The sequence below is a fragment of the Tenrec ecaudatus genome, chromosome 10 (genome assembly GCF_050624435.1).
Source record: "Tenrec ecaudatus isolate mTenEca1 chromosome 10, mTenEca1.hap1, whole genome shotgun sequence".
NCBI classification, from domain to species: Eukaryota; Metazoa; Chordata; class Mammalia; order Afrosoricida; family Tenrecidae; genus Tenrec; species Tenrec ecaudatus.
The window spans coordinates 133,903,911-134,032,487 of NC_134539.1; the positions used below are offsets into that span (position 1 = coordinate 133,903,911).

At 53.3% G+C, this 128,577-nt stretch overlaps 3 protein-coding genes across 3 annotated transcripts; all 3 read right to left on the reverse strand.

Moving 5' to 3' along the window:
• Positions 1-38,255: 38,255 nt before the first annotated feature.
• TBX21 (T-box transcription factor 21) lies at positions 38,256-50,149 on the reverse strand. The gene is made up of 6 exons (XM_075559317.1): positions 49,662-50,149; positions 42,453-42,607; positions 40,661-40,782; positions 39,941-40,099; positions 39,080-39,141; positions 38,256-38,874 (listed from the first exon to the last, which is right to left on the reverse strand). Exons 1-6 carry the CDS (start codon positions 50,147-50,149, stop codon positions 38,256-38,258), a joined length of 1,605 nt encoding a protein of 534 aa, XP_075415432.1.
• A 20,500-nt stretch (positions 50,150-70,649) lies between these two features.
• TBKBP1 (TBK1 binding protein 1) lies at positions 70,650-86,842 on the reverse strand. Its single transcript, XM_075561714.1, has 10 exons — positions 86,713-86,842; positions 84,699-84,960; positions 84,290-84,412; positions 83,936-84,040; positions 82,679-82,862; positions 81,755-81,930; positions 81,519-81,580; positions 73,786-73,904; positions 72,878-73,593; positions 70,650-72,176 (listed from the first exon to the last, which is right to left on the reverse strand). The coding sequence occupies exons 2-10, from the start codon at positions 84,921-84,923 to the stop codon at positions 72,048-72,050; spliced, it is 1,839 nt and encodes a 612-aa protein (XP_075417829.1). The 5' UTR covers positions 84,924-84,960; positions 86,713-86,842; the 3' UTR covers positions 70,650-72,047.
• An 8,580-nt stretch (positions 86,843-95,422) lies between these two features.
• KPNB1 (karyopherin subunit beta 1) lies at positions 95,423-121,164 on the reverse strand. Its single transcript, XM_075561715.1, has 22 exons — positions 120,761-121,164; positions 120,598-120,656; positions 117,708-117,890; positions 114,540-114,740; positions 112,694-112,846; positions 111,636-111,695; positions 110,805-110,894; positions 110,351-110,461; positions 108,834-108,935; positions 107,402-107,626; positions 106,575-106,766; positions 105,860-105,990; positions 104,950-105,097; positions 104,292-104,363; positions 102,918-103,062; positions 101,757-101,839; positions 101,185-101,292; positions 100,597-100,740; positions 100,362-100,467; positions 99,805-99,919; positions 99,149-99,310; positions 95,423-98,387 (listed from the first exon to the last, which is right to left on the reverse strand). Coding segments are annotated over exons 1-22 (2,631 nt in total). The 5' UTR covers positions 120,801-121,164; the 3' UTR covers positions 95,423-98,386.
• Between the last annotated feature and the right edge of the window lie 7,413 nt (positions 121,165-128,577).

Here is a 128,577-nt window from a genome sequence, read left to right on the forward strand (position 1 = left end):
CCTGGCCCCAAGCTGCCTTTAGCACATGATCCTGAGCGCTGGTAGCAGGAGCACCGATGTAAATCAACTTCTGGTGTGGCGCGCACTCACAGCTATCACGTCAATTCTAACTCTTTGGCACCTTATCGGACCAAGTAAAACTCCCTGGCCGTTCGGCTTCTGAGACTGTTCTTTATGGGAAGTTTACAGGAATAGACAGCCTCACCTTTCTCCCGGGGAGTGGCTGGTGGTTTCGAACTGTTGACGGTGTCCACATAGTGGCACGGGAGTCCACTACGTCACCAGGGCTCCTGGAGGGCTGGGCCTCAGTCTCCCTCCCTGCACACACGAATGGTAACCCTCACAGTTGGGACCTGGGATTAGAACACTAGGCTGTACCCCTCCCTGCAGAGAGTAGAGACAAGGCCAGGCCATAAGCACCCCAATCTTGGACCAGGAACCCAATACCTTCAAACTCTCACCTTCTTCCACCTCAACGGCTGTGGGACATGTCGTGAGGGTGGTCCACTGACCTCAGGGAAAGGAGCCCAGGCCACGCTGTCCGGAAGCAAGCCTCCAGCTGCTGACCGCCTTTGGCAGTGACTCGGCACCACCGGCTGCTCCCCCGGCTCTCTCAGTGTGAGAAAGATGAAGCTCTCTGCTCAGAGGGAGATTTACAGCCTCATCAGCCTCCAGCCTATAGCCGGAATGGGCTTGCTGGCAGCGGGTTTGGTTTGGACTGAGGAGAGGCTGACCCAGGAGCAATAAGCGATGAGGAGCGGCGGGGGGGTGGGGGGGTGGAGTGGGGGAGAGTCAGAGATATTTGGAGGCAGCCATACCTGGGGGCTCGGGGGTGGGGGTGCCCGTGTATACAGGACTTGGAAAAGTTCATGGGAACATGGAGTTGAAAGAGAATGACAAAGAACGAATTTCCCAACCCTTCTTGAGGTCTCCTCGCAGAGACATCGATTGTCATGTATGCACCTAACCCGCAGGTGCTGTTCAAATGCGTAAGTAACCAGAGAAGGACGCACCTGGGACAGCCAGCGAAGGCACTCGTGCCTCATCCCAGCTCGGCCGCTGAAAGTGCCATGGCCGGCCTGCCACGAGATCTGCCAGGGAAGAGAAAGCAGCCCAAGGGTCCCTTCGAAAGCGCCTTCAACAAGCTCCGGTACAGCCATACAGCCATAACATGGAACTGCACGCGTCAGTCACAACCAAGCAAGCAATGGTAACTCTCGTGAACACCTCCAGCTACGGCACAGCTACAGAGCATTGTGTTTAGCAAACTCCGTCCATCCTACAAAGATCAATAGTGAATATCACTATTGTGATAGGAAAAAAAACCCAGAAGACTTACACACCAACAGACAAGAAAGACTGATAACTACAAGGACGGACGGACGCCCAGGACAGGGTGAGAACAGGGGGAGGGGGAGATGGCTGGGTGAGAGGACAGACAAAAGAATGGAGGGTGTAAGAGGCAAAAGATAAAATGGTTTCATGAAAGAAATCAAACAAACAAACAAAACCACTCTCCAGGTGCCTTGGTCCTCAGATCGAAATGTTGCTCTGAGGGGCTGACGGAAGAGGCAAAGCAAAACGGAGGTGGATTTGGAGTCTGGAGTGACAAGCACGTTCATTTCAAACAGGTGTGTGTGTGTGTGTGTGTGTGTGTGTGTGTGTATGTGAGAGAGAGAGAGAGAGATAGAGAACACGCTCCTTATAAGTAAAGGTACAGAGACTTTCTGTCACATACTTTGAACCCATTATCAGAAAGAACAAGTCCCTGGAGGAAGCCTCAGGCTTGGCAACATACTTGCCGTGAAGCAGCGGGCAATCAATGCGATGGGCGACACAGTGGCCGTGACAATGGGCTCAAACCGAGCCAAGGTTGTGAGGTTGGAGCCAGTGTTTGGCTCTGTTACAGGGACTCGCGATGTGTCGCAGCCGGCGCCCAGGCACCTAAGACAGCAGCACATTAGCACTGTCCTCGTAGGGTGAGCGCAGAGGGTCTGTCTGAGATGATTTTTTTAAATCTAAAAATGGGTAGTGGTGGTAATTACACAACATCGCGGATACACCAAGCCCCGCTAACTAGACACACACAAATAGTTGACATGGTACCTTTGGTTATGTGTATTTTATCACAATTTTTAAAAACAGAAAAACTTCTTTGGGAAAATTGAGCACGTTACTGGCAAACTAGTCCGACTAATTTGTGAAATGGCAGCAGGGAAAACATTTTCTTATTAAGATTCTGAATTAAAAAATGATCCTGAAGACAAAGAATGTTCCTGAAAGGGAAGTTGGAAAGAATTAGGCATAAGGATGATTTTACTGGTAGAATTGAGCCAATAGATGACACAAAATTGAAGTTACTGTTGTTTTTTAAGTTAAAAAATTTTTTAAAAATCATTTTATTGGGGCTTTTCCAGCTCTGTTCTAGCAATCCATCCATCCATGTGTCCAGCACATTTGTATGTATGTCGCCATCATCCTTTCCAAAACATTTTCTCTCTACTGGCGCCCTTGGTCTCAGGGCCGCAGTTCCCGCAGCTGCTCGGGGCTCCACGCCTCGCGAGCGAGTCCACGTGCAACGGAACTTCGTGGTCCTGTGCCCTGCGCGGTGGCGGGTGCTGTATTTGACCCTGCTGCGGCGGCCAATCAGCCGCACCCATTCTTCCCACGCCATCGTCCAGCTTCCGCGTGCATAGGAGGTGATCGAAAATACCCTGGCTTGGGCCAGGCACCCCGACACCTCAAAGGGCATCCTCGCACTTTCACACGTTAAGGTCTTCGGTGGCGGGTCGGCCCCATGCGGGACGAAGTGGGATGCCTTGACTGCCGCCTCCATGAGCACTGGTGGGGATTCCGGTGAATGGAGCCCTTGACCATTCTGTCCTTTCTCTCTTTCTCATGCTGGGCCGGTCCTGGTGTGAGGATCTGGGTTTCTTCCCACCGCGTTGCTGCTGTCTCTGATTTTCATCACCAAATGCTTCGAATCCTCCTCACTTTCAGAGGGCAGGTCAATGGCAGCTGCAGACAGCCGGGGCTGCCTCTGGGGCTTCTTCCCCAGCCCAGCTTCCCAGCTCATGCGCCCCGCCTCGGATGGAGTGAGCATGGTGAGCCCAGCCCTGCCCCGCTCCTCTCCTGGCGTGTCCTTGTTCGGGAGGAAAAGCTGCCTCATCAGGATTCCCATCGTTCAGGATGAGCAGTTTATCTCCCCGAACCTGATGTTTCCACTGCTGCTGTTTCCAAGCTCAGACCGCACGTCTTTCTAGACCTGTGGGGTTCAGTGTGCATCTCTAAAATGTGATATTTTCTTCAGGCATCGAACAATTAACCAGAATCCTGTGATGTCTGTTAACATCCAGCTGGATCCGATTCCTTGGGCTATGGTAGCGGAGTAGCCCAGCCGGGGCAGCTTAAAACAAGGGAACTTGATTCTCTCACAGCTCCTGAAGCTCCAAGTCCACGTCCAGCAACAAGGGGTGAGGAAGACAGTGCCCACACCAAGGGATCTGGGGCACTTCCGTGCCTCCTCCCAACTTCCGGTGGCTCCTGCCAATCTTTAGCTAGTAGATGCACAACCCAAATCTCTGCCTCCCTTGTCCTGGGGCTCTCTCCCTGGGGGGTTGCTTGTGGTCCAAGCTTCCTCTTCTCACAGGGACACCAGTCACTGGTTGTGGGCCCGCCCTAATCCATCCAGGATGACCTCATCGCAGCTCAAGCACCGTAGCAAGGGGCCTGTGTTTGCAGACAAGGCCACGGCCTTAGGTACCTGGGGGCTAGGACTTCAACACATCTTTCTGGAAGACGCAGAACAACTAGTCCATTGTCAAGTTTTGCCAGTTGTCCCAAGAATGCCCTTTGACTGTCTTGAATCTGGATCTTAGCAAGGACCACATGTAGCATTTGATGAGGTCTCTTTAAGCAGTGGGTATGTGTTGGGCTGCTAACCACAAGGTCAATAGTTTGAAGCCATCAGCTGATCCCCAGGAAAAAGATGAGGCTTTCTACTCCTGTAAAGAGTGACAGTCTTGGAAACCCATGGGGGCAGTTCTACCCTGTGCTGTGGGGTCACTGTGGGCCAGAAACCACCGGATGGCGGTGAGAGCTGTAGTTCCCGATAGTCCAGAGCCTCCTGACCCAGTTCCAATCCATTCTCTCATTGAAGGAATCAGGCCAGCGGTCCCACAGACCGTTCCACATGCCTGGTGTGTCTGCTCGTACCTTTGGGGTGTTATTTAGCCTGTTGTTCCTTTATCCCTTCTATTGGATTCCTGGGGTGCAGTGGATTAAGTGTTGGGTGCTGACTGAAAGGTTGAGGGTTCAAACCCACCTTCTGCTCCAAAGGGGACTCCTTGGAGACCCTGTGGGATCATCGTACTCTGTCCTGTGGGGTCACGAGGCCTTAGAATAAGCTTGACAGCAGTGGGTTCTTGGGTCTTAGTCCCTGCATCCCCGTGAAGTGGCAGTTAGGTCTACCGTCATGATCGGATTCCGTTGAACTTTTCTTATTCTGTGAACTCGTCAGAGGTGGTGCTGAGGACGGGACACTGAATGCCATCAGAAGCATGTAATGTCAGCGTGTCCCCTTCTGAGTGATGCCAAGCTAGATCTGCAGCTTCAGTTGGAACAACTTAGACCCTCCTTAGGAGGCGGTGCGTGGCTGCCATTGTTTTGATTGTTTGGCTGAAAGAAAACTATCTATCTATCTATTTATTTATTTTTAAATCATTTTATTGGGGGCTCGCACAATCCACACACACATCCACTGTGTCAAGCACATTTGTACATTTGTTGCCCTCATCAGTCTCAAACACTTCCCTTCCACTTGAGCCCTTGGCATCAGCTCCCCATTTTCCCCCTCCCTCCCTGCTCCCCTGAACGTTATTTATTTTTAATAAATCATTTCATTGGGGGCTCTTACAGCTCTTATAACAATTCATACATCAATTGTCCTAAGCACACTTGTACATATGTTGCCATCAACATTTTCTTTCTACTTGAGCCCTTGGTTTCAGCTCCTGTTTTTTCCCTTCCTCCCTCACCCTCCTACCCTGGTGACCCCTTGATAAACTATAAGTTATTATTATTTTCATATCTTACACCATCCATGGTCTCCCTTCACCCACATATCTGTTGTTCGTCCCCCCAGGGGGGCAGTTAACACATCGATCATTGCAGTCAGTTTCCCCTTTCTCCCCCTTCTCCTCCTACCTCACCCCTATCTTCATGGTATCCCTACTCCCATTATTATTCCAGAGTTTTATCTGTCCTGGATTCCGTGCATCAACAGCTCTTATCTGTACCAGTGTACATGGTCCAGTCTAGCCAGATTTGTAAGGTAGAACTGGGGTCATGATAGTGGGGGGGGGGAGAGGAAGCATTCAAGAACTAGAAGAAGGTTGTGTGTTTTGTCGGTGCTATACTGCACCCTGGCTGGCTCATCCCTTCCTTGTGACCCTTCTACAATGGGATGTCCAATTGTCTCCCTATGGGCTTTGGGTCTCCACTCTGACCCCCTCATTTGCATCAGCATGATTGTTTTCTTTGGGTCTTTTGATGCCTGATACTTGCTCCTGTTGATACCTCGTGATCACACAGGCTGGTGTGCTTCTTCCATGTGGGCTTTGTTGCTTCCCTGCTAGATGGCTACTTGTTTACCTTCAAGCCTTTAAGACCCCAGATGCTATCTCTTCTAATAGCCGGGCTCCATCAACTGTCTTCACCACATTTGCTCATGCACCCATTTGGTCTTCGGCGATCATGCTAGGAGGGTGACCACCACAGAGTGCCAGGCTATTAGAACAAAGTGTTCTGGCATTGAGGGAGGACTTGAGTAGAGGCCCAATATCCATCTGCTACCTTGATACTTAACATATATGTGCATAGACCTATATCCCTATCATTACATATTAATATATTTACATATGTGCATGCCTATATTTACACCTCTATAAATGTCTTTTGCCTCCTGGTTCTTTCCTCTATTTCTTTTTACTTTCCTCCTGTCCTACTATCATGTTCGACCTGCATTTGGTTATCAGCAATTCCTCTCGGCTACATTGCACTTTATCAAATTCCACCAGGTGTTTTACACCCTCCTCGCCAACGATTTTTTTTTTCTGCCAACGATTTTAGATCTCTTGTTGTTCCCTTCTCCCTGGGTCTGTTGGCTACCCCCTCTCCATCTCCCCTGCACCCCTAGAACTGTTGGTCCCATTGTTTTCTCCTCGGGTTTGTTTATCTTGCCTATCTTACATAGATGGAGATGAAATGAAGAATAAGGGGCCTAACAAGAGTTCCAGGTCGTCTGCTGACCCTGATGTATGTTTCCTGATTGAGTCTGAGGAGGTGCCAAGCTCTTGTGCATGGTTTTTAATATAACCTGATCTTCCTAATATATCAAAAGACACAGAAATGAAAGGAAGAAAAAACAGTCGCTCATATTCCTGCCCCCGAAGACAAGAACAAATGTTGCTTTTGGATGGTCTTCTTCCATTTAGGACATTACTTTTTTCTGTTGTGGTCATATGGTTGTAAACTTTTATCTCCTAGACAATTAGGTGCTCGTGTCACTAAAGCTTCATGAACAGATGCCCGTCTAGACTACAACCCTGGCCTCCCTGCAGCCAGAGAAAAGAAGGGGAAGTCAAAGACCAAGGAGACCTCATGGGCCACGTGAACCACAGTCTCCACTGTCCCGGGACCAGAAGAGCCAGATGGCACCCCATCGCCACCCCAACCACTCTGGGCAAGACCACCGTAGGTCTTAGACAGAATGGCAGGAAAATGTAGACCCAAATTCAAAATCATCAAAAGAAAGACCAGACTGACGGGTCGATAGAGATGGGTGGAACACTCCCCGAGCTTCACACTATGGCCTCCAGACTTGGAACGGAACCCAGCCCTCTAGCAGCCCCTCTAGGACCCCTCTCCTGGGTTTCAGATACAGAAAACCACACAAACTACAAATGGCAGCAAGCAAGCAAAATGCCCTCAACAACGACTAGACAACACACCGCCAAACTTCAATAGAAAAGAAAGCAGAGGAAAATAAACACTGAAAACTTTAAATTGGGTCCAAATGGAGGTGACATGATGAGGTGTTGCAGTTTAACCCAATGACACCTGCCACAGTCAGCTTTATCGCTCTCTGAGGGCGAGGCTGTCCACATCCCTGGGTATCTTCAGGGGGACCCTGCCGTCCACGGCCTTCTATAAACAGGTGTTCACAAAGGAAGCTCTGATGCCGTTCCCTCCTTCAGATCCGGGCTTTATTATTGATCATAATTGGATCACGCAGGCCGGTGTGCTCCTTCCACAAGGGCTTAGTTGACACCTCACCGAGATGGCTGATTGTTCCAGGTGCTGTTCTTGCTGACAGCCAGGCACCAGGTGGCTCCTTCCCTACACTCTGCCGTAGCTCCCACATCTTCAGTGATCTCCCCCTGAGGGCGAGCGCCATGCAGGGCCACGTAGTAAGAGCTAGTTGTTCTGAGACTGGGGTTAGAATTAAGTGTGGGCCCCAAAGCCACTCATCTAACGATGGCTTATACATGTCTCCGGTTCACTTACGGACAGGCAAGTGTTGATTTGCTCAGCAGACACTGGATTATATGAAGATGTGTGTGGCATCAGGATTGGAGAAAGACTTATTAACACCCGGGACAGGCAGATGACACAAGCTTGCTTGCTGGGGGGACTTGAGGCACTTGCTGCTAAAGATCAAGGATTGTAGCTTTCAGGAAGAATGACAATTCAATGTAAGGAAGACCACGATCCTCACAAGGTGCCGGATAGGGACACCAGGATACTCAGAGAAAAGGTTAAAGTGGTCAAGAACGTCGTCTTCTTGGATCCACTATCAATGCTCATGGAAGCAGAAGCCAAGAAACCAAAGAATATATTGCATTGGGTAAGCCTGCTGCCCATGACTTCTTTATAGAATTGAAAAGCAAGGATGTTACTTTGAGGACTGAGGTGCACCTGACCCAAACCTTGGTACTCTCCATTGGCTTACATGCATATTGACTAAGGAAGACTGTAGACCAGCGGTTCTCAACCTGTGGGTCACCACCCCTTTGAGGATCGACTGACCCTTTCACAGGATCACCTAAGGCCACCGGAAACACCTAGTTCTGATGGTCTTAGGAACTGAGACACCGCTCCTCTATCCGTCTCCAGGCAGGTCCACCCACATGCAGATACGCCCACCTACAAGCTCCCGGCGTGAAGACTGTTACCCATGCCACACCCTGCTTCAAGATAAAATGTCATTTATTTGTCATTAGAAATAACTATTTCACAATATGTAATGACATATTGTTTTTGTGATTCATCACAGTGCTTTAATTGTGTTCAATTTGTAACAATGAAAATACATCCTGCATAGCAGATGTTTACATTATGATTCGTAACAGTAGCAAAATGACCGTGCTGAAGTAGCAAGGAAAATCATGTTGTGGTTGGGGGGTGACCACGGCATGAGGAACCCTGTGAAAGGGTCACGGCGTGAGGACGGTGGAGAACCGCGCTGTGGACTAGCTGCCTTTGAAGTGTAGTCATGGAGAAGAATGTCGGACGTACCATGGAAGGCTCAGAGGACAGGCCGGTCTATCTGTGTTGGAAGAAGTGCTCCTTAGAGACAAGGATGGCAAGACTCCCTCTTACGCTCTTTGGCCGTGTTGTACGGAGAGACCAGTCCCTGGAGAAGGACATCGTGTTTGGTAAAGAGGGGCGGCAGAGGAGGGGAGGCCCTCGAGGAGATGGATTGGCACCGTGGCTGCGTCAGTGGGCTCGGGCACAGGGACAGTCGAGAGGAGGGTCCAGAGCCATGGAGTATTTCGTTCTGTTGTGCATGGGGTCGCCGTGGGTCAGAACCCACTAGATGGCACCTGACAACAACCACAACACCAACAACAACCACAGGTTCCCTTTAGAGACATCGTTATCATTTTATGATAGAGAACAAAATGTCGATATACATTATTGAATGCGAGCTAATTTGCGGTATAAACTTTTACCCAAAACACAATAAAATGTCCCCCAGAGAGAGAAGTTGCCTAGGATCGTTCAGTGTGACAGTTCTTTATCTTGTGTTTGTGTTTTCTCTCTGAAACTACAATAGTAAATAAAAAAAAACCTCTTCATTAAACCCCTCCACACACGGACAGTGTAAGACATGACAAAATGATAATAATCTGTAAATTATCAAGGGTTCATGAGGGAGGGGGAGCAGGGAGGGAGGGGGCAAATGAGGAGCTGATACCAAGGGCTCAAGCAGAAAGCAAATGTTTTGAGAATGACAATGGCAACAAATGTACAAATGTGCTTGACTCAATGGATGGATGCATGGATTGTGATAAGAGTTGTATTATTCCCCCATAAAATGATTAAAAAAAAAACAACCCACACAAAACATCGTGAATATCAGTTTCACGCAGCGAGGTTCTACTCACCAGCCGTTACTTCCACCAGGGCCTGAGCCGGCTGCTCATCGGAAAGTGACTTGACTTTTTCCCAAGGGGAGTGGGGTGGCGAGAGGGACTGTGGGGTAGCAGCTCCCAGTGCCAGTGCTCCCGGTTCTTAGCCCCCGTGGAGAGAGGTGCCTTTGGGCTCTCGCGGTCCACTGTTGGACCTGTCTTGGCACCGCGGCTGCAGCTGCAAGCTCCAGCAGAACAGCGACTGTGAGGACGGCCCAGGAGCGGGCAGGCTTTTGTTGTCTGGCTTTAGCCCAACGATATTTACTGTTTACAGCAGTGAAGGACAAGAGAGACAGCAAACACCGCAGCCCTGCCCACAGGAACAAGAGCATTTTCAGCAAGATTGCACATGAGCGAAAGATGAGGGGCCATGTCACACTGCCAGGGGACAACGAAGAGGGAGGCTGGCCGTCAAGCAGCAGTGAACCCTTCCTGAAGGCCAACAGGCAGCCACGATGAGCCTTGGCCATTGGTCGAGACCCCCAAAGTGCTCACAGAGCCGAAATCCCCTAACAAACGCACATGCATGCAGCACAGCAAAACCCCGTGAGTCACATGAAGTCACCTTTCCAAGGGCTTCATCTGTCACCGCACTCCAAAGTAGCTCTTGAACGCAACAACACATGACAAACTCAGCCATCACGATCTTGCCTTTTCCTACAGAGACATCATCACTCGGCAGAAACACGTTCCAGCAGCACCGAGCCCACTGAAGGGGAATTATGGCCGCTGTCTTCTCCTAAATGAGTAAAAGGGGGGAAGCCAATTGAGATCGGCAGGGGCTGCCCGCTGCCCAGATGGACAGGCCCTGAGCGATGGAAAGCCCCCTGGTTTCCCTTTGAAGCAGCAAGCTAGACTTGACCTGCCCTGGACTTGACCAGATGCTGACTGAGCTGGCATTCGCAACATGCGGGCACATTTCAATAAGCCGTGCCTGTAACAAGCAGCCAGTGAAACCCTCTCTTCCATCCCCCCAGGCCCCCCACCAGGTGTCCAGGTGCAGCCCCCAAAGCCACCTCCATGCAACAGCAGGGGCGGGGGGACCACAATACCTGGGGCCACCTCTCCACCCCAGACTGGAAACAGACAGACAGGCCACACCTTGGGAGCAAATGTGTTAGAGGAAGGGAAACAGTAACAAAACCGAGTCCAAAATGCCCGGCAGTGCATCTTTGCCTAAACAAAGAGGGCAATTGATCTTGGCCAAGTTCAGTTGCCGGTCCATCCCTGCTGTAACAGTGCTGCGCTGCTCTCCAAGTACGGTACAGCGACAAAAGTAATTTGGTGACTGTCCTCGAGTTTTGGCAGCCTCATGTTCATGAGTTTCACTAGATCGTACAGGTGACACGGATGTGGGACACAGACGTGGGGTGATTCCTAGATGCCTCCAGCCACCTGCTTGCCTCTGGCTGCTGCAGGAACACCCCGATGATGGATGATGGATGATCGGGTCTTTATTCTCCATCTCCAGCTGAGCTGGGGTGTCTGTTTCGCTAAATGGGTTAATTGGTTGTCCATCAAATGGAAATCCAATCAGTCTCATGGTCAAGGCCAGTTGCTCACAGTGGGTCTGCATCAGCTCACTCAGCAGCGGGTGCCTCTTGGCCTTGAGCTGGACGACAGAGCCATCCTGCGCGGCCACCTTCAGGCTGATGGCTTCACTCCCTCAGACTTCTTGGACATGGTTGCGTGGGTGTAAGTGAGGCAGAGGCAGGGGCCACTTGGGAGTGAATGGGTGAGTGGGGCCCACTTGGGGCCTCCCCAAGTGCAGTGTTTTCCCTGTTATACACAGGGTCACAGCCGGGGTGGGGGTGGGTGCGGGGTGCGGGGGACACACCACTAAATGGCCCCTCTTACCAGGCTATTCAATAAAAGGAGAAGATATGGAGCTGCCTAATAGCATTACTTTTGATAGCGAACATCTAATGGCTCACATGAGAACAAATAAATAAATAGACAATAGATTGGAAACGATGACCCAGCTAATTTTTAAATGCCACTGACTTTGTCATTCAGGTAAAGAACCGCAGAGAAAACACACACAAGCTTACCTCTCCCTGCCACACCAGTAAACGGCAGCAAAGGGAGCGATTTTAACATGCGGCCATCGACGTACCAGGAACTCACAGTGTCCCCACGCCTTTCAGAGCAGGTGTGCACATGCGTAATCCAACTACAACAAAGAGAAGAGTTCCTTCCCTCGGACAACATTCTCTTGTGTCTTTGCGTTATTAATTCCTCCCCGCCCACCCCCATGCCACCCCACCCCACTGGCCTTTTTTGATGTCCTGCAGAGCTTTGTCTCCACCATCTGTGTACCGGTGTGCAGGCTGTGATGGCCGTCGTGTTCCGGTGATGCCAGAATTTCAAATCCAGCAAGGTCCCCAGGGTGACTAGGTTTCAGCGGAGCTCCAGATCAAGAATAGTCTTTAGAGAGGGAGTCACAAGGCCGACTGCTTCCGAGGGAGCGGCCACGGGAAACCTCAGGCGCAGCTGCAGAGCCCGGCCAGGGATGGCGCTGGAAGGCGCATCTCTCACTCTGGAAGGTCCTCAAAATACGACTGAGGAAGAGCGGACTTCCCAAAGCTGGCCACCCTCACGTCGCGGACGCAGGGAATCTTCCAGATTTTCATTTGCTGGTGGGGCGAGGCTCAAACTGAGAAGACATCGCTGTGCCTGTCTATCAGTAATCAGAATGCAGGCATACAAAGTGTGAATCTAGGAAAGTGAAAAGGCCAGGTAAAGGTGATGTCCCAGACATCAAGGAGCCCGAGACTGGATTTGGCCATCTGGAGTCAGGCCATCGTATTGTTTACTCTGCCAGGAGCGACAGATTCAAGAAGAATGAGTTGCTATTCATAGTGAAAAATTAACATTTCAAGAACTGTCTTGATCAGCACCCTGTAGGTCAGCGGTTGTCAACCGGTGGGTCATGACCCCTTTGGGGGTCAAACAACCCTTTCACAGGGGTCGCCTAAGACCATTGGAAAACACCTATTTCCAATGGTCTCAGGAACCGAGACACCCCTCCTCTATCCGTCTCCAGGTGGGTCCGCCCACATATGAGTACCCAGTGTGAAGACTGTTACCCAGTCTACCTCCTGCTTCAAGACACAATTTCCTTTGTCATGAGAAAGAAATATTTCACAATATACAACGACATATTGTTTTTGCGATTCATCACTATGCTTTATGTTCATTTTGAACAATGAAAATACATCTTGCAGATCAGATATTTACATGACGATTCATCACAGTAGCAACATGACAGTGATGGAGGAGCGACGACCATCATGTGATGGTGGGGGGTCAGCACACGTGAGGAGCTGTCTGAAGGGTCGCAGCGGGAGGAAGGTGGAGGAGCGGGGCTGTAGGCTGTGCTGAGCTGTATCTAGTGCTCCTTACATTAGGTGCATTTCAGAGGTGCCTTGTCAGGGGGCTCGCCCTCTTGAAGCTGTGTTGTTTCTTTGTTTTTTGGTAAATGAAACCCAGAGACGTTGAGCCTACAGGGAAGGAAAACATCCCACGGGCTTGGGGGAAGGGGAATATGGAGGCGTGGGGGAGATACTGTCAAGAAGTCCCTTCCTGGAAAACATGTATGATTATGGGGGGGAAGTACATTTATGTCATCTTGAACATGCTGGTTAGAACTCAATATGTGGTCAGTTGACTACCCTGTGGACACGACCTGAATGTGTTCTGAGTGCACACACCTCTTAGCGGTTCCATGACAGAAATGGCTTCCCCGGCTTTTTGAATGTTGTTGGGGTATCTCCGTTCTTGCACGTAATTTTAATTTTTGTCTGTGTCCTATTATGTTCTTAGCACGATTCTGTTTTTTATTGTTTTCTGTTGGGTCTCGCAGCGGTGGCACACGGGTGGAGTGGCAGCATGATGATGATAACTGTACAAGGGGATGCAGGGAATTCGGGGGTGGGGGATGGGAAGGAAGGAAAGGGGATTTCTGGAGTAAACAATGAAGATGGGAGGGGGAAGGAGCACTCTTAAAGATGATTTAACCATGGGGGAGGGGGTGGATGCTCTAAAACCCATGACACCCTGGTGATTGTACAATTCTCCTTGATAGGATTAATTTAACTATTGAATTATATGATACCTAAATGACTTGGCAATAAAACTGTTGGGGGAAAAAGCTCTATCTTGAAGTCCAGTCCTGCCTGGGAAAGCACAGTGTCTACATACATGCATCGTAAGAAATCCAGTCAGTTCAACTCTTTATTCCTTAAATCTACGCACCAACCTCTAAAGCCAGCGATGAACAAATGCAAGAATTCTGCAACTTCTTCAGTCTGAAATCAATTACACATGCAATCAGGATGCATTGATAACGATTGGTGATTGGAAAGCAAAGGTTGGAATCTAAGAGGAAGAAGCAGTACTTGAAAAATAAATAAATAAAAGCAAGCAAGAAAGAAAGAAACAGTACTTGAAAAATATGGCCTTGGTGATGGAAATGAGGCTGGAGATGAAGCTTGATAGAATTTTGTGAGACCAGTGACTTCTTCATTGAAACTACCCTTTTCCAACAATGCAAATGCTGATTATGCATATGAACCTCACTGGGTGGGATACAGGGGGATCAAGTTGGCTCATCTGTGGAGAGGGACTGTGGAGAAAGAAGTATGCTATCAGGAGTCAATAAAAAAGTCCAAGGACTGACCATGAAACGGACCGACAGTTGCTCATGTAAGTTCAGGCTGAAGTTGAAGAAAATTAAAACAAGTCCACAAGAGTCAAATGATGACCTTGCCCATATCCCACCAAAGACACGTAACCGCCCCTGCCACGGTGTGCCTGCTCCACAGAGTCACGTCAATGGAATGATACAACGTATAGTTGTGTGCATGGGTGGCTCATTTCCCTTTATCGATGAGCAGTTTTCCCTTATAAGAATGTACCGTTTTGTTAGGCCATTCGGGGTCGAGTCGGTTGCGATTCACAACGACCCTGAGCTCCGCAGAGCGAGACACTGTCTGGTCCTGCTCCACGCTCCCAATCATGGTTGGAGCTCATTCCTCCAGCCTCCATGGCAATCTCTCTGTTCAGTAGATTTCCTCTTCTTTGCGGACCTCCCACTTTACCAAGCCAGGGATTGGCATCTCCTCAGAAGATTCCCAAAGTATGTGAGACAAAATCTTGCCATCCTGGCTTCTAGGGACCATTCTGGCTGAACTGCTTCTGAGGCAGTTTTGCTTGGTGTGGCCGTCCACAGCACGTTCACGTTCACGCATCTCCACCAGCTTCCTAATCCAAAATGCACCAAGTCGTCAGTCTTCCTGATTCAGTGTCCAACTTTCACATCCACGTGAGGCCCTTGTAAGACCATGGCTTCAGTCAGGCGCACCTTCGTCTTCCAAATAACATCCCTGCCCTTCAACACTGTAAAGAGGTCTTACACCGTGCATCTGTCTGATGCAGTACGTCATTTGATTTCTTGGCTCCTGCCTGTAAGAGTACGGACTCTGGACCCAAGCCGGCAGAGACCCTTGCCAGCATCCACCATTTCTGTTTATCATGAAGTCGTCGATTGGTCTGATTGGGAGGATTAGGGTTTTCCTATCATTGAGTTGAAATCTCCACTGAAAGCTACTTGGGATTACTTCCTGCTCTTGGTTGCAGGGGGTGGATAAAGCCTCCATCGGCTATGTCCAGATTCTCTGTGTGAACCTAAATTTTCCTTTCCCTTGGATTAATTCCGCTGAGTGGGATGGCCGGGTCTCATGCGAGTGTGTGTTCAACCTGATTAAAGCCTGCCAACCTGGCTGTACCATTTTACGTTCCTGCCTCGATTGTGTGAGAGTGCCCACCCTGACCAGCACTTGGTGGTGTTGGTTAGTTTCCTGCGAGCCCGCGGGCTTCTGTTCAGGGGGATGGGAGACACTTGAAAATGGAGAGAGGGTGCCCATGGGTGCACACGCTGATTGTGATGCATATCCCTGATTGGACATCTTAAAGTGGTTACAATGTCAAATGGCCCACTGGGCAAGATGTCCAGGTGGACAGCTCATCAGGCGGGCATCCTTGACTCAGCTGCCTACCATACCTGAGCATGGGGGTCCCCTCCCCTGTGGGTCAGGTAGGCACTCGGACAGAGCTCTGGTTCGATCTCTGTGCACAAGATACAGCATTGTCTCCCTTCCTAAACACGCACTCTCTTGGGACCCTGGTGGCAGAATGGGTTAAGAGCGGGGCCTACTGACGCCCAGGTCAGCAGTTCCAAACCACCAGTCAATCTGGGGAAGAAACCCGAAAAACTAAACTCACTGATATTGACTTGAAGCTAGAACAGAGAGGACTGCTCCTGTGGATTTCTGAGACTGTTAAAGTCTTTATCAGTAGAAAGCCTCATCTTTCTCTTACGGATCGGCTGGTGGTTTCAAACTCCTGACCTTGCATCTGGCAGCCCAAAGCATAGCCACTAGGCCACCAGGGCTCTTCTACAGGAGAAAGAAGCTGCTTTCTATTTCTATGAAAAGTTAGTCTCGGGTCCTTCTTTCCTGTGCTTTGAGCCGAAATCCACGTGGAGGGAAAGCAAGCTAAACTGCGCCCAAGTCGTCTGTCTAAAAGGGAAAGAAGATGGCTCGGGTGACTTTCCCTCTGGGCCAGCAGTGGGTGGTCCTGGGATGAGACGTGGATCCCTGCCGTGTCCGCAGCCGGGACACACATGGACACAACTATCCTCTCAGGCCGGAGCCTGGGCCGCCAAACCCGGGGTGCTTGGTGCAGTTGGCCTGGTGGCCGCGGGGCGGAGCCCGAGGACCGGAGACGCTCCCGCGCCCGCAGCGAGCGGGCTCAGGGGGTGCAGATGCCTGCAGGGTCCGCGGCAGGCCTGGGACCCGACCACCTGCCGGAGGAAGCCCAGTGGAGCTGGGGAGGGAGGACGGCGACCCCGCTCCGCAGGAGGGGCCAGCGCGGCGGATCCTGTACCATGGACCCGGACCCCCTGGGGGAGTAATCACATAACGTGGGAAAAGGGACCTCAGGTCCCATCGCTGGAAGAACGGAGGGACAGATGGGTGGGTTCAGGGAGGGGATGTTCGGAGGAGGAAGTGCTTGGGGGTGTTGGTGGCACAAGCCCCTGCAGACACCATACGGAGGTGGGGGCGCCTCTCTATGTATTTGAAATGGCACCGTGGCCTTCTTGGGGCGCCCTGGAGGGCGGGGTCATGGCGGGGCTGCTCGCGGGGCCTGGCTGTCAGCTCCTGTAAAGACGATCGTCTTTGACCCAGTGCCTGAGTGGATTCTGATTCCGTAGCCCCTCGAGGGACAAAGAGGAGGCTGTCCACTCCCATAAAGCATAATGGTCTCAGGGAACCCCCAGGGAAGTTCGACCCTGTCCACATGGACTCCCTGGCATCTGAGTGACCTTGTGAGACAGGCCCTCTCCATTCTGCTCTCAAGGGGGCTACCAGTCAGAGTCCACTCGCAAGCAGAGTTTTGTCACTGGCTGTTTTTCTTGCAGATACAGATGATGCATGTCGATTTAGAAAATCGGGAACTTCCCCGAAATGTTGAAAAAGTGCCCCTCGTCTTATCCCTCAGAGATGATCATTAAGATCCAGCTGCATCTGTTAAGGTCTGTCTGTCACTGTGGGCACTTGTACTGATGTGCCCACCCAGCTTTACTCCATGGGGTGCAAAAGGGTTTTCCCCCAGGTTGTCTCCCCCCAATTTATGCCACACCTAAGATGCTGTTTGCTACACTTGGTAAATGACTGTACACTTGGAGGTCAGCACAAGCCTCTCAATCTGTGGGTTGAGACCCCTTTGGGGGTCGAACGACCCTTTCACACAGGGGTTGCCCGATTCATAGCAATAGCAAAATTATAGTTATGAAGTAGCAATGAAAATAATGTTATGGTGGGGGGGGGGGTCACCACAACAAGAGGAACTGAATCAAAGGGTCTGAGCCTGAGCCAGGTGGCGAACAGTGCATGCTCCCGGAGGCAAGCAGACTGCGCAGCCTGTCCCACCCGAAGTGGAGCCCACTCTCTGCTGATGAGGAGAGTGGATTGCCCCCTTAAGGGGAGCCCAGAGACAAGGTGGAGCCTGCTGGAGGAGAACCAAGCTTGGGCTGCCATCTTGAGTCTAGGGTGCGCCCATCTTGTCACATGTGTACCCCTAATCCCTCCCCTTCTTATTGCGTGCACACCCTGAGCTCGCCCCCCATTGCTTGTGTTGCCTATGGTACAACCCTTGCTGTTGCGCATGTGGTCACCTGTAATCGGGGGCTTACATGCTCCCTAAGGATATATAAGCCTTGGTTCGAAATAAACTCCTCCTCATGCCTCGCACCTCCACGTGGACCACCAAGAGGGGCTGAGGTGAGCACTACCATGAAATTGTTAGATCTCTCTCAAGTTCTCTCTCCCAACTTTTGGCTCCTGCCTTTTCAAGGATTCCACAGGGAGGCGTGGTTGGTGACCCCAGATCAACCCCATTGGCTGAATTGAATTCACCTGGCCCAGGTGGGCGGCTCCAGGATTAGCGCCCACCCATGCCCACCGGCAGGAAACCTGAGCCTCTGAGCATGTGCAGTGCGCCGCTCTTTGTTCCTGCGCTTGGCTCTCTGGGCATGCGTCCACGGACGTCCCATCCCTGCCCTATCAGCCTAACAAAATGTCTGACTCCTTTCTTCCCTCTCCTCTCCCACCTCGCCCATCCTCTGTGACTTCACTATAATCCTCATCTATTACCACCGTGCAGTCGCACCTGCGGACCCCACGATTGTTAGAGGCTGGCTCCTCTAACTTCACGCACTCCGGCAGGCAGACGCCTGTCGGGTGACCCCTTGCTCAGTGCCTCTCTTTTGCACTTGACGTTGCTTTTCAGTTGTAGGCTTGGGGGGAACCACAAGGTCATCTGTTGGAAACCACGAGCTGCACCTTGGGAGACAGGCAAGGTTCTCTGTACCCATAGGATCTGTAGTCTCGGAAACGCACAGGGGAAGCTCTGCTCTGCCCGAGAGGCTCCCGCTGAGTCCGAGTGGACTGAATGACTGTCTTTGGCCTGGTGGGGGCACGGGGGGGGGGGTGGTGGTGGAGGGGGGCGGGGCGGTACATTACCGTGACATGGTGTTCCCTTCGGAGCCTGCGATGTGATGACGTGTCAAGCATTTGACAGTGTCTCCTCCCCGGTCACAATGGTCCCCAAGGCAAATGTTCTAATTCACAGACAGCACACTGGGCTTCCCAGCAATGTAACTGCACCGGAAGCCTGGAAACCTCTGCTAGAGTGAGCATGCGTTCATTTCAGCAGGCAGGACAAGGAACAAAAGATATAGCTATATATACATTTGTTTCTTTTCAAAGCAAGAGATGTAAGGAGGAATCGATATTCTGAAATGGGAACCCAGACCCTCACTTGTCCTCCAGAATAGGGGTCCTCCCTCATCTGTGCTTCCAGTCCGCCTGCCTCCTCCTGCAACAACAACACACACACACACACACAAACACACCCCACCCCACCCCACCCTGCCACCTTGCACATCCCTGCTGGCCCAGGGCCTTCCATCTGCCCCTTCAGGGGAGGCGGCAGAGCACTGAAGAGCTAGATGGTGTAGGGGGAGACCATTTGGGACTGGGGGTGTCTTTGGCCTGTGGAGGGACAGCTGCAGACCAGAGGAGGTTGTTCCAGGTCCCTGCCAGGCAGCCACCAGCCTCTGTCCCTCCCATCCCCCACCCCCACCCCCTCCAGCTGTTGGGGAAAGAGAGAAGGAGGGCAAGGGCAGAGTGGGGGGTGTCTCTGTCCTTCCTGCCACCCAACCCCAGCTGGTTCCCTCGCCAGCACCAGCGCGTGATTAACTTCTAGGACAACCACCCGTCCAGTCCCTCAGACCAGCCACGGCCCTGCGCACCCACATCTCTGATTTGGGGATTCTGCCCAAGGACCACCAGGTCAACTTGCCCCTCCTCATGCACGGTAACTATACTAGTCTGGGAACTTTAGAGAAACAAATCCACAGAAACTCATGTATAAGAGAGAGTTTTATATAAAGGTTAAGTACGCATCAAGAAAACATCCCAACCCAGTGCTGCCCAAGCCCACAAGTCCAACATTAACCCATTAACCCATATGTCCAACACCAATCCACAAAGTCCTCCTCCATCTCACAAAACACACATGTTGATGCTGACTGCAGGAGGAAAGCCGAGCCAGGGAACGTGTAAGCATCCCAGGGCTGCATCGGAGCAGGTCCATGTGACTTCTCCTCGGGGAGGTCTTGTAGGAAGTGAGCCTTGCCAGCTAACCCAGGGAACTGGCTAAGGCAGCTGCACCCTGGTCCGACCATCAGAAAGCAAGAGACCCGAGAACTAGAAAGGCGAGGCTCACCGAGCCATTTATCCCTCTGCCCTTCAATTAACCCCACATGTGTTTATCGGCCAGGTTGGCACAATAAACTAACTACCTCAGTGACCCTGGCTCTGGTCCCCCACTCCTGGAAAGCTGGTTGTTGACCCACACATGTGCAGCAGGGTCTCTGACATCACCTGCCTAAGAGACACCCAATCCTGGACTAGTAGAGTGCTCCCCACTCCCCGCAGAGCACCCCATGCTTCAGGTGCGTCAGCTGAGGAACTCCTGCCCCTCCCCCACACACACACGGTCTAGCCCCTTGGAGCCAGCTTCCTCTCCTGTGTCTGAGGTGGGTGGGCTGGACTCTCCATACCCTGACTCCTTCTCTGGGGAGGTGCCCCTCATCTTTTGGTGGGGTGATGGGCGGCAGCAGACTTCCCTGTCCGTTCTGTTGCTGCCCCAACCAGACCGTTGGGGAATTGTAGGGACTTCTTGGAGTCCCACTTCCAGTTGGCCTGCCTACAGCTCTCCAAGCTCAGACCCAGTGTCCTCCAGGAAGCCACTGTCACCTGCTGTTGGCCCATCCCCCGAGGGCAGGGGGGGAGACTGAGGCTCGGAGTGAGGGTGACAGTAGAGGATGGGGGGCAGCTGAGCCCGGGTCTCCCATGGAGGTGCTCTTTCCAAGGCCTCTCCCCGTGTGCGGGGGGACAGGAGTGAGCTGCCAGCTCTGGGCTCCAGTCTCGCTGTGAGGAAGAGAGATGGCCCTGCGTCTGCTCCTTGGGGACAAAGGGACAAAGACGAAAACTCTTCTCTCAGATCCCTCACTGCACCATGTCTCACGGCCGTCACCAGGTTAACCCAGGGGCAGGTGGCCCTTGTCAGCCATGAGCTCTCTGCTAAACAGACTGAGCCTGAGCACCCAGCCCCACCCCATCCCTCCCCTCTCCTCCGGGCAGGGGGCAGGCTTGCATCCCCAACCTTCACCCCCTCTCCCCCTTGCTGGAAGGACCAGAGCCGAGGACCAGAGCTAGCCCTTGTGACATGACCCAGCCCGGGCTCTGGTCAGGCTCAGGCAGCAGGGGAAGCAGCGAGGTAGAGGGGTTCAGGGCAGCTGAAGGCTCAGAACCATTAGGATGGCCTGATGGGCGAGGCTAGTGGAGGGGTTTGACGCCTGGGGGGCATGAGATAGAAGGAACACACAGTTGACTCCCCTTTCTCTAGAGGTTTCAGGGGTGTGTTTCCAAGGGCTGAGGGGAGACTTCTCCCTCATTCATGTATTATCCCTGGGTCGTGCCTTCAGCCACGGTCATCCGTCTGTGGCCTGGTCCTGGATTGACCTACTTTGGTAAAAAATACTCAGGCAGAAGTCAGTGAAAGGGGCCAGACGGCCAAGCACTCAGCGGCGAGCTGGAAGGCGGAAGGTCTGTTAGAGAGGACACAGTCTCGCCAGCCTGGCTTCTGCAGAGCCCTTCTTCCGAGACAGCTGTTCTTTTGCAGCTGCAGCCATCGATTCTGCTGCAGCCGGATACCCCAATCTTCACTGGCAAAAGTCACAGCCGAGGAAGCCCTGTGAGGGGTTCTCCTCTGTCCGCTGGGGTGGCTCTGGGTCAGCTGGACTCAAGGACAACCAACCACAGGCTCAGGAAGTGAAGCCCATGAATCCTCCCAGGCAGAGTTTGGAGTGCCCCCTGGCGGACACTGGAGACATGTCACCGTCTCCTTCCCATCATCAGAAGCTTCCCTCTTTGATCCCTGCTTCCACCCACATCCTGCCCATCCCTATTTCCACCCACGACGTCGACTTCAAGCATGGACCTATCAAAGAGTCTCTTTATGAAGGCCAGGAAGAGTTCAGGATCCCCAGGTTGGATTTCAGCAGATGAAACCCCAATACAGCTGCTGGCAAACACACGTATGCCCAAGTGGAACTGCCCTCCAGAGGGTTCCTGACGGCCATTGTTCAGAAGTAGATCGCCAAGCCTTCTTACAAGGTGCCTTGGGGTGGACTGGAATCTCCAACCTTGCATCGAGCAACCAAATGTTTTAGCGCTTTGTACCACTGAAGTTGTTACGCTTGGGGCTGCTAACCACAAGGCCAACGGTTCGAAACCACCAGCAGCTCCGAGAGAGGGAAACGAGGCTTTCCACTCCTGTAAAGACTTACCATCTCAGAAACCCTCAGAGCCCACTCAGCGGCAGTGAGCTGGGCCTGGTGTTGGGTTGTGCGCTGTATGTACCCAGAGACCTGATGGCGTCGTGGAATGCGCATTGAACTGTCAACTGCGAGGCCATCGGTTCAAATCTGCTAGCCTCTCTGAGGGAGAAAGACAAGGTTGTCTGCGCCTATAAAGATTTAAAGCCTCAGAAACTCAAAGGGGCAGTTGTACCTCATCCTATAGGGTCACTTTGAGTCAGAATCCACTCAGTGACAGGGAGTTTGGGTTGTTGTTTAAGTATGTGCTTTACCAATGTAAGTTAATTCACTGCCCACAGCTCCACGGGTTAAGTGACATGCCTAAGGTCACACAGTCACTCTGGTTTCCAGAGTCTCTGATGAAGCATTAGCCATTCTGCTGGTCACTGGTGTGGGACCTCAAACCGTACGTACCCCAAGGAAGTGGCAGGGCCACTCAGCGGACACTCCTGCGCAGAGAATCTCGCCCTCCAACTCCCCCATACTGCCGCCTCTCTTGCCGCACTTCCCAAACCTCACCCTGCCCCTCTCGGGATGAATCTGCCCTGTCACGTGAATGGAGGGTCAAGTGATCAAGACCCGCCTTTCTCTGAGCTTCATGGTTCTTCCCTGTCCCTTCTGAGATGACGCAGAGTGGCTGACAGGCCGGGGACTCAGGAGGACTCTCACGAAGGGGTCTGAAGAGCTTCCCATGTCCCTGTCAACTCAGGCCCGTCAGGTGGTGTCCACGCCGCCTTCCCTCGCCACTCTTTTGACATGGAGATAGACGGTCCTGGGAGGGGGGGTGGGTATCACAAGACTCCTGCTCTTCGGAAACCAGAAACCCGGGAGGCATGAGGCGTCCAAAGAGCTCCGTTTCCACCGTTATCCAGAGAAGGAAATGGAACCTCGGGCACGGCTTGCTGGTGATTGACTGTGGGTGTTGGGAGATGTCTGGACTTAAGGCACTTTGTCTAGGGGGGAGGGGCGGAGAAGTAATGTATAAGCCAGCGCCGTTGTGATGAGTGTACAACGGAGGGGATTGCTGCGGACACTCGGGGGTGACCAGGAAGGCTCTGGAGGAGATGCTCTCTTGAGTTTCCCCTTGGAGGATGTCAAGGGTGGGAAGGGCACTTGCAGTGAGTCCCAAGAACTGTGAGCATCTGCTTGGCTGGGAGTTCTAGTACAGATACAAGAGGGCATCGCCCTCTTCAAAGAGCACTGCGGGGGTGTTGCCAGAGGGAGTCGGGGTGCCAGGAGCAGCTGGACACACTAGCAGCAAGACCTGTAGAGGGCAGTGGGTGTGGCAAGACCTGTCGTCATCATCCCGACATGTGTTCTCCTGGGCCCACGGCCATCCAGAATAAAGATTACTTTCCCAGGGGCAACTTCTGGGAACCTTTCTTTGACAATAACTGCTATGTGTGGGAAGCGAATGTTTTGGGAATGATGAGGGCAACAAATGTACAGATGTGCCTGACACAATAGATGTATATGTGGATTGTGATAAGAGTTGTCAGAGCCCCCAATAAGATGATTTTTAAAGATAAATAAATAACTGCTGTGTGTCCTAGGTCCTGTCCTTCTTGGTATCTTTCTCTATCAGCCAATCATCTTGGACTCCAGCCTAAGAGGGGCAGAGTAGAAATCAGAAGGGAGCCAGGGGCCCTTCTACTCATTTACATGAGAAAGATACGGGAATGTCAACTTCTTTAAGCCGCTTCTATCTTGAAGTTCTGTTTCAGACCCAAACTTAATCCTCACTGTTAGTGAGGGAAAATTATACCCAGCCAAAATATCAACCGAACCCCAGAACAACATAGAGCCATTGTCTGTACTCAGGAGGAGTCAGGGAGAAGAAGTGAAAGGGTCTTATTTACAGCCCAAGAAGGAAACGGTGTACAAGTGGAGGAATTAAAGACAGGGTGATGGTGGGGAAAGTGGGGAACGTCCTCTTTCATTGCAGGAAGTCGGGAAGCATTATAGACTCAGAGCTGTGAGCTCTAGAACACCCACCTCAGTGCCCTCCAGTCCAGACACACTCCGAGCCCCCACGGAGGGTTTCCGAGGCTTGAACGTTTTATGGGAGCAGGCAGCCACGAAAGTGCTGCTTCTTAGCAAATTTGCTGGCCCCCTATTTTGGCCACAGTTTACCTTGTCGGTTGTCATCCGTGACCAGACCTGGGAGGCACTGAAAGAGAACCACCCACGCCCCACCTTCCGTGTGAGGACCTGCTCAAAGGCATCATTGCAGCTAGAAATTACCTTGGAGCTGAGCAATCAAGGTTCCAGGCTTGGGATTTCTCTGATGACATCGCTCCCTTAAGTTCTACTTGGCTGTCTGCCGTTTCGATTCCTGGGAATGCCAAGTAACCGGAGCCAGAACTCCCGCGTCATCATGAAATCTGAACCAGAGCCTGACTCGCACCTCCTAGCAATAGGCTGGGGGCACGGACTCTCCACCTCGGCCTTAAGCTGCGTCTCGTCCCCATGGTGTTCATGGACCAACATCCTCTCTGGGATTGCGATTTGCATTTCCTTTGTAGGATGCCCTCTCCTCCAATTCTCAGGGGGAGTGTTTCCACCTCAAATCTCTCGCTCTTGTTGGTTGCGGGCGCATCAGTTTCCATTCACAGTGACCCAGGGAAGTGCTGGCGAGGCTGTGACATTTCAGAAGTACCCGATGGAGGTGCTTTGAGCTCGTGTGCATTTTTGTGTTCCGCTACCCCCAACCGTGAGGGACGAGCATGCCAACCAGTCCACGCTTGTCTCCGGTATGATTAACCAAAGTCATAAGCACCAAATCAGAGACGTGCCCATCAGAGTGACTCCCAGGACTTTGGGCCGGGGCAGTGTACATGGACATATAGCACCTTGAGAAAATATTTTGGCTACTTCTTCAGAAAACTAAACATATGATCGCCATATGACCTAGCAATGGCACTTCTGGGCAGTTATCCCAGAAAAATAAAAAGTTATTCTCATATAAAAATCTGTACAGGAATGTTGATAGTAGCTTCAAATGTAATTGGGCCAAACTGGGAAGGATTCAAAGGCCCTTGGGTGGGTGAATGATCAGTCCTACATCCGGGTCAGCACAGCAAGAATACCAGCAACAAGCAACAAGGAGCCGTCGATGGGTGCAGCAGCCTGGATGAGTCTTCAGTGACTCGGGCTGACTTCTTGTGGCTTTTAACTCTATGAACAGGAAAGGCCCGTAGGCTAAGCTCCATGAACTTGGGCTACTCATATGAAGCCTGCCCACTACTCCTTTGTCATTTTGTCCGACTGTGGTGACTTGCATGTTGTTGTGATGCAAATAAGAGCAAGGTCACCGGTGATGAATGATGGATGGGCTTCTGGGGAGCTTCTGAACTAAGCCAGACAAAAACCAAAACCAAATTCACTATCTTTGAGTTGATTCTGGCTCATAGCAGCCCTATAGAGACTACAACTCTTTATGAGCACAATTAACCTTTCTCCTCAGGAGGGATGGGCACTTAAGACAGACTTGGAAGAGGCAATTGTCAGTCCGCTCTGGAAGAATTGGCAAACAGGGCACTAGTGAGTTGAGATGGATGGTATCCGCCATTTTGAATCAGACAATTGTATGGCCAATCCATTCACCTTTCTGGAAATGACACATCGAAAAGGAATAGTGTTGCATTCAACACCAAAATGAACATTTCAAGCTCCTTTTGGAAGTACAATGTTGTCTGTGATAAGATAACATGCATACAGCTACAGGGGCGACCCATTAACAGCACTAGTATTAGAATTTTCGCACCACACAACTAAAGTCAATGAAGAAGGTATTAAAGCATCTTATTAACGTCTTCAGTGTGAAATTCATCAAACATGTAAGCATGATGCATTGGTAATTAATGGTGTTTGGAATTCGAAAGTTGTCAACAAAGGAAGGAAAGGTAGTTGGAGATACAATGCTGGAGATCACATGATAGAATTTTGCAAGTCCAGCAGCTTGTTGATTGCAAGTATCTTTTCCAGCAATGTAACCAGTGACTATAAATCTGGACCTTATTAGATGAAATGCACAGGAATCAAACTGAGTACATCTGTGGGAAGAGACGGTGAAGAAACTTGATGCCATCAGTCAAAATAATGCCAGAGGCTGACTGTGAACTGTCAATTACTCCTATGCAAGTTCAGGTCAAAGTTGAACATTTAAAAAAGCCCTTGAAAGCAAATGTGAAGAAAGCTGATGGTGCCCGGCTATCAAAGGATATAGTGTCTAGGGTCTTAAAGGCTTGAAGATAAACAAGTGGCCATCTAGCTCAGAAGCAACAAAGCCCACATGGGAGAAACACACCAGCCTGGGTGATCACGAGGTGTCAAAGGGATCAGATATCAGTCATTAAAGAACAAAAAAAACCCATATCATTGTGAATGAGGGGGAGTGTGGAGTGGGGACCCAAAGCCCATCTGTAGGCAACTGGACCTCCCCTTACAGAAGGGTTGCAGGGAGGAGATGAACCAGTCAGGGTGCAGTGTAGCAACGATGAAACATACAACTTTCCTCTAGCTCTTTTTTTTCTCTCTAAAAGTGAGTTTAATGGGAATAGTTTTGAAATGGAAAAATCTGAACCATTTTAAGAATGTCCTTAGGGGTGAGACTTGTTTGGGTAGCCCACCTGGAGCAAGGAAAAATGCCCCATAATACCTGTTCTCACCGCTGGGGGGGTTGTTTGTTTGTTTTTAAATCATTTTACTGGGGGCTCATACAACTTTTATCACACAATCCATCCATCCACCCCTCCATCCATTGTGTCAAGCTCATTTGTACATTTGTTGCCATCATCATCCTCAGAATATTTGCTTTCTACTTAAGCCCTTAGTATTGTTTTCCTTTAGTTTTTAAATGCTTCCTTCTTGCCACTATCCTGATCGCAATTCTTATAAATCCAGCTAGACCAGAGGATGTACACTGGTACAGATAGGAAGTGGAAACACAGGAAATCCAGGACAGATGAACCCTTCAGGACCAGTGGTGAGAGTGAGAGGGTGGAGGGAAGGTGGAGGAGAAAGGGGGAATCGGTTACAAGGATCTACATATAACCCCTTCTCTGGGGAGCGGACAACAGAAAAGTGGGTGAAGGGAGATGTCAGACAGTGTTTTACATGAAGTAATAATACTAATTTATAAATTATCAAGGGTTCATGAGGGAGGGGAAAAATGAGGAGTTGATACTAAGGCCTCAAGTAGAAAGCAAATGTTTTGAGAATGATGATGGCAACAAATAAATGTACAAATGTGCTTGACACAATGGCAGGATGGATGGATTGTGATAAGAGTTGTACGAAACCCCAACAAATTTATTCTTTTTAAAAACTCCTTGAAAGTCAAAATACAATTTTGAATGTTTGAGGACATCCCACCTGAATTAAGAGAATATAATAAGGATATATTTGACACATTAAACACTAATGACACCAGATTTGACAAGCTATGGGATGAAGAAAGCAAAAAGTCATTAAAAGGGCAAAAAACAAAAGCCAAAGTGGATGTTAGAAGAGACTTTTAAACTTGCTCTTGAACATAGAAATGTTGAAGTAAAAACCCTGGACCAAAAAATTTCAAAAGGCAAAGTAGAGTATTACAATTAAACGCGCAAAGATCTGGAATTAGAAAGCCAAAAAGAAAGAACACACTCAGCCTCTTTCAAGCTCAAAGAATTGAAGAAAAAATTCAAACCTTGAGTTGTAATGTTGAAGGATTCCATGGGCAAAATATTGAAGGAAGCAGGAAGCATCGAAAGAGGATGAGCGGGATACACCGAGTCACCGTAACAAAAAGAGCTGATTGATGTTCAACCATTTTAAGGGACAGCGTGTGATCCAGAAGCAATGGCACTGAAGCTGCATTGAAGGCATTCGTGAAAAACAGGTCCCGGGAGTTGATGGGACACCAACTCAAATGTTTCAATATGCTGACGGACTCGCCTTTCGATTGCAAGGAATTTGGAAAACAGCTAGCTAGGCAATCAACTAGAAGAAGTCGATATTTGTGCCCATTCCAAAGAAAGGTGACCCAACAGAGTGCTGAAATTCTTGAACACTATCGTTAACATCACATACAAGTAACATATTGCTGAAGATAATTCAAATACGGCTGTAGCCGTTCATAGATACGAAGGTAGCAGAAATTCAAGTCAATCAGAAATGGCACGAGCTATGTCGTCGCTTGCATCAGATGGATCTTGGCCGAAGGCAGAGAGTCCCAGTGAGATGTTTGCTTGTGTTTTCAGCGACTGTGGGAAGGCGTTCCGCTGCACAGCTCACAAACGGTGGATCGCACTGCCAAGAGTGGGAATTACACAACACTTCATTGTGCTTATGGGGAATGTGTACATGGAATAGAGGCAGCCAGGCGAGCGGAACAAGGGGATACGGAGTGGCTTGAAACCAGGACAGGTGTGTGTCAGGGTTGTATCCTTTTGCCATACTTATGAACAATCCTTCATGCAAAGCTGATACAGCTTAGCCTATGGAAGCAGAACTTGATACACTTTTTGATGAAGATGATGGCGTGGACTGAAACAAGATGTGAAGACAAAGATAAAGACAAGCCCAGATCCTCACAACCGGGCCAATTGGCCACATCACGATAAACAGAAACAATGACATGGACAAGGATCTCCTTGTGTTTGACTCCTCAGTCAATGCTCATGGACGCAGCGGTCAAGAACTCACATGAAAAGGAAGAAGGAGGAGGAGGAGGAGGAGAACTCAAACAACATGTTGCATTGGCCAGAACATACTGCATTGGCACCGAGCTGAGCCTGCTCCGAGCCCTGGGATTTCCCACGGCCTCAGGTGGATGTGAAAGCTGGAACTCTGGGGAACCCATGCACTGGGTCTGTGGTGCTGGTGCAGAACGCTGAAAGCACTGGACCCGCCAGAGGAACCAGCAGTCCAGCCTGGAAGAAACAGGACCAGAATGCTCCTTAGACGGCAGGCTTTGGACATTTCCTCTCCCATCTCACATCCTGGAAAAGGACATCACGCTGGGGGTCGGCGAAAAAGCGGACGCCCTCAGTGAGAGGCAGGGCAGAGAGCGGCTGTGACAGTGGTGCCAACATAACAGCCACCGTGAACACGTGCTCCACTCTCTGTCCCCGGGGTCACGGGGCGTCAGGAACACTCATCCAGAATCATCCCACAGCAGCCACAAGCAAGACCCGGAGCGGCAGGGCTCACCTTCGGGTGGGTCGGAAGGTCATGGCCACGGGAATACCCGAGGTGTGGTCTCTGCCCTCCCGCCTCACCCTGTCCCCACGTCGTTTCCACGCGTTTCCGAAGTCGGATGAGACTGGGGTGAGCTGGACCAGGACGTGCTTGGCCTCTAGCTTGTGACTCTGACGGCGATGTCAGCGCTCTCCTGGTAATTCCAGACGCCTTCTCCAGACTAAAGGGAAATTGTCAGCACGGGTGGGGGCAGGGCCGTGTCACGCACAGGAACACAGGAACCTGGTACAGTGGGACCTTAAGAAGAACTTGAGCCAGGCGGTCTTGCTCAGCCTTTCTCACTTTCCTCCACTTCTGCACAGCAACTTCTGCTCCTCTCCCGGACCCCCCCGGACCCCGGCTTTCTCCTCTGCCTTTCCTGCGCTCAGCTTCCCTTGTGGGCCGCAGGTCACCCAGCCTGCAGGCTAACAGGAGTCCACGCTGACTAATGACTCTCCACCCCGTCCCCCTTCCAGCCTGCTGATAGGAGGCAGGGGCAGCTCATTCCAGCGTGCCTCTGTGTCCCCTTAGTCCCTTCAGGGAGTTGGTGCAGAAGGAAGGAGGGTGTGAGTGGAGTTTCCAGAATGAAGGTGTTGGGTCTCAACACCCTAAAAGAAGTACTAGAGAGCAACAGTCTCATTCAATTACCTTTCCATTTCTTGATGCTCAAGAAACTTCCAGGGACCTGCTGGGTATCTTTAATGAACTATAAGAATTGCCTTAGGAAGAACAAAGGAGCAAAGAAAACAGGCCAGGATGAAGGGCAGATGGCCGGGGGAAGACAATGGAGATCGCAGCGGCAGACAAGGTGGAAAGGTGTGGCTAGCGGCTGGAGGTGGTGCTGAGGGAGATGTTCTTGGGACTGAGCTCAGGAAGCCAATTGGGGTACAGACGAACCCCGACCATCTTGGCTAGAATTCTAGCCAATTTCCAGTTTAAGTTTAGGGGTACTGCAGAGGATAATCTGGGCATGCGTTTACATACCTGGTAAAGCAAAGAGAAATATCATATAGATTCATGTATAAGCCGAGTTTTTCAGCACATTTAAAACAAAATCATTTTATTGGGGGCTCGTACAACTTTTAACACAATCCATCCATCTATCCGTTGTGTCAAGCACATTTGTACATTTGTTGCCCTCATCATTCTCAAAACATTTTCTTTCCACTTGAGCCCTTGGTATCAGCTTCTCATTTCCCCCTCCCTCCATCACCCTTGATAATTTTTTTTCATGTCTTACACTGTCTGAGGTCTCTGTTCACCCACTTTTCTGTTGCCCATCTCCCAGGGAAGGTGTTATATGTAGATCCTTGTGATCAATTCTCCCTTTCTCCCCACCTTCCACTTCCTCCTGGTATTTCTACTCTCATTATTGGTCCTGAAGGGATCATCCGCCCTGGATTCCCAGTTCCTGTCTGCACCAGTGTACATGCTCTGGTCTAGCCGGATGTGTAAGGTAGAATTGGGATCATGATAGGGGTGGGGAAGGAAGCATTTAAGAACTAGAGGAAAGTTGTATGTTCCACTGGTGTAGGATTGTACCCGATTCAGCACATTTTTGATGCAGTGTTCGTGGTAAAATTAGGTGCCTCGGCTGGTATTCAGGTCAGCTTACACTCGAGTTTATGCGGTACTCCCTGGAGTATTGTTTATGATCCATTGCGGGGCCTAAATTTCTGTAATGTATGATTGACTATATACAGTTTAGGAGCCCGATGGTGTAGTGGTTACACCAAGGTCAGCAGTTCACAACCACCATCTGCTCTGAGGGGCTTTCTACTCCCATATTGAGTCTTTACAAGTCGGCATCGATTCGCTGACAGTGGGCTTTGTTTATATATAATTTAATAAAATGGAAGCTAATGAGTTGAATCATGTTAGTAATCCTCCCGCTGGTTACATTAAAATAAAGCAAACCTTCCTTCCTCGTGGGGGAAGGCAAATTGAAACTTCCAATCGAGACTCCAAAGAGTAGGAATGAATTGAAAGGAAATACCAATCAGTCTCGTGGAAGATCATCCTGACCTGCCGTGTCTGAAAACAACGTCGCCACAAGCGTAGAGAGCAACTTCTCGTTCATCGCTTAGGGTACGGGCCATCGAGAGAGAGGCAGTCTGTCTACTCCCATGGGCCTGCGGCCGCGTCCCTGTCCTCTCCCTGCTGGGAAGTGCCACTGGTGGTCTATAAATGAGTCGCCCACTTAAAGAGCAGAGCATTCATCTCTGAAGAAAACGCGCAGAAGAGGGGCGGGACTTCAGGGCACCAGCATCAGCGGCTGGAGGGTCGGGGCCAAGCCGAAAGCAGAAATGAAAGTCTGCCAGAGATCACCGGGCCGCAGCTTCTCCCTCGTGCCCGCTCCCAGCATGCTGCCAGCTGGAGAGAAATGTGGGAGACTCCGGAAAGAGAACGGAGCATCTTGGGAGAAATGACCTTGCGTACTAATATTGTGGGTGGTGGTCCCACTTACAGACCAGCTCTTTGCGGTGTGCCATAAGCACCTTCAGCCAGCTCTCTGGGTGACATTGCGGTGGCCGTGGTTGAAGGTCTCCTGCCGGGGACAATTTCAAGCTACCAACATGCTGTCATTGAGCAGAGAGGAGGAAAGAGGCACATTACATCACTGCTGGCTCCCCGACTTGCTCAGATCTGGAAAGCGAAGCCCACTGTCGACAAAGCGCCCCCACCCTTACATACAAGGGAGCATCAACTGATTTTGTCCTGATCTTAAACCAGCAGGGGGGGAAAAAAGAATGCTGAGAAAACAGACTGATAAAAGAGAAAAAGGAAAAATCCCTTTCCAATGATTCCCTGGAGAGCAGCGGTTCTCACCTTCCTCAGACCCTTTCAGACAGGTCCCCATGTGGTGCTGACCCCCCAGCCATCACATTATTGTCGTTGCTCCTTCATCGCTGTCATGTTGCTACTGTGATGAATTGGGCGACCCCTGTGAAAGGGTCGTTCTACTTCTAAGGGGTCCCGACCCACAGGTTGAGAACTGCTGGTCTAGAGGTTTGAGGAGCTGCTTTGTCCCTGAGACTAGTATAGGCCAAGAGGAAGCACTGGAAAATGCAAGGAAGCTCTTGGAAATAAGGAATTTAAACATCAATAAAAGAACCAAAAGGTAGTCTAGATAAAACAAACAAACAGAAACTAAGTCTCTTGAAAATAATAGTAAAGTTAAAAATGATACTAAACATTAAAAATAATATCATAGTAGGATATTCATAATCAGACCAGTGTAGGATCTTCACTGGTTGAAATGGATTGATTAAAAAAACAGATAAACAGAAGTAGATGGACAAAATAATAATAATTTATAAATTATCAAGGGTTCATGAGGGCGGGAAGGATGGTGGGGAGGGGAAAAATGAGGAGCTGATAGCAAGGGCCAAAGTAGAAGGCAAATGTTTTGAGAATGATGATGGCAACAAATGTACAAATGTGCTTGACACAATGGATGGATGGATGGATTGTTTTAGTTATTAATGATTTATTATTTGGGGGTGTATGGATTGTTATAAGAATTGTACGAGCCCCCAATAAAATTATTTACAAAAAAGAAGTAGATGAATCCTCTCCACCAGTCAGTAGGTTGGTAGCTGCCACTGAGATCCCCAACAACATAAAAGGAAGAAGCTCCCAACCAAGGAATAGAATCCAGCCTGTTCAGAACACGAGGCAGGCACCACGAGAGCCTCGGACCAAGGGTGGAAACACAGGCCAGGACTTCGAAGCCTCGTGGAATACGGTCCTTATAGAGAAGTGATGCAGTGGATGGACCGCTGGGACTATGGCCCTGAGGGAATCTTTCCGTCTCACCCCCAAGTGCGCCCTGAAGCCTTCTTCCAATCCAACAGCAGTTTAGTTTCACTAGCGAAGAGGGTCTGCCTGGAGCGCCCTGCTCTTTGAAGAGCGATCCGTACAAGATCAGACTGACAGCCGCAACTAGAAAGACAGAGAAGCTTCAGGGTGAGTGACAGGGAGGGAGGAGAAAGGAAGGGGAGAAAAATGGAACAACTCACAGAGCGCCCTCCACGTCACCGAATTGTCCAGGTGGAAGTTGTTCATGTCGTGAAACCGGTGCCTGCTCTACAGAGCACATTCTCAACAACACACAGGACACAAACACCACCACACTCAGGAGAAGTTAAAAAACAACAACAAACTGGCCCGAGGGTTCCAGGCCCAACACGAACAGGTTTCTTCCAACAGCACGTGTTTACTCAGTGGGTGGATACAGACACGCTCTCTCAGGAGGCCACGTGTCTTAGTCCGGGCACCACTGGAAAGCAAACAAACAAACAAACAAACAAACAAACAAAATGCATCCAACGGAAGCAGTGGTTCTGCTGGGCCAGTGAGGTCCAGAGCAGAAAGGTCAGCTCCGAAGGTTGTGGAGACCTTTGGGGGCACAGCGTCCATCGGTTCATTTACGTGGGTCTTCTTAAAGGACGCGGCATCGTTATGAAGACGTTTTAAGGAAATGGAAAGCAAACATCGTGTGGAAAAGGCTGGGACATTTCGTCCATCCTCCCAGTGCACCTGCTTCGTCACAGAGGGCAGCACGGGCTCTCTTCTGAGGATTTCACTGGGAAACTTTACCCACCCACCCAACCACCGCCCTCCACACGCCCCTCCCCATTTCAGAGGAACCTGACTTCAGTCCCACGGGGATGGGTGCCCAAACCGCCGCTTTGATGGGGTGCAAGCTGCGGAGCACAGAGGCGGAAGGGAACATCCCCTTCACACGTGTACACACCGAGATGGAGGATGTGTTGAGGAACAAGCCTTCACATCCTGATTTTTTGTTAGTGAAGAACCAAGTGAATCCTAGCGGTCAGGTTGAGTAAAACAACCAAACCCCCAAAGAAGGCCTCTTTTTATAAAGTTCAAAGTAAATAGCTAAGTAGACACTGGACACACATATACACATACCCCACATATGGATTCGTTTTAAATAGCGAGAACGAGTGGACGCCAACCTCGGGATGGGGGCGATCTCTGAGGAAAAGACACGGGTGCTGGGCCCGGGTGGGGTAAGCCCCCAGCGATGGGCTCTTTGCAGCCATGTCTTTGTAACTCCGCCGACCGATTGGCTGGATTCACCCAAACAGGGTGTGTGGATCGAACGGCACCCGGAGAGGAGAGCTCCCAGCAGGGCGCAGGCAAGGTCCTGGAGATGGTGGAGGCACCAGAGGGGACCGAGTGAAGGATGACAGTGAAATGCGCAAAGATCCAGGGTTACAAAACCCAAAGGGAAGAAACTGAAGGAAAGAAACCTCAAAACCATAAGTTTCGATACTGGAGGGTTCAATGGGCAAAATAGTGAAGAATGCAGGAGCATTAACAGAAGATGGAGCTAGACAGTCTTGGTACCAGAAAGAACTGGTGAGTGGTCGGCCACTCAGCCACACCGATGGCACTGAAGGAAGACGGCTTATCCTCACTCTGAAGACATTGGCCAAGAAAAAAAAGAGCAAGGTTGCAGGAGTTGATGCAACAAGTGAGATGCTTCGACAAAGAGGCGCGCTGTTTGGAGAGCTCCCTTGGATGTGCCACGAAGTTAGGAAGACAGCCTACAATCCGTGCCCATCCCAAAGAAACGTGCTCCTCCAGACAGATCAACCCTCAGGACCGATACTGAGCGAAGCCCAGACCAGGGGAAGGGGAAGGAGGGGGAGAAAGGGGGACCGAGCACAATGCCCTACATAGCCCCTTCCCAGGGGGATGGACAACAGAAAAGTGGGCGAAGAGAGACATCAGTGAGTGTAAGACATGGAATAATAATAACAATTTATAAATTATCAAGGGTTCCTGAGGGAGGGAGGAAAAGCTGATACCAAGGGCTCAAGTAGAAAGAAAATGTCTTGAAAATGATGATGGCAACACATGGACAAATGTGCTTGACACGATGGATGGGTGTATGGATGGTGATAAAAAGACAGGTGATTCAACAGAAGGTAGAAATGATCACACATGATGAATTAATACCTCGTGCAAGTAAAACTTGGCTGGTGATCTTTTAACAATTGTTGCAGCGGTGCATCAGGGAGGAGCGTCCGTAAGTTCGAGCTAGATTCAGAAGAGGACCCGGAACAAGAGACATCCTTGCTGATGTCAAATGGATCTTGGGTCGAAGCAGAAAATACCAGGAAGCTGTTTGCCTGTTTGCTAGTTTAGGTTTTACTCTGACTATGCAAAGGCATGCTACTGTGTGGGTCCTAACAAATGATCAATACCACTGAGAACAGGAATCCCCGGACACGTCACTCTGCTCCGGGGGACTCGTACATGGAGCCAGAGGCAGTTGTGGGCACAGAAGAAGGGGGGACAGGCTGTGTGGTTTAAAAGCAGGCAAGGTGTGTGTCCGGGTCGCAGCCTCTCACCAGACTGATTCAAGCTGCACGTGAAGCAAATAAACGGAGAAGCTGGCCTATAGGAGGAAGAACATGGTATCAGGAGTGGAGGGGGACTCGTTAGCAACCTTCAATATCGAGATGACACAACCTTGTTTGCAGACAGCGACCTTATTGATGATCACACCTCAACACTGAGAAAGCAAATACCTTTACATCAGCTGGATCAATAAGCTGTACCGTGACAGACAAAGACAGACGTTGTGACGTGGCATTTCCACAGATGCCGATGGAAGCAGCCGTCAAGAATGCGAAACACGTACTGCATTGTGTAAACCTTCTCTCAAAGTCCTGGAGCGTACTCAGAAGCAGGGGGGTCGTGTTGGAGAGCACAGTGTGCCGTTGGTATTTTCAATCGCCTCACCGGCATGAGGAAGACTGAAGAACCGAAGTCTTTGAATTATGATACTGGTCAAGGACATGGACTGGCATTGGCCAGTTTGAAGCGGACAATCGTGTGGACTGCCGAAAAACAAACAACTCTGTCCTGGAAGAAACACAGCCGGAATGCACGGCCGTCGAAGAGAGGGTGGGGAGGCCCCGTCTCCTGTCCTTTGGGCAGGCTCTCAGGAGGCCCCCTGCCTGGAGAAGGACGTCGCGCTTGGTAGACTAGAGGGCCAATCAAGGAGAAGAAGACCACCTACAAACGAGATCGACCCACCAAGCTTAGCAACGGTTGTGGGAAGATGCAGGCCAGGGCAGTGCTTTGCGCTGTCGTGCATGGAGTCAGTGTGAGTTGGAACTTGTTGAACAGCAATAACCACATCTTATAAATACACACACACACAGATGCGTACATATGAAACATTCCTCTCAAGTTCAGCAAGTCTCACCATCTCTCCGGAGGCGTTTCAGAGTTTTCATTTGTGTGCTCTCAAATTCTGTAAACAAGAAGAGTTTTCATTTCGAGGAAAGGCATTTTCAGTATGATTCTATTTTTATAAAAGATCGTCTATCATCAGCAGTCAAGAGCCCAAGCAACGCAGGGCACTGGGTAGATCTACTGCGTGAGGCCTCTTCAAAGCGTGCAAAAGCAAGGGCGGGGACTTTGAGGGCGATGGTGTCTGACCCGCGCCCAGGGAGTTCCCATCGCCTCGTAGGCAGGTGAAGGCTGGACACTGAGTCAGGAAGATCGATGAAGAATCGATACGTGTGAATGATGGCAAAGACTATTGAAAGCCCCACGTACACGCGGCAAAAAGGACAGACAGGTCTGTCCCGGAAGGACGGCCAGAGGGTCTCTTTGAGGCCAGGATGGCGAGACTCCGTCTCCTGTCCTTTGGGCGTGTGGTCAGGAGAGACCAGTCCCTCAGAAGGACATCGCGCTTGGGGAAGCGGCAGGGTAGTGAACAGGAGGACGCCCATCAGAGAGCTGCGTGGACCCGGTGGCTGCAACAATGGGCTCGACTCAGAACCACCGTAAAGACGGCGCAGGCCCGGGCAGTGTTTCCTTCCGTTGGAAGTAGGGTCCCGCTGTGGGTCAGAAGTGCGCGACCCCAGCAACATCATTCGCCCCCCCCTCCCCCTTGTACTTTTCTTCATTGAAGTCCTTAAAATAAGCACGCACTCTCTCACGAGCTTGCGCGTGTGTGTCTGGAGAGACAGAGGCGCGGACGCAAAGGAGCTCTCACCACCCCGGGCTGTACAGAGGCACACATCTGTCCCAAGAGGCTTTCAGAGGGGCATCAACCGCCATGCCAAGTGCTGGGGGGGAGAGGGCCGGCAGTACTTTACCCTCCAAATGAAGCCCCTTCAGGCTTCTCGGACAGCCCCCACAAATGCGAGCAGAAAGCGAGCTGGGCCCCACCCCTGGCACAAGTCTCAATGGGGTTCCCTTTCATTCCCTCCCCCCACCCCCAGAACCAGCCCCCACCTCCAGACGCTGAAGCAGGCCACTCTCAACAGTTCCGTGTTTATTTTCAGAGAGTGATGGAGGAAAAGGAAACACACCCAGACACCACTCTCTGTACAATAAATAGCCTCCCCTTTTCCAAAAAATAAAAATAAAAAGAGAGAGAGAGGGGGGAAAAGCGTGCGGGCACACACAGCCACCACCACAAACAAGACCCTGCTTCTTCAGATGGGCCCAGCCCCTGACTCTGGACAGCGCCCTCCTCGGAGAGGACTGGACGGGGCCCAGGCCCCGAGCCGCCTGCGTCTTCATCCCGGCCCTGGCCGGTGGACGTTGTAAAACCCATGAATATTTATTTTCAGGCCAGGGATGAACACACATGCAAACAAAAAATCTGGAAGGTACTTTACAAAGGAAGGGGGCTGAAAGTCCAGTCCAGTCGCCAGCCTCCTCCCACCTGGAGCACCTCTCCGGCCAGGAGGAAGGAAGCATCCCCAGGCCCAAGGTCTTCTTGTCCTCCGTGGTCTGCAGAAGCCTGCAGCAGCACCAGGTCCATGAGGGCGCTTGGGGCGGAGGGAGGAGCAGGGCCACGCCGCTCACAGCCCACCCTGGACCAGGGAAGCCCAGCGTCCTTCTTGGCCCCTCTCTTCCCTCAACCCACTACTCTCAGGAGAAGGGACAAGGAGCCGGGGCTTCTCAGCCCTGAGTCTCTTGTCTGTCTCAGTCATCAGTGTCCCCCGGCACAAACACACTTCTGTTCTTTTCTCCGCGTTACCTGCTCAGTTGGGAAAATAGTTATAAAACTGGCCTTCGGCCTCCTTATCAAAAGGCGAAGGGGCCCCGGCTGGGGAGGAGCTGTCACCGCTGGAAGGGTAGGGGGACACCCGCCTCCGCTTAGAGTCTCCTTCTCCCAGTCCTGAGTCGCTGGAGTCTGGCCGAATGGAGCTGATCTCAGTCCACACTGAGGGGGGGCCCTGGTCCTCCAGCGCCCGGCCCTCCAAGGTGCCAGGGCCCGGCTCCATGGGCAGAGTTCTCATGGGGCGGAACCAGCTGGTCGGGCTCATCTTCGGGGGGTACTGGGGAGCCATGGGCCAGGCAGTGCCAGGCGCCAGGACTTCCTGGCCACGGTAGTAGGACAAGCTGGGTGCCGGGGCGGAGGGCAGGAATGCAGGCTTCATGCTGACCGCTCGGAGCTCAGCCTGGTAGCTGTGGTCCCGGGGCGTCCCCAGCCAGTATGGCTGGGGAAGCACGTCCTTGGCCTGGCCGGGAAGGTCGGGGTAGAATCGGCTGGGGACAGGATATTGGTTGGGCAGGAGCGGAGAGTAGTGGTCTCCCCCGAGCAATTGACAGTTGGGTCCAGGCGGGGAAGGGACGCTGGTGTCAACAGATGCATACATGCTAGAGAAATAGACATAAGAACACGGAGCCTCAGCGGGGCTGGTCTTGTAAAGCCTGTCTGTTCCCCTGCTTTCCAGGGTCTGCCCGCCCTCCAGCACCCACCTCAACCCTGGCCCACCCTGGTGGAAGCGGGGGTTGGGTGGGGTGGGGTGACACAGCCCAGGAGGAGCCCCTCTGCAGGGAATATTGAACCCACTGCACTTACGACTCAAAGTTCTCCCGGAATCCTTTGGCAAAAGGGTTGTTATCAATTTTCAGCTGAGTAATCTAGGGAGAGGGGAAAGAGAGTCACTTGAGTCCGGAGTTCAGGCTAAGGAGTTGCTAAAATCCCTCCCCAGAGGGGGTTGTGTAGATTGGGGACCCAAGACCCATCTGTAGGCAACTGGACATCCCCCAAGAGAAGGGTTGGGAGGAGGAGACGAGTCAGTCAGGGTGCAGTGTAACAACGATGAAACAAACATACAACTTTCCTCTAGTTCCTAAATGCTTCCTCCTCCCATCCTCCCCTATCATGATTCCAATTCTACTTTACAAATCCGGCTAGACCAGAAGATGTACACTGTACAGATAGGAACTGGAAACACAGGGAATCCAGGACAGATGATCCCTTCAGGACCAGTGGTGAGAGTGGCGATACCGGGAGGGCGGAGGGAGACTGGGGTGGAAAGGGGGAACCGATTACAGGGATCTGCATGTGACCTCCTCCCTGGGGGACGGACAACAGAAAAGTGGGTGAAGGGAGAAGTGGGACAATGTAAGATATGACAAAATAATAATTTATAAATTATCAAGGAGTCCTGAGGGAGGGGGTTGCTGGGAGGGAGGATAAAAAAAATGAGGAGCCGATGCCAAGGGTTCAAGCAGAAAATAAATGTTTTGAGAATGAGGAGGACAACAAATGTACAAATGCGCTTGACACAATGGATGGATGGATTATGATAAGAGTTGTATGAGCCCCCAATAAAATGATTTAAAAAAAACCAAAACCAACAAGTCCCTCCCCAGAGAGACCAGGGCTTCTTTGATGTCCCCTGCAGGCCCTGGCCCAGGCCCCCGGGGGCCTCACCTCCGCATTCTGGTAGGCAGTCACAGCAATAAACTGGGTTTCTTGGAAAGTAAAGACGTGCGTGTTGGACGCGTTGCAGGCCGCCTCCGGCTCGCCTTCATTCACCTCGATGATGTGCAGGCGGGGCTGGTACTTGTGGAGTGACTGGAGCACAATCATCTGTGGGACAGCAAGACGGCAGGTTCACCATCTTGCTCCCTCATGGCAAAGCCAGACAGTAACCGGAGGCATCGTCCATCCACCTGCCCTGCCACCAGGTGGCTTCCCAGCCGCATGGGGACACGAAATTTAGTCTCTTGCCCCATTTTGTCTTCCCCATACCTGTTCTCTCCGAGGTGTGTGCACAAGCAGAGTTTTTTGGGGCTAAGGGCAATTCTAACAGGCTCCCCTGATCCCGGAGCCCTCTGCACGGTTCCCTGGGATACCTGGGGCCCGGTCCGTGCCCATTAGGACTCAGGGAGAAGCCTCCTGTGTCTGCCTGAATGCGACCCCTGCCTGAGAGTCATCTGTCTCGCTGAGACTCAGCGTCCTTCCAACTCGTGATCCTCCCAAGACGGTGGAAACGAACGGAGGAGCCCAGAAAGGAAGCGATGTGACGCTCCCAGAACAGGATCAGGGTCTGAGCCAGCAGGGGTGGTGGCGGGTGGGGGAGGGGCAGCATGCTGAGCCACCTCCTGGGGACAGCCCCCCCCTCCCCGTGGTAGTGGGAGGTGGTCCTACCTGGGCCATGTTGTTGGAGGCCCCTTTGTTGTTGGTGAGCTTCAGTTTCCCGAAGGAGACTTCCTGGCGCATCCAGTGGGCTCCCGTGTTCGGGGAATCGGGGTGAACATACTGACGGTTTCCTGTGGACAATTCATCTCTTTGGTGTGCAGCCCCGGGACCACGCCCCTGGTGATGGGGGGGGGGGCGCTTTGCCTGTTCTTAATGTTCTGAAGAGACAAGGGAAGAGCCAGAGTGGCCAGGACAGGGGACAGGTGTGATCCGAAGATTGGCCACAACCCACCCAGAGAGATGTTGTAGGACTAACTTTTTCCGGGGCCTGTGGATATGCATGTATTTGGAAAGAAGGCGTTTGCGGATGCAAACCAGGTAAGATGTGCTCTATGCCGATGGATGGCTAGTGCCCTCGCTGGAAGAGCGGAGACACAGCTGTGGGGTACAGAAAGATTTCTCCCAAGTGGTCTCCCCCAACTATCTGCCAAACCTAGCTGCTCGATTGTTTCACCACCTCTAGTTTTTCCTACACTAAATTCCAGCATGGAGGGAAGAAGAGACGTTAGCCAAGACCGAACATTGCAAGATGGTAAAATCCTAGTGTCAGGAACTTGCAGGGCAAGACGGCTTCATTGAGCCCGTGACCTCATTGGCAACCTTGAAGAAAAAAATGTCTGTTTGGGAAGATTCTTCAAGGACAGCTGAACAAATTTATTAAGAATTTTTTCCATAGATGGAGGATGGGCTGGAAAGGGGGAACCCATTACAAAGATCTACATGTGACCTCCTCCCTGGGGGATGGACAACAGAAAAGTGGGTGAAGGGAGACATCGGACAGCGTAAGATATGACAAAATAATAATTTATAAATGATCAAGGCCTTATGAGGGAGGAGGGAAGGGGGAGAGGGGAGCATGGAGGGAGGGGGAAAATGAGGACCTGATGCCAGGGGCTTAGGTGGAAAGCAAATGTATTGAGGATGATGAGGGCAATGAATGTACAAATGTGCTTTACACAATTGATGTATGGATGGATGGTGATAAGAGTTATATGAGCCCTTAATAAAATGATTTTTAAAAAGAATTTCTTTCCAGTCTTTCAAACCATCCTGAGTGTGGTAAGAAGTTCTCACAATTAGCTCTCTGGATTCTCTGAGAGCTGAGAGGTGACATTTACATAACACAGAAGACTACCTAACAGGTGCCACTGGTCTGGAGTCCGGGAAGGTCCCTGGTATTGGTTGTCCTGCTTTAGATAGGACATTGTTAAGTCAGAGGGGGAAGGATAGGGAAGCCCCTGCGCACCTGCTGGGAGTTAGTGTAGGAAGGGGAGAAGGCCAGGTGAGGCACAGGTAGAGGCCTGGATGGTGCACTCCAAGCTGAGGAGCACCGAGGGCTGCCCGGAACTTCCAGAGGCTAGAAAGGTGCAAGGAAGGATCCTTCCCTGGAGCTGGGGAGCAAGGCCCTGCCCGACCCTTCAGTTCAGACTTGAGCTTCTTCAGCTGCAAGACCATATTTCTGTTGTTTTAAGCCTGTCGAGTTTATGCTAATTTGCTACCAGGCCACGTAGGGAAACTAATACAACAGGCTAGAGCGAAACAGAAAAGAGACAACAAACAAGACACGTGGGAGGGACTGGAGGTGAGGCAGGGGTGCCAGCTGGGGCGGGGAATTCAGACCCAGGGGTGGGGGTGGGGGTGGGGGGCTAGGGCTTGAGAGTTCCTCCAGGATCCAGCAGGGGGCGACCCTGTCTTGCCAAAACGGAGTGAGTGCCCACCTTCACTCCCCAGAGCCACTTACCTGGCATGTTGCCCTCCGCCTTTCCGCACTGCACCCACTTGCCACTCTGATACCGCCAGTGGTGCTGGTCCACCAAGACCACGTCCACAAACATCCGGTAGTGGCTGGTGGGCTCCAGCCCGGCCACGGTAAAGGAGAGGAACGGGAACATCCTCCTAGGGAGAACAGAACGCCATCAAGCCCAGTGCCACGGGCAGGCAGCAGTGCACTGCAGAGGCAACGGCGACACGCTCAGGAAGTGTGCGAGCCGGTTGTTAAACACCGCCATGATCAAAAGTGCATCCCATAAACTTCCCATTAAGCGCATTCAATCAAACACTAAAAGATCATTTGTACTCGAGAGACATCCGTTCCAGTTACCTATCTGTGCTCTGTGGTTATGCGCGCCTCTCGAATCTGTACGGTGGAATTAGGCGGTCGTGGTGATGAGCTGCTGCGCCTCAGGGGGATCTTCACGCCACCGTAATCAGCAAACATCACAAATCAGAGCTCTGTTTTCTCTCCAGTCAATGGGTTGGTTGTGAAGCACTTACCAGTACAGAGCTGTCTTGAGTTTTATTTCGCTGCATCAGACACAGCAAGACTCTGGCCCGCCCTCCACAGGCAATTCCTCAGTCCCTGGTCTGGCCTATCCCCCACCGAGTCTCTCCACTGTGGCTCTCACAGAGCTGGCGCACCCTCAGCCCCATGGCGCCCTCTCACACACCCTCCTGGCTCCTCCTCCTAGCTCCGGTGGTCGTGCTGTGGCCTGCCTTAAGCCTCAGACTTCAGTGAAGTGGCTAATGTCCTTGGTGAACAGGGAGCTTCCCGTCCACCTGAACGTGGGCTTTATCCACCCGGCCCTCATACTCACAAAGTCTGGTTCCCCAACAAAGTAGTGGGCACGACAGGCGGGGTCCAGCATCCGCCCCGCTTTCTCCCCATCAGGTTAAGAAGAGGAATGGACTGCAGCAAAGATGCACTTCCATAACCAAGACAGCCTCCGTCACCGTCCTCATGACAACCACTCCCCGTACACCGGCTGTAGCACCGGCATCCCCGTCGCCACCATCTCTACCACGCCTGCGGTCAGCACTGCGACCGCTGCCCCACTGTCATCAGCAGCATCACCGACGCCACCGGCAGCACCACCGCCATCTTCAGACTCAGACTTAGTCTTCTCTCCCCACGCAAGCAGGGAGACCCGAGTCTCGGGCCGCAGGGTCAAACGCTCGTGAGAAGAGCTTTCCATCCCCATCCGATTCTCCTCCCCTCCTTCTCTGCCCGGTACTGTGGGGCAGAAAGACAGGCACCTGTCATGGGTCAGGACGCCTGGGGAGGGAGGCTGCCCTTTGGGGAAGGTGTCCGTTCTCAGAGGGTCCTAGAACAATACTCCCCGCAGCCCTGGGAGGGTCCCCAGGAAGGTGTGGTTGCACCCCGACTTCACCAGACCCCCCGAGGCTGAAAGAGGAGCCCTGCGGGCCCAATGACCTTAAACAAGTTAATTTCGACACGGAACCAACGTTTCTTCACCTATAACTAGGGGTCCTAACTCCTCACCAGCTCTCTTCTCAGAGCTATTAAGAAGGTAATCGACTCAGTGCATCCTCCCTTTCCACCTTGCTCCCCACTTCTCCCAGGCCCAGAGGCATGGAGTCCTCTGGCCTGACTGGAGCTCTGGTTCCAAGTTCTGAGGCCCAGGGGCTTGGCTGGACCGGTCAGCTCGAGAACTCACACGTTTAAGACTGGGGTTTGAACAGGGGGAGGTGAGAGGATATTTCCGATCCATTTCTCCCACCAACTCCTTCTCTGACGACAGTCAAATCACTCAACTGCTTCTGAGACTCGAGAAAACCGCAGGAAAGGAGCGTGAAACACACCCTTCCCTGACTTACACACCAGCCAGTCATCCCCCAAGGCGTTCGAGCCATGCAGCTTGGTTTTGTGTTTAAGGAAACGGAGGCTTGGAGAAGTTTGGCGAGAGCTCCCGGCGAAGAGAGCAGGGCCGGGGTCGTCATGTGCAGAGGACACGCTGTGGTTTCTGCCTCCTCGTCTCGCCCTGATGTCTGAACGGGAGGGCCGGGCGAGTCCGTGGCAGTCTGCGCTCTCAGGCAGGAGAGCCGAGTTTATTGCCAGACCCGTGTGCCCCAGACCCAGTCCCTGCCCACCTGTCAGTGGAGGCCTGTGTGGTGCTGTGCAAAGAGAGCTTCCAGGCTGGGAACACAGACCTGGGGATCAGGCCCCCCCCAAAAATCAGGCCCCCAAAGGGATCACAACACTCTAATCTCGCTTGCAGTGAGTGCCTGGTGTCCGTGAGACAGGACTCAGCACCAGCGGGAAATGGAGGAGACACAGGAAGCGGGTGGGGAAATAGAGAGAAGGGAGGTCTCTCAGATTCACTGTAAGAGTCTAGAGGGCCCACCTGCTGGGATCCCAGAATTGCCTCTGGTTTAGACACTTCGCTGGGAAGGAGCAGAGGGAGACAGCAGTGGCGATGACAGCCAGTGGAGTCCTTGAACACAGCCTACTTGGCGGCCATCGGCCCATCCTCACAGACCGCGCATTCTGCCTCGGTGACCCTGAAGGGCCGCCCTTCTTGGAGACGAGGCCCAGAGTCCCAGGAGGCCTCCCATCCCTTCTCAGGCCTGCACACCTGGGCAGGAGCCACAGGTGCATCAAGTACGTGCAAACGTGTTAACAAGGAGAGAGTCTTGCCATTCGTATTGGCAAACTGTTTTCAAAGTTGGTACCCTGTGGTGCTGGTGACAGGGAAGAAGACGGGGCTTTCTGCCCTGGGTCAAGAGTCCCAGTCCCGGAAACCCAGAGGCACATTTTTCGACTGTCCTACAGGGTTACTGTGAGTCAGACTCGATCTGACGGAGTGAGTTTGAGTTTGGACACTGAGATGGACCACCAACCCCACCCCCACCCCACCCCCTGCAGCTCCGCAGACGCAAAGGTCTGGGAACCCATTTTGTGCCATGACATTTCACCAGAAATACAATAAAATTGTCATATATAGACACTCTAAATTCACTGCCACCGAGTCAAATCTGACTCGTGGGGACCCAACAGTTGGGCCGCCTGCTTCTATCAAGTCAAGACAGTTGTGCAGGGCTGTCGGTGGAGTCTGCTCCAGCTCCTAGCAGCCCCGGGCGCCGGAGGAAACTGGCTGTGTTCCTGGGAGCCGTCCTGAGGCCTTGAACTTCCTCTTGAGTAGCTGCTGGTGGGATTCAAATTTTCAGCCTTTCAGTGGGCGGCCAAGCACCTCACCGCAGAGCCGGCAGGGCCCCTGCAGTAAAGATGCCCGCCAAGCCAAACCCTGCAGAACCCCGCCCTCTGCCACGCAGGGGCTCACCTGCATCCGGCCAGGAAGGGGACCAAAGGTGGCCAACAGGAGCACTGCTTCCAGGGACGCCAGTCCCCTCACCCACTGGGGGGGGGGGGGGGGCTGTGAATTGGTACCGCCTTTTAGGGGGCTATTTTGGCCATGCTGCTTGCCTATCCAAGTGTGATTTACACTTGGACATACAGGCCTTCCCACCTCAGCCCCACTTAATAGAAATTAGACAGCTACTGGCACGAAGCCCAACCAATCAGCCAAGCTGTTTTCACCTGCCCTTGAGAGAAACGAAGCCCGTCAGACCTGAGAGAAAGTAGGTTTCGGCTAAAAAAAATTTTTTTTAATTAAGATTTTTTAAATGAAGACCTACAAAGTTCTTTGAGTGGGGAAGGTTGGAAGTGAACGCACTAGTAGCTATGAGGACGACTGAGTCAACCCCAGCCGCCACCCAGCCACCCAGCAGCCAACGGAGCTGTTTAACAACAGGGCTCCCCAAAGTTGGCTTAATTATAATAATCAACCAATCAGACCCCGAAAAGTGGGGGTTGCCAGCAATTAATACACACCCACGCACAGAGAGAGAAACGGGCCTCTCTCTTCCGCTACTGAGGATGTCTACCATCAGCCAACATGCAGTACACAGCAAGTTCATAACACCAACACTCTGCCGCTCGGAGCACCGGCCCCGAGTCTGGGTTGGGCCCGACCCCGGCTGCTCATATTCTCCGCAAATACACAAGCTGACAGACACCAATAGTCTCCAGTGGGACCAAGAGGTTGCTTCTTTGTCCTCAGTTTCCCTCTCCCAGCCCCACCAGGCCGAGTCCGGAAGGCCTCTCCCCACACGCGTGCTCCACTCCATCCCACCTGTGGCGAGAGCATGACTGCTGTTGGTCCATCTGTGGAATGGGTTGAGGGTGGGTGGGAGACGAAGGATCTGGGAGTGAGTCAGCCCGCGGCGAAAAGGCTGCAGGGCTGTGCGTGGGCCTCAAGGGGAAGGGTTTTTCAAAAGAGAAGGTCACGGGTGGTGGGATGGTGGTGACTGGCAGGTCACTGGGACCCACATGGCAGGAGGATGGAATGGGAGCGAGCCTCTGAGCTCAGGTCTAGCTTCTCAGAAGCACACAGCAGGAGGAAATGACCACTGACTTCTGAGACCAAGCTGAGAAGGTTCACGGGGTGGGGAGATTCAGGGTTTGGGTGGGTAGGGGGGCCCATGCTGAGGAGCTGATGTCTATGAGACCCAAGACCAGGCAGCAGTAAAGGAGACGAAGAAAATTCTGCTTTCCCTTCCCATGGGGACCCGGGGGATCCCCAAAGTAGCCCCTCAGGGCAGATTGAAAAGTGTGAGGGCTAGAAAATACACAAATACACTTATAAAACCACCTGAAAATATTTAAGGATCTCTGATGGATGTTTATCAAGTGGGAGGAAGACAAGGCTTTTTACTGCCATCAACGGTTACCGTCTTGAAAACCCACCGGGCAGTTCTACCATGGCCTAAAGGGTCACTATGAGTTGGTATTGACTTGGTGGAACTGAGTTTGGCTTTTTGGGGTTTTTTTAAGTTTGATGATGATAGTGCATCTTTTTTTTTTGATAGTGCGTTTTTAAACACACGTTTTTTAAAAGTGGATGAGATAATATACTGTCTATGACTCACTTACGAATTACTTATATTACTACAACTTACAATATTACTAATGTCTCTGCAGACAGAAGAGGTGGCAGTGGGCGAGAGAAAACGAAGAACCGGGGCTGGACTGTGTTGACAACCGTCGGTGCGGTGATGGGGACATGGAGGGCATCTGCTCATCTCTCCACAAATTTTGTTTGAAAATTTTCATAAGATGAAAGTGCAAAGTCTGGTTCCAAAAGGTGGGGGGAACAACACTTGTCTAGAGAGAGGATTCTTCTTCAGCAACAGTAAGGACTGAGGGCCTGCGGTTGGGTCAGCGATTCACGGTGAGAACATGAAATACCTTCCTACACCACCTGCAGCCAGACTCAGCCGGCCCAGCTTGGCCAGACCCCTTCAGTGCTGGTTAACGCTCCCTCACCGGGGCCCATGCCTGGCCATGGGGAGGCCTCCGGTCCGATCCCAGATGAAGGCCTCCAGACCAGACCGGAGAGTGGTGGTGAGGCGGCCTGAGTTCCGTCTGCTGTGTGACACTTCCCCACACCTCAGTGTTCTCAGTGGACTCCCTGTTCGACCGAATGCACGACAGGCAATAATGGAAGAGAACGCACTTTGATCACATATCCAGACAACATGGGTTGTCTACTGGTCATCACGGGGCGGGGGGGGGGGGGGCGGGGGCGGGAGACAAAGAAACCCAGGCAGATAGCCTATCCGCTGGGCTCTGGTGCCAACCCTACCAATGGCGATGGCCGTGCTGTGGAACCCCACAGTCTCCTGCCTCACTGTCTGTGCGGCCAGAGAGTCGGATGGGCTCTTCTGAGTCTCGGCCTGTAGCCTGAGCTGCACCCAGGTGCTCCCCGAGGGGACAGGGTTGAGGGTTCCTGAGAGGAGGGAAAGGCTCAGGCCATGGAAGTAAAGGCCAGCCACTCGGGGTTCATCCCGGGGAAAGAGGCCCAGTCCAGTAACTGGAAAGAGAAACATGGTGGTAGATGGACAGGGTCCTCAGTCCCAGGCTGCCCTACAGGATGGCCTAGAGCTCAACCTGTAGGGCGAGACTCCTTTGGGGGTGGGGGGGTCAAACGACCCTTTCACAGGGATCGCCAGATTCCTAACAGTAACAAAATGACAGTGATGAAGTAGCAAGGACAATGATTGTATGGTTGGGGGGTCACCACAGCATGAGGAACTGGATGAAAGGGTTGGGGCATTAGGAAGGTTGAGAACCGCTGGCCCAGAGGAAAGCCACGTAGGTTGAGCACCAACCCAGACCCAGCACGGCCTCTTCCCTGTCCCTCTTCAGCCCTTACACTTGCTCTCGCCTCAGACCCACCTCTTAGGTCACCGATGGCAGAGGTCCTCCTGGCTGGCCCCTTCCCTTCACCCGCCCCCACTCAGGCAGGCCCATGGCGGGGTTGCTTACTAAACACACACCACGCAAGTCATGAGTTTCTCTTTCTTTCCCCACACAGGAGGTGCTATCCGGAAGCAGCACCCTAAACCCCAAACCTTACCCCTCAGGCACTGAGCTCAGGGGACCCTGAGCTGTGGTCACCTGCGTGCAAGCTAGACTCAAGCCCAAATTATGTAAACCAAGATGTGGGCAGGCTTTCCAAGCAGAAGCCATGAAGGGAGTGTCTAGAGCGGGGTGTGAGGCTGGAGTCCCAACTGGGACCCTGGGATTATCTTCTTGGGCTCAGGCCTGTGGGCATCTGTGCAGGGCTCATGAGTCTCTCTTATTTTGCTTCCCCAAAACACACACACACACACACACACACACACACACAGACATATGATCTCAAAGTATGACCGGAAAGGAAACTTGGCGACTGCATCTCCATGTCACCCAATCCCAGTCTGCGAGCCGCCTCCCCAAAGCTGACAACCAGCAGCAAAGGGCTGGGGGCAGATGGGCACAGGGCACCCACCAGATGTGGGGGTCTGCTGATCCCACACACTGCAGAGGTGCTCATGGTGCACCAGAATTCTGCAGGAAGCCAACGGGACCCCTCCCCTCCACCAAGCTCCAGCAGCTACCAGCTCTCCGCCTCCTCGCGCCTTAAGCTCTCACCGTCCGAGGGCCGCCCTGGGGGCCGACTACCCTCGGAGCGTTCCTCGTACAAACCACAGCACCCCCTCCCCCCCACACACACCTCGGAGAACTTAAGCCCAAAAGGCGAGGGGGGCGGAGACACTCGCTGTGAAGAGCCCTGTTCCGGGCGCCCGGCCCCGGGGCGCGCCCACTCACCGGCCCTGCTTGGTGATGATCATCTCCGTCTGGTGCTGGTTGAACTTGGACCACAACAGGTGGTTGTTGAGCGCCACGCGCAGCTTCCCGGACACCTCGAGGCCGGCGGGCACGGCGTAGTCGGCGCGCGGAGCCGGGTAGAGGCCGGCGCGCGGGTCGGGGGCGTAGCCGTCCCCCGGCTGGTAGCCCTCGGGGCCCGCGGGCGGCGGGAAGGGCTCGGCCGTGCCCGGGAAGCCGGCGGCCTGGGGCCGGGCCGGGTAGGCGTAGGTGCCCAGGAAGCGGCCGGGCGGCGCGGGCACCAGGGCGCCCCCCGCGTAGGGCGCCCCGAGGCTGGCACCCCCGCGCCGGTCGGCCGCGTCGTGCGCCGCAGGCTCGGGGTAGAAGTAGCGGCTCTGCGGGTCGGCCCCGGGAGCCCGGCCCTCGTCGCTCGCCGGCATGGGCTCGGTGCCCGTCAGCATGTCTCCGCAGCCCGGCTCCACGATGCCCATCCGGGGCGGGCCGGGCACCTCCCCGCCGCCGTCGAGGGCGCGGCCGGCCCGGCCCTCTCCACGCGCGCCGGGAGGGCGCGGGGTCGCGGCGCGGGTGGGGGCGGGGGCCCCGGGGCGGGGGGCCCCACGGAGCCCGGCTCCGACGCCTGGGTCCTGCGCCTTGTCTGGCGGGCGCGCGGCTGCTCGCGGCTCCTGCTCCTCCGGCGGGCCACTGTCATAAGCGTCGCGGCGCCTTTGCTGCGGCTTTATGAAGCTCTCCGGCCCCGCCACCCCCGGCCACCTCGGCCCCGCCCCGCTCTCCCCGCCCCTCGTGGCTAATACTAGGCAAATTCTCCGCGGCTGGGACCAGCAGGGGCCCCCACGATGGGGACGAGCGAGTTCCCGCGCGCCCTTCAGATGCGCTTCAGTACCTAAGAGTGCCAGCCCCTCCACCCGAAACTGGCCTCCGCCAGCCGGTTTCTCTCGCCCGGACCCTCGGGGCAATCCCACCCGGCCCGGTCCCGTCCCTGTCCCCACCCGGGGCTCTACCCAAAGGCCCGCTGCGGGGATGGGGGGCGGGGGGCGGGGACGCCTTCAGTGCCAGCCCTGGTCGGTCCCGCACCACACTGCTCGCTGCCTGTGCGGTGCCCAGGCTTTGTGCCATGTGGCGTTGCCTGGCCTCTTTGCCCCCTCTCCCTCCACAGGTCCGGCGCACTGTGTGACTGTGACCCGTGCTCCTTTTTATCCCTCCACCCCCCCCCCTGCCCCCTGGCAGACCGGGGCCTGGACCCTGCCTGCTGCTGCAGTTGGCACTAGACCCATCGCAGTAGGAATGGGTTCTGGAAGGGGATTGCAGCCGCCCTCCGAGGGTTAGCCGGCACCCTACGGAGGCACCACCAAAGTCACTGCCACCACCACCAACACCCTCCCCGATCCCCAAGCCCCCCCTACCCCCCTGTCTTGGCCACTGGAAAGAGCGCCCCCCGGGGGGTGGGCAATTCAGGTGTGTATGACATGGGGAAGTCACTTCCCTTGTCTGGAAGTAGGCTCCATGTGCCCCTTCTGTCCCGGGGTTGTGGGGTTGTGGATCTGCTTCTTAGCGGGGTGCTCTCTGCTGCACTGTCCAGTCTAGTCACACCTGCACGGAAAGGCTAGCCGCCCAGAGCTGGCTGACAGGGAGGAAGCCCACCACAGGCTCTGGCAGGAGGGCCCCCTCCATCAGGCATCGCGGGGCACTTCACCCATCTTCATCTCTAGGTTCATTTTCTGTGAACCTAATGCAGTTCTTCCACTTGCTTATGGTGAAAGCAACTTTATTTTTTTCTTCCTCTCCCGCCCCTCCCATTAAAACAGCACCTTCGGGAACTTGGCTGTGTGTGAAGAGCAAACATATTCCTAATGGGAAAGGTAAGTGGTGCAGAAAAGAAAACCACACAAAGCAAAGGCAGGACTGTGTAAATCACCCCACATTGCCCCCCTCATGCAGGACTGGCATTTCTGGAAGCCTCCTTCTACTTGCGGAAGGACACACTCCGCACACTTTCTGTTTCTGTCTTCGGGGCACACACAAATCTGTAATTTTATAAGAACACCACACATGCTGTTTCGTGTGTGTTTTTTTCACTCAACAAGGTGTTGTGGAATTTTTTGCATGTCACTATATAGCTAAGGATGCACATTTCTGAGAGCGCTTTGAAACACACTTGACACTTTTCACTGACTTCAAGGTTCCCCATCCCAACCCTCCTCCCATCTCCACAACTCTGCCCCAGCCGACAGGGCTTCACCCTTAGGGCCCCACAGGGACTCTCTGCTCCCAACTAGAGCTGAACCAACCGAGGCAGGTTGGCAGGTGAAGGCGAGGCTGGGGACCCCAGGAGGCGGCCATGACCCAGGGAAGGCGAGGAGGAAGAGAGAATCCTAGGGCCCCCCTTGAGGATGGAGCCCAGACATATGAGAGCAGCAGAACTGGGCCTGGTCCTCTCCCCAACCCTTCACCCACCATTTGCCAAAGCCGAAGGAAGAAGACAAGTGTCTGCCTGCTGTTCTCAGAGAGCAGCACTGTTCCCAAGAGAGGGGGTGCTGGAACCCTGGGCTACCAGTAGAGAGACATGAAAGATATCAAGAATAACTGACACCCCCACCCCATCCCCCACATGCTTGTTGAAAGCTGACACCTCTTTGGGTAGATATTTTTGCTAAGTGTTGGACGGTGGAAAGTCAAATGGGGTCTTCTTCCTTTCTGTCTCTGTCCCCCTTAATTTTCACCCTCAGGAAACGCAGACCAGCTCCTCCCCCTAAGCTCCAGCCAGCTCCAGCTCCAGGGGGCAAGGGAGGGTTGTAGAAATCAGAGCCAGGTGGGCCTGGGGGCACCTGCCTGGGTGAGCATTGTTCAATGTCCCAGTGAGTGGATGGGCTCTTAGAGGGTCTTAGAGTCCCCGGCCCATCCACTCCAGGTTCTCCACCCCACCTCCCTCCAATTGCTTCCACCCAAAAAAGAAAGTGCTTGTGAAAAGCGGGGGCTGAGTGGCCTGGGTGTCACCACCGCCAGTCCCGCCCCTCTGCCAGCTTGGGTGAGAAGAGGAGCCCTGGCAGTGACACCTCCTCCTGCTGCTGCCACCTCCCTCCCTCCCCAGGGCCAAGGCTGGAGAGGTGGGAAAGCAGGATGGAGGAGACAGGCCCCCTGGGATCCCCTCACTTCCCCAAGGCTGCCCGCACTGGCCCCCTCCCCTCTTGTATAAGCACACACAACTTCTGGAAGGCTGCCCTGGAAAATAGGCCCAAGAAACCCCGGGGTTGGGGATTTAGGATGGGAGGGACCTAGGCTCCAAATGACAGTCCCCATTCCAGGTAAAACCAGGGTGGGACCCAGGAGTCTTGCCTCCTGGTTTCCACGGAAACAGGGAACCAGTCCTCAGGCCAGTCTGAGGGAGAATTAGAATAATAAGCGGAAACTCACCTTAGAAAAGTCTGTCACCGTTAAGTGGCATGGAGTCGGTTCAGAGCCATGGAGACAAATGTCCAACAGAGTGACACACCGCCAGGCCCTGCACCAGTCTCGCAAGTATTTCTTCTGTTGCAGCCTGTTGCTGCGTCTGCTACATCCGTTCATCTCCTCTCCTGAGGGGCTGCCTCTTCTCCACTGCCCCACTACCTCACCCAGCAGCTGTCCTTCTCCAGGAACTGGCCTTTCCCGACACAAGTCCAAAGAAAGGCATGGAAAACGGAACACTGCCCATAAGCTAACACTAACACTAACAGAACAGTAACAAGCTGCCTGCTGTCACTGTGACCACCACGTGGATTCCAGGTTTTTCTTTCGGTCATTTCCCCTCAAAGTAAGTGAGAGGCTGCCCCATGTCACTCCCCCGGGGTTTCACACACAATTGCTACCACGTGGGCGCACAGGCTGAACCAGGGAGCTATAAACAATGCAGGTGCCTGGGCCCTGCCGGCCAAAGATTCTGATTCACAGGTCTGCCAGGTCTGGTTATCTGTACCTTTAAGGAGGACTCCAGGCAGAACTGCAGACCCTCTCCAGCCCCTCCCACTTTACTCTCCCACCTCCCAGTCCCCCTTCCCCCTGAGTAGTTGTAGGAGCTTGCTTGGGTGGGGGGTGGGAAGGGGGACCACCTAGGTGCATAGAGGAGGGAGATTCTGGGTACCAAAAAATATCTGATTCAGGCTCTGGAGCAGACACTTCTCACCCTAGATTCTCAGTCACCAGGCTCCTCTCTTCTGGGGCAACAGCCCTCCAATTTCTTTCCTTCTCCATCCCCACCCCCCACTGGGCAGAGAGAGGGGGGACCAGAGAGAGCATATTGAGGCCTGGGTTGCATTTCTGAAAAAGAAATTTAGAGACAGAGAGGGCAAGGGACAAAGTAGAGAGCCTGAGTGTGACTCAGTGAGGAAGTCTCAGCCCCTTCCCTCCCTCCCCCCCATAGAGGGGCTGCAGGGAAGGACAGGGGAAGATGGGCTGGGGTGGGGGTTGGGCCTGTGGAGTTGTGGAGCTGGGGCAGGAAGAAACAGGTGGGGTTTCCTGATGGGCTGAGTTGGAATTCCCACTCGGACCCTGATGGGCCATGCGACCCCAGTATCTTCACCTTCTTGAGCTGCCTGTCTGGGACCCTCAAAGACTGTTCGGGCCTCAGTGAGTTGAGTGAGTGAAGGGAGAGGGGGCGGCCCCAGAGCAAAGACAAGGCTAGCCTGAACCTCCCCCCATTTCCTCCACTCCATGCTACCTGCCATCTCCTCAACCTCCCTCTTTCTTGGTGGCTCACTCCCTAGTCACCCCTTAATCAGACTACACCCCTTAGCTGTAGTCCCCACAAAGGACCCTTCCCACACAGCCTCCAGCCTCCTCTCAGAGCACCTTGGACCCGTCTCAGAAAGGGACAGAAGGAGCAGGCTTTCCTTGCTAAGCCCACATGCCCTGCACTGAACTGGGGACTGGGGTTCTGAGGTCTAGGGTAGACCGGACCCTGGGGACTATAAGATCACAAGGGTAAGGTGAGCTCAGCCTTTGCCCCTAGCATAGTGACACCGGGTGGGGGGGGGAGGGGAGGGTGTAGACCTCCAGCCCACTTGCCCTTCAGATGTGGACTTGTAAAGCACCAATTGGCATGAATGCCCAACACACACACACACACACACACACACACACACACAACTCACTCACCTAGAGCCCTGCTAGGGAAATCCCCATCCAGGCCCTGTAGTCCCACCCCTTCTCCTGTCCCTTATCCAGGCTCCGGGAGCTCCCTGGGCACCAGACTTGGCCCACCCCCACCCTCCCAGCTCTAGCCCAGTCTGCCAGTCCTTCAGAGCATGGCCGGAACCATCGGATTAACAGCCACAGATGGGGGGAGGGGAGTGGCAAGCACCTGTAGACCCCCCTCCCCCCATGACAGCTGCAGGAGTTCTGAGCCCCAGCTCGCCCAGAGCCACTAATGTGGTCACAGGACAGGACTGAGGGCCCATCCCAAGGTCAAGGGCTCCAGACTCTACCTGCCCCCCTAGGCTGGGTCTCCATTCCCTACCCCCATGCACCCCCAAGGCTGGGCACCCCTTACCACCTGACCCCAGTTCTGCACATGAGACCTACACACTCCACATGTGGCACCCACAGCTGCTATGTGTCCAAGGGAGGGTCCCTGCACTTCCCCCCCAAAGGGCCATAAAGACACCTGAGTAATTATGTCATTGTGGGGATGTATCAGGGTGGGGATGGGCAAGCCCAGCTCCAGGGAGGCCCTGGGGAGAGTCTGCCCCCCTCTTCCTGGGGGAATCTCAGCAGACAGGCCCTTAATCTCTGGCAGGAAGCAGGGTCTGGTTACCAGGAGAGTTGGGGGGGGGAGGGCAGGGAGGGGGAATACCCACAACTTTGGCTAAAGCTGGGGCAGGAGGGAAGAAAGTAGAGGGCTGGGGCAGGAGAGGAGGGGGAGGAGACAGCCCAAGGAGGTTAACCCCTTCCCAGCCAGGTTTCTCCCTTTCAGAGATGGGGCCCCTTACCCCCTCTCCCTCCAGTACTCTCTCTGGCTTCCCATTGGCCCTGGTCCCCCACGTGACTTCTTTGGGCTTCTGAATCTCTATGGTACTCTCCTCGGTTTGTCTAATGCTGCATCGATCGGTGTGGTGTCTCAAGGTGGACACTGTGAGTCTTGCATGTCTGTGAACCTGCCAGGCATTTCTTGCTCAGACCCCATCTCTCTGACATGCCCATCTGCTTAGCTGTGGCAGGGGGGATGGAACAAACTTATGGGCTGGACCTGGGATGAGGGAAAGGAGGAGGGGGAGAGGCAGCACAGGGGCAGGAGGGAAGCAGAAGAGATGAAGAGACAAAAAATCCCACTCCTAAATGGAGTCTGATGCAGCTGGACTGCCCCAAACACCAGGCTGGTGGGAAAGCAGGGAGGCAGGGCAGCTGGAGGCGCCTGAGGGGAGGCAGAACTACACAGAAAGGCAGCAAGGGTAGAAAGGGGAGCTCTGGGTGCTCCCAGTCCTACAGGCCTCTGGGCCAGGCTCTACCCCTTTCTGTGCCTCAGTTCTCTAAAAGGAGCCCATTGGCAGAGACCACCCTCCCCCTAGGACACCAGGGCAGCAGAGACATCCAGAAAGGCATTCCTGCCCATCAAAGGGGTTCCCCAAAGTCTGTTCCAGTACTCACCTTCTTTTTGATTCAGCACCACTAGGGGCAGGACAGAGGGAAGAAGGATTAGATAGTAGGAAGGACTTCCAGCCAAAAATCAGGAGGGTGACTAGGCCCCAATTCCTTCTCAGATCAGTGCTCCAGCCTCTCCATTAGGGCTGAAGGGGGCATGTCGTGGGGAAGGGGTCCTGCAGTGTGTGGGGGGAAGGGAGGCTCAGCAGCTGGGTAATTAGCCGTCCTTTCTCAGGCCCTGCGGGGAGGGGCCAGCTGGACTGAGACACCAACGCCAAGTGACAGGGGCAGTTTTGACACGTGGTGGAGCTGACGGGCCCAAGGGGCTGGGGCTTTGGTTTGGGGGAGGAAATTCCCATCAAATGATTAAAAAATAGGTCAGAGGGAAGAAACCACAGCCGGCACTGGGTCTGTGGTGGGAAATGGGGGGGGGGAGTTGCAGGGCACCATGGGGGGCAGGGGGAGAGCTGAGGGCTTGCTAGGTGTGGGTGAGCTGGAAGTAGGGATGAGCCGGCTGCAGGCCCCTCCGATGGTGGCCTCTGTCTCCTTCAGAACAGTGGCATACTGGAATTCTACCTGCAACCTACCTGTTTCACCCCCACCCCCAAGGCAGCTTCCGAAGATGCAGCTCTCTCCGGCCCAGCTCAACCTTCCCCAACATAAAAACTCCATTCCCACCCACAGCCACCAAGCAGGACAGGATAGAAGTACCCTGTAGCTTTCAGAGAATGTAACTCTTTACTGAAGGAGAAAGCCTTTTCTCCCGCCACCTCCACCCTGTCCATCTACTTCAGGTTAGGGTGTCCTTTCAGCTGTCCTCCCACGGCCTCCAGACAGCAGCACTCAGCCCCATGTCCTTTGTTGAGATCCCTGAAGCCACAGAGAGATGGACATGCAGACGTGGGAGTGGGAGGCAGACCTAGAAAATAGGACCAAATCCTATCTCCTGGCAGCAGAATCCAGCAGCGCCCAATCCAGAGCTGAGGGACCACCAAGCATCAGGCTCCCAACTGTGTTATCTCCAGCTGAGTAGGCACCTGGGTCCCAGCCACTGCCATGGAGGGCACCCAAGGCCAGATTGGCAAGGAAGTGGATTGGCTCGGTCTGACCTTGAGCTTAACCCCACTTTACCACTCCTGACACAGATCTGCCCTGATTTCCCCAGAGCCTGTCCTCTGCTTCTCAGCCCCCAGTTACCCAGGACATGTCACAAGTCTTCCTGCCACGTCTGTCCCCAGGGTGGTCCCGGGAACTACATCTCCAGTGTGTGTGTGTGTGTGTGTGTGTGTGTGTGTGTGTGTGTGTGTGTGTGTGTGTAGGAAACTGGTGGGCTTCCCACCACTGCCCTGTCCCCATGTCCTCTGCCAATTTCTTTCTCATCACTGGCAACAGGAGCTGATGTTCCGGGGTAGGTGTGTGGGGAACAGTGGTCATCAGGCAAGTTCTCAGTAACTGGATCCATGGCTGGGACTCCAAACATGGGGCCCCAAGGCCCTGGAACTTTGGACCCCAGGAAGGGGCTGGGCAGCAGGCCCCCACCTGCTCTGGAGGTACGCTCCCCAGAACAACTACCTTGGACTTTGCTCCAGTAAAGTTCCAGAGAATTTGGAAACTGGAGAAACTGGAGTCCTTCCTGCTGCTTGGGGGTTAGAAGTAGTGGAGGGGGGAGGACAGGGGTGGTGGAGGCAAGAAAACCTAGAGGCAACGTGTACCCTGATTTCACTAGACTTTGTAACAGTGTGAAGCACGTTGTCTATAGATGATGAAACTGAGGTTAAGTACCTCGTCAAGGTCATACAACTGGTGACCCAATGATGGGGCCTTCTGCTTGCCCTCCCCAAGACCCTCTTCTCCTTCCGTGTGAGGAGGATACTATCCTTGTTGTGCCCATTTTCAGCTGGGGCAACCCCCGGCAAGGGATGGAACTCCTCAGACTCTTGGTGATTTTTATCTCTTATCTCTCATCCTCACAAGGGACCCTACCCACCTAGGAAAGCGTCATTCGCTTCCTTTCCCCTGGAGGAAGGCAAGACCCTAAGCCAGGCCTCTCTCCCACCTGCTGCTGAGCCTCCCCCACTCCCAGGCACTCCAAAAAGCTGGTGGGAAAATCCCATGGTCTTTTCATTTTGTTTGTGCCCAAACTTTTTGAAGGCCCCTCCACTTCTGTTGGGAAGTCGTTCGTGCTGTCCTAACTCCATCTCTTGAAGCCTGGGCCCCATCTTTGGACCTTTCCTGGTGTCCTTTTCTGTCTGAGGATGCTGCAGGACTGAACTTCATGACAAAGCAAATCCCACCCCGGAGGCACAGTTGGGGCAGGCAGGGGCTGGCTCAGACATACAGCCAATGCCAGGCTAAGCCTGGGCAGTAGAGGAAGATGGGTCCAGACAGGAAGAAACAGGGAGTCCTGGTGTGGAGAGGGAGAGGGGGAGTCCTTCACTCCCTCTCTGTACTCTCTGCCCCTGGTGACTAGGCCCATGGGCCAGAGCACCCAGCTGTGAGTTGTTTCTGTCTGAGGGGGCAGGAGGCTGGGGCAGCGCTTAACTTAGCCACAGGAAGAGGACACCCCTGGGCATGCCCCCTCCAGGCACTGCTGCCTCTCTCTCTCTGCCCACTCTGAAGTGCATGGGACCTTCAGCTCCGCCCTCCTGCTAATAGAAGTACCTGTTCTCTCTTCTCTCCCTGAGATGAGTGAGCCAGACGTCCAGAGGTGAACTGTCAAGCCACCTGGGGCTGCCACTGACCCCACCCCAAGAGTCATGGTGACCCTGCGCACCGTGGGATCACACCTTGGGAGCCATTGGGTTTTCATTGCCCAATCATGGGATGTCGCTCTCCAGACCTTTCTTGCTAGTCCATCTCAGAAGTTCTCCGGAGGCCTTGGTCAGCACAACGTGCCAGGCTCCCATGACAGGCATGTGGTGACCGCACCTGAGGTGCACTGGCCGGGAAGCACAGCCCGTGAGAATGTCACCACTGCCCCTCCCTGCACTGCACCCCCTGCCCACCCGCTGTCGCCTAGGACCTTGGGCCCCTTTTGCAACCTCAGCAGTGCTCCCATCATGGGGGCTGAGAGTGATTTGGGGGGGGGGGGGTTCTTTTACAATGTATAGGGAAGGTCCAGGGTCCCATCCTCTGGCTCTAGAATCTTCTCGGGATTTGACGCTCCCAGGCGACATTCCTTGGACAAACTCAGAAGGAACTTCTACAAAGATGCTCCGAGATGGAGTTCCTTCCTGTCGCGGGTTATAAGGCTTCCTCGGGTCTAGAGCCTTGATCCCGCGCAGAGGGGTGGAAGAAGGTAGAGATGAATCGCAGTTTCTTATAAACCTGCTGGCTTCTCGTTCCCCGACGACAGGAGGGCTGGCGGACGGGCCTGTGGCTCTGGTTCTGAGTCAGGGCCCCCCCATCGCCCGGGCGTCCCCAGTGCCATCTCCCGGCGCCGCGCCCCGCCCCGCACTGGAAAAAGAGGCTCACGCCCCGGCCTCCGCGCGGTCAGTGCTTCCCCTGCCTGCCCTCGCGATCTCGCTTTCCCCTAAAGGGAGGTGTTTCCTCGAAGCTGGGAAAAGTCGAGGGGGCCGCGAGCTCGCCAGCTGCCAGGAGGGAGAGGGCGGTGGGCACCTCGGGCAGCAGCGGGGGCGGGGCCGCCCGCCCGGCCGCCCCGCCCTCGCCCCGCCCCCCGGTGTCCGCGTGCGCGCGCTCGCCCGTGCCCGGCCTCGGCGGGTGGAAGCCCCTGCCCGCGAGGGCCGGGTGGGCTGGAGGAGGAGCGGCCCTCCCGTCTCTGGGTGGCACACACGCCTCTCCGCGAGGGATCGTCGGACGTTGCGCGTGCACACGCTAGCCACCCCAAGCCACCTCCTCCCCCGCCCCGCCCGAGGAGTCAAGAGTCCACCCAGAGGTGGCATTTCCCAGCTTCCCGGGTAGGGAGGACCCCTCCCTCTGGGAGAGGCGCTGGCGGGTCGCTTGGACCCTCAGGTTTCACCTCACTGTGACACGCCCCCTAGTTATCTGACCCCAGTCCCCCTGGGATACGAAGCTCATCCCTTGGGAAACTGGAACCTTGGGGCGCGGTGGGGGGGGGGTCCCGGTGTAAGGCCTGAGTCAGCAACCTGTCAACACTCACGTGCCCCCACTGGAGCCTGGGGGCGGGTGGGGAGAACGAGGGAGCCGAAACAGAAAGAGAAATGGAGAACCAGAGACGAAGGGCAGGAGAGAGAAACTGAGAGGCTGCGAGTCAGAAAGAGAGTGCAGGGCAGGAGTGGGGGCGGCGGGGGCTGGGGAGGGGGCAGGGCCGAGAGTGGGGGGCCAGGACGTAGGCCCAGCAGTTCCTTTTCTCGTCCTCCCCCCACACACCCACAACATCACAGATTCATGGGTCTTGCTTGTGCAACGATGGGAACTGAGGCTGAACTAGGGGACCGAGCACAGTGTACGCCCCTCCCAGTCCACTCCCCCTACACACACACATGCACGCTGCACACACACACCTTGTATTTCCAAGCTGCTCTCCTTGGGGGGGGGGGGGAGGTGGAGGCTGGGAGCATGAGGCCTGGGAGAGGCTTGGGGAAGGGGGCTGGGGGCTTGCATTTTGAGGTTGTATTTGCATGGCAAATGCACATCTCCCTTTTAGATGTTACAGATCAAAATAAAATAAAATAAAAATAGCCAAGGACTCCACAGCAGTGGCTTTGGGTTTGGGTGGCTGTCCTTTCTAAGGATGCTCTCTCGTCCTACTTCTGGGGAGCTTCAGGGGATGGGGATGCTGACCCCTCCTTTGGTGCCTCCTTTGGTGCAGGGGAAGGAGGAGGCAGGAAAGCCCCTCCCCTTCCCAGTGTTAACAATCCCAGAAGAAAAAAAGCAACTAGATTGCCTGCCCCCACCCTACCCTGAACTTAGGGTCCCCAAATCCTCTTTTTCTTGGAAATAAAGGCGAGTCCCTGACATAGGAAGCCAGACTGATGTGGTGGGGAAGTGGGATGTGGGACAGCAGGGGTTCCCATTTGTAGCCTGACTTCTCCCATGTGCCTCACATCAGCCTGAAAAGCCACCACGAGGACTTGCTCCAGAAAAGGGGAGGGAACCATCTCCAAATCTAGTCACACAGCCACCTGGGAGGAGGGTAGGGGAATTCCAACCTATGGTTCTAGGTCTCAGGTCAAAGCCCCCACTGGGTGGCCCGGCTGGTGCCCAGGTACTGCTCACAGGACCCAGTGTGCCCAGGTCCCTGTTCTCCTCTGCAACCCATCTGCTTCCTGGAGAACTCAAGCTGGAAGCGGTAGGTTGAAAGGAAACCCTTGGAGATTCTGGGATCCTGGTCCTCATCCCTTCCCTCCCCTTCTCCAAGCTGCTGGGTGAGGAAGCCTTGGAATATTAGCCACTCTGTGGCCCTCGCAGACACGCTGGCAGAAGCCTCCAAAGAAAACCATTTTTCTTTCTTTAAAAAAAATCATTTTATTGAGAGCTCTTACCATGCTGAAAAGTACTTTGATCCCTGGCCTTGGCTTAATGGGGGTGGGGGTGGGGTGGCTAATGGGAAAGGGCTTCTAACCCTTTTGTAATCCTAGGAAGCCAAGCAGAGCAGCAGGAAGATCCACCCAACCACAGCCAACTCTGGTGCAGCTGCATCCCAGGACAGGGAAGCTGCAGCAGAAGGTCCTGGAGCAGAGGAGTGGGCAGCTCCTGGACTCTGGACCCCAGACTCAGGTCCAGGGATCTGACCAGGTGGACTGGGTGCGGGGTGTCTCATCCACAGATTCCCACGGAGTTACTAGGAACACCTTTCTCTTCATTCATCCCTCCCTGGTCCCCGAGCCACATTCCTGGTTATGGCAGCTGCATCCTGGATCCGGGGTGAGCACATCTTCTGCTTTACTTGCTTCCTGGCCTTCTTTCCGTGTTCTGTTCTGCATGGAAGGAACCCTCCAGGAGCCACAGGGAAGTGAACAGAAGCTAGATGCTAGATTCTAGAAGGTCTTCCAAGTGTACACATCCTGCCAGCACCCAACCCACGGGCACAGACACCCAGACCCAACCCCCAGCCCCTCGGGCTCTGGCCCCTCAGCGTCCCAGTCCCCATCTCACATCTGTTGACCCCCTTCTTGAGCTACAGGAAGGAGAGCAAGGTTAGCTCTCAGGGAAGCTTCCCACCAGGTTTGGAAGATAAAATAGCATGTTGGACAGCCCAAGCCAAGGCGTGAAGGAAATGAAAACAACTTAGACCAGTCCCTGCCATTGTCTCAGTGGAGGAGCGGAGCGAACGCTCAGAAGAGAGGCAGTATTCCCAGAGTATGGCTTCCAAGAGGGTCTTCATTCTCAAAACAGGCTCGATTCCCCACAAGGCCCCTTTCAGGGCATTTTCAGTGTTGACCAGACCCCCAAAGAGAAGGGGGTAGCCGGGACCGGGCACACAGGGTTTTCACCCCACATCTCCTTGCTGTCCTTTTCCTGGAAGCCTGACTGAATTAGCTGTGGGTCCGTCACCTGCCAGACCTGATGGCCTTGGCCAGGCCCAAGGGGGGAGAGGGAGAGAGAGAGAGAGGCCGGGGGCAGGGTGAGGGAGACAGGCCCCTGTGCCAACCACAGCTCACAGCAGCCTCAAGCAACAGGGTCTCAGAGATGTGGGCAGGAGAAGCGAGAAGGGGCAGGAAGTGAGTGTGAGCAGGAGTTGGGGTGAGTCAAATGCTAGGAAAGGGGAGGGACCCCCACAGAGAAAGAAGGGTTCCTTTGGATAGGCCTGGGCTGCCTGCGCAGAGGAGGGCAAGTTTGTTTATTGAGTGACTTCTATCTAAGAGGCTGGAGGGCTGTGCTGAGACAAGCCGAATGGAGAGAGCTGGTCCAATGGCACACTCCACGGCCTCATAAAACCAAACCGCACCGGTGCCCCGGCCCCCTCTGATTCGGGGTGGTCCCAGGAACTGCATGCCTTCAGGTTTTTGTGACCCGGCACTTTCTTCTGCAGTGCCTCTGGGTGTGTGTTTGAACTACCTATCTGCAGTCCCTGTAGCTCAGCACTGAACCATCAGAGGCCCCTCAGAACTCGGAACCGGGAAAACCAGTTGTTCACTGCTTCCCCCTGGGGAATGGCGTCCACTTCCAGGCCTGGAACCCACAGCTGCGTGTGCATATGGGAACTCAGACATGTGTTGGTGTGCAGTGCCTGTGTGGTCTGCATGTGGTTGTGTGCACTTCGGACATGTGGAACACACCTGTGTTGGTCTGTGTTCCTGGTTCTGTAAGACTGTGCGCACACACCTTTGTGTGTGTGAGTGTGTGTGTGCTGTGTATGTTGGGAGGAGTGTATCTCTGCAGGTGAGTGTCCCCATGGAGCCTGGAGCTGAGTACATGGAAGGTTGTATAATGGGGCTTTGTGCACTGGGAGCTAAGTAAGTGTGACAGGGTGACTCTGGGGGACAGTCTGGGTGGCAGTGCTGCCTGCCTGCCAGTCTGTGGAAGGAGAGCTACATGTACCCATTCTGTGGACTGGGATAGCATCTGAGGCCAGAGACACTCAATTCCTGAGCTCAGGGTTGTGGCTGAGACCCCCTGGGCCAAGCGTCATCTTGGTCCCCCTCTGTCCTCAGGCATAAGCGCCTACCAGTGGGAGTGGGGTAGGATGCCAGGGCAGGCAGGCCAGGACTCTGATCCCTAGGGCAAGTCCAGTGTATGTGGCTGGGCAGAAAGGCAGGCACCAGGGGGCACTGTCCCCTTCCTCACCCTCTCCCCTCTTCAGGGAGAACCTTCTCCACACCATCTCCTGGTTGTCATCCTGCCCTCCTCCCAACCCCCAGTTCCCTTTTATAGACTGGGGGGAGGGAGAGTTCAGCTCCTGCAACACCCACAGGGCCAAGGGCTCCAGGAACGGGGAAGGATGGGGTTATCCTTCAGTCAGCTCCACCATCTATTCACCTCGGGGCTCAAAGCCCAGCCTGGGGTTCCCTGGAGCAGAGAGAGATCACAGGCTCCCTGAGTGCCCCTGGACTCTTTAGACCCTGCTCAGCTCCTCTGTCCACTCCTCCATGTCCCACTGAAGGTAGGTTCTGGGTTAGGGACAATCTCAATGCCCCGGAGAAGCTGAGAAGGCCCCTGGTCTCCTGTTGTAGACATAGGTTTCCTTTCTACCTGTCACCAGAGTGGGGTCCCTGCCCCCTGCAAGAAAGGCAGGCAGTGAGGTGATCAAATATCAGCCAGGCAAACTCACTGCCGTCAAGCTAACTCACACTCACAGCGACCCTCTAGAACAGAGTAGAGTGGCCCCGCGGGGTTTCTGAGACTACACATCTTTATGGGCACAGGAGACTAGCTGGTGGTTTTGAACTACTGACCTTGCAGAGAGCAACCCAGTGTGCGACTCACTAAGTCCCCAGGGCTCGATGGAGATGATGGAAGAGGGCTTTCTTCACCTGTGACCTCCTAACTCAAACCCATTCCCCACGGTTCTTTTCCGGTGGTGCCATGGACCCCTTGTATACGGCCTTTCTCACCAGGTCTTGTACCTCCCACCAGATGACTGGATAGAACTATGCAAATAGGTGGTTGGGTTTGTGCAGCCCGCCGAGAGGATTACATCGCTGGGTGATGCGGCAACTCAGGTGCATGTCACACTTATGGGAGTTGGACCACACAAACGAGGTGTATGAGATCCTTAGGAGGGGATTGATCCGTTTTGCCACCCCACTGGCCTTAAAACGAGCCATGTCAGAAGGGACGGGGGCCTCACTACCACCAGGAAGAGTCCCTGTGCTGAGAACCTCCTAGACTTAGGAAACACCTTCAGGCAGGGAGCTTGGTGATGGAGTGGGGGCGTCTCCAGTCACCTGACAGAGGTAAGCTTGTCAGCCGGCACAGCTAGAGAGCTGGGTGCTTTCTGGCTCAGGCTTCCTGGTGAAGCGGGGGTACCTCTGGGTGCTTGTCATATGAACTGAAGAACTTTGTAATATTTGCCCAAGCAGGCCAAGGGCCAGAGAGAGGCCCGCCTGCAGGCATGACTGAGAAGAGGCTGTCCTGGTCCCAGAGGTGTATCCTGAGTTGTTCCTGATCCTGCATTGTGACCTATTCCTTCCCTACTAAGCCCCTTCACTGTGAGTGTGACGTGTGAGTTCTGCGTGGCCAGTGCACCGATTTCTCGGAGAGGCCTGGGGAAGCATGGGTGGTGTCGGAATTAGTTAAGAGGTCGGAGAGAGGAGGCATGCCAGACTTCCACTTCCACAGGAACCGGCTTTGGGCCGTCGATGCTGCCACCGATTCTCTCCCCTTCGCCTTGTGGAGTTGGACAGGGAGGTCTGCCGTGTCCACGGCCTTGGTCCTTCTCTACTTTCTAGGCCAGCCTCTCCAGCTGCTTTGTTGTGACCTCAGGACCGATGCTGGTCAGAGGCCCCCTCACAACTGCCCTCAGGGGTGCGTCACTTGCAGTGGGCAGGGCACTAAGGGGGTCAGGAAGGAAACACTCCCAGGGCCCTGCAGCAGTCGGGGGGAAGCGGGCAGGAAGTGTTTCGTAGTGTGGCTGCGACATATGTGTTCTGAAGCCCCATGGAACTCAACTCTCCTAGCCTTACCATAGAGGGTCTGCTTTGAAAAGCATCGGGCGAGGTCTCCCAATTCATCTTTTGAAATGTGCCCCGGCGTCTTTCTTCACAAAGGTGGCAAGTTCTAGCCAGCAATTCCTCTTATGATGGCTGTGCCCCGCACCTCACTGGCTCGGAGCCAGGCCTTCCCGATCCCCCAGCCAACCTCTCCTCTCGAGTGCTTCAAGCAAAGTTGAACACTTAGGCAGAAAAAACATTCAGGATCCAAAAGTGAAAATGTAAATCTCCATTCATGCCCAGCTTGGTCTCTTTTTCTCTTTCTCTCTCTCTCTCTGCGTGCCCCATCTGTCCCCTGCCCTCAGCCACCACAGAAACCCGCAGGGCATTGGAGCCTTTATCCCCAAATGAGTCAGGGCCCTTCAGAAGGGCTGAGCTGTGCCGGGTGCAGGAATTTCCCCTTCATACCACACAAGGGTTCTACCTTGATAGGGATCTCTGTCCAGTCGCCTCGGCCTAAGGGTAGCCTCCCGCATCCGTGGGCCCAGCTAGTGTCTTTTAACACCAAAACCACTCACTGTGTTTGGTGTTGCGGGGGCATCCGTCCATGCAGGGTGGAGAGCAAGCCCTGACCAGCGGAGCCATGTCTGGTGCCCACCTCACCCCACAGCACCACCCCGCGCCTCCGCCATCATTCCAAGGAAGTGAAGAAACTAGAAACTTCCAAGTCTGGGACCCCAGGGCACCTTCATGAGCCAGCCCCAAATCTCACTGCCCATTCTTGCTACTTCCACCCTCAAGAGGTTGTTTTTGTTTTTTTTCCAAAGGGGAGGGAAGTGTGGGCAGGGGTGTCCCAAGGCCCACGAGGGTGGCTGCTCTGGAAGGTAGAGGCGGCAGTGGCCCGGCTGGCCCTTGTGGAGCTGGCATACTTGCCCCCACCTTGCCCTCTGCACTGCATATATTCTCTCCCCCCAAAATAGCATCCCTGGAGGGGCGGTGGGGGGAAGTTCTCAGTTCATCCTTCGCTCCTTCCCACAGTGTGTTCACAGCTCTCTCGCTGTCTCTCACGACCTGGTTTCCCTGCCAGGCCCTTCTGCTCTGCCCCCACCCTCACTGCTTTGCCCTTCCAGGCCAGGGCTGCTGGCAGAGAAGGAGCCTCCCTCCCTATGGCCCCTTCATGCCTGCCACCTCCTGCCTGCACGAGGCGGGCAGCCACAGAAGTGTCTTCAGTACACATCGCCTGAGCACCCTATGTACTTGTGGGAATCTGTGCAGTAGCCACTTGAGCAGGGAATAAAAGTGTCAAGCGAGAGAACATGCCTGGTCTTTTCTCCAGGTCTCAGAGGAAGGCCTGCCACCTGGGAAGGACCTCCGGGTGAGGGTGCACTTGAGGTCTCTAGCAGGGAGACTGGTCCCGAGTTAGGGTTCCCTCAGGGAGGGCCAAGATCCCCGCTTCTTTCCCCTTATCACACAGCCTGAAGCGTCAGGTCCTGGCATGGACCCTCACCTACTTTGGGCCATTTCTAGAAACAAATGGAAAACTCTCCTGCTACTGTTTGGGCTATTGCCAAGCGGGAGGCTCCCCTGAGCGGAGGTTCAAGCCCTGCCCCCTGGGAATACCCAACCTGACCGTGGCGAGCAAGGCAGGGCTCTCACACTGGCTCTGAGGACAGTATTGGCTGAGACAATTCCCCAGTTGGGCCGAGCTGGAGTTTTCAGAACTGTGAGAAGCCCCCACCCCTGGAGAGCTGGTTCCAGAGGAGAAGAGGGAGGGTAGAGAAAGGAAGGGACATGCTGGGACATAGGGGACCAGGGGCAGGGGGAAGCCCATGGGGGTATCTGCTCAGTCCCAGGAGGGGTGAGCCAGCAGTGGGCACATTTCCCCCACCTCTAAGCCCGCTATGACCTCCTGTCCAGGCTCCGTGGGAGTGCTGGAAACAGGCAGGGTTCGCCTCATAGGCCCCCCCAGGGAACCACCTCCCCCTTGTTATTTCTGGCTCCATTTTCTTGGTCAAGGAGGGTGTCAGTGGTAATGCAAATTAGGAGGTGTTGGAGGTGCTGGCCCACACCCATCCTGTCCTCTCCCCCCCACATGCCCTCCCTCACACAGCAGACTGGAACATCCGTGGGACACAGGCTCAGTGCGCTAGCCCTGATGGGCATAGAGTGGGGGCGGAGCTGTGGGTTGGGGCTGGGTTCTGAGGGGCTTCTGCCTCTGCCACAAACAGGGGGCCCGGTGGGGGGGAGGCCACCCAGAGGGCCTCCAGTGACTCTCACACCCTCACCCCGCGCCTTAGCCCAGCCCCTTCCTTCCCAACCCTGACAGGCCTCCCTGAACCAGCAGCACAGAGCTGCCCACATCTGCATGGATGACAGACGCCCCAAACCAGAACCTTCTCACAGGCTGCTGAGGGGTGGAGTCCAGGGCGCCCTCTGGACAGCCTGCCGGTCCGCCACTGCCACCGCACAGTAGCTCTGCCACCGCTGGCCTCCAAAGGCACGTGGGCAGCCTTGGGATGCAGCCGCAGTACCAGGAGTGTCTCTGGAGTTGACACACAGAGATTGGGGGGAGGGATAGGGACAGGGTGCTGAGAGATTTCATAACACCCTTCCCACCCCCATATCCTAGCCTCTGTCCCCAGCCACCTTGCCCCACCCCAGACCTCTTAAAACGCCCTGGCCCTGGCCATTCCATCCTCGTCTCTGATCTCAACTGTTCCTGAAGGAGCCAAAGTTGCTCTGCTCCTGTCTACTGAGAAGGAAATGAGACTGGGGGAGCTGTCGTGCTCCCCCCACCCTATAAAGATGTCACTAAGTGAAACCCCCTGCCGTTCAGCTCATCAGCCTCCATCAGCTGGGCCAGGTGTTTCTCATTAACAGGGCTGACTCACCCACACACCCTCCCTTTGTTATCCCCCCCCCCCCTCTCTCTCTCACACACACACACACACACACACACACACACGGAGGAGCTGTTGATTTCCCCAGCTGACAGCCGACTCAGTTTGCACAGGCACCCAGGAGAGGCCCAAGGGTCTCCACAGCCTGGGGAAGCCAGGCAGAGAGGGGAGGGTTGCACAGCCCCCTGGGATGGGGTAGGCAGACCACCAAGATAGCTGGCAGGGGAGCAGAGATGAGGGGCAGAAGGGCCGGAGTGGGTAGAGTGCTGACTGGGCCTGGATGGGCATGAGGAGTCTTCCCCTCTCTCCACCCACCCCTGCCAGGTCTGCCTCTGCCCCCACCCCCCTCCACCACTGCATCTTCTCCAGCCTTCACAAAGGTCTCCTCCCTCCCCTCCTCCCTCCCCCTCTTTCCAGGAGCCTAGCCATGTAGACCCTTCATCTCCACACTCTTGTTCCCTCTCTCCCACCGCCTGTGTCTGATCACAGTCCTGCCTGAAGGAGAAAGGAGAGGAGTGGCTTAGAGGGAGATGAGACTCGGTGGGCACCCAGCCCCCTCCAGCCTCCCCCCACCCCAGACCTCCTTGCTGAGGACCCAGGCTGGGGGCACACTTGCCTTTGCTCCTCTCCTGCTCTACCTTGCAGCCCCCTGCAAGTTCCCGCCCGGCACCTGAGCCCTTCTCAGGTCCCCAGAAATCAAGGAGACAAGCTGCCAGAATCTGCACCCTATGTCCCCACGTTCCCCTCACCCTGGTGACAGAGGCACTGCCCAGCTGCCCTATCACCTTCACATCCACTCATGGATGGGAGCCACTGCCTGGGTCTTCCCTGCCTCTGTGCAGGTCCACTCCCAGGTCACCTCGGCTCCTTCTCTTGGCCTTGTGACTCGGTGTCACCTGCTAATGCCATAGAACCGAGCTTCCAAGCCTAGACCCGAGGCCTAGCTGATGCCTTCCTCCTTAGGAGTTGTCTGGGCTGGGATTCTGGGCACCATGCTCCAGGAGTTCTAGAATCTTCTCTGCAATGGCTCGTGAAGCCATATTGCATAGGGATGGCTGTTTCCACCTTTCCTTGCATTCAAGACTTGGCTGCTAGTGGCCTGCAGGCGGCTGAGCCCCAGAGGGCAGCTGCATTCCTTGTTAGCTGCCAAAGAGGATGGGCAGGGGCTGGGAAGGCCCCCCATGGAGGCCTGGATTTGGGCCATTGCCTCAGTCACGGTGCCAGGTTCTAGCACTCAGCCGCAGACCTTCAATGAGCAAGTGTCCCCCTCTGTCCCTTTATGCTTTTAGGTGGACCCTTGGCAGACACACATACCCCCTTGGACCCTTGGCAGACACACACACACACACACACACGCACGCATGCAATAGGTCACTGAGAAATGAAGGGTGCCCTGTTTGGCAGGCATAGGCCACAGCCAGGCTTGAAGTCATGGGGTCATGACCGAGCTCTGACCTTCACAGCTGGGGGACTTCACAGACAGCTGCTGAGCATGGAGCCCCACCCCAACCCTGCATGCAGACCTATTAAGGGCAGGGAACACGGATGTTCTTCCTCTGCGAGGCCCCGCCTGATCCCTGGCATGCAGAAATCACGACTACATAGCCACTCCTGCTAAAGAATCCCCAAAACTTCAGGACCTCCCACTGCCAGACTTCCTGGTCTGCGTACATTCAGGGGCCCCAAGCACCTGCTCAGGGCTGGGGTCTGTTTGGTCTCGAAGCCCTTCTTTGCTGCCCGTCTCCGTTCTAACTACACTCCACATCATGCCCGTACCTCCAGCCTCCCCTTCAAGTGGGGGTGACCATCCAGCCCCTACCTGCCTGAAGCCCACCCTTCCATGGTTGGGGTCCTGCGAGAAAGTTTCTAAGCAATCCTAGCCTTCCACCCCGACCCCCGACCCCCAGTCACGGACGGAGGGCACAGGCAGGGCGCAGATGGAACAGGTACATTTTATTTGGACTTTGAACTTGTTCGGAGAGCACAAGGGCCCCCGGCCTGCCCTCTGCAGTCCCCTCTCCACTTCCCCTTCCTGGGGGGAGCACTCAGGATACAATGATGCATGTCTCTGGAGTCCTTGGTCCCTTCCCCACCCCCTACACCCCTTCCATCCCCTGCACCCCGACAGAGGGAGGGAGGGAGGGGGAAGGGTGTGAGGAGCAGGGGTGGAAGAGTTGGATCATGCACTGACAGTAGTAGCCACTGCCCCCGCCCTGGCTGAGACCTGGGAGGGACTGGCCGTGGAGGGGTGTGGGGCAGTAGGCTTTTCCCATGGGGGAAGCTCCCCTCTCAGTCTAGGGGACCTCCTGCCTCCTGGTCCTTCTGAGGGTCCGACGACTCTGAGGTAGATTTCACGAGGGATGGGTGTGGTGGGGTGTGGAAGGAGGGTTAGCTCTTTAGAAGTTGACCTCCACAGCACCCGGGGCCATTCCAGCCTGGGCGGCAGGGGCTACTGGTACCCAGCCAGCTAACAGAGGCTGTCACATGTGGGCCCTGGGGCACCTGTGGAGTCAGGGACTCTAGTAAAGGTGCCAATCTGTGCCTCAGAAGTGGGAGCTCCGGTAGAAGGGCCTGGGCAACTGGCATAGAGTCCCTTGGCCTGAGGGTCACGGAGTAGGGGTAGTCCACACCCCAGCCCCCAAGGGCCTTCCTCTGCCCCCTTATGTACCCCAGAAATGGTGGGCAGAGGGGAAAAACTGGGCTGTCCAGAGGGAGTAGCAAGAAACAAGATACCCCTTCTCCCTCAGGGGTCCCTGTCATGACCCCGGGCTGACCCTGGAGAAGACAGACTGGCCTCAGGGTGCAGGACAGGCTCTGGGGCCCCCACAGGAGGTGTTCCTGGGACAGAGCACAGCCCAGGCAAGGCAGGCATCTGGGGAGGAGCTGGGGAGCTCCTGGGGCTGGGGGAGCGTCTCTCACACCCTTCTCTCCTTCAGACCTAATGGGACACATCTCTCAGATCCAACCCTGTTTAGAGAACAGAAAGGCAGCGGAAGAGGCCTGGGAGGGGCCCGCCGCACCCCCCCAGCAGTGCAGCCCAGAGCTAGCTTTGGAACCCTTCTCCCCCAGCAGGAGCTGGGGGCTGCCGGGGGCTCAGCTGACCTCCTGGGAAGAGCTGGAGCAAGTGGTGCCTGGGCTGGGAGGACGGCACTGCACGCACGTTGACTCAGTAGCTAGTGGAGGTATCTGGGGGTCGCAAGGGGCAGCCCCTTGCCCCTCGAGATTCATGCAGCATTCAGAGTGAGTGAGTGACTGAGAGAGAGAGTGTGAGTGAGTGAGTGAGTGAGTGAGTGAGTGAGTGAGATGGGAGGAGGAAGAACAGCCAGGGGTGGTGGGGAGGCCCCCTAGACCTTGCTGTTCTCCAGGTGGGAGTCAATATGTTTGATGAGGGCATCATCTGGGTACCCGATGGGGAAGCCCAGCTGGCAGAGGGGGCAGTTGCGGGTGTCAGAGCCCACTGTCTCCATCAGCAGCTGTGGGGAGAGAGACAAGTCATTTACAGTCGCCCGGCCCCACAGCCTAGCCTCCCTGTCAGGGGCCCCAGGGCTTCAAGAAGCATGCAGCAGGGGTCTGGTCCCCTCCCCCAGCCTGCCTCTACTTCCCCAAAGCAGCCCGGTGAGAATTGCTGCCAGGGCAACTGTGAGGGAAGCCAGAGCACCCTGGTGCCTGATGCCTCCTTCCTGCCCAATGACTGTGCCCAACAATGCACCACCTGGTCTGGCTCTGGGACATGCTTTGGTCCTTCAGGTGGCAGGGGTAGGGGTGGGGGTGAGGATGGGGCTCTGACAATTCAGAAAGCTCATGCCATGAACTGATGGAGCCCTGAGAGGGATGGCCACAAGTGCCCCGCTGCTACCACCAATCAGCCGATCAGCACAACAGACAGTTCTGCCAGGGCATGTGGGGGCTCCCTGCTGACCTCTGAGGAAGCCCCGCGGCTCAGCTAATGAATGGTGTTCTCCTTTGTGCCCATGAGGACACAGAGGCACAGGGAGGGCAAGTCACCGAATGGAAGTTAGGTGGGTGACCTGGAGGCGGCGCCCTGACTGACCAATATTCACTAGGGTGCAGGCCCGGCTCAGCCCACCTGGCTGGGCCAGCCGGCCGGACTCTGGTGGACGGAGGTTAGGGCCCGGACTCCCCGCTCTCCCCTGCGGCGGGGTGCCCCACTCACGTTGATGGACGGCCAGGACTGCGCGTGCTCGGCGTGCACGTAGGCGGAGGCGGCCGGCGACTCGGGGATGGGGAAGCCGGCGCAGAAGGACGCGCAGCGGATGGTGCCCGCCTCGGGGCTGGGCGGGCTGGCGGGCATGGCCCACTCCTCCTCCTCCTCCGACGGCTGCTTCTCGAAGCGCAGCCGGATGCCCTCGAAGGCCCGCCGCGGGCTGAGGGGCCGGCCGGGCCCGTAGAGCTCGCCGTAGGCCCGGGGCTTGGGCAGCGTGGCCGCCTCGGCCTGCAGCCAGGGCGGGGAGGCGCCCGCGTAGCTCGCGCCCTCGGCCAGCTCCGAGTAGCTGCGCCGGCCCTGGAAGCCCGCCTTCACGTGGTGGCTGGGCGGCTTGGCGTAGGCCCGATCGGCCAGCGTCCTCTCCCCGGGCGGCGGGGGCGGCGGGGGCCGCGGCTGCGGGGCCTGGCAGGCGGGGGGCACCGGGGAGCGGCGCTGCGGGCTGGGGGACTGGCACAGCGGCACCGGGGAACGGCGCTGCGGGACGGGCGACGGGCAGGAGGGCGAGGCGGGAGACCGGCGCTGCTGGGGTGAGGGGCAGGGGGGAACTGGGGAGCGACGCTGGGGGGCGGGGGACTGGCACGGGGGCGCCGCTCGGGCAGGCGGGGAAGGGCAGGGGCATTGGGGGGCTGGGGAGTGACGCTGTGACAGCGGTGAATGCCTCTGGCCTGGAAGAGAAAAGATAGGGGTGGGAGGGGGCGCAAAAGTTTGGAAATAAGACATCAGAGCCTGGGTGGGTGGGGTAATGGGGAGACCAGGGGCTCAATTACCCACTCCCCTCCTATCCATGTGAAAATGAATCAGACACACAGGAAGGTTGTCACAGCTCTCCCCACCCCCACCCCCAGTCCCCAGCTCACCGCCACTGCGGGCCTGCTCCTGCAGTAGGTTCCTCAAGATCCTCCCCTGCAGGGCACTCAGTTCCCGAAGCCGGCCCAGCTCCTCCGTGAGTTCCGTGTAGGCCAATGCCAAATTCACCCTAAGAAACAGCCCAGGGCGTCCAGTCAGCGTCAGCGCCTGACCCTGAGGCTGGAGGGCAGGGCTGCCAGAGACCCTCTGGTTCTAAAGTCAGCCTCAAACGCCACCTCTTCCAGGCAGACTCCCTCTCCGCCAGAGAACCTTCCACAAGGTCAGGGCCTTGGTCCCAGTCTATGGATGATGGGCCAGGGCTGAGGAGAATAGAGATTCCCTGAGCACTGTCCGTGGGCTGCACATAGTTCAATATACAGGTATTTCTGCAGAGGGTGCTAACCTGCGGAGAAGCTGTGGAGGCCAGTAAAACAGAGGCTGGCCAGCAAGCTGTACTGAAGTTATAGTAGCTTTTGTTAACTGTGAATTCTCTCAACCAGTTCCTACAGAATGTAGAAGGCCCATCCTGTAGTGGGAGGAGGGAAGGAAGAGAGGCCTCCCCTTGCGCCCCCCCCCCGACTCCCCAGGACGTGGGGAATCACTGATGCACAGTCCATGAGCCCCCCCCCCCCGGACATGAAGGAAGACAGGGCTTCCTGGTGGGCAGAGGCCCCAGAAGGTACACTGGAACCCAAGCCTGCCAGGTTCCAGGGCTCCAGCCCTTGCCCCACCTAAAAGCCCCAAGGAACTCTTCTCTAGGATCTCTGCCGACAGCTGTGGGGTGACTTAGACGAGGGAGCTGGAGCTGCCTTGCTCTGGAGCTTGGGCAGGGGCGAACCCCGAGGTTCCTTCGTATTCAGTGCTGAGCCTCCCACCCAGAGCTGGGCTTTCCCAAGGCCTTCCTTTCCTCCTTTTCTGAAGTCACCTTGACCCTGTAACCATTCACCACAGGGGGCCACTCTCAGCCCTTCCCTCCTCCCTGGCTCCTCCTCCCTGGCTTCCCTTGGATCCCCCCTCACCACCTTCAGAAAGGGGCTCCAGACATGTGAGTGCCCTCACAAAGGATGCCCCCTTGTTCAGGAGCTGGGGGGCTCTGAGCAGGACAAAGAGGTCAGGAAGGAGGGCTGGAGTCTCCTGACCCCGAAGACCCTGCACTGTGTTTCCATGTAACTGCATGTGGGTGAGGATCCAGTGGAGGGGGGGACGTGAAGCGGGGAGTGAGAGGCCGGTTTGAGAACATCTGCGTCTGTGTGTCTGTCTCAGCCTGGAGGAGCGGAGGGGAAGTAGTGAGGTTAGGGCGTCACAGGGCAGGAAAAGCAGAGGTGGAGTGCAGGGCAGATCGTGACGGGGCTCCCAGCTCTCTGCTCACTGACAGGCTCTGTCCCCACTAATGCCAGAGCAGGGCTGGGGGTGGGGAAAGGCAACTGCTCCTTAGGAGATGGTTTTTGTCACCCTTTGGGGTTAAAGGAAACATGACTGCAAGAAGATGGGGGGGGGCACTGGGAGGTGAGGCCATTTCTGAGAGGGAGTCCTCCCGAGCCACCTGCAGGCGGACAAGGAGGAGCAGGGCCGCCCTGGGGGAGGGCGGATCCTCGCAGGAATCCTGCTGACATCTTCAATGGACACCACCCCACCCTCACCCCAGGCTTGTTAGAGGTGTCCTGGGCTCCCCAAGCAGGTGTCATGGTCCACAGGAAGAAATGCCATCAGACTGGGGGGGCATGTCCCATGTCAACACAACACAGGGGCTCGTCCAGGGAACACTCCTGCTTCCCCCCCAGACTGAGGACAACCTGAGGGCAGGGCTAAGTCCCCCCCGCATGAGACTAGGAGCTTTCCCTTCATGGCCGAGGAGTAATAGGATGTTCTCCTCTGTGCAGGCAGCCGGTCTCTCCCCCCATGCACCGTCACCGCTCTATCTCAGGTGGCAGATACAGGTCGTTGCCTTCACACCCTTCTCGGAGAGGGAGCTCCCACCTGCTGCACTCGGTTCTCAGGGGCCCTGTCTCTCCCCTGCCTGCCTTGCCAGCTGCTGGAACCTTCCCCGTCATAACACAGACACAGCGGCAGCAAGTGGAAGGAAGACTCCCCTATGCCAGAATGCTCAGGTGCTTCTGGCTCTGACTCAGGTGCTTGGGGCAGGCAGATAGACTCCCAGAACCCAGACAACCCTTCATAAAGACCCACGAGCGTGCCCTCACTTCACTGTGATGTTCCTGACTCTATAGGACCCCCACCCCCATGAAGCCATCTGTTCCCACCTCACCGGCCGGGCTGTGTATTGCACTAGCAATCCAAATGACTCACAATAGAAAACACTGCCAATTCAGTGGAAAAAAATCTCAACTTCACAACAGAGCCAAGAATTGCACACGTGCACTGAAATACACACTGCATTTCCTGGCCCACCCCTGAGCGCTATGCTCCGCCACCATGCTCAGAAGGATGGGTCAGGTGGATGTTGTTGGCTATGTTGGGTGCTGCTGGTTTGCTTAAGTGACAGGGAAACCCCACAAATGACCCACAGAGAGAGAGGCCGAGCTGACCTGTCTGAGTACTTGCCCCAGGTCAGGTCCTGTGGGAAGAGTTCTACTCATTCTTCACAACACTCTTATCATCTCCATTTTACAGATAAGACCAGCCAGCTTACAGAGGTTCACAGTCACTTGGCCAAAGTCAACTGACCTAGTGCCCTTGAAGGAGAGCAGCAGGGCCAGTCAGATTCCCATCGGGCTTCTCACCACCACACCCACTGTCTCCCAGGCTGGAAAGGAGAGGCAGGTGGGAAGGCAGCAGAAGAGGAAGCTGGTGGGGAGGTGACAAGAGACCTTGGCAGTCACTGCCCTTGGCCCCAAAGGAGGGCCCCTGGTGGCAGAGTGGGCTATGCACTGGATGCTAACCACAAGATCAGTAGTTCTAAGCCACCAGTCCCTCTTAGCGAGCAAAGATGAGGTTTTCTGTTCCCGGAAAGATTCTCAGCCTTAGAAGCCCCATGGAGCAGTTGCACTCTGTCCTACAGGGTGATGAAGAGTCAGAATGGATGGCAGTGTGTTTGGGGAGTTTTCTGGCCCTCAAAGGGGAGAGGACGGTCCTAGACATACAAGGAAGTAGGGGTCTGGAGCAGGGGGAGAAGAGGATGACTCAAGGGAACAGAGCAGGGGTTCAAACACATGCTCTTGGCACCTCAGCCCGCTGAGCTGGCACCTTCAGAGCCAGAGTGCAAATGGCAGAGCTGGCAGGAAGGAGGGTGCCCTGGGCTGCAGTTCTCTGCACCCTGAATTCATCGACTTAGCCTTTCATTCCCTCTTTCCATGAACAGCTCTGGAGAGAGGGGGTTTCCTGTTCTAAAGCCAGGAAACAAGGAGCCCCCCTTGTTGAGAGAGCACCTGCAATTACAGAAAGGGATTCAAGCTGGGGTCAGGATGACCCCTCAGCAGTCAGGACAGGGGGCAGCGTTGAGATTGGGACTGGGGATGGAGGCAGGATTCGAGCAGGGGCCAGTATTAGGGTTTGTATGAGAGGCAGTACTGGACCCAGAACCCCAGCATTCCCAGCCCTGGCCCCCTTGCCAGTAGCTGCCCCCCACCACCTCAGCCTTTTCATAGAAGCTAGGGACCAAACTTTCCACCGCCCACAGCACACCCACTATCAGCCTTCCCACCAGACCCTCAGGGAGGGGACCACAGGCACCCGGCCGTGGAGCGGACTTGAGGTTGCGGGCCGCGGGGAGGAGGAAGTCAAGTTGCAACAACCCTGCACTCCACCACTTCCTTTCAGGCGCCTTGAGCCCCTTCACCCTCTGTGACCAGCTATGACGTGCGGTCCCCAGAGCCTGGCTCTTCATGGCACCCTGCCACAGTCACTGACGGCACAGCCAGACCGTCAGCAACGCCTCTAGCCTACAGTCTCCCCAGATGGCACTGAAAGGAGCGGCTCACAGTCAGGCCGCATCGGAGTAGTCCCTCGGCCCCCCCACGTCCCCCAGGAGGGCGGCCATCCCTCCTAGTGTGCCCCAGATTAACCCTGTCCACACTAGCCACCCCAGTCAATTATTATTGGTGTCCCTTTACTTTCCAAAGTGTCCTGGTATGGACAACAGACTCAATGGCCGCCCCTGCCCTGTGCCTCCTCTCTGGAGGGGAACCAGGGGCCCACGAAGGCTGGCAGTTTGTGCCCATCCAGAGGCACACAGCAGAGCGGCCTGACAGTCTGGTGCAGAGAGGTCACCGCCTTGAAAGCCCCTGGGGAGGGGGGCTCAGCGCTCCTGCGAGCTCACCGGGACCCTAGGGGTGACAAGGGCCCGGCAGAGGCAGCCGCCTGCGCCCAGATTTACCTGGAGAAGGAGCTGGGCCAGAGAGCCGCCACCAGGGTCTCGTGGGCCCCGGGGCGCAGGGCTTGCGTGTGGGTGGCGCTGCCCTCCAGTGGGCTCCTCTGTGAGAGGTGGGCAGTGCCTGCCTTTCAGGATTGGGGAGGGCGGCATGAGGCAGCCTATGGAAATTGCCTCATGTGGGGGTATCTGGCCAGGACACAGAATCTGGTGGAGGAAGCAGGGGAACCAGCTCTGAGAGCTTTTTGTAGGCAGAGAGAGGACAGGGAAGCGCCTGGCAGGAAAAGGGTCCCAAGATTGGGGAGCAAAGGCCCCCAGACCACAAGGAGTGGGAGTGGATGGGTCCCTCCCCCCACTTCTGAACCCTCCCTCCTGGGAGCCCCCCAAGGCTAGGAGAGCTCAGGAGGTACCACCTACGGAGGTTTAGGGCGCCCGGCTGAGGGTCTGAAAGAAAGGAAGTAGGGAGGGTGAGAAGCGTGAAGGGGGAGGCCCTGCGCCCGCTGGTTCTGGGGCAGGAGGCGAAGCTCAGGGCACACGGGGGTCTCCGACTTCCGTCCTGGCCCACCCCACACGGCCCTTGACCTCCGTGCAGAGTTTCCATCCTCTCTCTCGGAGTTCACACTTCTCCCCACCGCTAACCACAGCCCACGCAGAGGCTTGTGGGCGGAGAGAGGGGGCGGGGGTGGGCGGAAAAGGGCCCAGGCTGCAGCCCTGAACACCCCCCACCCATGTTGGGAAAAAAAGAAAGACCTAGAGTTTTCCCCTCATTGCCGCCACCGTCCCCCCACCCTTCCCCAATCTTCTCATGGTGGGACCCTCCCAAAGAGCCCTTCCCCCACTGAGGTCTCATTTTCCTCTCAGAGCCCCCTCCCCGCCCCCCCGCAGGCCCCTCTCCACAATGTCCCCTCTGCTATAGGCCTGGTCCACACCCTCAGAAGGGACCTCCATGTCCCTGGCTGTGTTCAGCAGGCCTCGGGGCCCGCCCTTCCCACCTTGGCTGGGACCCTCTTGGCACTGTCTTACCTCACCTCCACTCTAAGGAGCAAGGTGGACCCCGCTCCTCGTCCCCTGGGAATCTCAGGGCTGTTCCTCTGGGACAAGTGGACCCCTGGCGCTGGGAAAGCTCACCCCCAGGTCAAACCTGATGCCCTCTGGACACAGGGGGCCGGGGGCGGGGGAGGGAGCGAGGGGGTGAAGCCCACGGAGGAGAGTTAATGTCCTATGAGGGACCCAACCCTCATAAGGAGGGAGGGGGCACTGTACCAAGCAGAACTCCCACAATACGCCTGGCTACCCAGGAGGAAGTGAACTCCCCGACCCCGAAGAGTCCAGCCAGCCCAGGGAGCCCTTTCCAGAGGCACAAGATTCCCTGAGGCTTGGCGTCTCCCCTCAGCCTTCACACCCCGTGTCTTCTTCATCCCAATTAGCAGCCCCCTGCAAATTTAGCCCCGGGCATGGCACTCCTAAAAAAGTCCACTTGTCAAGTTCCCCCCAGCCGGGAAGGTCAGGGTGAAGTCTGGGGGGGGGGGAAGGTCCTAGTGGGGAGAGGTGCTGAGAAGGGGACTGAGGCCTAGCGGGGGGAGGGGAGGACTTGGGGGGGGGCACTGGGATTTAGCTTATTATCAAAAGGAGCTGCGTTTATAAGAAAATAAAACTACGAGGGAGTGAGGGCTTCCTCTGCGAATGAACTCCCACCAGCCTGGGGCTGCCCAGAGCGGTGCAGCCAGAAAGCAAGCTTGAGGCTGGGCAGGCAGGGGTGGCAGGGGGCTGGGGGATTCAGAGCACCTGAGGCAGGGAAGGAAAGGAGGAGCTGGCAGACAGGGTCCCTTGGGTCAGACTGGCTCCCAAGGGACTGCGTGGGACCGTCTTGGGCTGGGAAGAGACAGGGCAGTTCAGGATGACATTCCCCCCCCACCCCCCCCACACAGACAGGCACTTCTCTGGGATGCCCTCTCACTCCCATGTGGTCTTGGCCCCTCTCTGACCCAGCTTGACCCACACCACCTTCCTCACACCTTCCCTCAGCCCGTGAGAGAACGCCCCAAGGAGGCTCCAGAGGGAGGAAGCCCCTCAGCAGGCAAGGGAGGGTGGGGTGTGTGTGTGTGTGTGTGTGTGTGTGTGTGTGTGTATGAGAAGCCTGCTGTTCAGAACCCAGCCCTGCCCAAATCATTTTTCCTGGGGTCTCGCCAACTCAGGGAGCCTCCACTTTGGGTCTTCTCCAAGGGGGTTGGCCTCGGCGAACATCATACCCCTCCAGGCTGACTTCTGGGGGAGCTTGGATTCTAGAACATGTGTTGTGTGTTCCGGGTGTGGACCACGGGCCAGCACGGGCGCAGAGCCTCAGCCACAAGCGAGGGTGGACTCTTTCTGCTGAGGTTCCCCACATGCCCCGCAGCTTAGCCGAGGGGTCCCACCCACCTGTCCCACAAAGTGGGTTCTCACCCCTCAGCTCTCACAGCTCCACCCAGGCCCTCACCCCAGAGTAGAGAGGAAGGCGAGGGGTCTCCCCAGTTGGCCAGAAGCTGGGAGGAGGATGAAGAGGCAGCTTGCTGGGAGGCAGGGGCCCCGGGGGGTCCCAGCTGGGTGGGTGTCTGTGATGGCAGGATGGTTCCGGCCCTCTCTGGGCCTCAGTCTCCCTCCAGTGAATGCTGGGAGTGTGTGCCGCAGCCTGCTCTAGGGGGAGAGGACTTGGGCGGAAGGAGGTTTGCGCTCGAGTTCTCAGAAAGTGGGAGAGGATGCGTTTAGGTGCCACTGTGACAAGCAGGAGCTCCACCACTGCCAGAGTGCCGCTCACCCCCTCTGTGGCTGCCCGTCGCTCCCCCAGAGGCCTATAGCACTAGGCTCCCTTCCTACTTCCTGCTGCCCCTCTTCTGCTAGGACTCCAGGGGACACCTGGCAGAGAATGCTCTAATTCCTCACCCCACTGCAGGCTGTGCGCTTCCTTCCCAGAAGCTGGCGGGGGGGGGGGCCTAGGAGGTGGAGGGGGGGGGCCTCTCTCTTGAGATAGATACACAGCAGTGCCAGAGAGGACCCACCTCCTCCATCCTCCACAGGGACAGACGGGGCTGTTTACCCGCTGGGCCTGGTGACCGAGACACTAAATGGGGCCCCAGAGAAGTCTCCAAAGCACCCGGGGACACAGAACGTAGCAGCAAAGCAGCTAAGTCAATCTCTCCTCATCGCTATCAGTGCCAAGAGAGAAGGCCTTGGAGGTCAGAGGAAAGCAAAGGGACCCTCCCAGGACCTGATCACTCCCAGCACCTCCCCTCCTTCCTGTGGAGGATACCAGAGCCACAGAATCACAGGAGCCAGCTGCTCAAACGCCACACCCAGTGGGATAGGGAGGGAAGCCAGGAGCCCAAACCCAGTGGGGCGCAGGGCCATGAAGGGCCAGAGAGGGATGGGGAGCACACTTACTGGTCATCTCCAACCCTCTTCACCCACGCCATGTCCCGCTCCGACTGGTTGGAGGCCAGATCCTAAGGGGGAAGGGGCAGAAGTCAGCCTCTCGCCTCACCCTGCCCTGACACCCCTGCTTGGCCTGCCCACCTCTGCCACAGTCCACGGGAAGGCAGGAAGGAGGGGTGGGACCAGCAGCCCCCAGAGCTCCACTAGCAGAGTTCCGGCCCGGGAGCCGTGTCCTGGGAAGGTACCTGGGCCCGAGTCTCCTGCAGCTGCTTCAGCTCCCCCTGGAGCCGCACGCACTCGGCCTGCAGCTGCTCCTCCCGGAGCTGGGCACCCCGAGCCTCTCCCTGGGCGGCCTCCAGGGCCTCCTCCAGCCGCCGCCGCTCCAACTCACTCACGCTGGGTGAGGAGCCCGGCCAGCCCGCTGTCAGGGTGGAGAGAGTGTCAGGCTGGGTGCAGCTGTCCAGCGGCATCAACACAGAGTAAAGCAGGCCGGGACACAGCATGAGGGAGCCCTGAGAGACGGCCAGTGAAACAGAGACCTCTTCCCAGGGCAGGGAGGATGGAGGAGCTGGACTGCCTTTTCTAAGACTTCAAGTCCAAAAAAAAAAACACCCCCCAAAAATTAAGATAGCTTCTCAAAGGCTTCTGGTGGCTTGACTCCAGGCGGCAGCATCCCCAAGGGCCTCTCTGAATCATTACCTATTACAGGCCGGGGTCTGGGGCATGGCTCCCTCTGCTGGTCAGCACACGAATAGCACCCAGTGGCCAAGGCTTTATCAGTCAAGTGGACATTAGATAGAGGTGGCTATCAGAGGGAGAAACTGGGGTATTCGTGAAGAAGGTGAGGGAACAGTTACTAAGTGGGAGGCACGGTGATTGTGGGAGAAACTGGGTGGGAGCCTATCAATCCCAGAAGCGGCTGGTGTCCAACAAAACCAAGCGCATCTAGTCAATCCCCCTCTAGGAGAGTACAACTGTCCTTTTGGGTCTCCAAGACTGTTAATCCCCAGGGAAGCGCCTGGTGGAGTTGAACTGCTGGTCTTGCCATTAGCACCCTAACATGTCACCCACGATGCCACCAAGGCTCCTTGGGGGCATCCAGGAGCGTTGGGATGGGAGCTGGGCTGGGGAGCAAGGGTTGGGGAGTCTAAGCTCTGCGGAGACCTCACCATGACTCAGGCCGGGCCCCCCTCTGAGTGGCAGGTAGTGCAGGTCCAGGTCAGCGCAGGGCAGGGCAGGGGTCTGTGAGGGAGGGCTCAGGCTGGGGAAGGCGGTGTCCCGGAGGGCTTGCTGTTGCCGCAGCTGCTGCTCCAAACCACAGATCTGCCGCAGGTGGGTCTCCACCAGGGCCCGCTGCAGGAAGACAAAGGGTGAGGGTCTGCTCAGGGTCCCCCAAGGCCCCGCCAGCCCAGGACTTCCTGATGTTTGGAGAGTCTTCACCCCCAGGACTTCGAGCCACACACTCCACGTCCGCTCTCCGAGTGGCTATGAGTCTGAGGTCTCGCCTCCCAGTCCCAGGCCCACAAAAGAGGCTTCTGGCTGCTGCAGCTCGCAGGGTCCGGGCACTGCCTCTTCCTTGACATTTGCATATGAGGACAGGACTAAAATTGCTCAGCCCTGTGCCAACAGCGCCAGCCACCCCGCGGGGAGGTGATGAAAGGTCAGGCACATAAGCACTTACCTTTGTTTACTGACTTAACTATGGGGGCATCAGCTACCTCATCTGTAAGATGGGCACAATAATACCACCTTACCTACCTGGTAGGGCTGTTAGAAAATCAAAATGAGTCCACAAACACCGAGAGGTCAGAACAGGACCAGGCACACAGTAAGTGCCTTAGACATGTTTAACTACAGTAAGTCCCTGGACGGTACAAGCAGCTGACACAGGAAGCTGCTAACCAAAAGGCGGGAAGTCCGAGTCCACACAGAGGTGTCTCAGAAGAAAGGCGTGGTGGTCTGCTTCCCCCCAAATCAGCCCTTGTCCACTCTACGGCACGCGGTCTCTCTGACACACAGAGCACCGCCGTGAGGCAGAGGCCGCTCTGTGGCAGCTGGTTATTGTTGACGTGGGTGGCTCTCTTCACTCAGCTTCTCAGCGGAGGGGATGCAGGCTGTCACTCAACCAAGGTCACAGCTACGAGTTAGCAGGTAGTGCTCACATACCTGGCCACACCCCAAGTCCTAATCACACACCTGTCAAGACCCAGTCACTCCAGGTCAACTCTGTTCTCACCCATACGGCCTGGCAGGCAAAATCCCACAGGCACATGGTGACCCCAGAGTGAGACCCAAACACAGAGACATAGTACCCACAGAGAGACATAGTGCCTACACAGAGACAGTGCCCACATGCCACAAACACACGGGTTGCACACACAACACAAGGTACACACCCTCCAGCACCCCAGCTCCCTGGGCCTCACCATCTCCCCCAGCTCCGTCTCCAGATCGCACTTCTCCACACAGAGTTTCTCGTAAGCGTGGATCATCTCCCCGAGCTGTTCTTCCTGCTCCTTATTTTTCTGCAACTGGGTGGGGCCAGCAAGCGTTAGGGGGCATGCCGCAGTCAGGCCCATCCCTACCTTAGGGGTACGGGGCTCCCTGTGCCTCTCCAGCCCACTCCCAACACGCCCCGAGGCAGGTGGCTGGGCAAGAGGAGCTGCAGCTGGTTCCAGGGAGGCCCATGGCCATCCATTCCAGGGTGCGGGAGGGGTCTCTCGGGAGTAGCCTGGATAAGGAGTTCTGGGACTGGCAGACTCCCCCGAGGAAGGGCTCACCTCATGTTGGAACTGGTTGAGCCGCTGCTGCAGGCTGGCTTTCTCCACCTCTAGCAGGGCACCATCTTTGATTTCATACAGAGAGAAGCCAAGCTCCTCTCCAAAGTCGCCGATCAGCGGGTACTGTGGGCAGAGTAGGGCTTCAGAGGGCTATTCCCTGCTCCTGCCCAGGCCTCAGCTCCAGGTGTCCCTGCCCCACGACCTGCTCCAGTGGGATGCCAGGGCATAACCCACCGCCCAGGTCTGTTTTGGATCCAAACTCTAGCCCTTCCAAACCAGATCCTGCCTGATGGGCCTGGGACTCTCCAGAGTGCCCGGTCCAAGCTCAAACCCGCATGCGTCTGGCCCTGGGCCCTCTCTTGGATCCCAGGCTCTTGCCACCCTCCCCACCTCGTCCCCAGGTACTGACCTTGATCTCATAGACCTTGAGGCGGCGCCGCAGGGTGGCGTTCTCCCGCTCCAGGCCTCCCAGCCTTTCCTTGATGTCTCCATAGGCCGTGATGAGGGCAAAGTGGGAGGCAGAGCGCATGTCTCCCCCTAGGGAGGGGTCCCCGGGACCATCCAGCCACACCTCACTGGGTCCTAGGGCCTCCTGGGTCAGGATGCTGATGTCCTCCTCAAACATGGACTCCATGGTGAGGTCCTGGGCCACACAGCCCCAGCGAGGCCTCCTGGGAGAGCAAGGCAGGGGCGGGGGCCAGGCAAGGTTTGTCTCTGGTACCCACTAACCTGGTCCTGGTCTAAGTGACTGGAGGGAAGGACCCCCCTGGGAGCCTGCAGAGGTGCAGCCTGGAAGCTCCCCACCCAAAGTCCTGAATTACTCCACACAGCCCCTGTTCCCCTGTTCGGACTACTCAGCCCCATCCTCTCTGTTGCCTCTGGGGGAAGGAGCTGAGGTCAGGAGGGGGGTGTCTGAAAATAAGGACCAGGCAGGCAGGCCCACCGCAGGGAGGGAACTCTGAAAGAGCCCGGGGAGGTGATGGGTTGGTGGATTTGAGGGATACAGATGGCAGCCCCAGGCCTCACCTCCCCAAATACCTCTCTGCCCGGCTCCACATCTCAGGCCTTGGCATTGGGGCTCCTCCCTAAGTCAGCCCAGAGCCCCCCACCGGGCAGGCAGGCAGCACATCCAGGGCTGCGTCCTCGCCCAATCCCCAGCTTCCTGCATCAGGATTCCAGAGTTCAGGAAAAGGAAGCCCCTCCCCCCGCACAGGGCTGTGGCCAAGGTTCTGGCCGGCCTGGCCCAGACCGGGGACTGGGGACCGGGGGCCGACAGGAAGTCCTCGGCTGAGCGTCCCAGGCACAATTGGGGGAAAGGGGGCTCGGGGCGCGGTGCTGGTGCAGAGCAACTAAAGAACTCGCCAGCCAGCCCGTCCTTGGGTGCCGTGAGCAGGGAAGTGGGGCGCCCTGCGAGGGGGCTGGGATGACTCAGGGCTCCCGAAGAGTAGGCGAGGGGGTGCGTGTGTACTTCTGCTGGCCTGTTGATGAATGTGTGCCGTGTGTGGGGGGGCAGTGTGTGTGTGAATGAGTGTAGGTGTGTCAGTCTGCCTCAATGAGCGCGTTAGCGGGGCTGAGGGGGCGTCGGGGGACAGAGTTGAGGAAGTGGCCACGCGACTGTGGGTGTCTGTGCGCGCGCGCGGATGGGCACGCGTGCGTGATTGTGTGTGAAGGCTGGGCACGTTCGGGCCGTGTGTCACGTGAGGCACTATGGGAATGTCCGAGGTGTGTGCGCGTAGGAGAGGGGGCTCAGCGGTGAGCTGTGAGTTGAGACAGTGAGTCCCCCCACTGCCACCCACTGCAGGAGCTTGGGGGGGCAGCCCCCTCCCCCAGCGTCCCCTCAGTGCCCGAGACACGCGTGTGACCGCGTCCGAGTACGGAGAGTGTGCGCGTGTTTGTAAGGCCAGCCCCACCTTTAACCCCTCCCTCCCCACGCCACGCCCCTCCCCCGCTGCCTGCACCCCCCCCCGCCCGCGCCCGCCCCAGCCCGCCCCTCGCGCGGGGGGCTTGGTCCCGGCTGGCCCCGCAGCGCCCCTGCGCCCCGCGCGCTCCGGCGAGGGCCACGGACGGCGGCTGCGGAGGGGGGGCTCCTGGCGACCCCGGGCCCGCCCGCTGCCCCTTTAAGAGCCGCCCTTTACCCCTACTGCTCGGCGGACAGCAAGCGGCGCCCCTCCCTCGCGGGGACCCGGACCTCGCAGCCCCCCTCGCGCCCGCCGGGCCCGGCCCGCTCCGCGCGCCCCGGCCGGGGAAGGGGCTCCGCAGGCGGTGCGGCCTGAGCGTCCGAGGGAAGAGGGGCGCCCGCGTCCGGCCCGTCCCCACGCAGCCATCGCAGGCCAACTGCCGCCCCTCCCCGCGCACCCCGCGACCCCCGGGGGCCTGGCCCGGCGCCGCTCCCCTCCCCCGCCCGGCCCCGGCCGGGGACTCACAGCTGCCGCGGGTTCCTGCTCGCTCGCAATCGCCGCTCCCCCCGCCGCCTGCTCCCTCCCAGACGGGCCCCGGTGCCCCCACCCCCTGGCACCGCGCTCTGCTCCGCGCCCTGTCGCCGCCGCCGGGTCTCTCCCCACCCCCCGCCTCTCCCCCCAGCCCCGCTCCCTCCCTCCGGCCCGCCCCGCTCCTCCTCCGCCGCCGCCGCCGCCGCCTCCTCCTCCCCTGCTGCTCCCGGTTCCTTCGCCTGGGAAGCCGCCGCGACCCCGCCGCTGCCACCGCCACGTGCGAGGGGCGGCCGGCCCCCCATGGCCGCGGCCCGACCTGGCAGCGCGCCCGCCGGCGCCCACCCGGCTCCCTGCAGAGCAGGAGGCCCGCGCTGCGTCCCCCCCCCCCCCGACGCTCCCCAACGCAGGGGGGGTGCTGTGGGGGGGGTGCGTCTGTGCACAGTGCAGGTGACGCTGTGGTTTTTTGGGTTGGGGCTGCTTATTTGGGGGTGTGCGTGTGTGTGCTCTTTTAAGAAGGAACGTATTAGACTTGTTCTTCACTGCTGGGGGGTGGGGAGCATCGCTGTTGGATACAAGGCATATTGGAACTGGGGGGGGGTGCTGTGGAGTCAGGAACTTCGGAAGTGAGAGTGAAGTAAGGAGGTCAAAGGTTCAGCTAGAAAGACAGAGCTCTCTCTTCTCCCACACATAACCCAGAAGCACCCCAGGGACCTGTGACTTGAAGAAACAAGAGTTCACCACCCTTTCTTTCCACAAAGATGATTTCGAACCTGCCAGACCTTGCAGGGCAGGGGGCAAAAGGTTTGGGGCTTGGGTTTGGTTTGCCACTTTCCCAGTAGGTGACCCTGGGCAAGGTACTTACCCTCTCTGAGTTAAGTGACCATCACACGCCTGGCCCCTGACCAGCTCATGGGTCAGAAACGGGGATCCACACATATTCCTCTGCCTCCCTGAGGCTTCCTCACCCCCCCCAGAGATGCCTCTCACTTCCAGCTAGACCGGGGCATGTACAGAGCAGTAGATACACGACATAAGAGCTGGTAACACAGGCAGCCCAGGAGCAGGAATGGGAATAGCGACACAACCACACACCCCCCTCCAGGGGGAAGAACAACGGAAACTATGGGGGAAGGGAGACAGAGGTGGGTGTGAGATATGAAAATAATAATTTATAATCTATCAAGGGGTCATGAGGGTGGGGAGAGGGAAAAAAAGAGGAGCTGATACCAAGAGCTCAATAGAAAGTAATTTTCTAGAAAAGAATAATGGCAACATATGTACAAATATGCCTGATACATTGGTGTATGGATTGTAGTAAGAACTGTAAGAGCCCTCAATAAAATTATTCTTAAAAGAAAGACCTTATGGGGAAAGAAAAGGGGACCTGAAGTAAGGGGGCTCTGTGCCTTCAGGAGAGGTTAATGTGTAGGGAACCGGGGTTATGCTCTGGTGGAGTCAAAATCCTGTCAGTCTGGTTGCTCTACCTTCCTCATGCCGCGGCCCGTTAACAGTTTCTCTGACCCCCCAACCATAAAATTATTCTCGTTGCTACTTCATCACTGTAATGTTGCTACTGTGATGAATCGGGCGACCCATGTGAAAGGGTCGTTCGACAACGCCCCCCCCCCAAAAGTGGGTCGCAACCCACAGTTTGAGAACCACTGAGGTAGGGCATGATCAGAGGCTCTCCCCAGAAAGCATCTTCCAGGGACAGAGAAGCCCATTCTCCCCTCCGAGAAGCAGACCTTGAGGGCTGGCAAAAGGGCTCGGCTGTGAAGCAGCCACTTCCAGGAAGGGCTTGGGTCCCTGAGTGTCTTTCTGGCTCCTGGGAGACTGAGTCTAAAGAGAGAAAGGAGGAAAGAAAAGGTCTCTCTCTGCAAAAGCGACAGCAGCTCCTCGTTGTGGGGAGAAAATTGGACCGAGGGGTGGGCTTGCCCTAACAGGAACTGCACTGTTTCAAAGAAGAGGGTTCCGACGACCTGCCTTCCTTCCTTCTTCCCCTCCCTGCCTTCCTTCCGCTGGGTTCCAGCACAGCTGTGCCTGCTAGCCTCCGCTCCTTTATAGTCCAGAAAAGGAAAACACTGGTTTACTCTGCGCCAGGTGAGATGACCTACCCACTAAGCCCAGGGGCGCATTTGCCCCGAAAGTTCTCTCCTAAAGCAGGAGTGCCGGCAAGCCTGTGGTGCAGCGAGTTAAGGTGGCCTTTCAGCTACTCTTTGTCTTTTCCACCAAATGGCTGGGTGGGAGTATGTAAACTAGGTGTTTGGGGCCCACCAAGGGGATTAGATGGCGTGCCACTAGGTAAACAAGGTCCTTGGCAAATTGGAAATTTAGAGTTCAAATGAGTCATTTAGAGCCAAGAATGGAAGGTGTCCTTTGGACCCTGCACTGGGAGCCTTTTAGACCAGGGAGACAGCTAGACCACAGGGCCTGGAGCAGCAGCAGCGATGGCAGAGTCAGGAGACCAGCAGGAGGCAGTGCAGTCTACAGAGAGCTGGGCACCTTTAGGCCAGGTTTGCCCTAGAGCAGGCGGCCAGTCGATATTTACTGGCAGAGTTAAGAGCTCTGTAGCACTGGTTCTAGCAGGGCAGAGTCTAAGGGACCACACCACGGGACTCAGAGCCAGAGAGAGGCCTGTCTGCAGGCATGACTGAGAAGAAGCTGGCCTGACGGAAGAACTGTATTCCGAGACATTCCTCATCCGGTATTGTAAGGTTTCTTCCCTGATGATAAACCCCACACTTGTACATATAGTTTGTGAGTCCTATGTGGCCCCTGTGACGAGTGATCAAGCCCAGCAGAGAAGCAGAGTACCATGGGAAGGGTTTATAAAAAGGTTGGAGTGTAGAAACATGTGTCTGACCCCTGCCTTTGGCTCTTTTTAAAAATCATTTTATTGGGGGCTCATACAACTCCTATCACAATCCATACATGCATCAATTGTGTAAAGCACATCTGTACATTCATTGCCCTCATCAGTCTCAAAACACTTGCTCTCCACCTAAGCCCCTGGCATCAGCTCATTTTTTCCCTCCCTCATGAACCTTGATAATTTATAAATTATCATTTTGTCCTATCTTATACCATCCGACGTCTCCCTTCACCCAATTTTTCTGTTGTCTGTCCCCCAGGGAAGAGGTTAGATGTAGATCCTTGGAATTGGTTCCTCTGCTTTGGCTCTTGATCTGCTTAGTCCTCCTTGTGAAGTTAGGTGAGGTGAGGTGCTGACCTCACACCAATTTTAGAGGCTAAACTAGAAGTGTGAGGTGGTCTTGAGGCCCTCAACAAGTATGGAAATAATTAGCAGACTCAGCCTGTGAAACTGACTGGCTGAAGCCACACCCACAAGACCAAGCCCGCCTTCCCGAAAGAGGGTGCCAGGTCCAGGAACCATCTGGGCACACACTGCCACGTGAGTTGTCAGTCCTGCTGCTGACTGGCTCATACCTGCTTGAGTCACTTGGTAGGGGGTGCAGCCAAATGGCCCAGCCCTTGGTTTGGGGTGATTAGTGCCACAAGCCAACTGAAATCGGGCTCACTTCGCTGCAGACAGCTGTGGCCTTTGAGTTTGCTTAGCCCCCCGGCCCTCTAACAGAGCAAAATGCTGCCCGTTCCCTGACCATCTTCCCGACCGTGGGAGCACGTGGCTGGGTGAGTGGGTCAGTCCACTCATCGAGGCTTCCCCCGTCTACGCTAACCCCTCTACCAAAGATGGATGTCCTCTGAGAGAGATTGGTCTCTCCTGATGGATGACGTGGCCAAAGTCACCGAGCATGGCTGGCCGTCCTTGCCGCTACGGAGCATTTTGGTGGGATTCCTTCTAGGAGCGCTGTGTTCATTCTGGCAGGCCAGGGTAGAGCCACGGCTCTTCACCAAGCCGACTCGGCCACATCACCCCTTTGCACTGTCCAGCTTGTGCACACACCAGGCATGGAAGCACTCACGGCTCGGGTCAAGTTTCCCTTTCTCCCCATCAAAGTGCCATCTTTGCTTGGATGCCTCCACATGGGCCGCCCCCCATCCGGCCCAATCGAGCTCATTGCATTCTGCTCCACCGAGTTATGGGGCTGAGAGCAGGGTCTGCGGCTCCTCCATCTTCCTCTCCTTAAGTGTGCTATTTGGTGTCTGGTCAGGCTGCTAAGTCGGCAACGGTGCCGTGGACACCCACTATGTGCTGGAAGCTAGGGATGCAGGGAGGACCAGGGCAGACTTGCCTCTTGCCGTAGAGCAGTGGTTCTCAACCTGTGGGCTGTGACCCCTTTGGGGGGGGGTGTCGAAGGACCCTTTCAAAGGGGTCACCTAAGACCATAGAAAAACATAAGTATTTCCCAATTTACAATTATGTATTTTGTGATTAATCACTATGCTTTAATTATGTTTCTGTTCAATTTGCAACAATGAAAATACATCCTACATATCAGATATTTACATGACAGTTCATAACTAGCAAAATGACAGTGATGAAGTAGCAATGAAAATCACTTTATGGTTGGGGGTCACCACCACATGAGCTGTATTAAAGGGTCTCGGTCTGAGGAAGGTGGAGATCCACTGCCGTAGAGCTGACCTTCTATTGGGAGTCCGACCGAACCAGAAAGATGAATAAATGAAGTAATCACGGACAGTGAGAAAGGGGGAAAGAATACAAGGGTGTTGACTGAATAAAGAAATGAAACAGTGGGACTTTAAATGAGTTGCTACACCACTCAGGGCCTTTGGCTTCATCCCTCAGAAGCCCTCATGTCAGGGGTCATCACAATGGAGACTGGAGACTTAAAAAGCCCGGGAGCAAGGTGAAAGGGGATGCCAGGTGGGTGCTGAGGAAGGAAGAGGCAGCAGGGTGGCACGTCGTAGAACACCGGGGATGGTGAGAGGGGGCCTGCCTGGCAGCCACTGACTGGAAACTCCCAGGGGGAAGACAGCTCCCCAGGACAGACTCTTCCCTGCCCTGTTCCTGCCTGAGAGAGTAGGAGGCGGCATTAGGAGCAGGTAGAGATGGAATCAAAATAAAACTCTGATGACTCAAAGAGAGTCAGGCAGGCAGGGAAATTGATTAGACCCATATGACAGGATGGCATCTGGGCGCCCCGAAGGCCTCATTTTAGGACCTGAGGGATGTAGACTTCTCCACGGAACCATCCTGGAATCCCGTGGAACGAATGCACACCCTCTAAGCGGGGTTTGGAGTGGAAGAAGGGTGGGTGTCTTCTACCGCTCGGCTGGAGACAGCAGCACTATTTTGGTTGTCTTCAGTCTTAGCAGCTGTCTCTTCTGTCACCAGGTCATTTCTGCTTTCTCCCAAACAGACTTTTGCTGCACAGTCAGTAAAGTTACAGATGGAGGAACGAGGGGCTCCGCTGGTGCTGCGAGCCTTTTCTATTCCTCTTATATTGGGATCCCTACTCCACTGAACAGGAAACCAGGGACAAGCTGAAGGCTTTGCCCAGAACTCAAAAGATGGCAGGCGGGCTGTGCTCAGAAACCCTCCTGCCTCTCAGCTGTGGGGAGCTGACCCACACCGGCTTGTCTTACTGTGCGCCTCCGCCGGGCCAGGCGGCCACGGCACCACACCAGAGCCCAGGCTGGATGCCAGAGCTGAGAGGTACTTTCCTTTCTGACCAGAAGGTACATTTCACCCTCAGCTCCGGCACTTGCCGGCTGTGCTGTCGGCTCAGCTGACAGAGCCGAGGTCACTCAGATGTGGTGGTGCTTACTCAGCAGCCGTGTGGCCTTCCGGGCCGCCAGGCACCAACACCCCGCCTCCCGCAGCCCTGGTTGTGTGCAAGCTTCAGAACGGAAAGGGAGCAAAAAGCACAGAGCGTGCTGCCAACTCCGGGGAGAACCTCACCCCCCCCAAATTAAGAAACAAACTCAAACCCAACTCACAGGCGGCACGTTGACCATATAGGACAGGCTAGAACTGCCCTGGGGCATCAATTACAGCTTTTATAGGAACAGAAAGCCACAACTTTCTCCTGTGGGGGGCCTGGTGGGTGTGAACCGCTGACATTGTGGTTAGCGGCCCAACACGCAACCCCACTATGCTCCCTAGTAGGGTACCAGGGGACTGCATTAAAGAACGAACACACTATTTTAGCTAATGGATTCAACAAACCCATTGGTGACAGTTGCCCCCCTTTAGCATTATTGCTAGCAGCAGGGGGTGGGGAGGGGGGGTGTCCTGACTTGTGGGAACCTCATGCACAGCAGATCAAATTGCTGCAGGTCCTGGACCGAAGCGTCCTCAGGTCCAATGCCACCCCGTCAGTTGTGGGCTGGAGCACCGTGACTTTCATCGATTTCTCTCGAGTGCATCTCCAGACCTTTCTCCCTGGAAGCACTACTGAGCCTTGGTCAGCATCAGAACCTCATCGACTCAACTTATCCTTCAACCTGCACGAGTTGTCACTAGGGGTGATGAGGTGACACTGTCAGGCGGGGTGATAAAATATTCTTGTGCAGTGTTTCAACAGAAGTTGTTTTTTATAAAATAACCCGTGATTACAGCAAAAACATTGTTTTGTAAGCTTACACATCAATAGGCTGCCAAGGCGAACATTCTACACTCATTGACTTTTAGAGCCTTTTCGTCTGCTCTGGTCAGAGCTGTCATTCTTACCCAATGCCAGCGCTGCTTGGAGTCATGTGATTGTTTTGGCATGCACGACAGTCTTATGTTGCTACCAATCTTCTAAAGCTTTCGTTTTAGCTACAACCTTGTGATTAGAATCTGTATGAGTGACGTTTTTGAACATCAACTGCTTCTGTGGAGCAAACCAGGACAAACTCATGGAGTCATCCCTGCGGCGGCGTCGACATGCAGGAGCACACGGTCACTCACAAGCACGGGCTGTGCGGGCAGCAGTGTGGGAGACCGCTGAGGCTCTGAGGGAAGCCGCTCAGCGTATTTTCTCATCCGTCAACAGGGACTAAACTGGTGGCTTTGCACTAATGGGAGGAGCCCTAGTGGCGTTGTTGGGTTGAGCACTGTGTTGTTAACCACAAGTTTGGCAGTTCAAACTCAACAGCTGCTCAGCAAGATGTTGACAGTCTGCTCCCGGGACGACTGGGTCTCAGGGAAGATCCTCAGGAACCCTCCTACCTGGACGGCGGTGCTGTAACCCACAGCACCCGAGGACCGCGGTCCTTACTCCCACACACCGCCCTGGCACCCTGTTCAGTGCACCCAACGGCCTTCCCCTAAGGCCTTACCGTTGGCTGTTCTCGCGCCTTTAAGCAGAGGTGATGGTACCCTGGCATCACCAGCACACAAGGGGAGGCCAAACTAGGTGGTCATCATCTCCTGAGGCCTTGCCACTCCCAGGCTTTTGGATGTCCTGCCTTTCAAAGGGCAATTGATGCCACCAGAGTCCCTCAGTGGGGAGGACAGGTCACTCATCAGTTAAACGACTTCTCAAGGAGCCCACTACATGCCACGGACTGCTCCAGGCTGTGGATATGGTGGCAGCAAGGCAGTCCCAGGCGACCTCCTCAGAGGTAGAACCATCACAAGCATGTCTGCCAGGGCCCACGGTGAAACGCCTGGGTTTGGGAGTGCGAGAACCTGGCCGGGTCCCACGAGTTCATGTTTGCTCATCAATCCAATGGAGATGGTGACGTTTAAGGCTGCCGTGATAATTACTGTAAGAATCTCCTGGATCCTTACTGTCTTTCACTCCACGCGGGTCAAACTAAGGCCATTGATGACACTAGGCGGAGGTGGATCGGTAACCGTTCACCATGCATGCCTTCGGGGCGGTTAATACGGCACTGGGAGAAGCCTGGGTGATGGTTTTACACATTCCCTGCTCCCCACCCCCCACACTTGGGAGCAGTCCCTCCCTACCACTTGATAATTGACATCATTCTTTGCTCCAAGTACCTCACTAGCAGGGGGACTGCCCTTGGCCGATCACCGTCACTCAGCATCTCATGCAATCCTATAAACAAGAATTACAAATGACCCTCTATAGCCCAGGTAAGCTCCAAAATTGGGTAAAGAAAGAAAATATTAGAACTTTTTAGATTTATTTTTCATATAATTACTCTTTAATGTCTATTTTTGTGTCTTATGATTACACAATATAGAGGTACAGTATTATGCGTATATAATTTATAAACACAGGGGAGAAAAGCATGATCAGAAATTCCTGACAGGGTGTGCAATCAGAAGAGGTGAAAGGCCACATGAGGCGAAGGGGGGGAAATTAAGACCAGCCCTCATTTCACCTGCCCAACTTAAACTTAAGAAAGTGCGCGTTTCCATGAAGTAGCAACGAGCGCCACTGCCCGACAGTGGCAGGACAAAGGACCCAGTGTTTTACACCCCAAACTAGTGTTCTTCCCTCTACACGTTTCCTGGGGGCTGGGGCAGCGTGGACGTAGAAACAAAACACATGCTGCCAACTACACATCAACAAGCCCACCTTCGGATGAAGAGACCAGGTCGTCAGCCTGAAAGAGGGGCAGCAGCCAATCCCAGTACGACTTCACAAGTTGGTGCTCTGACCAGAAACCCCTGCCAGGCAGCTTCTCCTACCCTCACTTAGACCCCACAGCACCCGAAGACGATGGCCGTGTGCCCTTCCTCTCCCCCAACTCACACACACAACTATCAGCACACAGCACTCCAGCTCCTTTCAAACCACTCAGTTTTTACCTCTGGGAGGCACCATCTGGAACCAAGAATGAAAACAGCAAAATGTTGAAAATAAAAATAAAGCGGACTTTATTTAGAAGATAAAGGTGGTGGTATCAGTTTTGGTTAATCAAGTTGGGCTCAAGTGTTTTAACAGGTCTTTAATACCATCACAGACTGGCAATGCCAAGGGCATTCTGAAGGCCAATTACAGATTGAAGTTATTTCAGAAACCAAGATGTTCTCAAAAGCTGATGGAGTTTGGATTTCTCTTGTAGTCAGACTAACACTTCAATAAGAGTGACTAGATTGCTTAGTTGTGAAAGTTAAAACACTACACTGAGCAGCCCCCCGCCCCCAACTTCCCCACAAGTCCCTAAGGCAAAATTGCAGTTGCCTCTGACAGCCAACATTTCAACAGAGGGGAGTTGAAGGGTACTGGGATGGGGGAAACTGACAAAGGTCACTGTGATTGACACAGGCAGCTGCCACTGCGACAAACCAAAGCCTAGTCCCATGCCTATGTTCTTCACATTCGCACTGCCATCTTCCCAGACGGACGGTACGACACTCCTGAAGGACTGTGCCCGACAGAAGGCATCTCGCATCCAGTCACTTTAGGAGGTGCAACAGATTACGGGCAGTGCCTAGACTATGGAAAGCCCACTAGCCAAAAAGAACTAGGAGAGAGGCAGGTTACACGCATAACCAGTGCAGAGTAACTGCGAGGCACCAAGATCACAATCCGCTCGGCCCAGTCCCCTCTCCATCACTGAATGGGTCTGGGGGAGAGCATTAGTAACAGCACTTGCCAACTGCTCCCCTGGAACAAAACATGACAAAACACACGGAAGGTTGTTTTCATCAGTTCTCAGTGTACTTTATTCTTCTGCTGTCTAGCTCAGCAGCCCACACAGGACAGAAATGGGTAGCACTGAGGAATGATCAGATTTTACTCCCTAATATTCCTGCCTCTCCCTAGGCCCCAGCCCATCCCTATCAAAGACCAGGAACGGCAAATCTTTCACCTACTCTGTGAACAGCTAAAATTAAAAGAAGGCATTATAGGGCCAGGCCTCCAACAGGGCTTAGGATCGGAGCTGGTGCAAGCTCTGTTCACAATGGAGTCTCCTTCAAACACCTGGATTCCTTTGTTTTTTTGTACACTGGTTCATAGATCGGCACTTGACTTTGAACCTGGCACCAAAAGGCACAATATCTGATACCCTGTACAAGAGCTATTAGAGATGCTGCCTCATGGACGGGCAAGACAAGCCTATCCACTTATGGACAGCCTGGATAGGGAAGATGGTGAAGGGAGAGACAAACGAAAATTAAAAGCCCATATTTTTGCTAGGATGGAAATGAAAGTCTTTTTTTTTTTTTAAGTCTTCCAAATACCAGGAAGAAAAATCTAAAAACAAAGCAAAAAACCTTAGTTTCTTTGAAAGCATCATCTTCGAAAGGCCAGCAAAGATGCCCCCTCACAAGTGCAGATTCAGTAAGGACCAAAGCTCACCGACATCCCGTATTGCTGAAGGGGAAAGAATGACCGCGGATTCATGGCAGCCATAGCCCATCACACCTTGAAAAAATAGATTGAAGTGTGTAGGCGAGGGAATGTTTGACACCATTTTATTTATCTTGAGTGGAAAAATAGAACTGTTTTCAAGTGCCATTTTCACCACGAAAAGTTCTCACATACAACTATCTATCTTCTTGTTTTGTCAGTTAGTTGGGTTTGAAGTGCAGCAAGAGACCAATACCGCATTGTAGTCAACCAAAGAAAAGAGAACAGAAGGCCAAGCAGTTTCCAAATGGTTATTTTATCAGATTGTTTGAACATTAAATTTATCTTTGTTCGCAATCCAAAATAGTTACCTGAAGTTTGCTGTTTGGTGTGTGTTTGCTTTTATTGTCTATTTGTTTTCTAAACTCTTTGGCACAGTGTTCTGGGGCGTTCAGACGGCCGCGATACAGGTCGGAGAGCGTTTTTCTTTTGTGCTGCCAATTCTGAGCATTGAGCTTTTGGTTTGTTGGGGCTGTGGCTTTTTTGAACTCTGTATTCTTTATTTGTAACAATTGTATTTTATTTTTCTATATCCTCTAACTCCAGAGTTTTCTTTATCTCCCCCCCTCCCCCCTTCTACATTCACAGTTGAACCATATTATTAGGAAAGGCGCCTGATGAAAATGTGAGCGCTGACCATTCCTCAGTGTTTTCCCTCGAAGATATATATAAAAAAAATAGAAACAAACAAAAACCCCTACAGAGCGTCTTTCTTTCTTTTTTTTTTTTTGTCTTAAACATCTCTTGTGCTGCATCAGTAGACAGAACTTCGGTTAGTTTTATGAAATGCAACGTCTAACCCATTTCTTGCAGGGTGGGGTGAGGGGTCTGGGGTGGGGGGAGAAACTGCAATGACTTGAAGTTGAGAATGTGGATACCGCCTCACTCACACACACTCATTCTCAGACTGAAAAGACGCCCTCACCCTCCTCCTAGCCGGCATGTGCACAGTACCACGTGGCAAAGGTACACTGAAGGCGGGCTGGAGACCCAGGCTCCATCTTTCTTATCAGTAGCAAAGGCCAGGCTGCCTTTTACAACCACGCACCACTGCTGAACCCAGTCCCTCTTCTCCCAAACCAGACATTCCACTCAGCACCGGCCAAAAGACAGGAAGGCTAGTTCTAGCTTCTCCTGGGAAGACATAGCTTTCTTCCTTTTTTTCTCCCCCCTTAAAAAAAAAAAAAGTAAATCCATCATTTTTTTTCTTTTCCAAGATGGCCGGTGTTATGGTGTTCTAGGAAGTCAGTGCTTACTTAGCTCACTAACAGCGCTGCTGTTGTGGCTGCGGCGGCGGCTGCTGCGGCGGCAGGATGTTCAATGTGGTGTTTTCAAGCCTCACTCACTCATCCTCTCATTCCCAAACATTCAGCATCCGTGCACACTCCTCACTTCCGGGTTTTTCAAAAGATTGGAGATTTCCAGTGGGGGTCTCAGGTGATCATCCCAATGGTAACAGATCTAAAAACAGATGGAAAAAAGTCAACTCGTGAGATCACACTAAGTACCCAGAAGAGCCAAATACCCTCAGATCCCGCCTACAGCCGGGCGGCTCCTAGGCCGGTGGCACAGTGGTAATGAGCTGGGCAGAGCCAGCAGTTTGAACCACCAGTCACGGAGGGAGAAAGGCTTTACTCCTGTGAAGAGCAGAAACCACAATACGGTCCCTCAGTCAGGATCAGCTTGTTGTGGGGTGTGTGTGTGACTGGAATCTCACTAGCAACTACTCAAGGAGAGAGGACTTTTCTTCTCCTGTGCCACCTAGCTGTTCTCATTAGCACGTATGTCAATCGGGAGACAGGAAACACAGATAAACTTCAAACTAGCCACGCTCCGAAGCAGGGGTCAGAATTGAACACACTGCAACAAAGAGATATGAGGACGAGAAAGGGTGGGGAAAATGAAAAAGTATAAAGAACTGGAAGAATGTCATCATCCATGAGTTTATTAGGGTTCAAAAGAAACGGAGAACCTTGGACCTCAAGCGAATCTAGCTGAATTGTTCTTCAGCATCATAAGGAATCAAGCACTTGGCTCAGCTAAGGGGCTGCGTGACCCTTCCATAAGTGAAAAGCGGTAGCCCACAGTTTGGGCTCAGAGTCACCTATCAGGAAGAGCACCCAACATGAACCATCAAAAGCCAGCCCGCTGCCGAATAGCCCAGAGAAAACACCCCTCTCCCACAAGAAAGGTGTAAGAGGGCGGTAGAGAGAAGCTCTTACCAAGCTTGGTTCTTCAGTTTCCTCAGTTCTTTTGTTGCCCAGGTAGCCAGGGTTTTTGCTTTGTTAGTCTTCGATCTCCGCCCTTCAGTTAACAGTTCATGGATCATGGGCCTAGCTTCTATTAATTTCAGAACATCCTTCCCAAACGCTGTACATAAATCCCTGAGCAAAGCAAACAAGAGGATGAGCTTCTGGCTCCACATTCTTACCAAGTTTAGAGCCTTCCAAGTAGTCAGTGCTCAGTGGGCACGGGCTGCTTAGTCTTTGCACGAGGAAGAAAATGAAGGCTGCAAAGGCCGGCCCAGGTGCCACACCTCCTTCCTGATAAAATCAGATCTCCGAGCCCCAAACCACTGTTCTTTTCTTTGAATGAGGCCTCAGACACCCTAAATCGAGGCAATTCTCTGACCAGAATCAGATTATGGGGTGGGCATAGGGTGGATATGGTTTGTAGACCTTCCTCGAGGTCAGTGGAAATCACACCCCGGAGGGGAATGCTAAGGGCGGTGGTGCATCACATCCGTCAGCAAATAAGCCCGTCTGCACGCCACGCCAATCTTAGAGAGACCCGTGCTAGCGGTGGCACTGTCACCCAGGCTCCTCTCAGAATGCCGCCAGGAGCTCTCCTCAGCTCTCGGGAGCGAGCCGCAACCTACCCTATCAGACCAGCAGAACAAGCCACCACTCCATCCGTGTGATCCTCATCGCCGGCAATGTGGTCAATGAAAGACAGAATAAACTCTACTCTGGGCTGGACCAGCATCACATCGGCTATAAAAGAAAGAGAGAGTCTGATGCAATTGTCCCACACGTGGCACTCCTGTTCCTGTCAGAGTCACGCTGGACAGCCTGCAGCATACACGTTTGCCAAATCATTCTTCCTCAGATTAAAACACCAGGAAGAGAAAACGGGCTTCTGCTCCTTAACCTGCCGGCCCAGCTCCACTGGGGCTCGAGCATCACACTTGTGGGTGGTTGCAGAAGCCACCAGCATCTCTGCCGTTGCTTTTCCCAAACGCCTGGCTGGGTTGCCGGCTTTGCAGTGCTCAAGCGACATGGGACAGAGGAGAGGAGGGGACAGCAACTCTACACTCCCACACACATCCCCTTCTCCACCGTCAGGGTGGGTGCTGGCTAGAGAATGAGAAACAGCGCATCGGGCCCGGTGCACTGGCCAGTGGACGGGGTGAACTGGGCTGTGTGTATACTCAACGGTGCACGTTCTCCTGATCGCCCTTCAATCCCTGGACGATTCCAGTGTAGGCTTCCAAGCATCCTTCCCTTAGCTCATTCAGATAATCCACCATGTCATAGTCTGACTGCAGGACACAAAGGAAACAAAACAAAACCCACCAATCGCATTTGGCTATAAGCTGCCTAAAAGTCCCCTTCTCTTTCCTCCAATTAGGGTTAAATCAGCGGATCAGCAGGATTAAGTTAAAGCATACCTTGTCCACCTGGGCTTGGGAGGCCTGCTGAAGAGTGTTCAATACAACCTCAAGGTATTTCTTAAATTCCCCACCAATAGCAAGGGCAATATCACCGAACACCGACAGGATCTGTGGCTTCACAGACCTGTGCACATTCTCATTCTGCCAAGGGGAAGAAAAAACAAGTGAAAATGTGTCTGGGTTACCCAAAGAGACAAGAAACTCACCAAATCTAAGAACATGCCAGCACAAGCACAGCTACTCCCACCCTACACGTACAGCCCCGCGTCGCGTTCAGACGGGCAGGCCAGGAGACTACAGCTTTTGAGGGTTCAGTGATTTGTCTGATGACACACAGGAAGTTGCAAAACTGGGGACACCTCTGGAGAGCAGCACTGTACAGCCAGTTACTTTCCCTCTGTGCTTTCCTGTATACTTCACCGTTAGCTTCCTAAGAATCCTCATGTGAAAGAAGTTACAAATTCTCGTCCTCAGATACCTCCAAGTTAATGTTCTGGGAATTTCTAGTTCCCTGCCATGAACCTTAACATTCACCCATCTTCCCAAGGACAAGCTTGCGAGCTGGTTGACCGTGTGCACACTCACCCCCAAATTCTCCAGGAGCAGCTGCATCACTTCATCACAGAAAGGCAGGATGTTAGACTGCAGGGCCCGGCACAAGTCTCCCACTATGCCCACCGATGCCAGACAAACCTGCGGAAAAGGAACTCACTCATCTTCCACACAGAACTGGTTATCTACAACAGGTGGGCCTGTTCGAACCTTACAGTGAGAGTCAAAGACGAAAACATCCAACATGGCAGGAAGAGAAGTGGAGGGATCCACGTTACCACAGCCTGGAGAATCCACATTCACCAAGGACAGGAGAGGCAAGCACTTTCAGCAAAATTCAAATCTCAAACAAAACAGAGCACCTTGCTCTGCCTGGTGCCTGCCGCACAACTTGACACCCCTCCTACCCAAGCAAGCCACTATCTTGTGCACCTCATCCGCGGCACCCAACACCCTGTTTTCCCTACTACTCCTGGTCACACAGCCAGGGCACACAGGAGGCGGCTAATACTTGGGAAGCACCCTAGGCTCCAGGAACTGGATTTGCCCATGATAATGACCATCAGGCAGAAGACGACTGTATCATTTCAAAGAGTCTATCTTACCTGGTACTCAGCGTAGTTTTTCAATCCAATGCCCAGGAAGGGCTTGAAGGCTTCCATGTACTTTAGGAATTCACCACCCAGCACTGCAACAGAGCGAAGTTATTAAGCTCAGATACCCTAACACCCCCAAAATGTATTCACTCCACTCAACAGGCTGACAGAAGGGGGGAGTATTTATTAATTTCATCGCAAAGACATTAAGGCCGATTAGGCCAAATTTGGAACTGTTGGAAGGAAGAGCCTCTTGCTTACATCCTGGAGATTCAGAATGCTAGCGCTCTCCAGAACAGGATCTTGCTCTGGCGAAAACAACAAAGTGGTATGGCACTCAAGGACTGTCAAGGTTAATTTTGAATTGGCTGGGACAGCAGTACTGCCTCTTGTGCATCCCTCAGATTATGACACGTCCTATGTCCTCTCTGGAGGGCAGCTTGAAAATAGGGCCCCCAGGCAATCCCATCAAAGGCTTACCAAGTCACAGCCAGGAAAAGCAACACCGGGCTTCACAGCCCAACCAACTGGAAGGAACTTCATCGCCCTTTCAGGTGGTCACATATTACCAGACCACTGGAACACAGGCTCTTTATGTCAGAAACAGATTTAGTTCTCAGGACATGGCCTTAGTAATACACCTTACGGATCACCCCTTAAGGGGCGGACCAGATTTCTTAAGTGCTATTTAATGGGCTTTCAAAGAACATTAAGTCAGACACGCCTTCCCCAGAGCAATTTCACACGGCCATACATGCAATACTCAGAAAGTGATTAATTTCCTTAAAGTTTTTCAATTTTCAATCCAGTCCACACCAGTCACCTGATTGTGAACCTAAGGATGACACCTTACTGGGGATGAGTCGAGGGAAAAAGCAAAACTAAACAAACCATTTGCTTCTCCCCACCTTGATGGACCCCACATCCTGGTGAGAGGCGGTCAGTTTTCCCTGACACTGAAGGCCAGTTTGCCTCGGGTCACACCCCGGCTCTCCATTTACTTTGAGCAGACTGGCACGGCAGGTATACAAATTTATACCTAAGTTCAAGCCAGTGTTCAACTGACCCATGCCCTGAGAAATGATTATGCTTTGGGTGGTCAAACACCCCTTTAGGCATTTAAATGCCTTGACTCTAAAGACACGTCCTGCACGATTGCAGTTCACTGACCTTCCACCAGTGTGCTAACTGCCATCAGGGCATCCTCCTGTACTCTCCCAGACCCAGCGGTGCTCTGGAACATCCTTAACAAGGAGGCCATGACCACATCCGAAATCTGCAAAGCATCTTGATGCTGCACTTTCCGGAGAACATTCTGTGAAACGAGGAAGAAGAGTTCAGGACTTGATAGCTCCAAACCTTCCCATCAGAACCTGCCACTATTCTCATCAAGGGCCTTGAGTGTTCACTTTTGGAAGCAGCCACGAAGACTTCCATGCACAAGAGCTATGATAATGCGAATCATCTGCTTCGCAACATCTGATGGACTCCACCTTCCGTTTCCCCACGATGAACAAAGGGAGAGCTGAGCATCTCCCTGGTGTCCGGCCAACCAGTCAGCAGCAGCCATGAGCACTCACTCCTGAGGAATGACAGCTGGTCTAAAGAGAGCCATGTCACACCCAACAGTTCTTACTTCGAAAACCACCAAAAAGCTACACTGTTTCTCAATCCATTGAAAGATGGTCAAGAGCCAGTCATGGTAGCTGAAGCTCCATGTCTCCCAACTCCATACACATCCCCACCCCCGCTCCTCACCTTGACCGATCTCTCAAGGATGTTCATCATTCCTCTTAAGTCACGAGAAAGATCTCTCAACATTTATGCTTTAAAAAAAATACACCCCCCATTGCCCCTCCAATCCACTGCTGTGAAAGTAGAGAAGGCAGTTCACAGGGCAGGATAGCCCAACCAGGGTCAATCAATACCTATGGAAGCTTCAGAGAACAAGTTCCGTGGCCCGAGCGAGAACAGGGGCCTCAGTCCCTTCGTGAAGGGCAAGAAACATGTTGGGGGGTTCCAGTCTCTCTGCCAAAAGTAGGCGATCAGGCCCCTTTCCTCCAAGCTGCCTCTGGGTGGACTCGCACCACCAACCTCCTGGCTCAAAGCCAAGCCCATTAGCTGTATGCCCACAGGAAGTAGGCCCTGGTCAACAATGACTGCCTATCGATGATGTAAATTACAACAAAACTTCCAACAGCAAATGTTCTTTCAAAACATGGTAGAAACCCAGGCTCTATTTTAAGCAAAGGGAACCCCAGTTGAGAATCAAATCTGACTGGGTTAGGCTTGGACAATCGACTGAAAATCAGACTGCAAACAGCCAGCACAAACCTAGCTCCACAAACCAAGAGGTTTCTTCCCCTCACTTGTGCATAAAAGAAACTGGTCTTTTCTGGACCCACGGGAAATTATCCTCCCAAATCAGCCATGGAACGACCAGCTCCATGAGAACTATTTAAAGCGCTGCGTGATGTGAACTTGTCGCCCGAGATCCAGATTCTCTGCTCCTAGAGACATTCAAGTGAAAAGTTCCCATCATACCTGCAGAGTGGCGCACAGCAGAGACTGAAGGTCATTGAACTGGATCCTATCAGACGTGCTCTGAATGTGTGACTGAAAGACAAGAGGAGGAAATCACTGGGTGCCACAGAAAGCCCTCCAAGAGGTCCTACAAAAACGTTCCCCATCCGAGATGACAAAGACAAAGCCTAGCAGCAGTCGTGCCGCCACGTGCCGTTTCCAAAGCGAGTGTCTGACGCACCCGTGCCTCCCCAAGCAAGGACTGACATACCCACTTTAGACCTGCACGTGCTGCCCCACAACCTCCCCCAAAGCCTATGTAAAGATTAGAAGCTCAAGACAAACAAACCTGAAAGAAGTAAAATGGAAAGTGTTCTTTAAAAAAAGAACGTTCCTTTTTGCCAGGTCTGTTGGGACTATTAAGTCATTTTCATTGATATATAGGAAAGTAATTAAACACCAGTAAGACAGCCCTGAAGGTATAAAGTAAAAGTTACTCGATTGGGTTGCAGTGTAACAAGGCTGTCTACGTCCCCAACCACTTGTGCTCTCGGATACCCAGGGACAGCTCCACTCGGTCTTGTAGGGTCACTGTGAGCTGCAAACTGACGCACTGGCAAGGGCCAGCACTGAAGGGGAACAGTGCGCGCTGAGATCTTCCTCGCACCCTCAGGCTCACCTCCATCTGCAGTACTTGCTGCAGCCGCTCCATGATGACCAGAGTCGTTTTCTGAACCGCAGGGTAACAATCCTTGGCGCTGTTTTTCACGATCTCCATGAGAGACTCGTAAGCAGCACTGCGCAGGTTGTTCTGGTGTCCGTCCGGCCTGGACGAAGACACAGCAAAACCCCGACTGTCCTCAGTGCGGTCAAAGACAGAACGTCTCACTGACAATTAAGGATCAAGAAACCAGGATGGGTGTAGAACTGTCCTAGAGCCTGGCAACACAGTAGCCAGGAACCAGTGATTGACGGTTAGAGTCTTCAGATCGAAATAAAACTCAGAATAGCCCTTTCAGATCAGGAGGAAAAACGAAACCTGGTCAGAAACCTAAGGGATTGCCTGAAGACTTCAGGAAAACCTTACTTTTCATTGATGGCTTTACATGCAATCCTGAAACAAGCCTCAGCCCTGGGTGACATAAGCAGGGGAGATTCCAGTGCACCATTCTGCTCATGGCTTTAGGTCTGTCCACAATAAACGCCCACCGTAGACCCTCAATTCCAAAAGCTCACTTGCTGACCAAATCTTCAAAGTTCCTCACGCCCTCACCTAAACAGTGGCTACTAAGCTGGGGTACAGCCACCTCATCACCAGCACTACCAGTTTTCTTTCACCAGGACTGCACACTGCTGGCTGTCAGCACAACAAAATGAAGGGGCCTGTCTAGATCAATTACTCTAGAAAGACCACTTTCAGATTTGTACAGTCCTTTAGTTCCATCTAGCTTTAAACCACCTATGATAGGATCCTGTTAATTCCGTCAGAGTATATAAAACTCTTCTCAATGGCTAGAAACCCCCACACTGAAGGCAACAGGAGTTGGCCATAAAGTCACATCCATTTCCCCAGAGCACCAGTTACCTACCGATCTGTGGTCTCCAGAAGCTTCTGAACTATGAGTTCAAACGAGGAGGATAAACAATAGGTAGCTGGTTCTTCCTGGTCATCAGCTACATCTGCAGCTTCATAAGCAGCTTCAGCCAGACTGGAGAAAGCCTGAAAACCAGTCAGAAAAACCTCACGTCAGTCGCAAGAACTCCCTCCAAGATTAGTTCTTATTTTCAAAAGGTATCTTAGACAGTGTTCCTTTCCAACTATTCTAAAGATTCCGTCACAGCCAGTGTATCCTCCCTCAACTTTGTCTTTCACTTTCACTCCTTCCTTATTTGATCTTCTTCCCCCAAAAGGTTCCGAAGGAACGACTCAGACCACACTGACTCAGCATTTGAGCCATACTTCAGGCCTGGCCCCCTTCCCAGCAATACTTTTTGCAGGTAGCACCGTCTACCTTAATCCAAACATCTTATCCCCAAGCAACTGAGGAAAGAAAACAAAATCCAAAGATTTCTTTCTCCCACTGGGTTAGCTTGATGTTTAAAGTGGTTCAGGAAGGAGTCACCATGAGTCAAAACCTCCCACTGGTTCTTGCAGTCGGCATCTCCCCCATGTTTTAATTGAAGAAATCATTAAAAGAAGCAAGTCAGAAACAGCCTTCCAGTAAGGTACACCCATTTTTCTTCTGCACCCCCTACGACTTCCTTGAGCCAAGGCCCAGGTCTCACCACGAAGTAAACCCTTACCCAGCACACATTTGAAGCCACTCTGGGCTCAGCACTCAGGCCCTCAATCAGACACTGCATCAGGGGGGCCAGGTAGACATCGTTGATGGCAGCTTCAGGGAGCAGCTCGCAAATCCGACCCACAGTCCACGCAGTGGTGTCTCGGACGACGACACTGGGGTCCTTCATCAACTCGATCAGGGTAGGCATGGCCTGAAAACACAATGGTTATTAGCAAAGCCAAGAAAGGTGAGTTTAATTTGAGATACTTTCGTAATTTAAAAAGACACGCTTTAAAAATAGCCAACAATATAATAAAAGTGACAAAGGTCCTCTTCTAGCTTCACCCAATCCCAATACGGCCCACCGTGTGAGAGACTGGTGTAACCGCTTTCAGCGGTCTTCACCCAATTAGTCAGAGGAAGAAATCCGAGGACGTAGCTGGGATGCAACTGGCTACACCCTGAAGGTGCAATTCCACGTGAACCACACAATTCTAACAGGACTTGTGTCCCGTGTAACACTCCCACCCCATTGGAGGTTGGCAGTGCGTAAGTGCCCTCAGATGCAAAGGAAGCGGGGAACCCCATCATTAAAAACGGGAGGAAATGCTCACACTGCGCCACCGAGTGAAGGGAGCAGAGCGGTCAAGACCGTTTGCAGTGAGCGCTCTGTCCTGAGGCACATGAACCCACACAGAAAAAAAGAGCAGTATCAAGGCTTGAGGTTATCCCTGGGCAATGCTATTTACGGTGACCTTTTTTTCTGTCTGTAATTTTCTAGGTCCTATGACTTTGGCAGTCCAATGGTGTACGATGCGTCCAAATGGAGTCAATCTGATACTTCACCTGGATCACCAGTGGCTTCAGCTGATTGGGCTCTGGTCCTTCCAAAATACTGCCGAAAGCCATGACTGCTGCATCCCGGTACCGCCAGTCGGGGTTCTTGATGTGCTCTTTAATAAAGGGAAGGACATGTGGGACGATGTCATCTTCGCAGCAGGTGGCCAGGAGCATGAGGCACACGCCTGCTGCTTTGCAGGGGTTCCAGTCGTCGTCGTCGTCATTTTCATCCTGATTCAAAACAAAACAACGTGGTTCGAGTTACGGTTTGATCCCAGAAGCACTTTACCTCACGTTCAACTACTCTCAAAATTAAAATGCCTGTAAATAAAATAGCCAACACTTTAAAGTTTGTCCTTCCACAACGATTCCTCCTCGGAGAGAGCCTCTGTTATACAAGACAGAGATAGAAGACGACCTCACTAGAATGAACCCCAGAAGGAAGGAGCCAGCCACAACATGCTAGAGCATGATGACTCAACTGTGTGCAAGGGTCTGTGCTGGAGGACCCCGGTGACAGGAAGCTCACCCAGTGAGTTACCCAGCCGGGCATGGTGCCCCTCGAGGGAGACAGTGACTCGGAGGAAGGCATAAGGGGTTTCTGGAGGGTGAGTTGTTCTATTTCCACTAAAAAGGGATCATCTCCAAATCAGAATTCAGAATGTGTGCTAACTGCGGTCACTCAGGCACACCACATAGCCACTTACGGTAGGGTGCCCAGGCAGTTTCACAAAGCTGCATGGGCAAAGGATGAGTTCCAAGAGAACAATGCATAAAAACGAAGAGGCTCAGGTCAAAAGACAGAGAACAGCACTGCACGACAGTGGGAGGATCCAGGGAAGAGCCAAGACACGGCTTTATTCCTCGTCACCAACACTGTGTCCTCACAGTACTGCCAGCTCTGTAGGACTACAAGCGGGTTTCTGATGTTTGCGGACCAACTCCATTATCTTTGAATTCCCTTTTTCAGTGAACTTTGAAGCCTCCTCATACTTCTCATATACCAAAAAAAAGATGAGGTACCAGAAAGAACCTTTCCAACACTAAAAAACAAAAAAGTTTCCTCAAATCCAATCACCAGCACCTTACGTGTCTATTACCCTGTGAGCCCACTCAAACCCTCCATGTCAGAATCACTGAGCAGCCCAAACCCAGAAGCAGCACCTCTATTCCTAACCTTCCTTTACTGAATTTTCATACAGGTGCCTCTTGTTGAAACCAACAGAGCACTCAGGAAATCAGAGGCATGTGTGGCTCGCTCCTGGTCCAGATCCATCTGAACCGCTCAGCCCCAATTCTCCTTCACAAACAACCCAACAGCCCAGGCTGCCGGGGTCAGCTATCACACAGTTGAAGTGGTGCCAAGTTTTTCCTAGAAACGGTTTCAATGCGTACAGGATTTTACTGCGTCCCTAGCTGGGTTTGGAAGACAACTCACCTGTTTAGTTAGTGTCTGTGTGAGGATGGGAACCAGGTACTGCAGTGCTCCCTTCGCATAAAACTTGCTGGTGTGCTCAGGGGGCCGTCCTTGTTCTGCTGCCTAAAGGAGAAAGGAGCTATATATCATTAGAGCATACGAGAAGGGCTGGCGAGGGCTCCACAGCAGACAGACAAATGACGGTACTCCTTGAATCTTTTTGGGGGGCGGGCGCGCGGGCTCATTTTTTGAACTTCCACTAGACGCTTTAGGGCACATCTCTAATCTACTCAAGGACCAAGGCAACTTTGAAGAATGACATTCTTCCGTGACAGAAGGGGGGGGGGGGAGACGGACCAATCGCAAGGATCTACATATGGCCTCCTCCCTGGGAGGAGTGGGTGAAGGGAGACGCCAGGCAGCGTGAGATAAGATAAAATAATAATTTGTAAATTATCAAGGGTTCACGGGGGAGGGAGAACGGGGAAGGAGGGGAAAAAGGAAAATGAGCAGCTGATTCCAGGAACTCAGGTGGAGAGTTTTGAGAATGAGGGCAACGAATGTATAAGTGTGCTTTACACAATTGATATGTGGTTTGTGATAAGAGTTGTATGAACCCCAATAAAATGATTTTTAAAAAAAGGAATAATATTCTTTTCTCCACACTCAGTACGTATCAGCAAGCTTTCACCTACACTATCTTTGCCCACAAAACTCACTCCCAGCCTGTCGGATTCTTTCCCCAGAATTAGGAAACTATCCCTGGGTGCCACCGCCTGTGATGGCCTGCTGCCCCCTTGTGTTCACAAGACTATAAAGCTAAGACTTGTGCCTAAAGGAGAAAGGTGAGGCTTTCTGTTTCCGGAAGTCTACGGCGTGGGAAGCCCGAAGGAGTTCTACCATCCAATATGGTCAGAGCAAGTCAGAATGGACTCAGCGACGGTGATTTGGGTTTGGTGTGACACAAGCCAAGCCACAGATTCTCCAACCACCTCATGTGCATACCAAAGCTGCACTAAGGAATAACAAAATAATCGATGCATTTGAATTGCAGTGCTGGCGAAAAACACTGAGCGTCCCCTGGCCTGCCAGAAGGCCAGCCACAATGGTTCTTGGGAGACTCGTCTCCCTCAACTTTGGACATGTTACTAGGAAGGCCTAGGCCCTGAGACAGTCGCCATGCTTGGTAGAGGGTCGGTGAAGAGGGGGAAGACCCTCAACGAACTGAACGACACAGTGGCTGCCATTGACGCGCTCAACTACAGTCATTGCGAGGATGGCGCAGGACAGTGTTTCGTTCTGTGGTGGACAGGGTGGGTCACTGAGTTGGCGCTGACACGATGGCACCTCCCAACTGACCAACAGTAACACAGGATGCCTTATTAACGGGCCTTTCTCATGAGGACCTACGGCTGGCAGGAATTTCCAGAGACCGTCTCAAAGGCAAGTCATAATGACAACACTCACAAAAGCAATGCACCCCAAAGCCCAGCAAGGAGTAGAGCTCTTCCCCAGAACGTCTCCTTTCCCACGCTCACCTCTGAGGCCTCAATGGCCAGATCCATTTCCTCATCACAGACGTTGGACCAGAACTCGATCCCTTGTAGTGCCACCTCATCAATGTCACTTTTCATTGCTTCAATTGTAATCTGCGGAGAAAAATTATGACTCCTCATACCCCAAATCAGTGCTCATCCAAGTTAAAACTCCCCCAATAAACACATCAACACCTAAGGATTCCTTCTTTAACCAGAGACACCCTCGGTGTGAACCCAAAGTCAGGGCAGGAAGCCATTACTTCTACACAGCTCTCTTTCCAGCAGCACGAGCCGTGCCGGCAAGGCACTGACGAGCTTGGACCTAACACAAGACTCAAGGAACTTGGTCTCATCATATCCCGTCACAAATGACCAAGTTGGCGAAATAGTGCCTAAGAGTGACGGGCTTTGTAATCCGCTATGCTCAATTCACACAAACGTACAGAATACTCACAGCAAAAAGAGCAGGACCCATATACGTCTCCATGTACTGATAATACAAGGACATTATCTTCACCAGGTTCTGTAACGCAGCCACTCGTACCTTCCACAAAGAGTAGGTTAGTTTACTACAACAGCAAGGCAAGCTGACAGACCAACAGAAGAATGGGCTCTGCTCTAAAGCAGGGATGCAGGCCTGCAGTCGTCAACACCAGTAAGCATCTTAGAGCAGTCCAGCCATCCCATGAGGGAGGAATTCCTTCCATCTTTGACCAGTATGGCCTCAAGAATGAGGTTACAAATACTCAAATGGCCCCTGGCAGAAAAAGGTCCCCCATCCCTGCTCCAAAGAGCTGACCCAGGTCCATACATAGGTAATGCTATTTTCCTAGAAATAGGGGTCAGGTTTAGATTACAGCAACACCAAAGCTATTGCAATTGCTCCAATGAACGAAACAATCACTTGCATAATTTATGGCAAGTAAGTAGCAAAGCTGCTCCAAAACCATCTCCACATCTTCTGGAGGATGAAAATTTCCATCATAACTTTCCAATTATGGTTCTTCCAAACTTGTGAGACTCTTAATAAATAAAAGAACTCACACAGAAAGTGAATGTTTAGAAAATGGTGATGGCAACATATGCACAAATGTGCTTGAGACAACTGATGTGTGGAATGACCCACTAAAAAGTTAAGTAAGTGAATGGGAAGAACCTTACTGCCAATGACAAGTTGATTCCCAAGATCCCAAACAACTACTAGTTGGAGCTGGCCTTTCTCCAGGGAAAGCCAGATTTTTCATGTGACGCCCACACTCCCCCCAGTCTGGAGGCTCTGACTTACCCTGGTGTCGGGACACTGTGTGGCTTCACAGACCACCTGCATAATAAAGTGCCTTTCGGACTAGAGAGAATAGAGATAAAAAAGGATTGGGAGCACGAACCGTACAGGTGAGTACTGCTAGGACTCGCGACCAGGAGGACCCCCTCCCCGACAAGCCTGCAAGACCCACCAAGCCGCTTCTCATAAGACAATATGGCAGCACCAAGGCTTGATAGGGGGGGTTTGTCCCCTCTAAAGAGGTGCTTAATCTTTTAATCTTCAAAATAATCTTCGCTAAGACTTCAGGGAAAGGGACAGGAAAATGTAGGTTATGGAGTTTAAATGAAGTAATATTGTCGGTTTACAACAAAACAAAATGAACCTAAACCAGAAAAAGAAAGAAAAACCCAAAGTCACTGCTATTAAGTTGATTCAAGTCACAGTGACCCCACCGATGGGGCACACCTGTCCCTGTGGGGTTCTGACACTGTGTTAGTGTATGTGCTGCCGAAGCAAACACGGAACCCTAACTGTTTATGCGAGTTAGAAAGCCTCATCTTTCTTCCAAATGAACCCCAATGTCGGAAATGCAATTTCCTTGCATCTGAGAATGTAAAGCATGTTTTATTTATTTCAGAGAAGACATTTGTTTTCTAAAAGATGGAATCCTGTCAAATGTGGAGAGTAAAGGGTAGCCCGGAGTAACAAACTCCAAGCAGATAGACAAAACATTTAATAATTTCAAAAGCACCTTCCCCCAACGAGCTCTTAAACAGCCTGGGTTCAGAATTTTAAAATCGCCTCAAGTACCCACTTTGGAAGGCAAAACAAAACAAAACTAAGTTCAGAACATTAGCAATCCCTTCACTTCCCAAGAGCTTGAGAAATAAATGGCCAACACCTAACTCCATAGCCGTCTCACATCACACAAAAATAAAAATCTCTTTTAGAATGGAATCGAACCTTTCTAAACGAGATGGTACTTTCTAAGCCACAAACGTTTCATACAACTACCGTCCCAAACTCACATTCAATTCTCTCATTGCTCACCCTCTGCACCTCTTGGACCAAGAACTTACCTCTTTGTCGAAGTTCGCCTTGGTGAACTCCAAGGAGTTCAGGAGGGCATTGGTAGCTGCTAGCTTCACATTATTACTAGGCTCTTCCTTCCTCATTCCCTGGATTATGGCAGTCAAGATCTCATTGGATTTATCCTGTAGCTGCTCGGGGTCCTGAAACAAGCACGATGAGGTGGTGAGTCTAGTAATAAGCTTACAACTCATCAGCAGTCCCTTTCATAACAGGAAGGACGTGAGGGAGCAAGGACTTTCTCTGATCCTCCCTCTCCCATTTCCATTTTGGGACAGCACTGGAAATCACCTGCCACACATCTCATGGTGCTGGTATTTAAACACAGAGAAGTTACACATATCAGCTTCACCTCTCTCAGCACGTAAGAAGTAAAAACAACAACGACAAATGGAAGGTTTTCAGCAACCCTGCAGGAACAAGTCCTCCAGTGCCATTTTCCCAACAGCCTGGGTTCATACAGCGTCTGCGTGACATTCTGGTCATTCTTACAGCATTTTAAGCTTTCTCATAAAGACATAACATACTCAGTAGACCAGAGTGTGGTGTTAATGGAACTTCTATATGCACTAGGAAAGCAACCCCCCCCCCCCCCACCATCCTCCTTTATTTTGATAGGCACCTATTGTATGGGTCTGGAGCCCAAGCCACAAAGCCTTCAAGGTGCCTGTACTGGCTTTTCCCCTCTGTACAAACAAAGATGGCAGTCTGCTGGTTTTCCCATGCCACCTGTTATCAATCAAGTACAAATTTCTGACCATCACTGGGCCAAGACCAAACACCTGGCTACATTCAACATCTAGAGAGCTTAAGTCCAGGGTCAATCGTGTGGACTCTGCTCCGTCAAGGGTACAGAGCACAACGGACACCAAGAGTAGGGAGGGCATCATCAACAACAGCCCTCAGGGAGTTGCTTTACACACACACACACATAGATGTTTTGCTCTAGGGGCTGGCAAACTTTTTCTACAAAATCAAGCTGAATGCAGCTCCCACACAGGAAAGGCTCAAAATGCCCCTATGGGCAGGCGAAGGAGTAACTGTAGCTCGTGGCTTTTAACTGCTGACCTTGTGGGCAGTAGCCCAGTACCAGCACAAGCCACAGGGCTCCTCTCTCTAAAGCGGTAAAGGGGAAAGCAGCACAGCGTCCGTAGCACACAGGAGCACCCCAGGGTCACATCGGAGATGCTCCAAGCTAGAAAATATCGTCTAAAAGTTCAGTATCTAAAGCGCTCCACACATGGATTTCATTATGAGTTTTTACTTTAGGACATAAATAGCAACGTAGTAACTACCTCCCCCTTTATCATATCATGATCTATGACTGCTACAACAGAATAAATAGCACACGGGAGTGGCTAGCTCACACAGAATTAAGTTGGGTTTGAAAGGCCAGAAGAAATTCTGGGTGCTGGCTTCAGAGGAAGGTCCTGGTCTTCTTGTAGCTGTTGCTCTATGTGGTTTAGCATTTACCTCTCCACACACCCCAGGCTAGTTTTGCTTGTTTAATCTCTTATACCTCCAAAAGGATGATGACTCAAGACACACCCTTCGCCAACCCTGCCTGCTTAGCATCACAAAAGACTGCCCACCCACCAAGGAATCATACCCACAGAAGTGAATGCTCACAGCACAGTATTTGCAGAATACAATTCAAGCCTTAACACTAACCAATAAGCAGAGTTAAGTAATAAATAAGGCATTTCTATTTTCAAAACACTCTGCAGGAGCTTGGCTTTCCTCACTCTAGGATAAAGGCAACCCTAACACCATGCCTGTCACACGAGGGGGAATGTGAGGTACCTCGTTGGAGCAGAAAAAGCAGGGGTTACTTACTATGTCTTGGCAAATGTAACCAATAGCTTCCAATGTGGACTCTTTCATGTGCTCTGTGCTGTTGGGGTTTGTGACATTGGCCACCAACTGAGGAATGAGTTCTGGCCACTGGTTCACTGGGATCTCCGCACAAGCAATACCAGCCACACACTGAGAGGCAGAGCTGGGTCGGTAGGTCTCGGTGCCCAAAGTCTGCAAAACCTGGGGGTGAGAAAGGACAAAAGCCATCAAGTTCTAACATGACTTGAACATATTTTGCCCACTTAGATCCCTTAGACCAACCTCACGCGAATTCTTAAGGAACAAGATTGTTTAAAGGAGAAAGCCCTACGCAGTTAATGACTGCAGAAAAGCCCCAGCCCCACCAACACCCACACTGCCCAGGACTGAGCAAAACCAGCCCTTCTTGCTTCTGAATGAAACTCTCCAAAGCCTCACACCTCACTCCGATGCCTTCAATGTAGGGTGGGGAGGCAGCAGCAAGGGGACATGGGAAGAAAGGCCCTTGGGCTGTGAGATGCAGAATCAGCTTTCAAGAGTCTTGGGGATGGCGTATGGGCAAGTTGCACTCAGTCCTGAGGGGTGTTGTGTGGTTAGAAGTATGGGACTTTGTAGGATGGGGCCAACCACAGAGCATGCAGCTGGGTTTGACTTGAAAAAAGACCTTGGTCCAGTAACAACATTACAGAATGCAGCAACAAAGTTACTGATGTCACAAACATCCAAGAACTGAGCTTCAGTTCATTCCTAATCTGTGTGCTCAAGAATCAGACTGTCTTCTCCCCCATCGGCAGAGACCATTATCAGCCAGATACACCAATTAAAATGGCATCTGCTGGTCCAACTGAAATGGAAACCATGCAGGTATTTACGTGAAGGGTAAAGGAACACGTATGACCTAGTGTTAATCATTACCATGATCAGCTAATTCAGTCAATGGACTCACTGAAAATCATCAGTGCACTCAAAAGGCAAATTAACAGTGGCAGAGACACAGGACAAAGAGTGGCTGCCAAACAAGCCAGCGCTCTGCTGACTGGGCCAGGGCACTGTGTAACTAGCAGCAAAGAATGTAACCATGAACCCATCCTCTACAGGACACCACTATTCCTGCCCACCCTCACCAGCTCTGATTCTAAATCAAAGGTTTGCTCTCCAGGACTCTCAGACTTAGAATGGACTTGAACAAAAATTGTACACAGTAACATGAGATGAATTCCCCCAAGTGGTGATGACTGACCAAGTTTAACCCAGATTTAACCTAACAACTCCTTCCCACGCAGTCCAAGTCCAGGCTGCCTTCACACTTAATCCCACCTGTTATCTTTTTCTCCTTGAAGTGAACTCTGGAAGACCCTTCGTATTACTTTAATCGATATAGAGGTTCCAACTACCCAAACCTAAGAAGTAAGAAATTTCTGTGTTTTAAAACCAGAGGTGGCCCCCTAATAGCAAGTGAATTATCAGATATAAGCCGAGTAAGAAGCCAATCAACTTAAGCCCAGATTTCAAAAGAAATGACTGCCAGCCTTAAGATACTATCAACGGGGGAGAGGGAGGCCCAAGATGACAGAATAAATATTTTTCATGCATAAAGATTCAACTGTGCCTATACAAATGCTGATCCCAGTTTTCAAATTGTGATGGAAAATCAATGCAAGTTATGCAACACATGCACACACAGGGATATTGCACCACCAACATTCCCTTTGTCTTCATCCCATTTCCCATGAAGTAATTTTAGGGAACCGAGAACTCCAACAGGCATTGCAACCAAGACGATGATGGAACGTTATGGTGTGACAATCTAATTACACGTAGCTAGGAGAGCCCCACATATGCCAAGACAACAAATAAACAGGCAGTCCCGCCGGGCGCACCCCTCCAAGCAAGACTAACCAGGAAAGACGACACACAGCTACACCGAAAGAGCTGTCACTGCCTTAAACGGTCACGAACTGCCCCAATGCTGACTCTCACAATCAGAACTGGCACACCTGGGGCAGAAGTCTGACCTGCACATATCCACACCTGGCAATCCCTGATCCGCTTCCGCTCAAATGCCAAAGACCAACTAGTGGTTACACAGATGCTAAATTTACTCTCCCTTTGTGGCTTAGCCTGGTAATACAGGCCACTAATGAACCTGACTGGTTTTTCAAAAGCTCACCTGTCTAAATGCTCCGAACCCTTTGCTTCATTTAGAAGCATGCATTTCTAAATCAAGTAGTCAGGAGAACTCCAAGGTGCAGAGCAACAAAGGGCATTTAATTTTCTGCAAACATTAAGGAAACACATCTACTCACTCTTCAAATGACCTGAAAAAGGCATTACTTAAAAAAAAAAATCACAACTGGCTCAGTAACTAAGAGCAACATTAAATGCCAAATTTGCCAGCTCTTTAGCCTTTCAAAGGTCCAAGATCTTACTTCCCTCTGGCTCCCACAGTCCTATGTATGCATCCACTAACACAACTAACACAAGTTCACCAAGAGCTTTGTTTCGCTTGAGCGGTGGATAAGTCTTTTGGGAAGAGTTTCAAAAACATTCCTGGGTCTCACTATAGACCAGTGGTTCTCAACCTTCCTGATGCTGCGACCCCTCAAGACAGTTCCTCGTGTTGTGGTGACCCTCCCCAGCCATAAAATTATTTCCATTGCTACTTCATAACTGTAATTTTGCCAGTTATGAAACGGGCGACCCCTGTAAAAGGGTCGTTTGACACCCCCCCAAAGGGGTCGGGACCCACAGGTTGAGAACTGTTGCTCTAGACCCCCCAAATCAGAAGCTCTGGAGGAAGTGGGAGCATGCAGATTGTCCCCATATTCTCTCAGTGATTCTGATCTACAGACCTTAAGAACCAATTTGAACCCTCCAATTCACCAATCTCTACAAACCCCCTTTAATCATCAATTCTGGCATCTAAATCTAAGTCTTCCAAAGTATTGCAGCCCACCTCATTACCTCATCTATAAGACATCAATGGGGGGGGGGGGGGGAACCATCAATGGGAACAGACACTGAATTGGGACAGATTTCAATCAACTCCACTTTTTATCCTCGAGTGAAGTCTACATCTCAGCTCTATCCCAAGCAAGTGATAGAAGAACTGACAGATGTTTCTTGTTCCCTAGGCAAGATGACCAAAAAGAGAGGCAAGTTACTTACATAGTTCTTGACTTCCCGTCGAGCATTAGCATCAATAGCAAGCCATCTCTGTTGATACTGTGCTTTGATGTCTGGGTCCTTAGATGTCAAAGAGTTCTTGATTTGTAGACCAGCTGCAACTCTGGCAACCTGACTGTTTCCTGGATTTGCCAGCACTCTGGACAGTTCCACAAGGAAAGTGGGCTGTTAAGAGAAAAGGTACACACAACTGATTAAAAACACCTCTCTCGAGAATTTCACCAATAAGCAGCAAACCACTAAGGAAAACATTTTTGTTTTAGGACAAATCACGGCCACAGAAAACTCCCCAAGTATCTACCTACTTTAGCCCATTCATCATTTATCATGAAGTTTCAAACAACACATTAAGTCGCAGATTTTCCTATCAAAAACCCTCTTGGCCAAATCTGTACAAGAAATCTCCAGAATTAAAGCACATTTGGCAGTCTGCTACTCCATGGATCCTTCTATGTGTATGGGAATGTCCCAAACACCGACAACAATACTTGGGATTCAATGACATATTTGCTGAATAAATGAGTACATGATAACAGGGTTGAATATTAAATAGATCTTTAAAACACAGAAACATAATTTATAAATTATCAAGGGTTCATAAGGGATGGGGAAGTAGGGAGGGAAGGGGGAAAAATGAGGAGCTGATGTCAGGGGCTTAAGTGGAGAGCAAATGTTTTGAGAACGATGAGGGTAATGAATATACAAATGTACTTTACACAATTGATGTATGTATGGATTGTGGTAAGAGTTGTATGAGCCCCCAATAAAATGATTAAAAACAAACAAAAAAACCCCACCTCCAACCCCCCAGTGATGCTTTTCAATCCAGGCTAGACGGAAGCATGTACACAGGTATAGATCATGACACACGGAATCCAGGAACAGGTAGGCGTAGGGGCAAGGGTGGGAGAGGAAGGAGGAACCCGATATCGACACATAACCATACACCCCTCTCCAGGGCAAAGAACAGAAAATATGGGGGAGAGGGAAGACAGGTCGGTGTAATATGAAAATAATAACATAATCTATCAAGGGGGTATGAGAGTGGGGTGGGAGGAGGAAAAAGGAGCTGATACCAAGGGCTCAATAGAAGATGTCTAGAAAAGAATAAAGGCAACATGTAAAAATATGCCTGATGCAATGGATGTATGGCTTGTAACAAGACTGTAAGAGTCCCCAATAAAATGATCTTTTAATTAAAAAAAAAAGAATAAAAACACCTCAGTTTGAAAAAAAATGTAATCATGCATTGTGGGGGAGAATGGGGTGTTGCTGAAGCACTCACGTGGAAGCAATCTTGAATGGGGAAAATACCAAATCCCAGGCCTCTTAGGAGCCTATCCATGTATTTTGGATGCAGGTATGGGCAAGGCTAGAGCTGTACCCAGCTTCATCCAAAGAACAGTGAAAAAGCAGATTTAGAAGAACAGATCATTTAAAAGGTTAGCTTGAAAAGATAAGGTCAAGGCAAGATGTGCCAAGGAAACGGATTTTGTATCTAAGTCATTGATTAACACACTAGATAACAGCTCCTACACACTGTGGACACAGGTGTACATGCTTATACACCGAACACAGCAGAGCCTAGGAAAACACTCCTTTTATAATGCACCGGGCACCAAAGCAGCTCTGCCCAAACGGGAACGGGAACAGGAGCCAAAAGCAACTAGCTTCCTACCCCTTACAAGTACTGCATGACACCTACAATTGGAACGGCCGCAGAGGCTCTTCTTAAAAGTCAGACTAAGTTTGTATCACCCAAATGAGCTTCAAGATAAAGGTCTCTCGCAAACGACCAAGGGGACATAATCTATCCCAAAGGGAAGCTTGGGAAAAGGAAAACAACAGTCAGAAGTGAAAACCTGGGTAGCAATACCTACGCGAGGGCAGCTTGCACACACTAAGTCTTGTCTCCTTGCTGACATTACTTAGCCTTGTAAACGCAAAAGGAACTCCTTCTATCACCGTGTTCCCTACATGTTACCTGTTTTATCTTTAAAAGATGCCACATTACCTCCTACCAGCCTCTCAACAGCAGAGAACTAGACTGGGCTCACGGGCTGTTAACTCCAATCCACTCATCTTTACACAACAAGCCAGTCCTGGGAGGGTAGTGGGTTCATTTTTATTTGTTTCAGTGAACGTGGGAAAGGAGGAACTGTGCGGTGTGACTTCACTAGGGCATGGTCCCGGGCATCTCAAGGATGAGCCCCAGCTTGTTTATCTGGGGACAAATCCCGAGTCATCGAGTCTCTGCTCGGCGAGCTTAAGCAACAAAGCCAAAACAGAAAACCCAGGAGAGGAATCAGTGGACCGGATCGGGCGCAAGGCTGCCCAGGATGGTCGAAGAGCCCTTCGGGGGCCAGCCCCAACCACGAGCGCAGACCAAGGAAGCTAAGGCACGGGCAGAACTCTAGAAGGAGGTGGGCAGAACCCTGAGGGCCACAGTCAGGGCAGGCGGGCGAAGCCGGGCCGGGCCGGGCCAGGACAGGGCTGGCAGCTGGGCTCGGAGCTTCCACATGGTCCCTAGGCCCGGCTCCCCCACCCCCACCCGTGCTGAACACGCAGCGCCGCGCAACCTAACTTCCATTTCCTCCCTCTTTCTCCCTCCCGCCGCACCGCCGCCCTCAGGCCGCGCGGCGATTGGGCGGCAGTCACCCCGGCGCGGCGCGCCATTGGCCAGCCGCCGCGGCCTGGGGCGGGACACACCCACCGGCTTCCCGATGGCGGGGTTAGGTTGGACCGGGTAGGGGGGAGGGGGACGGGATGGGGCGGGGTGGGTTCCCGAGGCCTGGGCCTCCGGGAGGGCGGGAAGGCCCCGGACGCAAGGGATGGGAAGGCGGCGGGATGGGGACAGCGGGGTGGCACGCACCAGGTTCTCTACGGCCGCACGCTCCAGGAACTTCTGCGCCGCTTCCAGTTCAAGGCGATCTAAGGAGAAGGAAAGTGGGAAGGGGCATAGGGTCAGAGGGGCCGGGGCCTCCCCTCCCCCTCCTCAGATCACCTCAGCCCGACCCCCGGCCCCCACGCCCTACCGGGGGACACGGTCTTCTCGAGGATAGTGATCAGCTCCATGGCGGAGGTGGTGGTGGCGGCGACTCCTTCTAAGACGGCGGTCCGGCCTCTCGGGCGGCGGCTCTAACTGGGGTTGGGGGTTGGGGGTCGGGTGGGAAGGGAGGGTGGGGTGGGGGGCGGGGGTCACCACAAGCCCATTCACCGGTTCCCTCTTGCTAGTCGCTCCGGCCCCCTTTCCTTCCTTCGTTCCTTCCTTCCTCCCTCCTAATTCGCTGCGGGCTGCGGCGGCAGCTGCTCCTCTGGCGGCGGGGGAGGGACCCCGGGGGCAGCTCAGAGCGCGGCTGGTGCTCGGGTGGCGGAGGGAGAAAGAAGGAAGGGAGGCGGTAAGTGAACGGCGGCTCGCAGGCAGGGCGAGGGAGGGAGCGAGAGGGAGGCGGAGGGATATTCGGGCCGGACCTCTCCGCGGCGGCACCGCGCTCTCCGTCGATTGGCTGCCGCCGTGGCCACGCGGAATCCCCAATTGGCCAGGCGGTCAGCATTGAAGGGCCGCCCCGCGCCGATTCGTCTGCAGGTTTCAAGGCCCGGGTTGGCGGGCGGACAGCTTCATGGGGTGTTGGGATTGGCCGAGAGGCGGGAGGTTGAGGTGGGGCAGGCTTGAGCCGCGCACTGATTGGACTGGACGGGCAAAGGCCGTGAGCTCCGATTGGCTGAGTGCTTGGAGGAGGGTGTGCTGTAGACCGGCTTGCGAGTCCGGGCGATTGGCTGGGTTGCTAGGCGTTGATAGGCTGGGGCGCCCGGGAGAACTGGGGAGAGGAGTTCGGGGTCGGGTCCGCGGAAAGGCGGGAGGCGCCCGGCCGCTTTCGGGGGCCGGCGCGGGGCACGCTGGGACGCCCCCGGGAATGGGCGGAGCGGTGTCGGGGCCGGCGCGGGCTGCGGTTGGGGAAGCGTCGTCACTCCGAGGGGCGTGCTGAGTGAGGACTTGGCGGTCCTCAGCGGGGGAGGGAGGACCGTTAAAAGCCCTGCACCGCGCCCACAGGAAGCCGCTTTAATAGATCGGCTTACTTAGTACAGGCTCTCGGCCGAGGAGGATCCTGCGAGACCACATCTGGCTTAGCTTCTAATTTGCAGGTGTAGAAACAGGCCCAGAGAAGGCACGGAATTTGTGCAAGGTCACACAGCCGATTAGTGTGGTTGGGACCGCGCTAGTGCTCCCGCCTGCCCTTGACTTTCTGCTCGCAACTTCCCCCTCCGAGGAGGTGAATGCTAATGAAGTTCCTTAAGCCTATTTATAGTGTTCCAGACCTGTGCCGCTGCGGTGCTAACTCAACTAGATGCGGGCACTTGACTTTTTTCGGTTCCTCTTAGACCGCCGGCCATGGAGTTTCATCCTCCAGGGGTTCCCTTACAAAGAATGTGTGCACAGGCCTAAAGGCTTGTGAAGTTTAACTTTCTGACCAAGCTAAACTCGCAGCCATCTAGTCGGTTCATAGCAACCCTACAGTAGCGGGTAAAACTGCCACGCTGAGTTTCCGAGACACTAACTCGTTACAGGAGTAGAAAGCCCCGTGTTGGTTCCTTTTATTTATGAATAGGAGAAACTCATGAAAGTCTTATTTTCGCAGTGCTTGTAAAGAAAACGTCCATACAATTTATTGACTTCCCCTGACATTGGTAAGGGTTTAAGAGTTTCCGGAGTTGGTAAATTTGTCACTATGTTGATGATAGCGCTGATTTGCAGCTAGTTTGTGGAGTAATTGACCTCCCCCTAGCCACATTGGAAAAACCTACGGTAGGTGGAAATCTGGCCATGCTAAGGGCTTCTACCAAAAATGAAGACACCTTGGCCAGCTGCCTTGGATCCTTAGAAGAAACCTTTTCTCCACTAGAGATACCTTTGCAACACGAAAGCTGCTATCCTCCACCCTGTGCTGAGTGACAAGCTGGTTCCTGGGTCTCTACAGTGCACCTAGTAACCTTTTGCTTTATGGATTTCAAGCACTGGCCTGTGAGTGTAACTTTATTAGAAATCAGGGAAGGTTAAATGAGATGACATCCGTGGAAATCTAAAAACAGACCCTAAAGGAGTGTAGGAAAAACATCTAAAACCAAGCTCAGATCCATCAAGTTGATTGGGACATATAGCACCCCTATAGGAGTGCAGAGATTAAATAATGCAGCCTGAAAAAACTTGAGCCCTTAGTGGGTGCACAATATGGACTACTTCCTGTGGAGGAAGAGAGAATATCCAAGGAAGAGGCAGTCCCAGAGGGCTTCCTGGAGAACAGAGTAATTCCCCTTTGCCTTAGGATCATGTGCTGATTAAGAGAAAAGCTTCTATTATTTTGTGGAAACAGTTAAGATCGTAGGAGAGGGGGAAGGAAGGGAAAAAAAAGAAAAGCTGATATTAAGGGCTCAATAGAAAAATATTTAGAAAATAATGACAACATATATAAAATATGCTTGATACAATTAATGTATAGATTGTTGTAAGAGCCCCCAATAAAATGATCTTTTAATATTATATATATATCAATCAAAAGAAACCAGGGAAAAAAAGACAATAGAAGGGGGAGCTGATAGCAGTGATGACTGTATCACCCCACTAAAGGGGTGATAACAGAATGGCAGGTAAATGGATACATTAGATGGATTAAGATATAGCAGAAAATAATAAGGGTTCCTGGGGGATCGGGTGGGCGAGGGAGGGGATAAAGGGGAACTAATATCAAAGAGTTCAAGAAGAAAGAAAATGTTTTTAAACTGATGATGGTAGCAGTTGTAAAATTATACTTGATCTAACTGAATTATGGATTGTTATAATATCTGTAGGTGCTCCCAATGATTAGTATGTAACTAAGTACCCAAAAAAGTAGGTAATAACTAAACAGGTCCAGAACAAGTAATTAATTAGAGGAGTGTAGGCTCAATAGGATCATGGGCTGTAACGGTTGATTAGCTATAGAAGAAAGGGAAAGCTGAAGGGTGAGGCGAAGGTCTAGTTGGAATGTTTGGTAGGGAGGATCATTTTAAAACTATAGCCTGATGTTGTTCAGGTTTGTACAGGGCATGGGGTCTAGGTTGGCTGGGAAGGGGATGACTCCTATTTTAGAAGTATTGTTTGCAGCATTAGGGGATATTCAGTGGGAAGTGTATATTGAGGATTAGGGTTTGGGATAAAGGGTGATGCTTGAAGGGAGAAATCATTTAGAATGCACTGATTAGAGATGGTGATGAGTGAGATCCTGACCACCTGTACAGGGAAAGATTTAGGGAGTGGAAATGGATCTCCAACCTGGTGGGAAGTAAAGGAAGAAAAACAGGAGGAACAGCAAAAGGTAGGAAAATAAATCAGAAAGCAGGTTTCTTTTTATATTTAATTTTAAAAGCTTTGTTGACATATAATTCTTGTACCATCCAGTTCAGTGGTTTAAATTTATTAAAAAGCTGTCCAGTCATTCACAATCAATTTTAGAACATTTTATTCATTATTGTATTCATTATTCTTAGCTCCCCATGTCCCCACAACTTCCTCTGCCATAACCCTAAGAAAATCTAATTACTGTCTTCATAGATTTACCTATCCTGTATTTCAAATGCAGAAAGTCACATACAAAAAGAACAATAACAACAACAAAAACTTCAAAAGGAAGCAGAAAATAATACAAACTACAGTGAATTAAAAATGGTTCAAAAGGGAAAACAATAAGATATTAAAATTTAGCACGTCTATCTGCATTCATCAAGTGGATTGGTCTTAGTTGTGCTTGTCTGAAGTGCTGCTAACCAACAGCCCTGGAGTGATTCCAACTTGGGACCCCATATGTGGTGGAGTAGAAGTCCTCCCAGGGGTTTTAATGGCTGGTTTTTTGGAAGTAGCCCATCAGGCCTTCCAAGTCACTTCTGGCTGGACTCAAACTGCCATCCTTGGTGGGAGCATCCTGGAGGGCTTTACTGTGTCCCACCCACAGATGCTCATGTGCTAATCCCTAGCACCTTTAAGTGGCAGAAGAGATTGGGTAGATGTGGCTGCGTGAAGGATCTTGAATGGCAACATTATCTTTCATTACCCTAGTGGGCCAATATCCTCCTAAGAGAGAGGAGGGTCGGGTCCGAGAAGGCTCTGTGATAACAAACCCAGGTCAAAGTGAGGCGAGGCGGCGCGGCCAAGGAGCGCAGGGAGATGGGTTGGATTCTTCTCTTGACGCAGTGGTCCTCCACCTTCCCCATGCCGCAATCCTTTCATGCAGTTCCTCATGTGGTGGTGACCCCCCCAACCATCAAACTATTTTCGTTGCTACTGCATAACTGTAGTTTTGCTACTGTTATGAATCATCATGTAAATATCTGCTATGCAGGATGGATTTTCATGGTTACAAATGGAATGTAATTAAAGCCTAGTGATGAATCACAAAAACAATATGTAATATATTGTGAAATATTTATTTCTAATGACAAATGAAATTGTGTCTTGAAGCATGGTGTAGTATGGGTAACTGTCTTCATGCTGGGTACTCCTAGGTGGGTGGACCCGCCTGGAGACGGATAGAGGAGCAGTGTCTCAGTGCCTAAGACCATTGGAAATAGGTGTTTTCTGATTGTCTTAGGTGACCCCTGTGAAAGGGTCATTTGACCCCCCCAGGTGGTCATGACCCACAGGTTGAGAACTGCTATCTTAATGTATCCAGAAGGAACCCTGTCCTGACTATCCTTTTCTAGTTCTAAATCCCGAAGTATAAAAGTATACTGGTGCTGCTTTAACTCACTAAGGTTGTAGTACAGAGTTAACGTAAGGAACTTAATGCAGTAATGAACAATTATAAACCTAAATATTGAACAATTGTGGTCTAGTTAACTTTAGTACATTCTTAGGATTAGCTGTTATAAGTCTACTCAGTCATTAAGAATTATGCTTTAATCAATGACACTGAATTATACAAGTAGAAGTTGTGGAGTTGGAGAATGTTCTCTTGTGTATATTATTGCCATAATTAGGGAAAGAAATAATTACATGAATAACGACTGCAAGGGAGATGAAAATGTTCTAGAATTGAATATGGTGATGATGGTACAACTCTTGATATAATTGAATTATTGAATTGTATGACATGTTGTTAGTGTGCAAATAAAACTTAAAAAAAGAATTGCGCTGTAGGAGATCACTTAATTGTGTAGAAAATGTTCACACTATATTGCTTTACAAGTTACAATATTGCATAACTCCAGAGATAGCAACTGGATTCATAATTTCCTAGGGGCCTGTCCAGGGAGGCTGGGGAAAGTGTGCTTGAGAAGGAAATGCTCCGGCATCGGTTGAGGTGATGATTTGCACGACTCTTCTTAAGATGACGGAGCGGTTAACTTGTGTGCTATGTGATTACACGCCATTGAGCTATTTTTATTGTGCTATTGTGGAGGCATAGGTTAAAAATTGAATCAAGCATTTCACACACTTGATTAGGCATGCTATAAACTCATTGCTGCTGGTTGAGTCTGACTCCTTGCAATGCGATAGGACTGAAGGGAACCACCCTGGGGGGGTTGGAGACTGTAATCTGTAAGGTGTAAGTAGACCACCATGTCTTCCTGCTGTGGAGCGGTAAGTCCAAACTACCACCGTTCTTAGCCAGTTGTTCTTAGCCAATTGTTGTAGCCACGGTGCCAATAGGATTACTGAGGTATAACGCAATAAAAACGTTTTGCAGGCCCCTCTTCCCACAGTGGCTTGCACAGATCTGCCAAACAGTTTGCTATTCCTTTGACCTAGAAACCCCTACAAAATCATGCACATCAAGAGGTTCAACCTGTCGGGCCATCTTAAGAACACCCGGGAGACTGCTGTCGCTTTGTGGAAGCAGGTGTCCAGTTCCCACATTACCGTGGGGAGTGGGGAGATGTGCCCAGGCCAAGCCGTGTGGGGCTGGGCACGGGGTCGACAGCCCAAAAAGAGGGCCGAGGTTTTGCTTCACATTCTTAAAAATGCGAGGATGTCGATAGGGGTTCTCTGGTCATTGGACACATCTGCGTGAACAAAGCCTGCAAAATGTGCCGCTGGGTTCACAGAGCTCGCAGTTGTCTCAACGCCTCCCTGAGCTCCCTGCCACATTGCAGTGGTCCTTCCTGAAAGGGGACGGATGGTCCCTGAACCAGAGAGGAGGCTGTGCTGAAGAAAAAGGTCTCCCAGAAGAGGCTGATAGTGCAGGAACTTAGGGCTCAGGAGTAAACTAAGTTTAGAATTAAAACCGATAGAAGTTTGTCTCTTTTAAGTTTTGCAGAATACATATAAATAGTGTCCTATTTGGTTCAAAGAAAAGGAGCATGTATTAGATTTGTGTATCTATTAACAGGAAAAAAAGACTTCAAATGAAATGCCAAGTGTTAATAATGGCGAGCTATCCGTGGTAGGTAGAAAAGCAGATGATGTAAAATGTTGTTTCTTCTGGGCATATACCACATTTCCCCAGTTAATAGATAGTACTTTCATCCAAAGAGATAGACTAGTTCAAGAAGGCTTGTAAGCTCCCCAAGGACAAGAGCCCCATGCCCCGGCACAGCACCTCTTCCACAGGCGGTCTTCTGGAGCCAGACGGTGACTCCTGACCAAGTGGTCTCCCTCCCAGAGGAATGGGGAAGCAAAGAGGAACGAGAACAAAGAGGTAAAGTCTCTCTGTCTCCTGACTTGGCTTGTCTCTGAGACTGAAGAAAAGTGGAGCCAATGACTTAAAGACTCTCCCAAAGTCTCCTGCAGCCCCTCCCTGGTCTGCCAAGCAGCCGAATCCAGAGCCAAAGACCTTCAATGGAGTTTTCCTTCATTTACCCCGTCCTCAACTTCCCTCTTTCTCTCCCTATGTATCAAAGTAATACATGCTCCTCACTGAGGGACATTTTGGGAAGTATCAAGTAGAGAGATGCAGATCAAAAGGACAGTGAGGTATCGTCTGCAAACCACGGCACAGGTGAAAAACAAGACAGCACGGTGCTGAGGTGGCAGGGCGATCGGACGGAACTCATGGGATTGTAAGATGGCACTACTATGAAGACATATGGTGCTTTCTCTAAAAGCTAGAAATACCATGCGACCCAGCAATCCCACTCCCAGCTACACTTGTGTATATCTTAGAGAAAGGAGAACAATGAGTCAATAGACACGCGTACACTGATGGTCATTGCTGCATCACTCCCACTGGCAGAAAGATGGAAACCTAAGTGCCCGTCAACAGATGAATGGTAAACCAACTACGGTACATAACACCAAAGGAATGCTGTCTGACACTAAAGAGTAATGAGACATCAGGAAAATATCTGTCAACATAGGTGAACCTGGAGGACATTCTACTGGATGAAATTAATCGCAAAAAGGCAAATCTTGTATGGGACTACGTTTATAAAAAAATTTTCACACAGAACGACGCATTCTTTGATGGTTGCCAAGAAAGGAAGAAGGGGCCTGGTGGTAAGGCCAGCAGTTTGAAACCATCGGCTGCTCTGGGGGAGAAAGAGGAGGTTTTCTACTCCCACAAAGATTAACAGCCTCAGAAACCTATAGGGGGAGTTCTGCTCTGTCCTATGGGGTCTATATGAATCAAACAATTCAATGACAGTGAGTGAACAAGAGAATGTAGAGGGAAACCAAACCGATCACTATTATAAATCTTTATGGGAGCAGATTGCCTTGTCTTGGTCCTAAGAGGTGACTGGTGGGTTTCAATGGTTGTTTGTAGCCCGAAGCCTAACCCACGGTGCCACTAGGTCTCCTTAAGGGAGAGAAAGGAAAGCAACATCAACAACCAGATGTTAAACCCACCATTCACCTGTCAGTTTGTCATATTGTTGTGACTAC

Bases quoted from the DNA above. Each gene is read 5' to 3' on its own strand.
- TBX21 (XM_075559317.1), bottom strand. From the start codon at position 50,149: ATGGGCATCGTGGAGCCGGGCTGCGGAGACATGCTGACGGGCACCGAG. The intron at 40,100-40,660 runs GTAGGACCACCT...GCTGTCCCACAG, and splicing joins CCTCCAACAACATGGCCCAG to ATGATTGTGCTCCAGTCACT. The intron at 38,875-39,079 runs GTAAGTGCAGTG...CTATTTCTCTAG, and splicing joins TTCCGGGAGAACTTTGAGTC to CATGTATGCATCTGTTGACA.
- TBKBP1 (XM_075561714.1), bottom strand. From the start codon at position 84,923: ATGGAGTCCATGTTTGAGGAGGACATCAGCATCCTGACCCAGGAGGCC. The intron at 81,931-82,678 runs GTGAGGTCTCCG...CCACCCTGACAG, and splicing joins GGGGCCCGGCCTGAGTCATG to CGGGCTGGCCGGGCTCCTCA. The intron at 73,594-73,785 runs GTGAGCTGGGGA...TTTCTCTTCCAG, and splicing joins GGAGCAGGCCCGCAGTGGCG to GCCAGAGGCATTCACCGCTG.
- KPNB1 (XM_075561715.1), bottom strand. From the start codon at position 120,800: ATGGAGCTGATCACTATCCTCGAGAAGACCGTGTCCCCCG. The intron at 110,895-111,635 runs GTAAGTCAGAGC...TCTTTGTGGAAG, and splicing joins CACAGTGTCCCGACACCAGG to GTACGAGTGGCTGCGTTACA. The intron at 106,767-107,401 runs GTGAAGTATCAG...TTGTGTTTTCAG, and splicing joins TGAAGCCACTGGTGATCCAG to GCCATGCCTACCCTGATCGA.